Genomic DNA, 138311 nt, shown 5'->3' on the forward strand with positions numbered 1-138311 from the left:
TCAGGCCTCCCACACTGACCCTCCGGCCCCACTGCCACAACAAGCAGAGTGTGAGCTGGGCCCAGTGGGGTCATCTGTGGGTCATAAAGGTCAATGGGACAGTCGTCTAGCAGTAGGGAGGGGCTAGTCTTGTGCCAGGAGCCTGGCCAGGAATCAACTAAAACACGAGCTTTAAAATGCTGCAGGGTGGAGGTGGGGGGAATTTTAGTTAGGGGCTAGCAAGAACTCCCTTCAAGAAGGGTTGGCACATTTACTGGAATAAATGCAGAAGGGAAGATTTCCTGGCTCTTTCCAACTATAAACCGTCAGTCGCTGTGGGATGCCGGGGAGACCAGGGTTCTTACCATGCTTCCCCACGAACTCGCTCTGCGACCTTGGGTAGTTCCCCTCTTTCTGAGTCTCGGCTTCCTCATTTATGAAATGAGAGTCCCATTGAAGTCGAGGTTCTGCTACTCCAGGAGCTTAGGTCCTAACGTGGACCGCGTCCCGCGCCCCCACCCCCATCCTCCAATCCCGCCCCCTACCCCCCAGCCACCCGTGGCCGCGAGCCAAGAGGTCCCTTTAAAGGCGCGAGTCCCGCCCCCGCTGCCCATTCGGGCCTTCGATTGGCGGCCCCCGGGCGGGGCGGGGCCCGACGCGGGCTCGGGGCGGGCTCGGGGCCGGGTCGGCCCCCGCCCCCTTTGTTCGCGCTGCGGCGGGAGGTGGCGGCCGGGTGGGAGGTGTGTGCGCGTGTGCCGCGCCGTAGGGAGCGGCGGGTCGCGCCGCCGGCTGTCAGCTAGCTCCGCGCCGCCGCCCGATGGCGCGAGGAGGCGCGCGGGCCCAGCCCCGGGAGGCCGGCCGCGGGTGAGCCCCCCGGCCTGCCGCCCGCGAGCATGTCACCTCCAGCCGCCGCCGCAGCCGCCGCCAGCCGCGCCCCCGCCTCCCGCAGCCGCAGCCGCTGCCTCGGGCATTGGCCCCCAGACCCCCGCCTCTGATCCACGCCCAGACCCTAGCGCCGGAGGGCCATGGCCGGCCAGGGGGACTGCTGCGTCAAGGTGGCCGTCAGGTAGGGACCCGCGGCGGGGGAGAGGGCGCGCGGAGGGGGCTCGGGCTTTGTCTCGCGTGGGCTCTGGGCGGGGGGCGCGGGCACCGATCGGGCTGAAGCCCGCACTCCCGGAGGAGGGGCCGGCGTGGGACCGGCTGCAGGGCGCCGCGCGCTGGCCGGGCTGCCGCAGGGGAGCGGCGACCCTGCGGAATACTGGAAGGTGGCTTTGTTTGGGTGGTGATTTGGGGCCCTTCTTGGGAGCCCTTAATGATCAGAAAATCGAATAAACAAGGAAATCCGGTATTTCACACCCAGCCCTGGCCCAGGCCGGAGCGTCTGTGCGTTTCCTCTTCGCCTCCCCACGAGGCTGCTGTCTCATATGGGGATACCAGAGGGAGGAAATTTCCCCCTCATCCACGCGAGTCAGCTAGTTCTGTGCTCTTGGTCCAGTTAGCAAAGGCAGCACGCCCGCCCTGGGAGCCAGATCTGCAGACAAAGATCGGGAGCGGGGACCAACGGAAAAGCTGGGATGATGCCTTGGCCTTCTGTGGGAAGTCGCTGGCTTTCAGGGAGAATCCTGCCAGTCCTGTCCCAAGAGGAGATGGGGCTGGGAAGGGAGAAGAGGTGTACCTGAGACGCTACCCTCTGAGAGGGCAGGAGGGTGTGATGCCGACGCCCATCCTCAGGCGTTCAGATAAAATTGAGCAGGGGAGGGTTGCCTAGGCTTATCTGGGGTTCCATTCTCAACAGCTCCGGGACTTGAGCAGGCAGAAATGAGACAGGGAGAGGACATGGCTGGGTGGGTTCTATTGAGAGGGGTACACAAAGGTGCAGGGGCAGGAAATGCTGTGAAACTGAGCCATCTGTGTTCTTTGTGCTGGGTGGAGACGATTTACATCTCACCACCTCTCCCAGTTTTTGCTTTGGGTTTTTCTCTTTGAGAGGGGTGTATTGGGGGCAGAGTGCCAACCTGGGGCTGCTCATCAAGGTAGGGATGTGGAAAGAAATCTGTCTCTCCCTCAGCTCTGTATGATGGGGGCAGAGGGGATTGTCCAGGTCTAGGGTAGGTCTCTCGGGTCTCTAGATCCCTTGGGTCATATGTGACCCAGATTCCAGGGGTCCTGGGAGGTTGCTCCTAGACAGAGTCAGAGATGGCAATGAAAAAGCTTTTCTCTTCCTGCCCCAGGGCAGATGCCCCTCGCCCTGGCCGCCTGGCCAGCCCTCTGCAGCCCAAAGAGGAGTTGACACTGATCAGTGCTGGGGTTGAGGGAAGGAGATTGAGGCACCCCCACCCATACACCCCAGGCAGCACTCAAGAACCACTTGAGCACAGCTTTCCTGGCCCTAAGCAGCTAGAGAGACAAAGAGAAGCCCCGCAGGTGCCTGGTGGCTGGCTGGGGCGGGGCCAAGCTGCTGCTGGGGCTGACATTGCAGCAGGATCTTGTGGAGGTCGAGGGAGGGGGTGCATGGCTGGGGGGTGGGAGTGAGAAATGTAAATATGGCATCTGCAGCAGATTGAGAGAGTCCGAGAACACCATAAAAGGGAAATGAAGCTCTGGCCCCCACCCATTGTGAACAAGGGCTGGGAAGGAAGGGGCTTGGGTGCCCTTTCCACAGGGGGCTTTCCTTTAGACTCCATCTTGCTGGAGAGAGCTAAACAAAGGTCCCCTACCTCTGTTCAGGGTCCCCAGGCTGGACTGGGGCTGAAAAGATGTGGGGTTCCCACCCGGGGAGCCTCATGGAATTGGCACAGTGAGAAGAAGCTGGTGTTCTCTTCCCACTGCTGCCACCAGAAGCTTCCCGGGACCCTTTACACAGAGAAGGGATCATGCCAGCCCTCCGCACCCAGTTCAGGGGGATGTGTGTCATCTCTGGTTCCCAGTCAGATTGCCCTAAGTGGGGTCTGGGTGCCCCACACCTTGCCTTTGAGTTGCTGATGTGGCTAGGGGGTAGGGGATTGAGCATCAGAAATCAGGCTTTCAGGGTCTCCGGGAAGATGAGGGCCCCGCCCACTCCTCCTCTCCCACCCCAGCATGAGTGCCCAGCCCCGGCACACGCCAGACCTCAATGGGCAGCCGGCCGTGGAAGGCAGACAATGCCTGGACAGAACCCAGTTTCTAATCAGAGAGCTTAGGACTGGGCTGGGGCTGGGCTGGACTGGGAAGGAGAGCAGATGGTGCCAGTGACGGGCTGTAGGGGGAGTTCTCCTTGCTTTTAGATCCTCTTCTACCCCTCCTCCCCTGTAGCACTCCCAGAAATCTCTTCTCTCACCTGAAAGACTGGGTGGTGGGCTGCACTGGGGTAGAGCATTTATGGGACAGGCAAGGCTTGTCCAGGGTCTGGTCCAGCCCCAGGGCTTACTACCTCCTGCCAGGTTCAGCTGTCTTCTTGACTCTCTGGAAGTCCTTTCTTGTATCCAACTGAAGTGTTTTCTGAATTTCCATGAGAATAGCTTGTAGTGAACCTGGACTCCAGCTCTTCAGACAAGGAGGGCCAGGAAGTGGTCTGGGGTGTGTGTGTGTGTGTGTGTGTGTGTGTGTGTGTGTGTATAGAGGAGAGAGGCCCCAAGGCTATTAGATTAGGTGAGAAGTGCCAGGCCCAGGGCCCTCGTTCCTACAATCTGCTTGGGATGAGGAGGTGGAAGCTGGCTGGCTGTGGAGTGCTTCAGTGAAGGCCTGGGCTCCTGGAGAGCCAGAAGAGGAAACTTTCAGGATCTGGGGCTCAGGGTAGGGGAAGAAGGTCCAGGGGGTGAGCAGACCCCCAAAGCCCCACCTTGTGGCCTCCCCAGCTGGATGGAGTCTGGCCCATCTGTCCCTGAACCCAGGCTAGTCGGCTTTGCACTAAGGGATTCCCAGGCCAGCCTCTCCAGCCTGCCCTGTGATCCCTTCATCCACTAATCCCCTTGTACTGTAAAGTTGTCAGCTTCCTGAGCTAGACTAGAACTGGCCGTTACCTGGGGGAGGAGGTGTGCAGAAAGGCAAGTGAGAGGTGGAGCAACGCGGTGACCTGCCCCAGGCTGCAGAAATACAAGGCCGACAAACTGGGGGAGAAGGGATAGCTCTTAAGAAATGCGAGTCGGCAAAGCTGAAATTGGGGAAGGAAGCCAACTCACATGGCGAGTTTGTTCGAGACCCTTTCAAGTCCCCAGCTCAGAGCCCCCACCGTGAGGGGAGCCCTCCGTGTTGCCGAGCCCCCTCCCCTCTTATCTCCGCCTGGCCTCTCTAAGCTTCCTTCCTTTAGTTTGCTTGGTGGTGCCTTGGCCGGGCCGGCATCCATCTGCTGAGACTGCAGGGTTAAGTAGGGGATAGGGAGGGGCTCGGGGGATCCAAGGAACAGTGTTTGATTGCACCCCTGCCCGCTCCCATTTGGGTTCTCTAGCTGCAGTTGTTTCCCTAGTTCTAGGCTACTGTGAAATCTTGGTGGATGACTGTCTGAATTTTGAACCAAGAACAGTGGTGGCTTGAGAGAGAAAGACTGAAACTGACAGAAGAAACTGGGGGGGGTGGGTATTTGGGGTACCTTCCGAGTCCCAAAGCCAGTCAGTGCCAAGCAATGCCACCTGTGTCCAGTTTACAGCTCTGGGGAACTGAGGTCCATACAGGGCCTCCTGGGGGCTGTGTGGAGACCTGAGAATCTTAGTGGTGGCCTCCTGCTGCAGAAATAGGGTTTATGTCATCACAAGGAAGTGCAGTGTAGTAACCACAGGCCCCGGAAACCTCCCCCTCCACCACCCGGCCTGCATGCCTGATTGGATCTCAGCTTTTGAAAACCTCCAAGTGGAGGTGGGGTGGGGCCCAGGCCCGGACCAGGGAGGTGGCAGAGGTGATACATGCCTGGCATGCTTATTTTTACAGCCCTGGGGGCAGAAGGATCTGATGCAGTTCATCCACTGGCTACCTCATGGGGCACCTTCCCTGTTTGTCTTTCTGGGCCTCAGTTTTACCCACTGGAAAATGGGAACAGCTGCTTTGTTCTGGTTTGTTCATTTGTGGAGAGCAGCAGCTTGGAGGAAGACGAAGGCATGAAAATGTTTGGAGGGAACAAAATGAAGGATAGATTCCTGAGGAGCTGAATATAAATCAAGTGTTCTTTAAAATAGGTCCCAATATAAGTGTACCTAAGAGATGTCTTTGTAGTTTAAGCTTTAATGAACTATTTAGTAAATTGAATTCACCTCCGATCTGTTGATTAGTCTATTAATTTAAAGCAGAATGCACAGCGTGATGAAAGGAGCATGAACCAGGATGTGGCTAAGCACTAGAATGTCCCAAACACTCTGTGCCTGCAGCAGCTCATTCAATTGGTCAGGTGACTGCTGCTCTTCCCATCGTGTAGATGCACGAGCACAGGCAGTACATGGAGGAGGCTGGACCGGAACCCAGGGGATTCTCAGTTGCCAGCACATGCTCTTCATGCCACTCTAAGCTGCCTTCTACTTCAGCTGCTGATTAGCTGTGTGCTTGGAGTCTCTATGCCTCCGTTTCTTCAAATGCTTGACTAACACAGTGGCCATGAAATTGAACGTGGGAAAGTGAAGGTGGGAAGGGACATGGTGCTGTGCAGATGTGTGGCAAGGCTGAGACTGTCCAGGGTCTCCCGTATGGGATTGCCTAGCAGCATGGGGCTGCCTGGCACCACCGCGGTCCTAGCTCCTAAATCCATGCCGTTATCATTTGTGTTAGAGGAGCTTCCCCTCCACGTTCTCCCTTTCTTAGATCGCTGCAGCCATCCCTGGCAGTCGTCTTCCTGCCTGGATTCCACCGTGGCACTCTCTCAGGAAGGATGTCCTGGGGGCAGCCAAGTCTTTTGCTGGCCCCCCACCTCACACACACCAAAGGGCAGACCCCCACATGTGCTGGCTCTCCTAACATTTCATTTCACCCTCTAGAAAGTGTTGAGAACATCGAGGAGGAAAGCAGTGTCTTCTGTGCCCCTCCCATTAGAACAGCCAGAGGGGCACTGAGAGGGCCCTGGGCTGGGTGGGGATTGGAGGTTACTTCCCTGCCACGAGGGAAGCTGGACTGGAATGCTGGCTCTTCCTTGGCACCAGAGGTCCGCCCCTCAATCCCTACGTGAAGCCCCAGGGCAGGTGGCAACGGTGTTGGCCCGTTTCTGGAGGACTTTCTCTTTCACCTCCAGCTGCTCTGGGGTATGGAAAGGAGGTCATGCTGCCATCCTATCCCCAAATGCCCCAGTGTCTATTCCTCTACCCTTTGCTTTCCTGAGGTGAAGCCCTATGTCCTTTACGAAGGCTGGGCTCGTCCAACCAGAGGCTGACTTAAGGTGAGCCGAGGAGAGCTGGCTGCATGCAGTGTGGGCAGGGGCCAGAGCCAGTGTGGAGCGGAGAGGCTCGCTGCCCTCTCCAGCCAGCCTCCTGTTGCTCTGCATTCCTCAGCAGGGGAGCGTCCCCAGGGCCCAGTCCCCACTGACTGTCCCCCCACCAGATGCAGATGCCGATGCCGTCACAGCTCTGGGCTCTGGGCGAAGCCTGACTCTGCAGCGTCTCCTGTCTCTGGGGAGGTCATGGGAAACCCCTGCCAGATGCCCCGAGATGGGGGTGGGACAGGGAACGCGGTGCTGCAGCACAGCTGAGCAGCACTTCCCTAGGCTGGGCTTACCCCTCTTCCCAGGCCCCAGAGATAGAGGAGTCCGACCCTGGCCCAGGAAATTGCTGGCCCCTGCTCACAGCCAGGCTTCTGTGGCTGATGGCAGGCTAGGGATAGATCCAACTCAGGACAGGGACTGGCTCCTTGTCTTCACTCTTCCTGCATATCCCTGCTCCCTGGCTTCTGCCGGCTCACCCCGGTCTCCTTGCTGGCCTGATTCCTCCGCACGGCTGAGATCCTGATGCCCTGGAGGGCCGTAGACCACCGGACTCTCAAGGTGACTCACGCCAGGCACCCTCTCCCCTGTTAGCCTTCCTGGCCCTAGGCATTACTCAGAAGCCAGTGGCCAAGACCCTAGGATGAACTGAAAGACTTAGGTCAAGGACACTCAAGAGGATGGGCTGGGGTCAGAGTCCTGAACCCCAAGCATCCCAAGCTGACACCCTAAGGCCTCCTGTAGGTTTTCCTGGAGTGTCACACCCAGGACAGGCAGAGAGGGTTAACAGATCCTTGCACCATGCTGGCCAAGGCCTCCTAAACCCATGCCCTTTGGCCCCACAATACAAAGCCTTCTTGTTTGGGGGTTCAGAGTCCCGAGGGCAGTTTCAGGAGGGCTGGCCTGGGGAAGGGTCTGGAGACCAGGAGAGGGACAAATGGGAGGGTAACAAGACCCTCTGGCTGCTGCAGGGCTCTCATGGCTCTGCCCCCAATATCGCTGGGCTCTCCCCACACCTTACCCCTGCAGCTAAAAGGGCAAGCACCCCAGGTGGGCTCTTGCCACCTCGTTTTATAGAAGACTAGCCTCTCTGGGAAGATGCTTTGTCTGGGCGAAGTCAGCGAAAAGCCCCCGGGTGTCTGGGAGCCAGACTCCCCTGAGAGCAGGGATTTTACTTCCAGCCGCCTTCCCCAGAGCTGGCGGGCTGCCATGGGGAGGAGGAGAGGATGCTCATTAAAGTGGGGGTGTGGACGTCCTCTTTCTGCCACAGAGGAGAGCCGCCTTCCTCTGCCAGGGAAGCAGCCTCCTGGGTTCCCGACTCCGTCCTTTTCCCTGCTCCAGGCTTCAGCTTTCTTAAGCATGAAACGGGGAAAACGCTTTCCCAGCAGACAGCTCGTGGCACTGCTGGCAGGATCAGTCGCGGAGAGTCTCGGAAAGGATCATTTCTCTCCAAGCCGACCTCTTTCCCGCCCTGGTGCAGAGCTGCTTGGTGAATGCTTCAGGATTGGGCACAGGCAGGTTTGGTTCGGATTTCATCCCCACCATTACAAATTGTGTGACTTTGAGCTTGTTAAATTTCACCTGCTGAGCCTCGGTAACATGGGGCGCAGATCCCCGGCTTCACAGGGTTGTCTTAACACATGACATGTGTTCATGTACATAAAGGAGTTTGGCACGTAGGCTCTCAAAAAGCATTAGGTAATGTGTGTCCTCATCAGACAAGTCCTAGGTGGTGAAGAACAAGGCAAGAGGGATCTCACTGATTTCTGAGGAGGAAGACCACAGACCCCTCCAGGCTCTCCTCTCCCAGGCTTAATCATCTTTGCAGGCAGGAAGTTCTTTTTGCTAGCTTATCTAAATCTCTCCTGCTACAGCTGAGTTCCCTTTTGATTTTGCCCTGTCACTGATGAGGAAGCGCTGGTGTCTGGAGGTCACCGCATGGCTAAGTGACCCCTGTGTGCCAGGCAGACTAGCCATCACCGGGCTTCTCTCTGTGTCCCCTCCCTACACTCACACATCCGCCACGGAGGATACAGCAGCTTGGCTCTGCTCTGCCCCACTGCCCGGGCTGGAGCCAGGCATGCCCAGCTGGAGGCTGGGCACAAGCAGAGGTCATGGAATCAGGACAGACATTGCTTTTCCCCTTAGGCTTGGGTGCTGCACACCCAGAGGCAGGGCGATGAGCTTCCTGACTTTGCAGTCCCTCCCTGGGCTGTCTCACCAGCTTCTAGGAGCTCCTTTTCAAGACTCCAGAAAGGCATTAGTCCCTAATGCCTTTCTTAAAGGAGAAAAGAGCAGATAGGCTTTTAGCCCCCTGGGGCTTTTGGGGCTTTTTCTGAAGGGACTAGTCATTTTGGCCATCTGAAGGGTGATTCTAGTCCGAGTCTCTGGTTCTTCTCAAAGCCTTTGAGGTAGGGAAGAGGGTGTCTGCCAGCCTAGAAGTCCCTGAAGTGCAAATTACACAAGTGGGCAGCTGCAAGCATACCAGCTCTCACCAGATCGCCTCTGGATTGAATCTTCAGGGCTGATGGCTAATAAAGATGAAAACCTTTTTGCAAGTCAGCTATGTGACCTTGAGCCGGGTTACCAGTTTCTCTCTGAGCCCTCAGTTGTAAATTAACGGCAAAAATACCCACCTTAGAACTAAATGATAGAATGTAATAACCTAACGCGTGCAAAGCATCCTCGATAGTGTCTATGAGAGGGAGTCCTGGCTCTGTAGATGTGTTGGTGGTTACTAACTGAGGAAGTCAGTCAGGCAAGTGTGACGATGTTACCATTACTGGCAAGGAAAAGGCATCAGGAATCACAGATCTTGCACCATAGTTGTAAGAATTTCTTGGATTCTGGTTAGCTGTTTTAATACGGTAGCCTGTGACCTCTCAGTGAGAAGACAGACCCTTCGAGTGGAAAGAGCCTGGGACTGCACCACTGGGGACCTCAGTGGAAAGATTTGGGGGCAGGTGAGTTAGGAAGCGAGGGAGGGACCCTAGCCAGCTGATTGGGTGGGACTGACTTCACCTAAGAAGCTGAGCCAACCCCTAGGAGCCCAAGGTCACTGGGCAGAGCTCCTGGGAGGGCTGATTGGCGGGCTTTGTATGATGTCATTAAGGACGAGGTTGGGGATGAGGCCGGGCTGGCGCCTTCCTTCCCCTCCTAAGCCACGGGATAGGGTGCGGGGCTCCCGGCACGTGGCCGGATGTGTCCTGTCGGTACCCTTTGCAGTTTTCTCTCCTTGGCAGTCTCTCAGCATACCCCCGAGCTACCCCCGCCCTGTCTCCTCTGTCCTCCCCTTCCGCCCAGTCCCCCTGGCTCCCCGAAGAGCCGAGGATCCGCTCAGCTCAGCTCTTCCCGCAGCTCTGCGCCCCGGGCTCGCAGCCTTTGTCCCGCCGCCACCGCGGGCACCCAGCGGGTCGGGGGCAGGGGGTGGGGGTCAGCCTGCGAGGATGGGGGCTCCCGAGCCGCCTGCGCGTCCCTGGCCTCCGCGTGCGCGTCTCTCCGGGGGTGGGGGTCGGCTTCCCACATCACACCCGCCCCTGCTCAATAGGGAACAGAGGAAGCTCAGCAGCCTCGCTGCCCGAGCCAGATCCTGCCTCTGAAAAGCTCCGGGCCCTTTCTCCTCGCTCCCGCGCCCGTTCTGCCCGCCGCTCAGCCTCCAGGTTGCCAAGTGGCAAATAGGCCCGGCTCTGTTCTGGGAGATTCCGGGGCCCTTTCTGAGTGGGGCTTCCAGCCGGCCCTCCCTCCCAGCAAAGCCTGGAGAAGGGATGGAAGGAAGATTGGAGGGGTGGGGCCTGGGCTGAGATTCCCCGGGGTACCCTGGGCAGAAATGACACTGAATGTTTGGGCCACAAAACTTTACTGGCAGAAACCGGCAGCTGGTCTGCCGTGGGCCACAATTTGCTAATTTGATTTTTAAGATATTACACTAAGTTGTAATTTATCTTGATTACTGAGTTTTTTCCTTGCCTTCTTACATTTTGAACTGAGGGTGAATGCCTCCCTGGCCTCACCCTAGTCCTGGCTCTGGTCCACAGCCTCCAGGGCCTGTGTTTTAGCTGGAAGGCCCTGCAGGCCACATGCAGGGGCTCATGCCTATAATCCCAGCACTTCGCCAAGCCGAGGCAGGAGGATCGCTGAAGCCCAAGGGTTTGAGACAAGCCTGGGCAATATAGCAAGACCCTGTCTCTGCAAAAATGCTTTAAAAAGGAAGACCCTAGAGATCCCTGACCCCCCTCCCTTGCCCCCGGGGAGGAAAAGGACTGTTAGTGGTGCCCATCCTTGCTACCCTGCTTCTTCCTTCCTCTTATCTGGGGTCAAGTGGGCTACTGCCACTTTGAGGGCCGTCCAAAGAGGTGACCTCACCAAGGGTGGGGACAGGAGAAGAGGCTGCTGCAGGGGTGGCTGATGGAGTTCTTAGAAAGTCAAAAGCGGGAAAAGACCTTCTAGACAGCCTAGGAGGAAGCGGGCTTGTGAACCACAAGAGAGCCAGGGCAGAGCTGACAAGGACCCTGGTCGCTTGTCTCCCAGCCTTCTTGTCTCCTACCTGTGGGGTGTCAGTCTGAATTTGCCACTAGGCAAATGGTGGTGAAGCGTGAGCGCAGGATGACTGAGACAGTGTCTGCCACCACGGACTGTGAGCCCTCAAAGGCAGGGCAAGCCTGGTGCCCCGCCTTGTGCATATGTAAACAGATATTCGGGGCTCCTTCTGGAGAACCTTCCTGGCTCTGATGCAGGTGGTGGGGGATGAAGTTTATTTAGCAATTTTAGGATTAAGAGTTTTCAGCTGGGCATGGTAGCTCACGTCTATAATCCCAGCACTTTGGAGGCTGAGGTAGGAGAATCACCTGAGCTTAGGAGTTCAAGACCAGCCTGGGAAACAGGGCAAAACCTCACCTCTACAAAAAATACAAAAATTAGATGGGTGTGGTGATATGTGCCTGTAGTTCCAGTTACTGGGGAGGCTGAGGTGGGAGGATCACCTGAGCCCAGGAGGCCAAGGCCATGTTTGTGCCACTGCATTCTACCCTGGGGCAACAGAGTGAGACTTTGTCTCAAAAACAAAAATAATAAATAAATAAGTAAATTTTCTGACAGAAAGCTGCTGGAGGAGTGGAGGGGCATTCATAGCCAGGTCAGGGGTCGATGCCCAGCTTCACTGTATTTACTGTGTGTGTGGCTTAAGCGCTTCAAGCCTCAACCTTCCTTGCTGGAGAATGGGGATTAAAATCCCTAGGTCATAGCATCACTTAAATGAGGTAATCTGTGGACGGTGCCTGACCCAGCGCTAGCACATGGAAAGCGTCCTGGCAGCTCAGTTCTCCTTTGCTTCCATTTCCATTCACTCATTCTGTGCAACACTCTCTCCCTCTTCCAGGTGAGTTGCTTTGGGAATTGGTGACTCATCCAGGGTCCATGCCCCCTGTCTCCCAGACAGGATCTGTTTCTCTGGGTCACACTGCTCACACATGGCTCACCTGCACCCTGACAAAGCATTCTGGTGCTAAGTGTAGATGAGTATTGAGCTGGATGTCTCTTTCTGACCACAGAATGTGTTGGGTCAACAAAGGGTCCTGGGGTGAGTGCCCAGCCGACCCCACAACTTCTGGACCCTAAAACTCTGGGGTCTCCTCCCTGTATCCTCTCTCCCAGACTGTTGTTCTGCCCACTCTCTTGATCCTGGCAGGCAGGCTCCCCAGGTGGTCCAGGGGCTGACTGCTGAAGCAGAAGCTGCCCCCCTCATTGAAGGGCTCTGACAGGCAGGGCTGTTGCCCCCCCTCCCCTGCTCCACTGTCTCCAGGGATGGTGATTTGATTTCCTCCAATCGTCAGCATTGCCATCTGCCTACAGTAATTAAATGGTATTTGAACTGAATCCAGAAATCCCACTGCAGGCAGCCACGTGGTAGGGAGGCCGTCTTCAGGAGCTGGTGCTAGTCAGCAGAGCTGGAGGGTCCTCAGAGGCTGCTCACGCCAGGCCCTTGGTTTACCTAGGAATGTCTGGGTGCCCTGGGAGGAAGTGCTTAGCCTTGGATCCCAGGAGCCCGGGGGCAGAGCCAGGTCTGAGAGCCAGATTCCTCTTTAGTACCTGTGTGCAATGCCGCACCCCTCCTTCCAAGGTTGCTCCTGCTCTCTCTCCCTGCATATGTGAGATGTTCTTTCCCCCTGGCACTCTGAGCCCTGATCCTTGGAGACAGGGTAGCGTAAGACCATTGAAAGGGCAGTGCATGCAGACTGCACAGGTTCAAGCCCTGGCTCTGCTGCTGACTGTGACCTGTGACTCTGGCTGTGTGCCGTCTCAGCTTCCTCATTCATACATGAGGGTCATAGTCCTCACCTCCCAGTGTCTTGAGGACCAAGAGTGAATCCATAGCAGTGTTTAGATGCTGCCTGGCACAGAGTGAGTGCTCAGTGTATGTTCACTGCCATCATTAGCAGTAGAGGTAGAAGTAGAGGTAGGAGCCTTGCTGACCCTGAGCTCTTACTGGAGCTTCAGGTTTCTGGTCTGGAGGTCCAGAAGGATGAGCGAGAATCAGCCATTCTCTTCCCAGGCAGAAGCCATTTCAGGTGGAAAATGGAGAAACCGGGCTTCCCTTCCAGCCTGGACAGACAGCTGGATAAATGTGGTGACTTCTTTTGGGCTTCCGTTCCTTTTAGAGGAGAGCCACTGACGTGTGAGGGTCTGTTCACACCTTGGAAACACTTCTGAAGAAGGCCCAGACTCCTATCTGTGGGTTGGAACTGGGCCTGGTATAGCTCACCCCCACAATCCCTCCCTGCTGGGCTTTCCCCACCTCCCCAGTCGCCTTTATTCCCTTGCAGTGGGAATGCAGAGAGCAGGCTCAGGTGAGCACCTTCCCCAGCCTACAGCTCTGAATGGACCTTGGGGGCTGGGGCAGCTGGGGACAGAGACCGAATGGCGACTTGGAGGCCCTAAACTCTGTGGCTAGGCGCCTCTGGGCCCAGGATGGGTGCTGGCCTGGCCCCTGGCATTCTTTCTTCTCTTGGTGAGTGTTGGCTTAGGGAGAGGAGGCCTGACAAGCAGCTCATTGTGAGTGCCTGCTGATGGGCTGGCTTGTGTGAGCCCACGGGCATGAGAGCCTAACCCCCATCCCCTTTCACTTTAGGAGGTTGGGGTGGGGGCAGCGCTTTCTGCCAATCCCTGCACACGCATGCTTGCTGACTCCTTCTTGGTTGCCATGGGAACCTTGTCATAGTGATGGCTGCTTGGGAGAGAGAGGAAGGGGTGGCTGGATAGAGATAGTTCTGTCTATGGCTGGCTCCTCGCTCAGTCCCGATGCCGCTTTTCTTCCTCTTTACAGGGAAGCCTGCCAGGATCTGGCTTGGGAGCCCACCCTGGGCTGGCCTGGTGTCCTTTCTAGAGGCCCTTGCCCTTCACAAGGGAACCTGGAAGTTGACCTGGTCAGTCCTAGCTGTGCGTGGTCTGGCCCCTCCGCTCCTAGAAAGGAAGCAGAGCTGGGGCCTGAGAATGTCCACCAGGCTCTGGCATCTGGGAAGGGGGCTCCTGGTATGGCATCAGGGAGGGGAGCTCCCGGCCTCCTGCTTACAGCCCCCATAGGCATTGGCAGAGGCTCTGGCCTCCTCTAGAACGTAGTCCTGGCTCTGGGAATGTGGCCCAGAGCTGTGGGAGCATCCAATTCCTTCTCTTCCCCACCCTGGCCCTGCACTCTGCCTCCCCAGCAGTGGGCAAGCTGTCTTCTCTCCCCTGGTGAGATGCTGATTTCTAGGCTTCTGATCCAATTGGGAGTGTGTACGTTTATGTCACACAGACCTGGATATGGCACCATCGCTTTCCGTAATACACCCTTGGGCAAGTCATTTAAACTCTCTCAGCTTCGGTTTTCTCATCTGTAAAATTAGGCAAATAATAGGCACCTCACAGGGTTATAGTGAAGAATACATGAATTAATTTATTGAAAGTACTGTGAACATAGATCCGATATATACTGAGTGCTTAATAAATGTTAACAACTGCTGTTTTGATGATGTTGATATAGTTATTACTACTGTATTACAAAAGTTGGCCGGGTGTGATGGCTCACGCCTGTAATCCCAGCACTTTGGGAGACCGAGGTGGGTGGATCACGAGGTCAGGAGTTTGAGACCAGCCTGGCCAACACGGTGAAACCCCGTCTCTACTAAAAATACAAAAATCAGCTGGGCGTGGTGGTATGTATCTGTAATCCCAGCTACTCAGGAGGCTGAGGCAGGAGAATCGCTTGAACCCAGGAGGCGGAGGTTGCAGTGGGCTGAGATGGCGCCACGGCGCTCCAGCCTGGGCTACAGAGCAAGATTCTGTCTCGGGGGAAAAAAAAAGTTGCCCATGTCCTCTGGGGGCACATAAGCATCCCTCCTTTTCCTCTGGCTCACGGGGGTAGTGGCAGCTTGGCAATCAGTGTGAGACAGGGGCCTGTGGCAGCCCCCTTCCAGCTGCCTGACCCAGGGCTTTCTCCATCCTGGACAGGATCCGGCCCCAGCTGTCAAAGGAGAAGATTGAGGGCTGTCACATCTGCACCTCCGTTACCCCGGGAGAGCCCCAGGTCCTGCTGGGGAAGGACAAGGCCTTCACCTATGACTTTGTCTTCGACCTGGACACCTGGCAAGAACAGATCTATTCCACCTGTGTGAGCAAGCTCATCGAGGGCTGCTTCGAGGGCTATAATGCCACAGTGCTGGCCTACGGGCAGGTAAGCCATCTTCACACCCACCTATGGCCGCTCCCGCCTTGGTCTCCCTGCATCCAATGAGAGGGCCCCACCTTCACAGCAGCTGAGACACAGCCTCAGGGTTTTGTCTGTTGTCTAAGGATGCTGCTGCACCCCTGGTTAGCAGAGGGAGGGCTGTCAGTCAGAGACTTCCCCAGAGTGTGGCTGCAGGACCAAGAAAGCAGCTGGGGAACCAGGCTAGGAGGTGGATGAGCTAAGGGGATTTGGCCAGGCACGGGGTTTGCTGGTGCCCCCAAAGGGTGTGGAGTTACACCCTCCTATCTTTGCCAACGCAGACGGGGGCTGGGAAGACGTACACCATGGGTACTGGCTTCGACATGGCAACGACAGAGGAGGAGCAGGGCATCATCCCGAGGGCCATCGCACACCTCTTTGGGGGCATTGCGGAGCGCAAGCGTCGGGCACAGGAGCAGGGTGTGGCTGGACCTGAGTTCAAAGTCAGCGCCCAGTTTCTGGAGGTACTGTGGCCTCGTGGGCGGGCAGGTGGGAGGCTTGGCGGACTGCAGGACCATGGAAGCTGGGCCTTCCTCCAGTGCAGTGGAATGAGCCCAGGAAATCACGGGGGCATCTCCAGGTGATGAGTTCCCTGCTACTGAAAGAATCCAAGCTATGGTGGAAGACTACTTGGTGGGACACTTGAAAGGGGTTCCTGCATCAGATGGAGCTTGAGTCGATGACCTGTTTGATCCCTTCACACCTGACTGGTTTTAGCTCTGACACTGATTACCCTTGTGACCTTGAGCTAGTCATTTCATCACACTGAGCCTCATCTGCAAAATGGGGCGATACTGGCCTTCTCTGCATCCCCCCTCAGCCTCAGGGCAGCCTATCCTGCCCCTCCAGCTCAGGTGCTTCCTGCCCCCCGAGTCTTCTCTGACCCCAGGCAGGAAGGTCCTCCGGGAAAGGTCTTTCTGTGCACCCACCCTTCCTGTCTCTGGGACAATGTCAGGCCCAGACTGGCAGCTGGGGAGGGGCTTTTAGTGGGGAGCAGGGGTCTCATCTTGACCCCCACCCAGTAAGGGTGCTTACCCACAAACCCTGGAGCTCTGATTGTATCCAGGTTGCCCTCTGAGGGAAGCCTGTGGCCTTGGCCCTCTCCAGGCCTTCCCCAGCCTCTGCCTATTACAATACAGCTTCCCCTCCTGGGCACACAGGTGGTGGCTTGCCCTCCAGGGTACCCTGCATTTTAGAATTTGAAGGTTTTCTTTGTTCCTCTGGACTTCCCCTTCTAATAAATGCACTGCCTATGTGTGTGTGACTGCGTTCCTGTGTGTGTAGGTCATCTGTGTGTGTGTGTCTCTGTGTCTCGTGTGTCTGTGTGTATGTGTCTGTATATGTGTGTCTATATGTCTCTGTGTGTGTCTCTGTGTCTGTGTTTATGTGTCTCTCTGTGTAACTGTGTCTCAGTGTGTGCTCATTTGTGTGTGGGGTGTATGTTTGTGTCTATATGTCTCTGGGTGTCTGTGTCTATGTATGTGTGTCTGTGTGTGCAAGTCTGTGTGTGTGTCTGTGTATGTGTGTCTGTGTGTCTCTATGTATGCCAATCTGTGCGTGTCTATGTGTCTCTGTGTGTGCGCATCTGTGCCTGTGTATCTGTGTATGTGTGTCTGTGTGTCTCTGTGTGTATGTGTCTGTGTATGTGTGTCTGTGTGTCTCTGTGTGTATGTGTCTGTGTATGTGTGTCTCTGTGTGTGCATCTGTGTCTGTGTGTGTGTCTATGTGTCTCTGCGCGTCTGTTTCTGTGTGTGCACATCTGTGTATGTGTCTGTGTGTATGTGTCATATGTCTCTGTGTGTGCACGTCTGTGAATGTGTGTCTGTGTCTCTGTGTGTGCGCATCTGTGTATGTGTGTGTGTCCGTGTCTGTGCATGTGAGTCTGTGTCTGTGTGTGTGCACGTCTGTGTGTGTGTGTGTCCGTGTCTGTGCATGTGAGTCTGTGTCTGTGTGTGTGCACGTCTGTGTGTGTGTGTCTGTGTCTGTGCGTGTGTGTCTGTGTCTCTGTGTGTGCGCATCTGTCTGTGTGTGTGTCCGTGTCTGTGCATGTGTGTCTGTGTCTCTGTGTGTGCGCATCTGTCTGTGTGTGTGTCCGTGTCTGTGCGTGTGTGTCTGTGTCTCTGTGTGTGCGCATTTGTCTGTGTGTGTGTGTGTGTCCGTGTCTGTGCGTGTGTGTCTGTGTCTCTGTGTGTTATCTGTCTGTGTGTGTCTGTGTGTGTGCGTGTGTGTCCATGTCTGTGCATGTGTGTGTGTGTGTGTGTGTCTGTGTCTGTGTTCATGTCTGTGTCTGTGTCCTGCTGCTCGTGTATCTCAATAAGCATCTCTCTCACATCTCTTTGTTTTCATCCCTCCCCTATCCTGCTGCTGTGGAGAAGCCCCAAAGAGCAGGTTCCTGGAAAATCAGTTCCATGCAGTGAACCACAAGAGGTCAAATGACGCAATGTGTCTGCCCCAACAGACAGACAGACAGACAGACACTGTGGGCCCCCATCTGCCCCATCCTCTCCATCTCCTCCTCCCCATCCATGTGGGATATTTCAGTCCCTTCAGGGCTGTCCAAGCCTGGATGTCTGAGGGCTGCAGTCTCCCCCTGAGCCCCACGGCATTTTCCTGGCTGCCGCCCTAGCCGCCCCATCCCGATTCCACTCCCCAGCCCTCGCTCCCTGCTTGCCGAGCATCCCAGAATTCAGCAGTTCCAAACGCAGGAGTCTTCTTGGCTGAGACCGCCTGAAATGGGGTGACTGCTCCTGGCCGGGCCCCCTCACCACGATGGTCTCACCAGGCCCTCTCCAGGACGCTGGTAGCGTGCTCTCCTTGCCCACCTGCTGCCTAGCATAGGGCAAGGCACACAGATGTGTTCCTCCCCTCAAGAGCTTGTCGTCACCTCAGAGACCACAGGGTCAGGGCACAGCTCCCCTGGTCTCCACTGAGCTCTGTCTCTGCTCTCCCTCACCTGGAGTCACATCCCCACCCACTCTTTCCCACTCCAGGAATACAACAGGATCTGCTCAAACTGTGGCCACCTCTTCCTCATCTCCTGCATCTTAGAGCCCCAATCCTTTGTCTTCCTTCCGTCCTTTGCCCCTGCTGGGACCGAACTGCTGGCTGCTGCTTCCTTGGAGAGTGAGGAACAGTGTGCAGCCTCTAGCTAGTTCTGCTCAGGTCCCAGCTGCCTCCTGCCCCCATCCTTCAGAAAGGCCATGGGATTCAGAACGCAGAAGGGACCTAGAGCCTCAGTTTGCACATCTATAAAACAGAGATGGTTTACAGGCATGTGGCAGCCACCTGGGGCCCCACTGCATGCCCTGTGCCTTCAGCTGTTTCCTTCTGGCACAGCTCTACAACGAGGAGATCCTTGACCTGTTTGACAGCACCCGTGACCCTGACGCCCGCCACCGCAGGTCCAACATCAAGATCCATGAGGACGCGAACGGTGGCATCTATACCACCGGCGTCACCTCTCGCCTCATCCACTCTCAGGAGGAGGTGAGCATCTGCTGGAGGTCTGGAACAGGCCCTGGGCATCCTGAAAGGGCAGGGGCTGGCACCACGGTAGTCCCGAGCCCTCACTTCTACCTCTGTTTCCAGCTGATCCAGTGCCTGAAGCAGGGGGCCCTGTCGCGCACCACAGCTAGCACCCAGATGAACGTACAGAGCTCGCGCTCCCATGCCATCTTCACCATCCACCTGTGCCAGATGCGCGTGTGCACCCAGCCCGACCTGGTGAGGAGCCTGCAGGGGGTCCAGGAGCCAGCTTGCTATAGGGGCATCCCAGGAAGGGCAAGATGAGGAGCTACAGATCCAGAGATAGCAAAGAAGATTGAGGCTAGCCTCTGCCATTTGTTGATTTTTATGTATTTTTCTTGAGCCTCAGTTGCCCGATTTGCAAAATGGGTTAATGATCTCTCTATCGTGGTGTTGTGAGGATTTAACGGAAATCAGGCTTGTGCAAGTACTGTGCACACTGTCAGACGCTCTGCATGTGTGGAGGACAGTGTAACACATTCGGCCGTCTGCCCTGCCTCTCCCAGACGGCAGTACTGTGAGCAGGGGAGCCAGCGAGGTGAGCGAGGGCTGGGTGAGTCAGAGCTGACTTCTGCTGCAGGTGAATGAGGCGGTGACCGGGCTTCCTGATGGTACCCCTCCCTCCAGTGAGTATGAGACACTCACCGCTAAGTTTCACTTTGTGGACCTGGCCGGCTCAGAGCGGCTGAAGCGGACAGGGGCCACCGGCGAGCGGGCCAAGGAGGGCATCTCCATCAACTGTGGCCTGGTAGGCACATGGCGGGTCATCAGCCCCAGCACCCACCACTCACACAGCGCAGTCTCAGACCCCTCCAGGGCCCTGCAATCCCATGCCTGCTGAGTCTCCCTTGGACATCTTGCCAGTTAGCCCTTCACTCCCAGACCTCATCCCTGCCCCCAACTTCCTGATTTCACCAGCTTATCCATCTGCCTATAAACCCACCCAGAGAGCAAGAGAGCTGCTGGGGCCAGAGAGGCAGGTACAGATGACTTGGGGATTGTCTTGTCCCTCCCTCCCTCCCTCCACTCCGTGAGTGACTCTTGAGTGCCAGGGTCTGTCTCCCGCAGCTGGCCTTGGGCAATGTGATCAGCGCCTTAGGGGACCAGAGCAAGAAGGTGGTGCACGTTCCCTACAGGGACTCCAAGCTCACTCGGCTCCTCCAGGACTCGCTGGGGGGCAACAGGTATCTGGTGACCAACACCTGCGAAGCGGGCAGGGGAGGCAGGGAGATTCCTGGAAGATGCTGGTGTGTGGGTGTGGCACATGCCTGCCCGGGAGGAGGAGGCCCTCCCATCCTAGGCTGCAGATTTGGGAGATAGGAACCTTGAGGTGCTTCATGACCTTTAGACAGCTATGGTCAGACGCAGTTTCCTTATCAGTAAAATAGGGAGAGATGTTCCTAAGGAACGCCCTATGGCCCAGATGAGATGATAGATGGGAAATGCTAGAAAATGCAGAGCTGGCCTGGCTTGGTGGCTCACGCCTGTGATCTCAGCACTTTGGGAGGCCGAGGCGGGTAGATCACCTGAGGTTAGGAGTTCAAGACCAGCCTGGCTAACATGGTGAAACCCTGTCTTAAAAAAATAATAAAAAAGAAAATGCAGGGCTGTGGCCTATCCTCATCACCAAGCAAAGGACTGTGGCAATTGTGTATCACTGCGTCCTTAGCCTTGGTAGCTGCCTTCGCTGTGGTTACCTGCTGCTGCAGTGGAAACTCCCAGCCAGGTGGTCCAGATGCCCACATCCCAGGGTCTGTCCTCCTGAATGCATTAAGGCAGCGGGGGAATGTGATGGGAGCGGGACCTCTGCCCTGAGGCAGTGCCTCTGGAGACCGGCTGGGTCCCTCACCCTCACACCAGCCTTTCTGCACCCCCAGCCAGACCATCATGATCGCCTGTGTGAGCCCCTCAGACCGAGACTTCATGGAGACCCTCAACACACTCAAATATGCCAATCGGGCCCGCAACATCAAGAACAAGGTGGTAGTGAACCAGGACAAGACCAGCCAGCAGATCAGTGCACTGCGGGCTGAGATTGCCCGGCTGCAGATGGAGCTGATGGAGTACAAGGCGGTGAGCATGCCCTTGGGCGCTGCCCAGCACTCCTTCTTGGAGCTAGTGTGCCCTCTCCCCCAGCCTCACCCTGACTCTCACCTCCCTGTCACCCACCATCCACTTTGGACGTGACTCTTGAGCATCGGTTGTGTGCCAGGCATGATGCTCACTATTAGGGACTCACCCAGGTGAACCAAGCACAGTCTGAGCCCTCAGGATTTTAGAATATTAAGTTGGAGGAAGAAGGGCTCCCCGGCTTTTGTTGCATAGATCTTATGGACACAGAAGACACTCTCCAGGGAGTTTTCACGTCTGCTGAACGTGTTGTGTGGGAACAGACGAGACTGCTAGACTGGCATGTAATCGGTAGAAGAGACCGCAGGAGTAGTTCAGTGTGCTGCAGAGGAGACAGTTGGCCTCATTTTCTTGGATGGTCGGGGAGGGCCTCATGGAAAAAGGGGCCTTTTATATGGATTTCGCAGAGTGAATGAGATAACAACAAAATGAGATGGGACAGGCATTCTAGGTAAGGAACAAGCCATGCACAGAGACACAGAGTGGGAGAAAATGGGTCCTTTGGGGGACTGTCTAATTCCATGTGACCAAGGCAGAAGTCACCAGCTGGTAGCCCATGGCCTGAATCTGGCACATAGATGAGTTTTAGTTTGGCTTGCACTTGTTTTAAAAGAAGAAAACTTAGTTGTCAACCTTTCTGAAAGTCAGGGAGTTTCAGATTTGCTGGAACTACTTATGGTCCTAAGCTGGCTGGAGTGGCATAGAGGCTGCGCCTTTTATACTGAGTCTGGGACTCTCTGAGCTCCAGTCTCTACCACTCCCTACTGTCTTACACCCAGCCTGACTCATTTGTGCCAGCTGCCTGCAGAGAGGGTTTTGACCCTTGGACTAGTGTTTATGGAGATAAATGAAAGTACACTGTGGAAAGGTAGGTCAAGTTAAGATTGCGAGAGGCCTTGGGTGGCTGCTCACAAAATTTGGGCTGTTTATTGTCGAGGAGAACTATGTAAGGTTTTTGAGCATTGGGGGCCAGGAGCTGTGTTTTAGGAAACCCGTGACAGGGGAGAATGGTGGTGCTGCCGTAGCCAGGGGAAGGCCAGGGCGCTGGCAGAGGGAGGGGTGTTGTCAGCCCCTTCCCCCGCCTGCAAACTCGGCTGCCTGACTGCTCTCCGTCGCCCCTGCTCCCAGGGCAAGCGAGTGATCGGGGAGGATGGTGCCGAAGGCTATAGTGACCTGTTCCGGGAGAATGCCATGCTGCAGAAGGAGAATGCGGCTCTGCGGCTCCGGGTGAAAGCCATGCAGGAGGCCATTGACGCCATCAACAACCGCGTCACCCAGCTCATGAGCCAGGAGGCCAACCTGTTGCTGGCCAAGGCCGGTGAGTTGGGGTGTGCCAGGGCAGCTCAGAGCACCAACGAGCTAGGATCCCCTCTCCCCACACCCACCCTAGAGCATCAGGTGGGCTAAGCCAGCCAGTCAATTCACAGTTCAACTCATTTATGCATTTTTTTTCACTTGATTTTAAAACATCTTTGTATGACACAAGTAATACATGAACACTTCCTTCTTGTTCAACATGCAAACAGTACATCACTATATGAAGTGAAAGGTTAAAATTGTCTCTCCCTGAACTCTCCATCCCAGGCCCTCCCTACTTCTCAGAAGGAACCTCCATGAGCAGCTTGGTGTGTATTTTCCCACACCTTTCTCAGTATTTGTTTCAAGTATGAATATGTGTTCGTATATATTCTTAAATGTGCATACGGTATAGACTACTTTTTCTATGTATGAGATTGTATATATTGCTCTAAGACTTACCTTTTCCATTTAGCATTCTGTTTTCGAAATCTTTCCGTATTAAACCTACTTTGGGTTCACGCCTGTAATCCCAGCAACTTGCGAGGCCAAGGCAGGAGAATTGCTTGAGCCCAGGAGTTTGAGATCAGCCTGGGCAACACAGGGTCACCTAGTCTCTGCAAAAAAATATGAAGATTAGCCAGGTGTGGTGGCACATGTCTGTAGTTCCTATTACTTGGGAGGCTGAGATAGGAGGATTGCCTGAGCTCAGAAGGTCGAGGCTGCAGTCGGCTGTGACTCTAGCCTGGGCGACAGAGCAAGACCTTGGCTCTAACCAAAAAATTAAAAAAAAAAAAAAAAAAAAAAAAAAAGCCCACTTCTCTTCATCTTCTGCCATGGTGTTCCATATGTAATAATGATGAATAAATTTATTGTCATAGGCCAGTGATGGGCATTCAGGTCGTTTGCAGTTTCTTGCTGTTGCTGACAGTGCCTGTATACCTCTGTGCAAAGTATATTTTGATACAGATTCCTTTTTGGAAAAGGCTCACGTGAGCTACCCTATTACAGGCACAGATATAAGAGCAGTAGTCCAGAGGTGAAGGCCCTTGCTGTGTATCTTTCTTGTTCTTCTTTTTTTTTTTTTTGAGATGGAATTTCACTCTTGTTGCCCAGGCTGTAGTGCAATGGTGTGATCTTGGTTCACTGTGGCCTCCGCCTCCCGGGTTCAAGCGATTCTCCTGCCCCAGTCTCCCAAGTAGCTGGGATTACAGGCATGCACCACCACGCCCAGCTAATTTTGTATTTTCAGTAGAGACGGGGTTTCTCCATGTTGGTCAGGCTGGTCTCGAACTCCCGACCTCAGGTGATCCGCCCACCTTGGCCTCCCAAAGTGTTGGGATTACAGGCGTGAGCCACTGTGCCAGGTCTATGTATCTTGTTTATCGCACCCTCCTTCCCGGCTTCCCACTCCAGGCGACGGCAACGAGGCCATCGGTGCACTCATCCAGAACTACATCCGGGAGATCGAGGAGCTGCGGTGAGTGAGCTGGGGCAGGTGTGTGTAGGCTGCCCCCCCAGCCCCGCCATCCCCCGGGTGAGGCCAAGGGCATTGGTGGCTTACCCGGCCCCGCCCACTCGCTCTTCCTGCACAGGACGAAGCTCCTGGAGAGTGAAGCCATGAACGAGTCGCTGCGCCGCAGCCTCTCACGGGCCTCGGCTAGGAGCCCGTACTCCCTGGGTGCTTCTCCGGCCGCCCCGACTCTTGGGGGCAGCCCGGCCAGCTCCATGGAGGATGCCTCGGAGGTGATCCGCAGGGCCAAGCAGGACCTGGAGCGGCTAAAGAAGAAGGAGGTCAGGCAGCGGAGGAAGAGGTGAGTGGAGTGCCGTCCCCGTCCCCGTCCCCATCCCCGAGAGCCCTCAGACCGCCCCAGTGGACGCTGCCCAGCCCCCAGGAGGACTGCTGCCCACTTGCGTTTAGGAGGGAACCCCACTCCCCCAGCCCCAGGGGCCGCCTCAGTATTGCTTGGGAATTCATGGCTCAGATTTGCTCAGCCTTTTGGACAGCCCCCCTCCCCCACATTCTCCCATGCCATGTGCTTTCCCCCAAGGAGAGGAAGGACTGAGCTGAGCCAAGGCCAGTTCTGGGTGGCCCCAGGGAAGAGCAGCGGGGTTCTCTGCAGAGTAGGCGCTAGCGCCCTCCCCGCCCCCTGGTGAGAGCCTCCCTGTGCTGCCGCCCCGCATGTGTACCCAAGGCAGGGCAGCCCTCCTAATCCAGCCTCCCCGTGCTCCCTGCGCAGCCCTGAGAAGGAAGCCTTCAAGAAGAGGGCAAAACTCCATCAGGACAACAGTGAGGAGACGGATGAGAACGAGGCGGAGGAGGTGAGGAGCACAGCTCGCCCACGTCCCTGCTGGGGTTGGGGGTCCCCCTCCGCATCCTCGTACAGAGTGAGGGAGGGGGCTGGGCCTGCCTCCAGTTGATCCTTGTACTTCCTGCTGTTGCTGACTGGTTACCGTGTTGATCTCCCTCCCCTAGGCCCCCACCTCATCCCAAATGCATGATGCCGGCAGGGAGGCCCTCCCAGAGGAATTCCTCTGGGCGGTTGGGGGAGGTGCTGCTCTTCCAGGGGGCGGGGGGTGGGCAGGGGTCTCCGCTGTGGCCCGTCCCAATCCCCACCCTCCTGACACACCCGAGGCACTGTGTCAGGACGCACCTCTGCCTCTGGGCTCCCCTCTCTGAGGCCAGGCCCACCCCAATGGTGCTTGGTGCCCAGGAGGAGGAAGAGCGAGACGAGAGTGGCTGTGAGGAGGAGGAAGGGCGCGAGGATGAAGATGAGGACTCGGGCAGTGACGAGAGCCTGGTGGACTCGGACTCAGACCCCGAGGAGAAGGGTGTGTGGGCCTGGGCTGCGGGCTGCGGGGGTGGGCTGCCTGGGGGTGGCTCGGGCCCTGCTAGAGGTCTCTAAGATAATGGTGTCCAGGCCCCAGAACTCCCAGACATGAAACAAACGGCCACAGCAGTCATGATGGTGATGACGGCAAAGCCTTCCCGGTCATTCATAGGTGCCAGGCCCTGGGCTCACCCTAACCCTTTGCATGGGTTGGTTCTTTCAGTCTTTACTGCAACTGTGTGCATAGGTGTGGTGAGCGTCCCTATATTACGACCGAGGAACAGCTCACAGGGGATTAGTGAGCCTCCCAGTGCGGTCCATGCAGAGCGAATGGGCACATTGGCCTGACTGCACAAAGCCCTCTCCTCTAAATGGAGACGCTGCCCCTTAAGCCCTGCCTGCTGCCAGCGCTGGCCCTGGGCGTGCAAAGTGCTCTTAGTCGCCCTACCTCCCTCCACCCAAGCTGGTCCCATGTCATCTACAACAGGTGAATGTTGGCCTCGGGCATGGCTGGGCTGGGAAGGATGTGTAGATCCCCCGCCAGCTCCTGAGCCCCGCCTTGTCTGTCTGGGACTGCTCTTTCCATGCGTTGCCCCTTCTGGCTGCATTCTACCTGTGTTGGGATTTATCATTTTGCCCAGCCTCTGGTCACTGATCGGTCATGGCTGACCAAAGGAGAGTCCCAGCGCCCAGGACTGGCGCATCTGCCCCCCATTTTGCCCCTCGCCCTGTTGCGGGGCTGAGCCTGGCTGTGTCCCCGTAGAGGTGAACTTCCAGGCGGACCTGGCCGACCTGACGTGCGAGATCGAGATCAAGCAGAAGCTCATCGACGAGCTGGAGAACAGCCAGCGACGGCTACAGACGCTCAAGCACCAGTATGAGGAAAAGCTGATTCTGCTGCAGAACAAGATCCGGGACACGCAGCTGGAGCGAGACCGCGTGCTGCAGAACCTCAGTAAGGCCAGCGCCACGCCCCCCACCACGTCCGTTCCCTCCCTTTCCTGTGAGCCCCTCCTCTGTCAACAGCAGCTGGCCTGTTGGGGTTATCCTGGCCTTCTAGGCAAGGGACTTGCGAATCTAGTTCCTACGAAACAAATGATTTTTTTTTTTTCTATCATGTCACATATTAGGATTCTCTCTCTCTCTCTCTCTCTTTTTTTTTTTTTGTCTGTCACCCAGTCTGGAGTGCAGTGGCACAATCTTGGCTCACTGCAACCTCTGCCTCCTGGGTTCAAGTGATTCTCCTGCCTCAGCCTCCTGAGTAGCTGGGACTACCAGCATGTGCCACCACACCTGGCTAATTTTTGTATTTTTTAGTAGAAACGGGGGTTTCACCACGTTGGCCAGGATGGTCTCAAACTCCTGACCTCATGATCCACCTGCCTTGGCCTCCCAAAGTGCTGGGATTACAAGTGTGAGCCGCTGTGTCCAGCCAGGATTCTTTGTATACCTAGGCACTTGAACGTGACACTCCCAGCCTTACCTCCTGCATTCAGTTCCTTGAGTCTTTTCCTTTGGACCTGTTTATAAACCTTCTCCCATTCTACCTTCCTCATGCTGCTCTTCATCCCATTCATTCCATTTTTTATTTATTCATTCATTGATTTACTTACTCGACAATCACATGTTGAATATGTCTGATAGAGCAGACATTGTTCTATAGCATGTTCAATGACAATAAGCATGAAAAAAATATAGCCAGGAAGGGGAACAGGAACTGCTGAGGAGCGAGTTGGTGTTTTTAAAAGATGGTCGTGGAAGACTTCACTGGGAAGGTAACTTCTGAGCAAAGACTTGCAGAAGGCGAGAGTGCTAGAGCCGAAGCAGCCAGGGGAAGCGTGTCCCAGGCAGAGGGAACAGAAGATGCCAAGGCCATAAAGCTGCCATGTGCCTGGCATGTTGGCAGAATGATGAGGGGCCCAGGATGGCTGGAGCACAGCAAGAGGGGACAGGCCAGAGAAGACACGTGGGGCCACATCATGTCATTTTACTCTGAGGGAGTACATTGCCTTATACTCTGAGGGAGATGGGATGTGTGTCGTTTCAAAGAGAGCTATGTGATGCAAAATGTCAAAGCGTTTTTGAAAGATGACTCTGGCTGCTGCATGGGGGGATGAAAGTGGAAGCTGGAGACCACTTAGGAACTGGTTACAAAGACCCCAGGAGAGGTGGTAAGGAGAAGTCAGACTTTGGGTGTATTTTGCCGGTTGAGGCAGAAGGCTTTGCTGATTGCTGGGAGGTGTCTGTGAGGGAGAGGGGAGCCAGGGACGCCTCAGGGTGTGAGCTTCTGGAAGGAGGTGATGCTGTGTACTGAGGTGGGGCAGGGGTGGGAATGAGGCATTGGGTTTTGTACCTGTAAGTTGGATGTCTGTCAGATGTCTGTCCTCAGGAAGGAGAGGGTAAGGGTGGAGAATCAGCTTACTCCTTCTGCGCTGGCCCACACCACTCTGTCTTCTCTTGCCAACTCTTTCCTCTTCCCACGGGCCCCAGCCCTTTCCTCCAATACTGGATCATGGGTCAGAACCAGCCAGCATGAGTGAGCTACAGGACACTCGTGGGAAGCTGGGGACCAGGAGCTCGGAGATCTTGACACAAAAACACCCCTGCACATTCCAATAGGATGTCAGAGCGGGAAGGGGCCTTGAGCATCACCTAGTCGGACCCCCTCATTCAAATGAGGCCACAGGCTCCGAGACGGGTGTGACTTGCCCGAGGTCATGCAGTGAGACTGGAACAGAGGCTCCTGCGTTCCTCCTTGATGACCCTGTGTTTAGTGGGAGCCCTTGGGGACCCAGCACGGACAGCTGCCTCTGGTTGCTCTCAGGCACCATGGAGTGCTACACGGAGGAGAAGGCCAACAAGATCAAGGCAGACTACGAGAAGAGGCTGCGGGAGATGAACCGGGACCTGCAGAAGCTGCAGGCCGCCCAGAAGGAGCACGCCCGGCTGCTCAAGAACCAGTCACGCTACGAGAGGGAGCTGAAGAAGCTACAGGCCGAGGTGGCTGAGATGAAGAAGGCCAAGGTAGGGGCTGAGGGTGTGACGAGTGTGGCCTGGAGTGCATGTGACCTCGGAATCCACTCACCGTGGTTGAAATAATCATTGCCGTCAAGTGTGGATTCTCTTCTCGACACATAGCATTGCCTAGTTTCACCCCGGCTTGGCCCTGGATATGGTCCTCTTAGCTGAGAGCATCGTCCAAGGTGAAACAACCCACCCCGTAGTGGGGCCAGTGTGCAGAGGTGGGGGCGGTGTGGGGTCGTGTTCAGGCAGGTGAGGATCTCAGGGGACCCCACTCGGTGCTGCCTCCTTGGGGGAGGCTGCAGCACACTTGCTTCGGGTCTGCCCAAAGCGCACACGAGTCCCCTCATGTGGGGCACCCCTGGCCTCGAATGATAATAGTAACAGTTACCATCATTTGAACATTTACTATGGCTGGGCTCCACGCGCGTGATCACATTCAGTCCCTAGAAGAACCTCATGAAGGAAGTCCTCTCATTCTTCCTTTATGTATGAGAAAGTGAGGCCCGGAGAAGTCAATTCCAGCTCCCAAGCCATAGCACTGGGATTTGAACTTGGTTCTCTGCCTCCTAACCACCACGTGTTCTGGGTGGCACAAGGCCTCCCTTTTCAACTTTGCCACCACTCAGAGTGCTGTAGTCTCTGGGGCCCGGGGTTGGCCCCTGCGCTTCTGGCTTCGGGGACCCAGGTCTTGTGTTTCGGTGTCTGGTGTGTTCTGGCTCCCCCCTGGGGCTCAGCAGATCCCTGCTCCCTTTCAGTCCTCCCTCCCCCTGGGCCCTCCCAGTCTTGCATTCTTGCCTGCTCTGACTCTCAGCCATCAGTGGAGCCCAGCTCTCCACAGCCCTGGGCGAGGCCCTGGGCACTGGTGGCAGCCCCAGCGTGCTGTGAAGGACTGGCCTTGGGGACAGAGATGTCGGAAAGGGGTGCTCCCCAGTGCTTGGGGCTGATGGGGCATCTAGGAGCCATTGGTAGCTACACCCTAACGGCTGACTCTGTGTGCAGAGGAGAGAGGCAGTGCAGTGAGGTCCATTCTGAGAAGAGGCAGACCCACAGCTGTCGTTGAGGCCCAGCCACCTCACCTGGGCAGGCTATGTCCCCAAGCTTGGGCTGCAGGCCCAAAAGCTTCATAAACCTGACCAGAGTAGAGAAGGCCCTGCCTTGCTGTGCTCAGACCTGCCTGGCCTGGGCTGGTCCCAGAGAGCCCATTTTTACCATCTCCGTCAGTGCATCCACCCTGTGGGGAATTGAGACTCAAATACCCAGATCACCAGGGCCCCAGGTACCCGCTGATGGTTTAGAGGGAGGGACAGATGGGCCTTGGTTATCCCCGGGGTGGAGCAGCACTCCCGCCAGGGGCCTGCACGGTCTGCAGCAGCTTCTGTAGCACTTTTGGGTGCACCTGTATGCATCCCCACTCTGTCTTCTGAGGGTTTCCAGCTGATACCTCTGCAGGGTATCCCAGGGTATCCTGTCCTGGCCAGCTCACATCTCCGCTGCAGAGGCCCTGTAGAGCCTCGTGAGGGAAGATCCCTATGGCTCTGAAGCCTGACAGATAATATAATGCCAAGATGCATCTGACAGACAGAAGGCTCATATGTAGACCTGTGTTTCCGTCTCCGGATTGCTGAGCTCCTTCAGCCAGGTGCCCGGCTCTGTCCACGTGACTTTGCTCTTACGAACCCAGAGCTAGAAGCAGAAAGGAACACCCTTGGGTCATCCCAGGAGGGGCCCAGGTTTTCTGTTGGAGGGACAGAGTGTGCAGCAGCCGAGGGTTCAAACCAGAAGCCGTGAGAGCCAGTGCCTGCCCCAGAGTCCTCCCATGGCTGTTCAGCTAGCTGCAGGGCCCCAGCGATTCACAGAATGGAACCGGGGTGGGGCCTGCAGCTACAGGGCCTCCCAGGGAGAGGCCACAGTGCCTTCCACCTTAAACCTGCAGAGAATGCTGGTCTGGGGCACCATGGCCTGTCGTGTGCCTGGAATGTGCTCATCTGTTCTGAGACTTTTGCCTCTGTGGTAGCCACCATGGAGCTTGACCACACATGCAAAATCAAGTGGATGAATCTTTGACCAGGAAGACATAGCACCTCCCCAGGAAGCCTTAAGCCCCTGACCCCGGAAGATACGTGACACCTTGGGTTTGCACACAGCTCCTGGGATGCTGGAGTTTTCAGGTCCACTTTTAGCCAAGGGTCTGACTTGTTCTTCTAGTCCTTTCGGAGAACACTCATTCTGGACTCCAAAGCCCCAGCAGCAAGCAATCCCTCCTCTTCTCTGCATATCCACCCCAACAGACCGTGCCTGCCCTCCTACCCTCTCAGAGAGAAGCCAGCCCTGCTAGCCATTAGCCCTGCTTTCTCATGCCATTTCCTCTTGCTTTTTCTTTCTTTCTTTCTTTCTTTGTTTTTTTTAAAAAAAGGCAGTCTCGCTGTTGCCCTGGCTGGAGTGCAGTGGCATTAACATAGCTCATTGCAGCCCCAGCCTCCTGGACTTAAGCAGTCCTCCCACCTTAGCCTCCTGAGTAGCTGGGACTGTGGGCACACGCCACCATACTGGGCTAGTTTTTGTATTGTTTTCGGTGGAGACAGAGTCTCACTGTGTTGCCCAGACTGATCTTGAACTCCTAGAATCAAGCAGTCCTTCCACCTCGGCCTCCAAAGTGCTTGTGCTGGGATTACAGGTGTGAGCCACTGCATTCGGCCTGTTTCCTTTCTCGACTGTTCTGAGGGCAGGGCAGATGGTGGCATTCCTGGTGGTGTCCGAGGGTTCAGTGGCAGCGGAAAGATTGACTGCCATGTGTTTCTCATGCCCCTGTCACTCGGAAGGTGTCCAAAACCCTGTATACATTATACTTCTATGTTCTGGGCTCCAGGAATAGGGAGCAGATGCCGCAGGGCCCCAGGTCAGTGGCTCCCCAGCACATTGGGTCACCCCTGGCCACACTAATGGTGCTCTCTGTGCCTCTGGCTACATTTCCAACAACTCTGGCGTCCCTAGCACTTAGTCCCTAGCTTTGCTGACCTCTCACAGAGCCATCCCTGGGACTGCAGGAAAAGCCAGATTGGGAGGCAATGATTTGTTATCGGAATACGGCCATCCATTGCTAGTTTTATGACCGTAAGTCCCTTTGTCTCTCTGAGGCTCATTTCCTTGTTTATAAAACAGGAACGATAATGCCTCTCTCATGATTGTCATGAGGAGGGTGCCTGGCATGCAGCCAGATCTCAGTAAATAATGGTGGTTTTTATTTCTGTCACTGTGAGCCTGGCCATGGGGGCCCTGACCTTTACTTCAGCCCTGACTACAGCTCAGCCTCCAGGAGGGGAGAGGATTACCTGCCTCCAGCAACCCAGGCCGGTTCTGGAATGGCCAGACAGAGGACAGTAGCTGTGGGTGAGGGCCACCAGGGGCTGTGGCATTCTGAGCAGCGAGGGCCACAGTTGGGCCCTGCAGATTGGGGTACCTGCACTGCCGGGCTGGCTGTGAGGCCACTCCTTTTGGCAGGTCGCCCAGGTGGCTTCAGCTCCTGTGGAGGAGTGGGAGGTGGAACCCCTCGCTTCAGAACCCCGGCCCTGAGCCAGTGTTGCCTGGCTCACCCCTATCCATGCCCCTGTCCTCAGAGCGGGCCCCTCCCTGGAGAGTGTGGGCAGCTGCTTCCCAGCCCTGTCTCAGCACCAGCACCTCTGTCCATCCCAGGTGGCCCTGATGAAGCAGATGCGTGAGGAGCAGCAGCGGCGGCGGCTGGTGGAGACCAAGAGGAACCGGGAGATCGCGCAGCTCAAGAAGGAGCAGCGGCGACAGGAGGTGAGGGGTGGCCCTTTGGCCTCCCGGGAGCCTTTGGCCCTGGCTCTCCCAGCCTCCTGGTGAGGCTGGTTGCCCCTCGGGACCAAGCAGGCCTCAGTCTCCACTGTCCTAAGTGGTAATGGTCGTGCTTGGAGGACAGTGCTGCCTGTCAGAGGAGGACCAGACCCTGCGGCTTCTGGCCCAGCCCCCACCTGTTAAGAGGAGGGACTTGAGCCCTGGAGAGGGGGAAGGAGCTTGCCCAAGGTGACCAGCAAGCCAGACGTGTGCAGCTTCAGGCCCTGCAGAGAAGCCCAGTGGGGCTGAGCCCTCCGGGCCAGAATTCCTCCCCACTGGAGCAAAGAAGAGGCTGCGGAAATTGCCCTTGTGGAGAAAGAGGACTTCACTGCAACCTCCAGGGAGGGCAGCCCGACTCTGGGTCCCACTTTATCAAGAGTTTGGCTACATGAAAATTACCCTGAAGCCCAGGCTTTTAACTACAGAGCTGGCCAGCCCGTGTACAGACAGAGGGGGCCAAGGTGCCTGAGGGTGGACCCTAGCCCTCTTCTGTCTCCCACAGTTTCAGATCCGAGCTCTGGAGTCCCAGAAGCGGCAGCAGGAGATGGTCCTAAGGAGGAAGACCCAGGAGGTGAGCTTACTCGTGGGCTAGTGAGGCCCTGCTCCTGCTGCACGTGTGTGCGTGTGTGCGCGCGTGTGTGCGCGCATGTGTGCGCGTGTGTGCGCGCATGTGTACATTGCCTGCTCTCTTTTCTGGGCCTCCAGCTTCCTGGCAGTGGAATAAAGGTGGTATTTCCCAGTTCTGCCAGAGCGGGCAGGGAGGGGAAGCCAGCCCTGCCTGTGACCCTGGCTCTCCCTCCTTCCATTCAGCAGGCATAGTCGGTGTCCAGATTGTGTCCAGCCTATTAGGTGGGCTTTTCTCAACAAGAGCTCAGGCTGCAGGGCAGACTGCAGGCTCCGTTCCCAAATGCCTGAGCTGTGCATTAAAAAAAAAAAAGAAGGTGGCAGCCTCTTTTGTGTTCATGTCATATCACACAGAGACCCCTTGGCCCTTTTGCAGCCCAAGCCAGGGCCAGCACAGAGCAGCCTCTGTGTTCTTGCTGCCTGGCACCCTAACTTGGGCCCTTCTGTGTGGCTCCAGACCACCCTGCTCACCAGCTCCCTCTTGTCTCCCCGCTGCCCCAGGTTTCTGCACTGAGGCGCCTGGCCAAGCCCATGTCTGAGCGGGTGGCAGGGCGTGCAGGACTGAAGCCGCCCATGTTGGACTCTGGGGCTGAGGTGTCAGCCAGCACCACCTCATCGGAGGCTGAATCAGGGGCCCGCTCTGTCTCCAGCATCGTGCGCCAGTGGAACCGCAAAATCAACCACTTCTTGGGGGACCACCCTGCGCCTAGTGTCAATGGCACCCGTCCTGCCCGGTAAGGTGGACTGGCAGTACCCTGGTCTGTGCAGGCAGAGGGGGTGAGAATATGGGGCAGGACCAGGGTGAGGGAGAGAGGAGCTCTGGAGAGTGCTCCGGGTTCCCACGATTGTCAACTCCAGGGAGGGAGCTCAGTGGAGCTGCAGAGGTTAAAAGGAGTCCCATCCAATCCCCTTTGCCTGTGTCTTCCAGAAAGAAGTTCCAGAAGAAGGGGGCCAGCCAGAGCTTCAGTAAGGCCGCAAGGCTCAAGTGGCAGTCCCTAGAGCGGCGGATCATTGACATCGTCATGCAGAGAATGACCATTGTCAACCTGGAGGCCGACATGGAGCGGCTCATCAAGGTGAACCCTCCTCCCGCTTCTCTCCCATCCCACCGTCTGCCTGTCCTCTGTCACCTCCAACTTCTCTGGCTCTTCAGACCTTTCCCCGTTCCCCACTCCCTCTGCTCATTGTGCCTGGAATCCAGAGGTGCTGGGGGAACCTCACAGACCAGCCTGTGGTGGAAGCTGTGGGCAGGGCTGGGCAGCTACCTGAGACCACTCCTCCATCGCAATCGTCTCCTGACCCCAGAAAAGGGAGGAGCTGTTCCTCCTGCAGGAGGCGCTGCGGAGGAAGCGGGAGCGGCTGCAGGCTGAGAGCCCGGAGGAGGAGAAGGGGCTGCAGGAGCTGGCCGAGGAGATCGAGGTGCTGGCAGCCAACATCGACTACATCAACGACAGCATCACCGACTGCCAGGCCACCATCGTGCAGCTGGAGGAGACCAAGGTGTCCGCAGAGCTGGGCCTGGTCGGCGGAGGTGGGTGGGGTGGTAGCAGGGGCAGCCCCAGGTGACGGGGCTCTCTGCCTCCCGGTCCTAGGAGGAGCTGGACTCCACAGACACATCCGTGGTCATCAGCTCCTGCTCCCTGGCCGAAGCCCGCCTCCTGCTAGACAACTTCCTCAAGGCATCCATTGACAAGGTAAGCTGGGAGCCCCACGGGCACAGATGCCCACGACATACCCTAGTGTGAAGCCCAGGGGCCCGGCTCCTCCTCACCTGCATCACTCACAGGCTGGGACAAGCCGCCCAACCTCCGCACCTCCCACACCACAGCTGTATACCAGGCTTGTAGCTTGTGGCTCGGCTTGAACGAGATGCCATGTGGGGGGGGCGTGGCCTGGCACCTGACACACAGCAGAGCCTCCTTTAGAGTTGACCTTGGGTGTCTGGCGCAGGCCTGTTCAAAGCAGTGCTGGGCTTGGTTCCGTTGGAGGTAGAGGGAAAAGTGTGTGTATGTGGGGGCAGGAGAAGGACGGACAGACAGACCACAGCCGCCCGGGGGGCTCACAGCAGAGCGTCAGGTGTTCCTTGGCGTTTCTTGGGCCCCTCTCCTCTCCTTGACAAGAGAGCTACCCAGAGGATGTGTCTCCTTCCCTCCTGGGGCCTGTGGTCTCTGGGGACAGGCCCTACGTGGGGTGCATCCGTGTAAGTCTAGAAGGAGGTGGGAGACTCTGTCACCTGACCCCTCTCCCCAGCTCCACTGAGTTTCTTCGAGCTCTGCTTTGTGTCTGGGGACTCTATGAGTTTGCCAGCGCTGCCATAACGAAGTACCGGTCTGGGAGCCTCAAACAAGAGGTTTCTCACGGTTCTCGAGGGCGGGAAGTCCAAGGTCAAGGTGTTGGCAGGGATGGTTTCTTCCGGGGCCTGTCTTCTTCTCCCTGCATCCCACGTGGTCTTCGCTCTGTTCCTGTCTGTGTCCGAATCTCCCCTTCTTTTGAGTGAGGATGTCGTATTGAAGTAGGGCCCACCGGTATGACCCCAGTCACCTCTGTAAAGGCCCCATCTGCAAATAGTCATATTCTGAGGTAATGGGGTTAGGGCTTCGAATATGAGTTTTGGGGGACATAACCTGGCCCATAATAGGGTGTGTCCTGAGGTGAGCTTCCCTGATGTTTGTATGTGGGAGCTAAGGGGGCTGGGAGTTCTCTCAGGTGTGTGCCAGGTACAAGGGTGATGCTGGGAGCTGGAAGGGAGCCCTCCAAGGTATCTTGAGGGGTAGAGGTTATGCGATATGGAGAACCCCGAACCCCAGGCCAGGAGGGGTCACTCCAGGCTTTGTTCCCTGACCCCAGGGGCTACAAGTGGCACAGAAGGAAGCCCAGATCCGGCTGCTGGAGGGCCGACTGAGGCAGACAGACATGGCGGGGTCCTCCCAGAACCATCTGCTCCTGGATGCCCTGCGTGAGAAGGCCGAGGCACACCCCGAGCTGCAGGCCCTCATCTACAACGTGCAGCAGGGTATGGGTGGGGGCGGGGGGAAGTGCCAGCTCCTAGGTACTCCAGTGCTCTTGGGCTCGGACCCCCAGGAGGCCCTCACTTCCCCAGAACCGCCCCCAGCCCCTACTAGGAGCCCCGGTCTGATTGCAGTGGGTGACATGCAGGAGGGAGACCATCTTCCCTCCCCAACTCTTGAACGGGGCCTCTCACCCTCTTTCCCTCCCTCCTTCCTTCCCACAGAAAACGGCTATGCCAGCACAGATGAGGAGATCTCAGAGTTCTCTGAGGGGAGGTGAGTTTGCGAGCTGGGAGTGAGAGGCTGGCTCACAGCAGGTACCCGGAACCGATGGGAGGAGTTGGTTGCCGTAGGTCCCAGGGCTGAAGCTCCTGAACTCTCTCTTCTTCTTCCCCAGCTTCTCCCAGTCATTCACCATGAAGGGCTCCACCAGCCATGATGATTTCAAGTTCAAGGTGAGCCCCACCGGCAGGCAGGCAGGCAGTGCATGCGGCAGGGCCAGCCTCCCCACAGCCCGTTTCCGGCTTGCTGTGGCACGGCTCCACCCTCAGCCACAACCCAAGATTGTCCCCAGCTGGGTTGGAGATGCCAAGAAAATTTAGCCTGGAATTAGGGGTTGTTCAGATATGTAACTTGCTACGGCCCATTGCTTCTGAGGTGGGTGGAAGGAGGGGGAAGTGGCTGGAGTCACCGCTAGCCTCTGTTGCCACCCTGCTAGCAACAGCACCGTAACCAGGGTGCCTGCATTCAAAAACATCACCTCCCCCCACCCCCCAACGATTCTGCCTCACACCCTGGGTCAAAACCTAACTCGAAATGTCTGGTTACCTTACATACGCACAGTTGATTCAACCATAGGAGAATCGGCAATGAGGAAGTTTACCTAACATCAAGGGATCAGTTTCACTAGACTGAACCAAGACGCAGGGCTTAGTAAGGAGACGCGGAGGGAGAAAACGACAGACTGGGAATAGCAAACTACGCATGGTTTTGGGGTAAACTGATGAGCTGGTGAGCAGCAGAGAAGTCAGGCTGGGCATTCTGTGTTTATGTAGTCCAGCTAAGGGCAGTGAAACAATTTCAGTTGCTCTGGGTGCTCCAGAAACCCTGAGAGTTTCGCCGCAGAGCACAGGTGATGTCTGTCTGGGCCCTTCCATCAGGTCCTCTACCTTAGGCCAAGATAGCACCATTTCTCGTTAGAATTTCTGGGCGGGCCGGGTGCAGCGGCTCACCCTGTCATCCCGGCACTTTGGGAGTCTAAGGCAAGAGGATTTTGTGAGCCCAGGATTTCAAGACTAGCCTGGACAACATGGCGAGACCCCATCTCTACAGAAAAAAATTTTAAACTGGCCCGGTGTGGTGGCACGTGCCTGTAGTCTCAGCTGCCGGGGAGGCCAAGGTTGGGGGATCACATGAGCCTGGGAAGTTGAGGCCGCAGTGACCCATTTTGCACCACTGCACTCCACTTTTTTTAAGGCCCTGTCTCAAAAAAAAAAAAAAAAAGTAGGATTTCCCCTGGCTTCCCTTTATGTGCCATGCCATTTGGGCAACTGGATCCGCTGTGTTCTTTCTTTCCCAGAGCGAGCCCAAGCTGTCTGCCCAAATGAAAGCTGTGTCGGCCGAGTGCCTGGGGCCCCCACTGGATATCTCCACCAAGAACATCACCAAGTCCCTGGCCTCCCTTGTTGAGATCAAGGAGGACAGCGTGGGCTTCTCCGTCCGAGACCCCTATTACCGGGACAAGGTCTCTCGCACTGTCAGCCTGCCTACCCGGGGCAGCACTTTGTAAGGACGGGAGCAGGAATGTGGATTGGGGTGGGGGTGGAGTTAGGTCTGGGCCTCACTGGACTCTTCTGTTCCAGCCCCAGGCAGTCTCGAGGCACAGAGACGTCCCCACTGACGAGAAGGAAGTCCTACGACCGAGGGCAGCCCATTAGGTGAGAACATGTTCTAGAATCCGCTCTGGAGTCACCACCCAGTCTAGTCCTTGGGTACATGGGAGGCTGTGATGTTCTGCTCTGTACGTTAGCTTGCGCTGTGTAAGGTGAGCCAGCTTGCCTGAGCCATTCGGCTCCACCCAGTGGTCCCGTCCCCAGCCTGTCAGGTGTGGACTCAAGAAATGGGCCAGGCATGATGTAATCCTAGCACTTTGGGAGGCTGAGATGGCCAGATCACTTGAGCCCAGGAGTTTAAGACCAGCCTGGCCAATATGGTGAACCATCATCTCTACTAAAAATACAGAAATTGTCCAGGCATAGTGGCGCATGCTTGTAATCCCGGCTACTCGGGAGACTGAGGCATGAGAATGATTTGAACCTGGGAGGCAGAGATTGCTGTGAGCTGAGATCATGCCACTGCACTGCAGCCTGGGTGACAGAGATTCTGTCTCAGAAAGAAAAAAGAAAAGAAAAAGAAATGTAGTCTCTGTAACAAACTTTAAACCGCGTAGCCGAGCCAGACGCTGGAAACTGCGCTGTGCGCCCAACACAGAGGGCTTTGGAGTGGCTTGGACTGACCATTGCACTGATGTGCTTCGGTCCCTTTTCATGACCATGGGTTCTGGGGAGCTTTCAGGTCTTTTTAAGGCCTTATTGTGTGAGAGGAGATTAGAAATTCCAAAGAAAAAAGAGATCAATGCAGAATGGCAGGGAAGTCCCCAGCTGGTCACGCGCCTGAGGGCCACACCCACAGAGCAAGAGGTTTGGTGGCACGCAGCTAAATAGTGGGAAAGCAAAGGCTCAAGATGGCCTCTTGCCACCTGCCTTGGTGGGAGGCAGGGGGATTGTTTTCTTTTGGGAGATAGGGTCTCACACCATCACCCAGGCTGGAGCGCAGTGGCACGATCAGGGTCCACTGCAGTCTCCGCCTCCCAGGCTCAAGCGATCCTCCCGCCTCAGCCTCTCAAATAGCTGGGACTACAGGCATATACCACCATGCCTGCATAATTATTTTACTTGTGGAGTTGAGGTCTCACCTTGTTGCCCAGGCTGGTCTCGAACTCCTAAGTTCAAGCAATCCTCCCACCAAGGCCTTTCAATTTACTGGGATTACAGGCGTGAGCCACCGCACCTGGCCACAAGTACATTTTAATGAATAGGTGACTTCCCAAATATGGAATCTGTGAATGATGAGGATCGATGCTTAAAGACAGCATCCCGGAGCTTAGCTGGGGGTTGAGCTCTGAGAATACTGCACAGCCGGCCCTGCCCTGCGGGCCTCACAGCCCTGACAGAAGGTGGAAGCCCAGCACCAAGTGGGGGCCTGTGGGCAGGGATGGTCACTAACAGGCTGCCCTCCGTCCCGACTCACCAGGTCCACAGATGTGGGATTCACACCCCCGTCGTCCCCTCCCACTCGGCCCCGCAACGACCGCAATGTCTTCTCTCGTCTCACCAGTAATCAGAGCCAGGGGTCAGCGCTGGACAAGTAAGCAGGGCAGAGGGGCGAGGAGGGAGAGCGCCGAGGTGGCAGTGGGGAGCGCATAGACACTACTCGCTGGAGGAGGGCTCAGGCGGCCAGGCCGACCCCAGCCCGAAGTGCCAGCCCTCCCAGAGAAATGCCCTGATGCCCTCTCCTGGCGTTTCTCTCCTTCCTGTACTGACCGGGAGCCGTTCTCCTCCCCTCAGCGTGCTGGGCCCTCAGGAGAGGGCAAGAAGGAGGCCGCAGGGATTGGGGCCGGGCAGTTAGGCAGGCTAGCCGCGTGGGGCAGGTGCCCAAGGGCTCTGCAGAGCTGCCCTTGAATCCATCTCTGCTGCTGCTTTGAGTCTGCTCTGAAGCCCTTCCTTCAGCTTCAGCCACTCCACTCTGTGCACTCTCCCAGCAGAAAGAGACCAGACCAGACCAGACCCCCCAGACGCCTTCCTGAGGCAGGCGCAGGCCCCGCTGTATTCACAGCTCCTGATACAAGGCTCTGATGACTAACGCTGTGGTCTGTGTCAGCCGCCGCTGCATCCAGAAGGCGCTCGCCCTGTGCCTTACAACCCGCTTTTATATATGTGACTTCATTAGGCTAAGAAACAACCACGCGAATTGTCTTCCCTATTTCACACGAGAGGAAACGAGGCTCAATGAGGGAGCCAGGGACGTTCACCTAGAAAGTGGCAGGATGGCACCCACAGCCCGGGACTTCCAGCTCCTGCCTGCTGTGCCTCAGGACAGGGGAGGACCATTCTCCATGTCCTGCTCCGGGCTTTCCAGCATTGCTGGGCCTACCCTGGCCGTGATTTGCTCTCTGCAGCCCCCAAGAGGGCTCCTCTCTTAGTTTCCTGAAAGCTTCCCTACCCCAGGGTGGCAGTTCTGTGTCCTTCAGGGGAGCCTCAGACTAGAAAATACTTGTCCTTGTACCTAGTGCCTGACGTTCACCCCCCCCCTCCACAGAAATGCCCCTTCTGGGGTCAAAATACTACTCCATGAATGCCGAGCCCAGGAGGCAGAGCCCTGCAGACCTGGCACCCTGGACACCTCCTTCTCCAAACCTATCTGGTTCAGGCTGCTGTAGGGGGAGCCAGGGACCACTCCTAGCCCATCTCCATGTTGTTAGAATCAGCAGATCCCCGTTTTGGAAGGATTGGGGTAGGACTGCCCTTCCCAGCCTGGTGGTCTTCTGGAAGCCTTGGTCTTGTCCGGTGGTCCAGGGCTTAGAGCCTATGCATGATGCAGAGCCAACTTCTAGGCACTGCCCAGTGGGCCCCCGGGGGACAGTGGGCTTTCTAAATAAGTGAGCCCCTGAGGAATTGCTGGAAGAAGCCAGCTCCCAGGGAGGGGTAGGATCAGGCATGGCTTCCTTCAGCCTTGGGCAGGTATGAGCATTGCTGGGGTGGGGCAGGTGCCCCCAGCTTATGCAGTGGGGCAGCCAGAGAGCTTGGAACCAGGAAACAGCCCCGGAACCGTCTCCCCACGTGTGGGGCTGGTGCTCCCACGTCTCCCCATGGCCCCCTCCTCGCTCCTCCCCTGCCAGCCAAGAGACCCTGGTGGCCCACTCCTGGGGGAGAGTCCCAGGCCCCAGGCCGGTCCACCCCGCCTCCTCCCCCGCTCTCCCGAGGCCCTCACTCCTCTGCCTCTCTCCGCTCCCCTGGAAGAGAATAACCTGCCCTCTGACCTCCCCACGCTGCTGCCGCCTCTGCGTCCCTCTGTGTGCGTCTCCTCTCACCCCCTAATCCAGCTAATTTTCTGCCCTCCCCAGGTCTGATGACAGCGACTCCTCTTTGTCGGAGGTCCTGAGGTACACACAGAACGTCTCTCGTGTTGGCTCCCACTCTTGCTCTCGGCACCCTCTCTTCTCTGCCTCTCGCAGCACCCCTCCCGCCTGACACCCATGTCCTCAGCATGCAGCCCCTCCGCTCCCCTCCCCGCCGCCCCCTCTCCAGACCTGTCCCTGTCCCCACCCCCATGGTTCCTCCCTCTCAGGGCGGCCACAAGGCCTTGGACTGCGCCGGCTGGAGCTGGGGGCTTGGGGAGGGCGCACAGTTGCTTGTCGCAAGCCCTATTCTCTTCTCCCTCCTCACCGGGGCAGGGAGGGGGTGCAGCATGGAGGCTGGGGGAGGCTGGGCCGGGCTGAGTGCTCCGCGACTGGAAGGCAGGGGGAATGCTAGGGCCGCTCCTTTCGCGAGTGCCGGCGGTGTGCTCTGCGTCCTTTGATTACCTCAGCTTGTGCTGGGGGTGAGCTCTTCAGACATTGGCTCTGGGAGGGGCATCAAGGGGGCAGCGCCCCTTGCCCACACCCCTTGGTGCGCACAGATGTGCAGGTACCTCCCCTCCCTGCAGCCTGTGGGTTGGCTGGAGGCCAGTTCTCTTAGCCGGCCCAGCACAACACCCCACAATGAGGAGCAAGACTCAGGACCTGGGGCCTGAGCCCCTGGCAAGCCGGGGACCCCTCATGGGCTGAGAGCTTCCTCGGCTCTCCTGGCGGGCTGTCTCCGCTCCTTGAGCCTCCAGCCCTGGGTGTTGACATCAGGTTGACTGCGGGTCATGAGGCTTTGCCACCGCAAGACGTTAGCCAGCTGGCCAGGCTGTCAGCAGGGGGAGCGCCGTCCCTTTGACGCAGTTCCATGGCCATGCAGTGAGGCCAAACCAGGGTCAGAACGGGGCACTGGGGCAGCTTGGGGAGCTGTTTGTGCATGTGTGGCACCCAGCTGGCAGCTAGACGTATCCGACCACCATCTTCAAGGGCGGGCCTGGCAGAGTCGGCGGGAGCTGTGTGCGAAGCGCCGCGGGCAGAGCCGTGATCGTTTCAGTAGATCCTTAGCCACAGAGTCACTGTCAGGAGCAGCGTTCTCTGGGGTAAAAACAGCTGGGATATATTTTCAGACATATATTTCTGAAAATGAGCCAGGGTCTCATCCCAGAGGTCCCTCACTGAGAAAAAAATCATCCTCAGAACTTCAGGGAGCTGGATGTGGCAAAATCTTCACGCCACGCCAGCCTCATTCCTGCTCCCCCAGTATCAGGGGAGCAAGGAGGTGCCGTGCCAGGTCCATACAGGCCCATTCCAGAGAGTTCCAAACCTGCCCTGAAGCCAAGCCAGCTCCTAAGGGATTTAGCCCTTTATAAATTCCAGTCACTGGTTTGTCCCTGTTGGTCCAAAAGGCTCTCTGCTTGGAAGATGCCAGCCCCAGAGGCAGTCACTGGCAGAAGGGCTTATTGGGATCAGGGTGCATGGGGGTGGCGGCCTGAGCACCCCTCCCTCTCTGCAGCCCTCCCTCACACTTGTTCGCTGAAGCAGCATGCAGCTTCTGGTGAGAGCTACAGGGCCCTGTTCCAGTCCCTGGGCCTCTGCCCTGCCCCAGCCGCTGGGCCAGGGTGCGTTCATGTCTCAGGATCGGGTCAGGCAGCGTCAGGCGGGAACTGTGAACAGAGCCCATACCTCCTGCGCCTTCCAGCTGTGCCTCACACAGGGTTTGCTTCCCCAGAAGCGCTCAGAATGGCAGCTGACAGACGGCTGATAAAGACAGGCTGTCTCTACTCTGTAGCCCATTCCCAGCTCTCAGACCTTGGTGGAATTTGGCTGGAGTCCTTGAAGCCTCTGTTATTAGGCTCTCATCCCCTCCCTGCCCTGACCCCGTACCATGCACGTGCCTCCATCAGCCTGGCCACAGTCTCCCTGGCTGACGAGCGTGCCCTCTCTCCCTCTCTCTCGGGAAGGGGCATCATCTCCCCGGTTGGAGGAGCCAAGGGTGCACGGACGGCCCCGCTGCAGTGCGTCTCCATGGCTGAAGGCCACACCAAGCCCATCCTCTGCCTGGATGCTACAGATGAGTTGCTGTTCACAGGGTCCAAAGGTGCGTGGAACCCCAACTAGCGAGGTAGGGTCAGGGTCTCCTGCTCACCCCTGCTTCCGTTATCAGAGTGGTCTGTGAAGGAGATAAAAACATACAGCCCCCAGGAGTTGAGGCCATGGGGGTCAGTTTGCTTGCTGCCCTTGTTTCTTACCTTGGTTCAAGGCCCCCATCCCATGCATTCTTGGCCAGACCTTCCCTCACACCTGACCTGGTGGCTCCATCCAGACCTCCCAGGGAAACTTCAGGAAGCTTCTTAGGTGCCCCGCCTGTGCTTGCACTGCCTGACGTCACCCCAGCTCACACATCTAAGCACTCCCTATCATCTCAACAGCAGCACTCCACAAAGTCACATTCACCCAATTACAACAACGTCAAACATTTTACCAGCAGACAGGCCGGACGTAGTGGCTGAGACCTGTATGTAATTGCAGCACTTTGGGAGGATGAGGCAGGAGAATCACTTGAGCCCAGGAGTTTGAGACTACCTAGGTGGGCAACATAGTGAGACCCTGTCTCTACAAAAACTAAAAAATTAGTCACAGTGACATGGTGACATGGGCCTGTAGCCCCAGCTACTCGGGAGGCTGAGGCGGGAGCATTGAGTCCAGGAGGTCAAGGCTGCCGTGAGCTGTGTTTGCGCGATTGCACTCCAGCCTGGGCAACAGAGCAAGACCCTATCTCAATAAGTAAATATATAAATAAATTATTTATTTACTTTTCATTCATTTGTTCATTCTTTTACCGACAGAAAGAACTAGTCTGTAATAGACACGCATACTAGAAACACAAGCATAAATAGCTCTCTACGGCACTGGGGGATAGCTGTCAATTTAAGTGTGATTGATCGATTCCACGTTTTCCCATAACACGTGCTTGCGCTGGTTCATTTAGCGTGTCAGCAATTAGCGTGTGGAGGAACAGGCACCATAAAGGCTTAAGAATTTTGTTTTAGCCCTGGACGCCTTAGCAGTGTGGCTCACAGAACTCTGGTGTTGGTGGGAAGTGTGATTGAGGAACCCTGGTCTGAAGTTCTTAGAGAATTCTCCCTCCCGAGTTTTTTACGAGCACACATGCATGCCAGTGAGCACACATGTGCATGTTTCTTTCAGACCCGGAGCTCCGTCCTCTGGAGCTCTCTGGATCCCTTTCCCCTACCCTGGCAGCCCCTGCAGAGGCAAGCTACGCCCCTGAGTGGCTGACTTCCCTCCCCTCCCTCTGGCTTCCTCCCATCTCTCGCAGACCGAAGCTGCAAGATGTGGAACTTGGTTACGGGGCAGGAGATCGCGGCTCTAAAGGGCCACCCCAACAACGTGGTCTCCATCAAGTACTGCAGCCACTCAGGGCTTGTGTTCTCCGTGTCCACCTCCTACATCAAGGTGTGGGACATCCGGGACTCGGCCAAGTGCATCCGTACCCTCACGTGAGTACCCGCCGCCTGAGCCACAGTGGTGGGCTGCCGCAGGCCAGGCGGGGTGCAGATGCTCCCAGCCCCTGACCCACTCAGCACAGCACAGCCCGGCTACATGGGCGCAAAAGCCATTCCCAGCCTATGAACTTGGCTTGACCCTGGGGTACGAGGTGAGATCTCTTAGTTTTGGGGGACAGTGTCTGGGGCGGGACCACTCGAGGAGTTTTTGGCCTGCCTGGCCTCCGCCCACTGCCCAGTCCCCCAAACCTTGCCTCTTGAAGTGTGTTAGATATCATGCTACGAGTCTGAAAGGGGAGCTGAGGAAACAGGGCGAGCTCCTAAAGCCGTGCTGGCCACTGCCTGTGTCGGTTACCACCCAGCCAGGGCCCTGAGCCCTGTCCTGACAGCCTCAGACACAGCCACAGGGCAGGGGAGGCAGAACTGCGACCAGGAGCCTCGCAGCACAAGTGGATTTTTAGCGAAAGTCACACTACATTCTCACATGAACATTGTAAGCTACAGCCTACTAATGTGATCCTTAAAAACTAAACGGGCTGGCCGGGCGCAGTGGCTCACACCTGCAATACCAGCACTTTGGGAGGCCAAAGTGGGTGGATCACGAAGTCACGAGTTCGAAACCAGCCTGGCTAACACAGTGAAACCCCATTTCCACTAAAGATACAAAAAATTAGCCACGCATAGTGGCATATGCCTGTAATCCTGGCTACTCGGGAGGCTGAGGCAGGAGAATCGCTTGAATGCGGGAGGCAGAGGTTACAGTGAGCTGTACACTCCCGCCTGGGTGACAGGGCAAGATTCTGTCTCAAAAAAAAAAAAAAAAGTAAACAGGCTGGGTACAGTGGCTCATGCCTAGAATCCCAGGTATTTTGGAGGCCAGAGAAGGAGGATCACTTGAGGCCAGGACTGCAAGACCAGCCTCGGCAACGTAAGGAGACACTCTCTCTACAAAAAAATTTTTTTAATTAACCGAGCATGGTGGTACCTGCCTGTAATCCCAGCTACTCGGAAGACTGAGGTGGGAGGGTTGCTTGAGCCCAGGAGGTTGAGGCTGCAATGAGCCATTTTTGTGCCACTGCACTCCAGTCTGGGCAGCAGAGCAAGACCCTGTCTCAATCAATCTGTCAATCAAGAAAGGAAACGGGATTTTTAGGGCAGTGAAATTTTTCTGTATGATGCTGTAATTGCGGATGCCCATCATTATACATTTGTTCAAACCCACAGAATGTGCAGCACCAAGAATGAACCCGAACGTAAACTGTGGACTTGGGCAATAGCCATGTGTCAGCATGGGTTCCTAATCGAAACAGGCAGCTTTTGGTGGGGAGTGTTGATAATGGGGGAGGCTGTGCCTGTGGGGGGGTTGGGCACACGAGGAATCTCTGTGTCTTATACTGTTTTGCTGGGAGCCTAACACTGGACTAAAAAAAATAAAGTCTTTAAAAAAAAAAGTAAACAAGGCCGGGCACAGTGGCTCACATCTGTAATCCCAGCAGTTTAGGAGGCTGAGATTGGCAGATCACCTGAGATCAGGAGTTTGAGACCCCATCTCTACTAAAAACATATAATTAGCTGGGCATAGTGGTGCATGCCTGTAATCCCAGCTACTCGGGAGGCTGAGACAGGAGAATCGCTTGAACCCAGGAGGCGGAGTTTGCAGTGAGCCAAGATCACACCGCTGCACTCCAGCCTGGACAACAAGAGTGAAACTCCATCTCAAATAAAATAAAATAAAATAAACAGAATGGGTATAATCACCTCTTTTAGCTGATGAGGAAACTGAGACTGAGGGAGGTTGATTTCTGGAAGATCCAGGTTCACACCCGGTCTCATGACTGAGCCTTACCATCTTTCCAAGCCAGTGACCAGGCACACAGGCAGGCCTTATGGGGAGTTGACTCACCAGGACTGGAGTGGAGCTCTCCCCTGGGGCTCATTCATAGGAGAAACTGTTGCTCTTCTCTGTCAGTCAACGAAGACTTCCTGGGCTGGGCATGGTGGCCCATGCCTGTAATCCCAGTACTTTGGGAAGCTGAGGCGGGCGGAATGATGAGGTCAGGAGTTCGCGACCAGCCTGACCAACATGGTGAAACCCCGTTTCTACTTAAAATACAAAATTTAGCCAGGCATGGACAGGTGCCTGTAATCCCAGCTATTCAGGAGGCTGAGGCAGGAGAATCACTTGAACCTGGGAGGCACAGGTTGCAGTGAGCCAAGATCGCCCACTGCACTCCAGCCTGGGCAACAGTAAGACAGGGTCTCAGAAAAAAAAAAAAAAAAAAAAAAAAAAAAGCCTTCCTGGAAGAAGTGGGTAAGTTGGGCACGTGGGCTGGTCTTAGTGAGGTTTTATGGGTTTCCTGGACTGTGCACATGGATGATTTTGACCTCTGGCCTTGCCTTTCTCCTTCTTGGGCAGGTCTTCGGGCCAGGTGATCTCAGGGGATGCCTGTGCCTCCACGTCCACCCGTGCCATCACCAGCGCCCAGGGGGAGCATCAGATCAACCAGATCGCCCTCAGCCCTTCAGGCACCATGCTGTACGCCGCCTCGGGCAACGCCGTTCGCATCTGGGAGCTTAGCAGGTCAGCATGATACCTGGGCAAGGAGGAGGGCTTGGCATGCCCAGGCAGGGTTCCCAGGTCTCGGCTTGGGGGGACCCACCTTGGAGCAGATAGGACCTCAGCAACACCTTTACCTGCCATGCTGCTGGGCCTGTGCCCTTCCAGCGAGACTGCTGGCACGCAGGGCAGCTCATGTCTAGATTCATGATCTTGCCTTGAGCAGGAGGGGAGGGTGAGTACCCTGACCAGGTCTGTTTGTTCTGGGGCAGACCCCTCACCCCAACCCAGAGTCCCCTCTAATTCACCTATCCCCAGCTGGGCCTCTTCCCGCTGCAGGTTCCAGCCTGTTGGCAAGCTGACTGGCCACATCGGCCCTGTGATGTGCCTGACGGTCACCCAGACGGCCAGCCAGCATGACCTCGTCGTGACTGGCTCCAAGGACCACTACGTTAAGGTACCTGGGGCTGCTCGGCTCTGAGGCCGGGCGGGGGCTTGTCTTCCACTCTCCCTAGTCTTTGCCCTCTGTCGCCTTGGGGGTACTCATGAAAAATTGTAAGACTTCGGGAGATATCTGCTGAAGAAATCACCCCAAAGGAGGCAAGAATTTGTGTGCAGAAAGTTATAGATGGCAGCATTATTTTGTAACTGGTGAAAAATTCATAGTAACTTAGATGTTGAAGGGTAGAATAACTATCAGACTGAAAATCCACCTAACGGGATACACTGCAGCTATTAAAACAATAAATAACCAAACATGAAGTGTGCAAGCAACATTCGTTTGCTCTCTGATGATGCCACTGAAAACTGTCCAGATGCAGTCAGAAACTGGCAGGAAACCGGCCAGGCGCAGTGGCTGACGCCTGTAATCCCAGCACCTTGGGAGGCCAAGGCGGGAGGATCACTTGAGGTCAGGAGTTTGAGACCAGCCTGGCCAACATGGTGAAACCCTGTCTCTACTAAAATACGAAACATTAGCCAGGCGTGGTGACACATGCCTGTGGTCTCAGCGACTTGGGAGGTTAAGGCAGGAGAATCACGGGCCTGGGAGACAGGGTGCACCGAGCTGAGGTCACGCCACTGTACTCCAGCCTGGACAGCAGAGGGAGACTCCGTCTCCAACAAAAAAGAACAGGAAGGAAGCAGTGTTTTCAGGGGTGGTGGGATTGTGATGAATATTTTACTAAAATACAAAAGAATTCTAGAGGGAGGCTCACACCCCGAACCCACCTTTCCCCTTAGCAGCTGCCTGTTCAGCTGTGGGGTCTTGGCATGATGAGCTGATTCACCCCTGCGTGACTTGAGTTGGTCTCCTCCCATCCCTGCCCCAGTGTCCATGGGAAGGGTCATGACCTGAACCTTCAGTGTTCCCAGCCCCTTGGAAGTAGCAGCCCCACCTCCAGAGCCCTCGCCTTCGGGGAAGCGCCTCTCCCCAGAGGGCAGTGGCTGCCACCCTAGCCAGACTCCTGGGTCTTCAGGCCTCTGGGTCCGCAGTGCTGCAGGCCCTGCCTTCCCTCCTCCCTCCTGGCCCCTCCTCCCGCAGCTGTTCGAGCTGGGCGAGTGTGTGACGGGCACCATCAGCCCCACTCACAACTTTGAGCCCCCGCACTACGACGGCATCGAGTGTCTGGCCATCCAGGGAGACATCCTGTTCAGCGGCTCCCGAGATAACGGCATCAAGAAGTGGGACCTGGACCAGCAGGAGCTCATCCAGGTCGGGAGGAGGGGGAGAGGGCAGACTCGGGCGGGGTGGTTCCCGAGCCCGGGCAGGGCCTTGGAGACCCTGGGGCCCGGGCCCGCAGATCCCCAGGCCAGGTGGCTTTCAGAGCTACCCAGGCCCTCCTGTTCTTCGTCTTCCTCCTCTGTCTCCATCCTCCCTTGCCTACCTGATGCCCCATCTCCCCCTCAGGCAGCCTGCTTTCATTCAGAAAAGCCTTTGCTCTCAGCTCTTGGGTTTGAAAGTGAAGCTCAGTTACCCCGTTCCTTTCCTGGGAGCGTCTGTGTTTTAGCCTGACCCATGTGAGGGCTGAAGGTTCTCCACCAGGGCAGGATCTCAGGCTTGAACCTGGAAAGCAGAGCAAAGGGACTCATCTCTGGTCCCCTGAAGCCCACAGCACAGGCCACCCCAGCATGGCTCCTGGAAGCAGTGTCGCCTGCCTATGTGGCAGGTCCACAGGCCGGGGGAGCCTGGCAATAGCTCTACAACTAGCAAGAGGGGCCCCGGGGCAGGTGCTCTCCCTCACAGCCCCCCCGCCCTCACCAGCCCTGATCCTCCCGCAGCAAATCCCCAACGCGCACAAGGACTGGGTGTGTGCCCTGGCCTTCGTCCCAGGCCGCCCCATGCTGCTGAGTGCCTGCCGTGCAGGCGTCATCAAGGTCTGGAACGTGGACAACTTCACGCCCATCGGCGAGATCAAGGGCCACGACAGCCCCATCAATGCCATCTGCACCAATGCCAAGCACATCTTCACAGCCTCCAGGTGGGTGCTGGACAGAGAGGCCTGCCTCTGCTCCCCTCATCTCCTGGTGTGGGCAGGGGAGGCTGGGAGGCTCGGGGCCCTGCAGCTGTCCCCGCAGGCTCAGTTCACAGAGCAGATTCCACGGTGGCCTCGTCTGCATATCTAGCCCGTACCAGCCTTCACTGGATGCCCACCATGTGCTGGGCGCTGTGCTAGGCAGGGGAGGAGGAAGGTACTGGGCCCCGGGCCAGGCCTTGCCCGCTCGTCTCCAAGCCTTTCATGCCCTCCCACCTGCCCTGGCTGTCTTCCTGGTCCAGGTATCTCTCAGAGCACAGAGCAGCCCTGCCAGCCCTCAGACCAGGTTCTTACACCCCCAGCTCGCCCCCTGCGTGGGGAGCACCAGGCCCTCTGTCCCATGGGGTGCTACTCAGACGGCTTTCTTTCTCGTTCCGACTTTTTCCCTTCTCTCCCTTCCCCTTCTTATCCCCTCCTGCCTCCCCCTCTGTCCTCGCCTCTCTCCGCCCACAGTGACTGCCGGGTAAAGTTGTGGAATTACGTCCCTGGACTCACCCCCTGCCTTCCTCGCCGAGTCCTGGCCATAAAGGGCCGCGCCACCACCATGCCCTGACCCTCCCCATCTCTCCCTGTCTCCTCTCTCATTCTCCCTCTTTCCTTTTCCCTCTCTTTCCCCACTTCGATCTGAGCTGCTTCTTAACGGTATGAGATTATTTTACTCCTCCTTCTTCCTCTCCCTTCCTGTCCTGCCTGGCCCAGAGAGGTGCCCCGCCCGTCCCTCCTGCTCCCACCGTCCTCCCCCGAGCATGAACAGTGGGACAGGCCCCAGGAGATGGGTGCCAGGGAGCAGGGAGCAGAGCGGGGAGCCTTCAGGCCTGGACAAAACGAAACACCAAAAAAAAAAAAAAAAAGAAAAGAAAAGAAAACCCATGACAGGCTCCTCCGGGGCCTCCCAGTGCACAGACAGGCCTCTCCGTCTGCCCAGCGCCCACCTGCAGCCACCTCCCCATAAGCGATGCTCGCCTCCCAGCCCAGCCACATTTGGGGAGTTTAGGGAATCCAGTTCATCCTCTACTTTTGGGGGCAGACAGCCAAGCCCACTACAAGAGCTGACCCACACCCCCCAACTTTGTCCTCCACCCCAGTGACCTGACGGTGAAGCTCTGGAGTGTCCGGCGGTTACCCCACAGCATCCCACCCTAGGAGTGAGGTCAGAGGGATGCCCCTGGACCCTCGACCCCAGCAGCCTGGACAGCAATGGAAGGGAAGCTGTGACCTGGCCGATGGGGCCGGCTGCCCGGGGGACAGAGGGCGTGGCCCCCACTCCTGCCCTCCTCCCTCTCCCTTGGCCTTCCTACAGGACACTGTTCCCTCCGTCCCTCCCCTGCTTCTCAGGAGCCTCTGGGTGAGAGAGAGGCTGGGGAGGAAATTAAGCTGTGAAGCCAAAGGGCATTATCTCTCCTTGTTCCTCTCCCTGCAATCCTGGCCACGTTGTCTCCTGCTGAACCGGCTCTGCCCCCTTTCCAGGCCTTTGGCCCAGAGGTGGGGCCCGGTGGGGAGGCGCCGCAGCCGCCCCGATCCCGCGCTCCGAGGAGCTGGCCTCCCGGCACCTCCCAGCCCAGCCTCTAGAGTCCCTGCACCTGCCTCTGAGCCCAAAAAGATAGTCCTCAGGTGGCTAAGGCAGCCAGGTGTGGACGCCTGGGCCTTGCAGCTAACCCTTAGCCTCTGCCACCCGCAGAGGGTCCCAGCTGGCCCAGCAGTGCCCAACATCCCTTCAGAGGGGGCCGAGGGGGAGCTGCTAGAAAGATTCCTTTGGGGAGATGGTCAGAAATACTTCAGTTATTTATTATTTTTTTATTTTTATTTTTTGCTGTTGCCTCCTGGAAACTGACTTGAAGTTTCTTCCCACATATTCTCTCCCTCAGCTCTTGGGGGCCAGAAATCCCGAAGGGAGTCCGCTGCCCCGGCCCTCCAGGGCCGCCGCCTCCGCTTTGTGGAGGAGGGAACGGTTCCTTCGACTCTGCAGCCCCCAACACAGCCCCCAGGGAGCCTTCTAGCTTACCCTCGGCCTCTAGGCCGCCTGACGCTCAGTGCCTTCCTCCGTCCCGGGGCCTGGCACCCGTACTGGGCAGCCTTACACCAGCCATGCCTGCGGCACCACATGTGTCTTCTCACTTTGAACATCTCGTGCCCAGCGCCCCCCAGCAAGGCGGGGGCGCTCACCCCACAGTCCAGGCCCCAGGGTTCTGCCCCAGAGTCCTGCGTGGGCCATGTAGGAAGCAGCATGGGGGCTGTCTGCTGGGAGGTGGCTCAGATGGGGAGGATGGCCCAGCACTCTGATCCCTGTTCCTCCCCAGCCCTTCATTCCCCCGCTGGTCCAGGCACATGTGCTGGGGCACTGCGCTAGGCAGGGGAGGAGGAAGTCTCTGCAGCTTCTCTCTCTCTGGTTATTCAGGAGACACATTTTCAGCCTTAAAAATGGCATGGAGCGCAGGCCCTGCCTTGCAGGAGATGATCGAGGAAGAGGGAGTCGGCAGAGTTTCTCCGCCCCAGGGCTGGGAAAGCTGAGCTCCAGGGAGGTTGCTAAATCAGTGTTCGGGCACCCCCTGTTGGGGAAACTCTGGAATTACAGGAGCGGGCCTTGGGAGGGACTAAGCTCCATCCCTCTCCCCCGCCCCACCCCCACCCAAAGCCTCCCACCCTGTTTTTCCGTTGCTTCGCTGGTCTTGTGCTTCCAGGCTTCGGTCTGGGAGCCAGGAGCCAGCCCCCACTCCCTTCAGAGGCCGCAGTGATGTTTGGACTCTCCAGAGGTGGCTCCTCTCCGTCTTGGGCCAGGGTACCTGGAGCCTTCTCTTGTGTCGTGCCCAGTGTTGTGGGGAGGCAGGCCCCAGTGGAAGCAGTGTGAGGCCTGGTCGCTTCCCCGTGCTCTCCTCCGAGCTGCCACAGAGGCGAAGAAGCCTGACCTGCTGGGGCTGGCCCTGCTGGATGTGGTACTGAAGTCTGGGGCAGCTGATGGCCGGAAGGAGGCGCCCTCGGAGGCTGCTCTCCCGGGACCTGGACAGTCTGTCTGCAATGACTGGAAATCCTTCTTCCTCTGGCCACCCCGGAGGTGCTGGGCAACCCCTTTAGCTCCGAGATGTGGCCACAAATCTCTTCCCATTCCTCTCCGTCCCTCCCCACCTGAACAAAAAGTTTTGACCTTGCAACCTGTAAGAAAGAATCTGTCCGCCTGACTGTTTACAAGCTATAGAAACACATAAGACTCTGTCCCCCGAGCTCCCGCAGGGGCCGGGGACGCCCCACCTGGGGTGGCTGCACTGTAGCTGCAAGGCCTGGTCTTTTGGCCCCGCGAGAGGTGCTCATCATCACTGCCCGTTTTCTGCTGTTTCCCATGGGTCAGCTACCTCACAGCGGGGCGGGCTCTGCTGTCCTGGCAAGTGTCATTGACTCTCTAAACTTGAAGTCCTTCAGGAGCCCTGAGCCCAACATCCCTGAGACACCCTGAGTTGTGCTCTGTGAGAGTTGGACTCTCTGCCCACTCAGGGATGTCCAAGGTCCATAGTTAGGGGGCACGCCCCCAGCTCCACTCACTGCACCAGTGCCCCAAGTGTTGAAGCACAAAACGGTCGTGACTTGAGCACAACGGCAGGGTCCCGCAGGCACACTCGGCCCAGGAGGCTCCTCCCAGCCTGGCTCTGTCCAAAGCGAGGTTGGGGACGGCCATGTCTGGACAGGGGTCTGTCCTTGCTCAGACCAGGCCTTGGCCCATGGCTTGTCCTATGGCTTGTCCTAATTCTGGGATTCGTCATCTTACTTCGTGCCCTTCTGTGCCCATCTTAAGACTTGAGGCTGAGCCCCGTCAGGCCCAGCCACATCTTTACGCCGTGGGAGCAGGAGTCAAGTCCTCTCTAAACCCCGCCCCCCAAAGCTCTGCCTGCCTGAGTTCAGGCTGAGCCCTAGCCCTAGGGAGCCTAAAGAGCTTGGACTCAGATTCCCTGTCTCCTGGGTCGAGCCCCACTCCGTGCTTGTGAAGCTTCTGAGCGGGTTCCCTCTGCCCTCGGGCCTCTTCAGCACGGTCCTGTGCCAGGGCCTCGTCCTCACCATCAGCCACATCAGTATTTGCTTTCCTGTGAGTGACTAACTCCTCTGAGGCAGCCGGAACCCTCAAAGGCAGCGCCTGGAGTTGCCCTGCGAGATTTCCAAGGAAGGAGGAAAGGCTGAGGGAGGCTGGCACGCCCGAGCCTTTGAGGTGGTCAGACCCTTGGGAAGGGACAGCTGTGGGTCCGGGAGCGGCCTCACCCCAGACTCAGCCTAGGAAACCCTTCACCCTCAGCTGGCCAGCCCTGCTGCCAGTCTGGGGCTGCGTGGCCTGGGCAGAGGGCAGTTTAAAGCACAAAACCACATGGGGGAAAGGCGAGGTCGCTGGGACTTTCTGCTGTGCCTGATGTGGTGGAGACAGGCAGGCAGCCATGGTGAAGTTAGAGAACCTCGCGCTGCTTTGCCCTGCCAGCTCTCCGCATCCCCAATGTCCGGGCTGGGAGCGGGCATAGCCCCTGGTTGTTGCTCGTGCCCGATCTGTTTGCCATTGTTGGGGGGGAGCAGAAGCCATCCTGCAGGAGCAGCGCATTTTTCCTCCCAGGCTGCCCGGACCTGTGGGGTGTGTGGCTTTGCCATCCCAAACAGGCAGCTGTGCTGCTCTCCTCCCTTGGCATAGGCTCCTGGTTGGTGGCCGCTGCCCCGCAGGCCTTCCTGGGCCTGGCCCTCCTCTCCCAACTCCCAGATCCTTCCCTGCCCTCATGTGCGAGGACAGATTGTGCAGGGAAAGTTCTGTTTCTTCTTTGACATCTTTGTTCTGTCCCCTGCCCCCTCCCCAGCACTCATGATCTTGAAGCCCCCACCACACCCTAGTTGAGTCCTGTGAACCATGTCCTGAGGGCCTTGCAGGGAAGTAGGAAGTAGAAACTGCCCCACAAAGAGCCGAGGGTCAGAGAAGACCCCCGAGATGAATCGGGGCCCTGCCCTGCCACCAGCTCTTCCAGTAACCGCGCCCTGCCCAAGCTGCAGGGTTTCATCCGGCTCCTGCGGTCCCCCGAGATGTGGCTGGCACAAGGTGTATATATGTTTTGTACCTCTGCCGATGGCTGTACATAGTGTATGAAAGTTATTTAAGCCTCATGTTGTACATTTCTGTTCCTAGATTGGATGTGAGTGTTCTAAGTTGTCATAAATAAAACCTGAATGACCAATGTCTGTGGAGCCCCCTCTGGGGGGCTGCTGACTTTGGGCTGGGGCGTCTGGAGAGGGAGTGGGTTGGGGGGTGGCGGGGTGAGTGGGTACAGCAGGCCGCTGGGCTGGGCCCAGCCTGATGAGAACTTCCTGAGCTGTGAGTTTGGGGCTTCACCGGTTAGGAAGCAGAGAGCTTTGAGAGCGTCACATTCTCCTCCAGGCTCCCGATACTGCCTCCGGGGGCTGGTGCAGCAGCCAGGAGAGTGGGCAGCAGCATTCCTGGCCCACCTACTATATTCTAGGCACTGTTCAGAGCAGTTTTCATTGTGTCTTCACTGCCCTGTGTAACAGGTGACAATCTCATTTTATGAAATGAGAAAAGTCTCAGGATGGAAGTGATTTGCCCAGCATCACAGCTGGTAAGGACAGAGCCAGGATCTGCATCTCGAGCTGCTTGACCTCAGCAGCCTTTGCCTTTGGCTAATGTGACACATGCCTCCCCAGGCCTGCGCTGTGCTGTGCTGCACGCAGACACGTCTCAGTCCCTTGCCACTTGTGGAAAGAAGGCAAGACTATAAAAAGATCATAGGAGAAAACAGCTCCACAAAGGTCACTGTTACTATTTGTTTAATAGAGATGGGGTCTCACTATGTTGCCCACGCTGGTCTCAACTCCTGGGCTCAAGCCCTCCTCCCATCTCAACCTCCCGACATGCCGGGATTACAGGAGTGAGCCGCCATGCCTGGCCAGGATTTTTTTTCTAGATCAGTGCTTTTCAGTCTTTAAGAACCCATATTCCCTTTTGATAACCACAAACTGTTTCACCAGCTCCTGGAGATTCCCGCCCATCCCCTTGGCAGAGAGGCCCCTCAGGGAGAATCCACTCTTCATCACAGCCCGTGACTGATTAAAAAGCTTAACTTCTGGCCAGGCGCGGTGGCTCACGCCTGTAATCCTAGCACTTTGGGAGGCTGAGGCAGGCGGATCACGAGGTCAGGAGATCGAGACCATCCTGGCTAACACGGTGAAACCTCGTCTTTATTTTAAAAAACACCAAAAATTAGCCAGGCATGATGGCATGCCCCTGTAGTCCCAGCTACTCAGGAGGCTGAGGCCAGAGAATCACTTGAACCGAGGAGGCAGAGGTTGCAGTGAGCTGAGATTGTACCACTGCACTCCAACCTGGGCAACAGAGTGACACTGTCTACAAAAAAAAAAAAAAAAAAAAAAAAATTGTGTCAGAAATACAATAGAGTCTCTCAGCCTGCACAAGTCCCCCGCTGCAAGTCCAGACTTATGGCTGGGACGGGTGCTCTGGCCAGGGAATTCCTGGAGTCTGTAGGAGGCAGAAGTCACCGAGGGCTTCCTGGGGAAGGTTTCCCCCAGAAAGGCTTCCAGTCCTCAAACAGAAGGGCCTTGGCCAGTGAGAGAGGGACCCTGAGCCATGGAGGGAGACACAAGTGGGCAGAGTTGCCCTGACTTGCCAGCCCTGCTGGCGGGCACAAAGCTGCCTGCCCTGGGAGCAGGGTGGCTTGTTGTGGATAGCTGTTTTGGCTGGCTGACCTGGCATTACCCGTGCCACTCCCTGCCCCACCCTCGATCCCCACAGGCCCATATTTTACATGGGATGCTGCCTGACAGTGGGGCAGAGTCCACTGTGAACTGCAGGGAGTGACACCTGGCCACAGCCAGCTGCAGGCTGGGCAGGGTGTGTGGGCGAGACCCAGAGACCGGCCCTGGAGTGGACTCCAGCCAGCTGGTTCCTCCCCGTACCCGCTAAGAAGTTTCACGGCACAAGGTAAATTTTCCAAATGCAGGTCACTGTCTCTCGAGGATGCCAAGGCTTTTGCGGGGTGCAGTGGTGGACAGGAACAGAGGATCAAGAAACTCTTCTTTTAATGTGGAGTGTTGTTTTGTTTCCAGATTACATTCGTAATATCTGCTTACTTTAGAAAATTTGGAAAACAAGAAATTGTCAAGAAAAATCCCATTTAGGATATAAGCTATGGGGCAGCTTTCCCAGGCACAAGGGAATAGCGCCTCTCGGAATTTGGTAAGAGCCATTCATTGTTAGAACTAGGTGGCATCTTAAAGGGTGATTTTTCCTCAGCCACTGAAGTTGAGTTTTTTTTTTTTTTCTTTTTCTTTTTTTGAGTCTCACTGTGTCGCCAGGCTGGAGTGCAGTGGTGCGATCTCGGCTCACTGAAACCTCCACCTCCTGGGTTCAAGCGATTCTCCTGCCTCAGCCTCCTGAGTAGCTGGGACTACAGGTGCATGCCATCATGCCTGGCTAATTTTTTTGTAGAGACAGGGTTTCACCTTGTTGGTCAGGCTGTTCTCAAACTCCTGACCTTGTGATCCTCCTGCCTGGGCCTCCCAAAGTGCTGTGATTACAGGCGTGAGCCACCGCACCCAGCGAAGTTGAGTTTTGAAAACAAAGATAATGTTTTCCAACTCTCTCAGTTTACACATTTACATTTTACAGAATGAAGGCCCAGAGAGGCCAACAGAGTTGGCCAAAGCCATCCTGGGACAGAGACGGCCCTAGAATCCACTACTTCCCATGCATTCATTACCTCGTATTTGTTACGTTATGCTGGACCAAAGTGAGGGGGTGGCTTGTGGGGGTGTCAGAACAGTCTATGAAGTGGGCTTCACCCCAATGCACTTGACCTGCTGATAGGTTTTGAATAAGAGCTACCTTTTATCATTGCTTGTAACAAAGCAAAACTACCCTGGCAGAGGCGGGGCACTGCAGGGCAAGCATCGGGCCTGGATGTGGACCCTTGGGGTGTGGTTTGGGCTGTGCCAGGGCCAGCCATGGTGGTTTTCTATAGAGCAGTGCTGTCCCTGGGTCTGTGGTACCCAAACTCTCTGATTTCCCGGGATGTTTTGTGCTCACTGACAATGCTTTAATAAATCACTTTCCTGCTTCAACCAACCAGAACGGACTCTTGCTTCCTCTCACAACTGCATTCTAGAACACCTCATGCGTGCCAACATGACTTTCCCCACGGCTCATAGGTGAAGTTGGTTCAAAAGAAACTGCTTGCTCTGGCCTCAGACCACGTGTCTGAATAGGAGAAGGGAACACAGAGGCAGAGCAGGAGAGGTCAGCCCAGACCCAGATGTTTGTTGGCGAGAAGGCGGCTCACAAGTGGCTCTACCCCAGAAAGCCAAGAATTGACTGGAAAGACATGAGAGCTATTTTCACAAAGGTGTGTGCTCTTTCCTTTTATGATGAGGATTCTGCAGGGCTACACCTCCATTTCTAGTACAAGACCCAGGAATCCGGCCCCACTGTCACAGGGTCTAATGGCCAGGCCTATATGTGAGACCCAAGGACGCAGGCTCAGAAGTAGCGCCTTCGGAGTCTCCTCCTGGAGAAGCAGGATGGGGGTTGCTTGGCCAGTAGCAGCTTCTTCTTGGCGTCCAGGATATAGAAAGTCTGCGTGGTGAGGCAGCTGACCGTAGGGTCAGAGTCTCTCTGCATGTGTCTTAGGGCTGCGACAAAGACACAGAAAGGCTAGTGGGCTGGGCAGGAGGGCCCTGCAGTGCAGAGAGGTACCAGGCCATGGCATCAGGACTGGCGGATTTGAAACTATGAGCAAGTTTCTTCTGGGAGTCCACAGTGCTCCGTCACAAGCAAGACCACATAGCCGCTGCGCACACGGAGATGCGAGGCCCGCGTGCTCCTCAGCCCGCACCCATTACCAACCCCTCACTCCTCTCCACTGGCCCTCCCTGGCCCTGCGTCCCCTCTTCCCCGTAGAATAGCTGTGCATGAAGTCCTCTGCAGCCGGGGACTCAACCACACATGGGGGCCCAATGCTGTCTCTCCCACAAGAAGCCCAAGGGACCCTCCTGGCTGCTGGATGGGCTCCGTGGTGGTGAAGGTGAGCGTGAACATGGGGCAGGGGGCTCTGACCGGCACCTCAAAACTGAAGCCCCCTGGGGATGAGTCTGCCTCTTCACTCCTCTGGAAGATCGTTTTTGTGCGGCGATCAGCCCATCGTTCCTAACTTCTGAGCATTCCTCCCCAGCACTGGTGCTGCCAAAAGACGCAAGGAGGAGGAGACCAGGCTGCCACTCACCTGCGAGCGCCTCGTCAACGTCATCCATCTCTTCCAAGTCAAGGGTCTGGAGAATCTGGCCTACAGGGGCACACAGAGGCACCTCAGAGCCCCACGAGGAATCAGTGGGGCCCTGGCTGCAGGTACTCTTGTCCCCTTTCCCAAAACACTCCCCATTCCCTCCTTTTTCTTGTCTTCCCCTCCCTTGGCCACCAGCCTCAGGTTTGGACTTCTCCCATGAAGCTGAACTTGTGTTCTCTGAAGGATTCTAAGCCAGTTGGGCTGGGCGAAGGAGCAGGAGTGGACATGCCTCTCCCCGAAGAGCTCTTCCCTGGGGTGATCTGAGGCAGTCTCCCACCTACCTCTGAACTGCCCCCACTGAGTAGCTCCCAGACCCCGATGCCCCACCCTTTGGCTCTCTGCTCACTGGTCTCCTAGGACTTGGCACATTCTGCTGTAGGAAGGTGACCACCCAACCCAACCAGGAGCTTCCTGCCGGGGAGGGAGCAGGAGGCCCAGGGAGGCACTCCCACCTCCACTCACACCCCCCAACGAAATCCCCATGGGTTCTGTCTCTCCACATGTCCTGGGTGCTCAGTCTGCTTAAGGGACCCTACAACAAGGACAAAGTGGCTCCCAGAAGACGAAAGGCCATACCTGCAAACCACACAGCTGCCCGGCGGATGGGGACCTGGGGGCTGCTGAAGCACGCCACACACTGCTTCAGAAACCAGAGGGCTTTGTTCGTCTCCTGCTCCAGCTGTAACGAGAGGGGTCCGATTGTGGAAGGGACCCTCGGACAGTTTTCAGATGACACTGGAGCCATCCCCTGAGAGCAAAAACCTGTCAAAACCTTCGCCATCTCCATCCCCTCCTACCCCAGCTCCTGAACTCTTCTTTCTTTCATGAAGCCATCCTGGACTGGCCACACCACCGGGGCCACACTCCCTGGCCTTGACTCAGTTTGAGGGTGAAACTCATAGACTGGCCCCAGGGTTTGGCTCATACATTTTTTTGTCTCCTACTCCCAATAATAGAGGATTGAAGCCTATTGTTGAAATCCTGTTTATTTCTATCTTATCTTAAACCGTCAATCTCCAGGTCACATGCTTTAGGCTGCAGAAGATCACGCCTACAGAATTTTGTTGAAGCAGAGCCTTGGTCAAATGAACGCAAAGATGGGAACAATGGACACTGAGAATTCCCAAAAAAGAGGAGGGGGGAGGGAGGGAGTGGGGCAAGGGCTGAAGAACTACCCATGGACTACGTTCACTCCCTGGGGGTGGAAATGTTAGAAGCACGAACCTCAGCATCACACAGTATACCCATGGAACAAACCTGCACCCATTCCCCCAAAACTAAAATTTTTAAAAGAGGCCAGCCACAGTGGCTCATGCCTGTAATCCCAGCACTTTCAGAGGCCAAAGCAGGCAGATCGCCTGTGCTTGGGAGTTCGAGACCAGTCTGTGCAACACAGTGAAACCCTATGTCTACTAAAATACAGAAGTTAGCTGGGCGTGGTGGCACGTGCCTATACACCTAGTTGCTCAGGAGGCCGAGGCAGCAGAATCTCTTGAACTCAGGAGGCAGAGGTTGCAGTGAGCTGACGTGGTGCCACTGCACTCCAACCTGAGTGACAGAGCCACACCCTGTCTCCAAAAAAGTAAATACATAAAATAAAATAAAATACCTAAAATAAATAAATAAAAATAAACAGAGCCTAGCCATGCTGCCTGTAATTCCATGTTTTCATACCTTCCATCGCCTGCCTAGGAATGCAGCCCCTTCTGCGTTCATCAGACTTCCACCCTTGAAGGTTCAAAGGATGGTGTGTCCTTCCCTTTGCAACAGCCACTAACCCAAGCCCCTCTCCTGCATCTCCTTCCTAGCTCCGATCCTAACCCTCTTTTTTCCCTCTGCAGTCGGTTCTTAAAACAGAAGGCTGCATCCATGGTTTGCCCCAACTTCTTTGGTCAGGATCTTTTCTTCAAGTAGAAATCTTAACTGGAAGCCCAATATCCCAAACCCGTAAACCCAGCACGTTGGAAAGCCGAGGCAGGAGGATCACTTGAGCTCAGGAGTTACAGAGTAGCCCCAGCAACACGGCAAGACCCTGAGAAGAAAGGAGGAGGAGGAGGAGGAGGAAGAGAAAGAAGAGGAAGAGGAGGGGGGAGAAGAAGAGGAAGAGGAAGCGGAAGTGGCAGCAAAAGAAGGAGGAGGAGGAGGAAAAGGAAGGAGTGGGGGAGAAGGAGAAGAAGAAGAAACAGGAGGAGGGGTAGTGGAGAAGAAGAAAGAGGAGGAGCAGGAGAAGGACAGGGAGGAGGAAGAAGAGGAGGCGGGGAAGGGGGAGGGGAGGGGAGGGGGAGAAGGAGGTGGAGGAGGCAGAGGAGGAGGAAGAAGAAGGAAGGAAGAAAGGGAGGAAGGGAGGGATGGAGTTGGGGAGGGAGAAGGAGAGGGGGAGGGGGAGGGGATCTCTTGAACTTGGTAGGTGGAGGTTTCGATGAGCTGAGATCGCGCCACCTGGGCTTCAGATCAAGACCATCCCGGCCAACTTGGTGAAACCCTGTCTCTTCTAAAAACACAAAGATCATCCAGACATGGCGGCATGCACCTGTAGTCCCAGCTACTTGAGAGGCTGAGGCAGGAGAATGGCTTGAACCCGGGAAACAGAGGTTGCAGTCAGCTGAGATCCAGCCACTACACTCCAGCTTGGGTGAAAAGAAGGAGGAGGAGGGGGAGGAGGAAGAGAAGGAAAATGAGAAGAGGAAGAGGAGGAAGAAGAAGGGCTCTGCTGGGGTTGAAGGAGGTGGGAAGGCTGAGCCTCGTCTGCTTGCTCTTCTCTCCAGTCTTCTGAAGTGACCCGAGAAACCCTCGGGGGTTTCTGCACCCTTGATTGCTTCCTGAAACTGGTCATGGTCCGTCCCAGGTGACACAACCCTCCTCTCTTGTTGCCCTCCTTTGACTTTCTGCCAGATTCCCTTTACTCGTCTTCTCTGTGGGATCCTTGGAACTGATGTCTCCTGGGACCTCAATGTTGACTCCTATGCTGCTCCCACCGCAGTGTCCTTAGGAGAGCACATCCGTGCTCAGGCCTGCAGTCTCCATCTACCACCCAGCAGGCTGCTCAGCGCTCACCAAACAGCCCTGTCCCCCGAGCTTCAGTGACACCTATCTACCTTCCAACAGAATAGGTCCACTTAGTGTTCTCACTGATTTGACAAGGTCTCCGTGCACAAAACCACGCCACCACCCTCCCCTCCACACCTGTTCCTCCCTCTGTATTTCTGACCTCAGTCGGGGACACCAGCGTGTATCCACATCAGAAGCTGAGAGGCAACTTGTACTTCCACAATTCACATCGTACCCTTCTCCACAACTAGCTAGTCCCGCCCATTTCTTTGTCTTCCTGACTCCATCTTTCCCCAGACACTCTCGGCACAGCCTCCAACTCCCTCCCTTGGGGACGTTTCTCTGATTTGTAGCTTCCGGGATTTGTGTGAAATGCACAGCTCCCTGACCATACTACCTGCTTGCTCAAAATGCTTCACCGACTTCCCTTGCCTACAGCCGCAAGTCCCAGTCCTCACTGGGCCCAGACCTCCACAGCACAGTTCGGCCCAGCCTCCTGCCTCCTGCCTGGTGTCTGCTGCTTGGACTGCACACTGGCAGACTACGAGCAAAAGCAGCCTGAAGATATTTTTTTTTTGTTGTTTGATCTATATAATAGTTTACATTTTAAATTATTTGCAAACATGAATGCAGGAAATTTCACCCCAAATCAGGATTTCCTGCTTTTTTTTTTTTTTTTTTTTTTTTTTTTTTTTTTGAGATGGAGTTTCGCTCGTTACCCAGGCTGGAGTGCAATGGCGCGATCTCGGCTCACTGCAACCTCCACCTCCTGGGTTCAGGCAATTCTCCTCCCTCAGCCTCCTGAGTAGCTGGGATTACAGGCACGCGTCACCATGCCCGGCTAATTTTTGTATTTTTAGTAGAGACGAGGTTTCACCATGTTGACCAGGATGGCCTCGATCTCTTGACCTCGCGATCCACCTGCCTCAGCCTCTCAAAGTGCTGGGATTATAGGCATGAGACACCACGCCCAGCCTGCTTCTTTTTTTAAAATAAAAAAATTCATTTTTTGAGACAGACTTTTGCTCTGTCATCCAGGCTGGAGCACAATGACATAATCTTGGCTCACTGCAACCTCCACCTCCTGGGTTCAAGCAATTCTCCTGCCTCAGCCTCCTGAGTAACTGGGATTACAGGTGCCTGCCACCTCGCCTGGCTAATTTTTATATTTTTAGTAGAGATGGGGTTTCCCCATGTTGGCCAGGCTGGTTTCAAACTCCTGGCCTCAAGTGACCCGCCCACCTTGGCCTCCTAAAGTGCTGGGATTACAGGTGTGAGCCACAGCACCTGGCATGGATTTCCCGCTTCTCTTAACCCTGAGCCACTTTCTTTCCTAGAAACAATTGGTGAGTTCTCAACTGGGGACTGTACTACATGGAGGGAATTATGAAACCGGGAGGTGTTTATGGTTTTCAAAATGATGATGGGGTGCACCAGTTTATAATATTCCATTACACATTTATGTCTATCAAAACCCTACTTATAACAATCCATGCCTAGAACTTGGCTTTTTTAGACAACAGAGTGCTTTTTTTTTTTGACACAGAGTCTCGCTCTGTCACCCAGGCTGGAGTGCAGTGGCGCAATCGCAGCTCACTGCAACCTCCACCTCCCAGGTTCAAGCGATTTTCCTGCCTAAGCCTCCTGAGTAGCTCGGACTACAGGCGCATGTCACCATGCCCAGCTAATTTTTGTATTTTTAGTAGAAACGGGGTTTCACCATGTTGGCCAGGATGGTCTTGATCTCTTGACCTCATGATCCGCCTGCCTCAGCCTCCCAAAGTGCTGGGATTACAGGCGTGAGCCACTGCGCCCAGCCAATGGAGTATTTTTTCACAGTTCAATTACATACTGGATTTTCTAGGAATGCATCTGCAATAGACATCAAAGACTATACTTCATCTTGTTCAGAAAATCACCAGAAATGATTCATCATTTTGGAACTCCCATCACCAACGGCAACCCTTCTTGTGGTATCTGAGTCTCCAACACAATGCTCCTATATCATTCTGCATTTGTAACAGACCCATTCACAGTGATTCCCTGAAGAGGGGCAAGGATTCATGCACATAATTGTCTTCTTAAGTAACTAGGCCCTGGTAGGGAGCAGTGGCTTATGCCTATAATCCCAGAACTTTGGGATGCTGAGGCAGCTGCATCACCTGAGGTCAGGAGTTCGAGACCAGCCTGGCAAATATGAGGAAACCCCATCTCCACTAAAAGTACAAAAATTAGCCAGGCCTGGTGGCAAGTGCCTATAATCCCAGCTATTCAGGAGTCTGAGACAGGAGAATCGCTTGAACCCGTGAGGAGGTGTAGGTTGCAGTGAGCCGAGATCATGCCACTGCACTCCAGCCTGGGCTTCAAGACTCCGTCTTAAAAAAAAAAAAAAAAAAAAAAAAACCACACAAAATAAAGTAACTGGGCCCAAGCATTTGCATATAGTATTTATGTTCTATTATTATGTTGTGTTAGGCTGCATTGTGTTCCATATATTCATACAGATTATTTTGTTGTAGATTACTTTCATTTTTCCTTTGGAGTTAGGGTATTACATTACTTATTTTGGAAATATGCAAAGGTAGAGGATATTATTTAGGAATTTCCCTTTAGGAGAGTAAGGGTGGTGCTGCTGAATGTGTGCCGTGACAGCGGCGTGGGGTGTCTGGTCATGCTGAGAAGGCTGCTTGCACTGGGCCTTGGGGCCTAACGTTCTCTTCCGGGCCACCCAGTCTGATCGCTGGTTGGTGTTTCCTGCATGGCCTTGCAGGCATTTGCCTTTTTTTTTTTTTTTTTTTCCCCCTGAGACGGAGTCTTACTCTGTCACCCAGGCTGGAGTGCAGTGGCACAATCTTGATTCACTGCAACCTCCGTCTCCCAGGTTTAAGCAATTCTCTGCCTCAGCCTCCTGAGCAGCTGGGATTACAGGTGCCTGCCACCACACCCAGCTAATTTTTGTATTTTTAGTAGAGATGGGGTTTCACCATGTTGGCCAGGCTGGTCTCGAACTCTGACCTTGTGATTCACCAGCCTTGGCCTCCCAAAGTGCTGGGATTACAGGCATAAGCCACCGCACCCAGCCAGCATTTGCCTTTTCCGCCCTGCTCTAATGATTCCAAGGCGCTTATATTAATAGCTCCCCACACACCAGGCCCTTCTGCCCTTATTTCTCAGGATGGTTGTGAGAATCAAATCATACCAGCTAATGTGTGCAAAGTCCCTGGAACAGAGTGAGTGCCTTGCTCCACACCCCTGGGCACAGCATCACCTCGGCCTGCACTCGATTCCTTCCCTTCGCCTAAGTGTTACCCTGCCTTCCATTTCTCCTTCTGAAGATGACACCTCTTCCAGGAAGCCTTCCTTCAACTCCCAGACTGTGCTGGGTACCCCTCCTTTGCCCTTCCCAAGGTATGCTGAGATTCTCTGCTTGTGTGCCTCGCTCCCCAATTCAGACGGAAGCAAGGGGAGGACAGGAACCATATCTAGGTGCCAAGCACCAAGCAGACACTTGAGTATCTCATCGTTGAACTGTTGCTGCTGCCACTGCCACTATGGCTGCAAACCCCAGAGCTGCAGGAAAAGGACCCAGACTGCTGGGGATGCCGCCCTCCCGCGCAGAAGAGGCAGAAGGCGAGCAAGCTGCTGGCTTACCAGGGCTCGGAGAATGTTCCACACATCTTTCTCTGCAAATACGGCTTTCAGCTTTGACCAGCCCAGCACAGCAGCTGTGTGGCAGAGGGCAGACCGGCAGATCTGGAGGAGAAGGAGGCTCAGCATGAGGAGCGGGGGAGTGGGCCTGGGCAGGGACATGGAGGGCGCAAAGGACAGAGACAAGCAGCATCACATTCAGCTTCAACGGGATGGAAGTGCTGGTGAATCAACAGGGACCCAGGGCTTAGGGAAAAGGCAGGGGTCTGGGCAGCGCGGCTCTACTTACACCCTCCTTTTCCCACTAATGAGAAGTTTAAAAATTACGGTTCTAACATTTTCCCAGTTGCTGTGGTGTGACACTGAGACCCAGAGCACTGGAACTATCCAGCTCAGAGCCTTATTCACTGGCCACATGGCTTCCCACGCCCCCGTCCTTGTCCCCCCTCCACCCCACAAAACAGTCTCTCTGAAAACAAAGTTCCCCAAAGTCTTAATCCCACAACTGGTGGTCGCTGTTCTAAATCAGGGCTGGCTCTCTCGGGAGGCCATGGCAGAGTCCACCAGTGGGGCTCTCCCACGTAAAGATAATGTCCCCATTCAATCGCTGGCCCAGCCGGCCTCGGATGCGCCTCAGAGGCCTCAGTGACGACAAAGTAGCCTGCTCTGTGGGAACAAGGTGTCCAGTCACTGAGCAAGTCAGCCAGTCTTCAAGTGTTCAAGCTGCAGTTCACGTTCCTGGGGCTCCTGGGCTCAAAGCTGGACTCATTCATTCTGGAAAGAAGGCCAGTTCTAGGCCGTCTCTGTTCTGCCCACCACACTGCCTCCCACGGGGGCTTCCCGGCCCAGGGAGCCCTGTCTCCATTCACAGGCAGAGTATGCAAACAGCAGCGGGGGGAGGGGGCCCCTGGAGCCACAGGCAGGGAAGCAGAGAGAGGGACTGCTGCCTATCGATGAGACTCTCCTCCTGGGAGTAACACCACTGGGAGTCAGTCAGTGGCCAATCAGATGGAGCCAGACGCTGGAGAAAACTTCAGCGCAAGCATCTGTCAGTCTCCAGTCTCTTACTGAAACTCTGCAAGGTCCGGGACTACTGGACTCCTTCAGCACCATCCAGTCCCGCCACAGCCCTGCCTAAGCACTCAACATGCTTAGCGTTTACCTCCCATGAAAACAGGGACTGAAGACCAGGCTTCGCGGCCTGGCCTCTCACCAGAGCCACGTCGGAATTCATGTCCTGCAGGTGCAGCACGAGGGGGACGAGCAAGTTGAGGATCTGATGCTTCAAGGGGAAGACAAGTCTCCTCTTCTTGACCTTGGCCAAGACACTCCCATAGATCTCAAAGGCTGCCAACCGCAGGTGCTCTGACACCTGTGTGGGGAAGACACCTCTGCGTCTGTCTTTTCACCCGGCCACCCAGGGTCGGGGGTCCCGAGCTCCACCCCACCAACCCCACACTCCCGTGATCTGCTCTGATCCCCGCTGGCTGTGATCTGTTTTCTCACTCCATCTCACCCCTTCAGAAAGATACAAGGAGGGTGGAAGCTACCAGGCCCCTTCAGAACGGTGTCATATTCAAGGTAAAGGGCCTCAAATCATTCTGCCAACTCTGTGTGGGTTTTTTTTTTTTCTCAGTCTGTTGCCCAGGCTGGAGTACATGGCATGGTCACAGCTCACTGCAGCCTTAACCTCCTGGGCTTAAGCAATCCTCCTGCCTCAGCCTCCCAAGTAGCCGGGGCCACAAGCACCTACCACCACACTCAGCTAATGTGTTGCTGTTGTTGTTAGAACGGGGTCTCACTGTGTTGCCCAGGCTGGTCTTAAACTCCTGGCCTCTCATGAGCCACCTGCCTTGGCCTCCCAAAGTGCTGAGGTTATGGGTGTGCACCACCACACCCAGCCAACTTTCTTATTTTAGAGATGCCTAGAGAAAGAAAATGACCCCAGAGAGGCCTTCACCTCCTCAAAGAAGGGCACCAGTGTGAAGGTGAGCTGGATCAGGAAGGAGGACGAATGCTGCCAGGTGAGGTGGCTCAGGAGATTCTTCAGCACCAGCAGAGTCTCCAGCACGATGTCACTGCTCGAGGAGTAGCAGCAGTTCAGCACGTACGGCTGGAGGATGCGGAGCCGTCTGACCTGCGGGCGACAGCGGCTCAGGGAACGGGGAGCTGAGGAGATGACTCCTGCCAAGCCAAGGAATTCTCATTTCAAGTCAATTCAGCCCCACAAACGAACGCCACAGTCTTCTGCTTTTTCATTCTGGAGCTGGGACTGGTCCAGCATCTGGGTAGCAGTTGGAATGAGCTGCCCAGGAGGACAGTTGGGGAGACACCTTGTGTCCGTCATGAGAAAAGGGGAGAAGACAGAGGAGGCCCCCTCCTCCCACTACACCGTAAGTTTCCATCTCTGCTGCCTTTCTCATCCCTGATGACAACATGTGAGATCCTGGGGTTAGCTTGGCCTGTTTCTCTGAAATGGTCCATGGGAAAACTTCCTCAGGAGACCTTTCCTGGGAGGGAGAAATCGTGACTGGCCCAGCCCCAACTTCTGTCTGTGGTGCACTGGCCTCAGGAGAATTTTCTCTCTTTGATCTCAAGAGTGTGTCCCACCCTATCTATAACTGGACACACCAGATGTTCCTTGCCCTGGTGACAAGGTCTCCTGAGAGCACACCCTCGGCCCCTGCCCCATTTCACCATGTTTCCATGCTTCGCGAAGACCTCCAGCATCTGCAGCAACAGCTTCACTGTGGCTGGCTCCTCACTCCTGAACCAGTTTGCCAGAATGCGGGTGCTGATGTCATCCACTACGGCTGCCACATCCGGGCACTGGAGCAGCTGCGGAAGGGAGACCAAGAAAGACAGGCGGGCAAGGAGAAAAAAAAGTCCTCAATGACTTTGGATCTAGGTTCCTACTCACTCGTAGGGAAATGGTCTCAGGGGTTTAGAATTGGTAGACAGGCCAAAGCTTAGTTAAAGGGTGAATTCGTACCTGTCATTCCAGAAATCATATATTCATTCTCCAAGTTTTCCTTAAGCATTGTTTTTTTTTTTTTTCCAAGAAGGAGTCTTGCCCAGGCTGGAGTGCAGTGGCGTGATCTCGGCTCACTGCAACCTCTGCCTCCTGGGTTCAAGCAATTCTCCTGCCTTAGTCTCCTGAGTAGGTGGGACTACTGAGTAGCTGGGACTACAGGTGTGTGCCACCACACCCAGCTACTTTTTGTATCTTTTAGTAGAGATGGGGTTTCACCATGTTGACCAGGCTGGTATTGAACTCCTAACCTCAGGTGATCCACCCATTTGGCCTCCCAAAGTGCTGGGATTACAGGCATGAGCCACCGCACCTAGCCCCTTAAACATTTTTATTTTATTTTATTTTTTTATTTTTTTTTGAGACAGAGTCTCCCTCTGTCGCCCAGGCTGGAGTGCAGTGGCACGATCTTGGCTCACTGCAACCTCCACCTCCCAAGTTCAAGCTATTCTCCTCCCTCAGCCTCCCCATTAGCTGGGATTTCAGGCATGTGCCACCCTACCCGGCTAATTTTGTATTTTGAGTAGAGACAGTTTTCACCATGTTGGTCTGGCTGATCTCGAACTCCTGACCTCAGATGATACCCCCACCTCACTTCCCAAAGAGCTGATGAGATTACAGGCAGGAGCCACCACACCTGGCCCCCTTAAGCATTCTTGATAAGGTAAACTGTAGGAGATAAAAGTAAGAAATGTACTCTGCCCTCAAAGATCCTAGCAATTCAGCTGGAGAGTCAAGACTTAGGTACATGAACCACCTATTGAACATTTCAAAGCAATAACAATACTACACAAATTCAAAGCAAGTAAAAAGTTATTATAAACAGGTATTGCTCTATCTAGGAAAGGTTTATGAAAGAGGCAGAACTGGAGCTGAACTTGAATAAAGAGAACTTCAGTGAGCAGATGGGAGGGGAATATAGGGGGGTGTGTGTGTGTGTGTGTGTGTTTAACGGGAAAAGGTGGGTATAGCAAAACAAGAGAAAAATGTAGGGAATAAGTGTAATGTAGTTGAGGGAAGGGCGATGGGTGCTGACCCCACTCCAGAGGATCCCATTGGTGAGGAGTGTTGGACGTGGAAAATGTGTTGGGTTGACCGAAGATCCTAGGAGGAAAGAGACCAGCATGTCATCTTCTGGAGTTGCTCCAGCTGGGTGTGGTGGCTCACACCTGTAATCCCAACTACTCTGGAGTTTGAGGCAGGACAATCACTTGAAGCCAGGAGTTGGAGACCAGCCTGGGCAACATAGCGAGACTCCCTGTCTCTAAAAATAAAAATAAAAATAAAAATAAAGTTGCTTCAAGCACACTACCTGGTCTGGACGAGGCCAGGTAGTGGGAATGGAGAAAGGATCACTCTGAAGAACATTGCAAAGCACATATTAGTCAGATTTACTGACCTGCTGAAAAAAGCAAAAGAGAAAAGTCAAAGACAGTCCCCTGGAATAATCCTTTTTAAAAGGGAGAGGGGGAAAGGAGAATTATTAAGAAATCACTGTCGGCCAGGCATGGTGGCTCACGCCTGTAATCCCAGCACTTTGGGAGGCCGAGTGGGAGATCACCTGAGGTCGGAAGTTAGAGACCAGCCTGACCAACATGGAGAAACCCGGTCTCTACTAAAAATACAAAATTAGCTGGGTGTGGTGGCTCATGCCTGTATCCCAGCTACTTGGGAGGCTGAAGCAGAGGAATTGTTTGAACCTGGGAGGCGGAGGTTGCAGTGAGCCGAGATGGCGCCATTGAACTCCAGCCTGGGCAACAAGAGCGATGTCTCAAAAAAAATTTTAAAAATCACTTGACCCCCGGAGGCAGAGGTTGCAGTGGGCCAAGATTGCATCACTGCATGTACTCCAGCCTGGTGGCAGAGCAAGACTCTGTCTCCAAAAAGAAAAAAAAAAGAGAGAGAGAGAGAGAGAGAGAGACCATCCTGGCCAACATGGTGAAACCCTGTCTCTACTAAAAACACAAAAATTAGCTGGTCATGGTGGTGCACGCCCATAATCTCAGCTACTTGGGAGGCTGAGGCAGCTGAATCGCTTGAACCTGAGAGGCAGAGGTTGCAGTGAGCTGAGATTGCACCACTGTACTCCAGCCTGGCAACAGAATGAGATTCTGTCTCAAAAAAAGATTATTTTAAATAACATTTTTGCTTGATGACTTGTGATATAGAAAATATATTTTGATGACTTGTGATATAGAAAATATATTTTAAATAATAAAATGACATTTAAAAAGCCAAAAGTCAATCAGATACATTTAAAATATATGTACTTGCTTTAGCATGCATGTATGCATGCACATATGAATGGACATTTACATGTAACTAATGGCAAAGAAGTCTTCATTAACATCGCAGCAGTTTTCATCTGACTTTGATTGGCAGTCAAGCAGATCCACCCTAATTTACTCTCTAGTTGAGTAAGTAAGCTAGAGAGTAAATTCTCTGCCTCACTTTCGTTCTTTACAAGATAGAGGTAAATAACACCCATTTCACAGAATTAGAATTAAAACAACAGAGCTCTGCTGTTTCTTGAGTACACTGAAGAAAAGCACACAACCTTTTCTGTTTTAAATATTTCTATTTGTGATCATCTCAAGGAAATTAATAAAGATAATGAAGCAACAGCCAATCGCGGTGGCGCACACCTGTAATCCCAGCACTTTGGAGGCCTAGGTGGGCAGATCACCTGAGGTCAGGAGTTCGAGACCAGCCTGATCAACACGGTGAAACCCCGTCTGTATAAAATATACATATATATAAAACGAAGCAACAAGCAGAGCGACAAAGGCTATGAAATATTAGAAAGCTTTCTTAGCTATGGTCTCTCACTTACAGATCTTGACCTACTTACTTACCTGGTACCCAAAACCCCATTGGCTTTCCACTTTAGAATCTACTGCTTCTCTCTCTGGTTGCTGAAAATGGGGTTCATCCATCCCCCTACTGCGGTGCTCCTTCCAGCCTCTCCTCAACATGCTGACCTCCCCTCCCCACTGTCAGCCCAAAACCCCAATCAGGGTGGCAGATGAGCAAGCACTGTATCATGTGTCCCCTTGTTTCAGTTGGGTATCAGACAGGTAGGGAAACTTCTAGAGTGATTCTCAATCCAAGCTATATTTCTGGAATATACCTTTAATCCTGGGAGCTTCTAAAACAAACTGATGCCTGGACCCATGCCAGATCAATTCAAATAGGAAAACTAGACAGAGAGGGACAGGGTGGAGGCTTGGCATTAGCATTTTTGAAACCTCCCAGGAGGATTCTGATATGCAGCAGGGTTCAGAATCACTGCTGTAAAGAGAGAGGCAGCTATCTCATGGCGGCCTCCTGCGCACTCGGGCTTGTGCCTTGAACTGTTTCTCCAAGCTGGGTCCAAGGAGTACCTGTGGCGCAGCAACCACTGGAGGACGTCTAGAAAATGAAGACTTCCGCCGGGCGCGGTGGCTCACGCCTGCAATCCCAGCACTTTGGGAGGCCGAGGCGGGTGGATCACGAGGTCGAGAGATCGAGACCATCCTGGTCAACATGGTGAAACCCCGTTTCTACTAAAAATACAAAAAATTAGCTGGGCATGGTGGCGCGTGCCTGTAATCCCAGCTACTCAGGAGGCTGAGGCAGGAGAATTGCGTGAACCCAGGAGGCGGAGGTTGCCTTGAGCAAGAGATCGCGCCATTGCACTCCAGCCTGGGTAACAAGAGCGAAACTCTGTCTCAAAAAAAAAAAAAAAGAAAAAAGAAAAGAAAGAAAATGAAGACTTCCGCTGGACGCGGTGGCTCACGCCTGTAATCCCAGCAGTTTGGGAGGCTGAGATGGGTGGATAACCTGAGGTTGGGAATTCGAGACCATCCTGGCCAACATAGTGAAACCCCATCTCTACTAAAAATACAAAAATTAGCTGGGTGTAGTAACACGCGTCTATAATCCCAGCTACTCAGGAGGCTGAGGCGGGAGAATTGCTTGAACTCAGGAGGTGGAGATTGCAGTGAGCCGAGATCGCGCCATTGCACTCCAGCCTGGCGACAGAGCAAGACTCCATCTCGGGGAAAAAAAAAAAAAAAAAAAAAAAAATCAGGTGGCTTGAATTTTAAAAGGATCCCATTTAAGGCTGTAGTGGGTCAGAAACTCTGAAATTCTCTCAAATACTATTGGTGGAAGTCTAAATTGGTACAGCTCTACCAGAAAGCAATTTGTCATCATTGTTAAAATTCATAGAAGATGTTCATACTTTTTGATCCAATAGTTCCACTTATTATATTCAATAGTTAAGGAAATAATCTGGAATATGGACAAAAACTTTTGACAGAGATGTTCATTACAATGTTATTCATAATTATGTAAAATTAGAAACAGAATGTGGAATAAATTATAGATCATCTTTGTGATGAAACGTTGTATCACCACTAACATTTATGTTTATAGGCCAGGCATGGTGGCTCACAACTGTAATCCCAGCACTTTGGGAGGCCCAGGTGGGAGGATGACTTGAGCCCAGGAGTTCAAGACTAGCCTGAGCAGTATAATGAGAACTCCTTCTCTACATTCAAACAAAATTTTTAAATTAGCCAGGCAGGGTGGTACATGCCTGTAGACCTCGATCCTCAGAAGGCTGAGGTGGGAGGATCACTTGAGCCCAGGAGATGGAGGCTGCAGTGAGCCATGATCACACCACTGCACTCCAGCGTAGAACATATCTTTAAACCTGGGGCAACAGAGTGAGACCCTGTCTCAAAAAATAAAATAAAACAAAATTTTAAAATGTATGTTACAGGCTGGGTGTGGTGGCTCACACCTGTAATCCCAGCACTTTGGGAGGTGGATCATGAGGTCAGGAGTTCAAGACCAGCCTGGCCAAGATGGTGAAACCCCGTCTCTACTAAAAACACAAAAATTAGCCAGGCATGATGGCCTGTGCCTGTAATCTCAGCTAATCAGGAGGCTGAGGCAGGGAATTGCTTGAACCCAGGAGGCAGAGGTTGCAGTGAGCTGAGATCATGCCACTGCACTCCAGCCTGGGCGACAGAGCAAGACTCTCTCAAAAAAGAAAAATGTATGTTACAAAGAACATGTAATGACATAGACAGATATTTGAATAGAGCAGGATATAGAATATTAGTGGAAAATGATTTCAACTAATTCAGTGGCTCACACCTGTAATCCCAGCACTTTAGGAAGCTGAGGTGGGTGGATCACCTGAGGTCAGGAGTTTGAGACCAGCCTGACCAATATGGTGAAACCCCACCTCTACTAAAATTCTAAAATTACAAAAATTAGCCAGGTGTGGTATTATGCACCTATAGTCCCAGCTACTTGGGAGGCTAAAACAGGAGAATCACTTGAGCCCAGGAGGTGGAGGTTGTAGTGAGCTGAGATTGCACTACTGCACTCCAGCCTGGGTGACAGGGGGAGACTCCATCAAAAAAAAAAAAAAAAAAAAAAAACCGGAAGAAAGAAAATGATTTCAACCAGTACCCACATACACACCTCTATACAGGCAAAAACCTGAATGAATGTGATTTCCTCTGGGGATTATGCTTAGCAATGGTTTTATAATTTTTGATATACTTTTCCATATTTTAAAATTTCCTATTTTTTTTTTTCTGCAGGAGGCTGAATTATATTGAGTCAATGAGGGGCCCTAAGCAAAGATTAATTTTAAAAGGCTGCTCAAGACTGAGGTGGTTGAAGGAGAGAGCTGTGTTGTTCCGTAAAGTCAGGGCAGAGTCAAACTGCCAAGAGATTTAAGGAGGCACCAAAACCCCCAACTCAAGGTAACCAAATCAAATGCCATTAGCCATGTCCCCCAAACCTTCCTAGGAGGGAGTCGGTGGCCTTCCCGGGAGGTGTATGTTGGGCATGGCTGTCTTACAGAGGGATCACCCTCACCTGCTCCCCTCCCACCAAGAGCCAGTCACCTCTGTCAGGAGCACAAGGGCTGTCAAGTGATTCTTGCAGTCTGGGTCCTGGAGGAACCTGATGATGGAGCTGAAGAGCGGGCGGTTGTGCCAACAGTTGTTGATGACCAGGGACCTACCGACAAGAGCACAGTGTTCAGGTGAGGTCTGGGCCACAGGAGAGGGCCAAGTGAATGGACGGCCCTCCAGCTGGGGACCCAGGTGCAGCTCACCTGGCCAGCAGAGTGACTCCATCATAGTGTCTTTCAGGATTGACGAGCAGCCCCCAGCCCCCATGTCTCTGAATAGAAGACACATGGTCCCCATACCCACAACTTTGCATCAAGGTCTTCAGGGCCTCCACAGTAGAACTGGAGAAAGAGCAGAAAACAGAATTCATTCACCATCTGCGCTCCTCTCTCTCACTGGCCACCTGCCCGACTCCCAAAGCTTTCTCAGGATCATGAACTGCTGGTGGTGGGACAGCCCCCAGAGACCCAGTTAATATTTTATAAGTGAAGCAAGTGAGACCAAGAGAGATGTGACAGCTGCAAGGTGACACAGCGAGCTGGCAGAAGGGTACGGAATGCAGTCCAGGTCTGTGGACTCAGATGTGTGTTTTATCTATGGTATTGATCTCACTTTGTTACAGAATCTGTGCATCGGCCTAGTAGGCCAGGTTTAAAGAAGGAGTCTTTTCTAAAAAGTTCAGAAAGCTAGACTCCCACCTGCAATCCCAGAAACATAGGAGGCTGAGAGAAGTGGATGGTTTGAGGCCAGGAGTTCAAGACCAGCTTGGGGAAAACAGCAAGACCCTGCCTCTAAAAAAATAAAATAATAAAATACAGGTTGTTTTTTTTTTTTAAAAATCCAGGAAGACTTTTTCATACGAAGTGCGGGGAACAGGTTAAGTGCCCTGGCAGGAGGGTGTACAAAGGGTATTCAGGCCCAGCAGGCTGACAGCAAGTCAGGCAAAGGTGCTAAGCTGATGGCCCTTGGAGCGTAACCACTAGCAAACGCCAAAGGTACCTTATCGGGTCCACCCATTCAGCTACGTGTTGCTCATCCTGGCTTATTTCAGCGCCGGCTTCAAGCACAAAGAAGGAGATCTGAAACAGCAGGGCCAGGAACAAGGAGGAGAAGAAGGACTGCACCTCCATCCGCCGGCTGGGTACCTGCAGGAGCTCCTGGACGGCCCTGGTGGCCTGGGAGGGAGGAGGAGAGTGAACCATTATCACATCTTCAACTCATAGGTCCTGTCACCAGAAAACCTCTTTCCACAACCCATCACCATGACAGATTTGCCCAGTAAAACCCATGCTGCTAGAGCAGGTGAAGACTAAATTAGTGTGAGCCAGAAAAATCAACGGCGATTTCTAGAATGTCGTGGTTTTAAAAGCACTCTTTTAATCATGGTGGCTGTTTTAGTCTCTTATCATTTTGAGAGTTAAAGAGGGGCTGGTGAATCCAGTTTTTCTATCTCCCTGACAAAGCAAAGTCAACTGGAAAACCCTCCCTGCAACCCAACTCCAGGACTGCCATTAGACTGTTCCACCAAACACTGATGCCTAAAAGGTCAAGGCCCAAAGAGCCCGCGACAGCTGAGGACAGGACAGCAGGGAGTCCCCTTCCCTATCCCGGCCCCGCTCTGTTTGTCTTTCCATACAATCAATGGTGAGATCTCTGTTCCCCCGTGGCTGGGCTCCTGGTCCTTTGATCTCTGGTGTGTAGTCAGCCTCTGGAGCAAATATTCCATGATCATTTCGTAGCTTTTGGGGAAGGATGCCAGGATTTCCCAGGGCTTGCAAACCCCTCTGCAGAGTCAGAAACCCACCAACACAGTTACCCACTTCAGGTAGCCCACTCTCCACAGGTCCCACAGTGCTTCCAGGGGAGGTGACACTAGGCCCCTGGGTCCCCTGGTTTCTTCCTTCTTTCTTGCCTCTCTCTTCATTACCCTTCTCTTTTTCTTCTTCTGTCCCTTTCATCCTGCCATCACCTCTGGACCTCCCTGTTCCCTGTCATCTCACACAAATCTGGAAATGTTCACTTGCTCTGTGAACCTGGTTTGAGAAAATACCTGAGGTCAAAGCTTGTTGGCCACACTTGAATGTGTCAGATTGCTGAGAAGAGCATCCCGTGGGTCCCTTCTCTCTGGTCCGTCCAAGCTCTCACTGCCCACCCACCCTCAGACCACTGCATCTGTCTTCCAGGCTTTCCCCTGTCATCCTTAATACCCAGCTTGACCACACCCCTCTTCAGGCTGGCTCTGACCACCAGCCCTGCACAGCACCCATGCCTCACCTCATCACCCACTCACTCTCCTCTATCATCAGACACATGCCTTTCCCTTTGCCTGGCATGTCTCCCCACTCACCTTTACCTGGCAAAATCACACTCAGAAGAAAAGTACATATCTGAAAAGCATTTGCTACAAATAACATAAAATGTTAGGAAAATCTGCTTAGTGTCCTCAAGAAGTCATGGCCTTTTTGAAACAGGAGGAGAAAACGACGAGAAAGTGTAGGTGAGATAAAAGGTGAAGACAGACTTTCACAGCTGGCAATCGATACACAGCATGCTCTGGGGACGAAAACAAGAGAGGAGAAAATGGGCTGTCAATGAAAGAATGGCATGAGACTGACAGCCAACTTCTCCACAGATACAGTGGAAAGCAGAAGACAGTGGAATAAACCTTCCAAGCACTGAACAAAAATAAAACATCAACCCACAAGTTCCCAGCAAATCTATCATTTAATGCAGATTTGCTTTATAGATAAGCCAAAAGAGATGGTTTGATTAATAGAGTCTCACTAGAGGATAAACTTCTAAATAATACCTTTAGGAGTATTGTTTTTTTCTTTCCCCTTTAGGGAAAAGAAAAATAATTTCCTAAGGAAAGTTCGAGGTGAAAAGGATGGTGAGCAAAGAGAATGGTAAATTTGCCTATAAATCTAAACACAATATTAGAGTAAGAATGTGCATAACAGCATAACAGCACTGTGAATAATAGCAAGAAGCTGGAAACAACAAATGGTCATTTAAAAAAGAATGGGTAAAATAAGTTTGCAATAATCATAAAATGAGATATGAAACAATTAAATAAGCCTGGTCCGACTGGGTGAGGTGGCTCACACCTGCAATCCCGATACTTTGGGAGCCTGAGGCAGGAGGACTGCTTGAGCCCAGGAATTCAAGGCCAGCTGGGACAATATGGTAAGACCCATCTCTACTTTAAAAATATACAAAAAAGAAAAATAAATAAATAAACAAGCCTGGCCGGGCATGGTGGCTCACACCTGTAATCCCAGCAATTTGGGAGGCTGAGGCAGGTGGATCACCTGAGGTCAGGAGTTTGAGACCAGCCTGGTCAACATGGCAAAACCCCATCTCTACTAAAAATACACAGAAAAAAATTATCTGGATGTGGTGGCAGACACCTGTAATCCCAGCTACTCAGGCAGCTGAGGCAGGAGAATCACTTGAACCCAGGAGGCGGAGGTTGCAGTTAGCCGAGATTGTGCCATTGCACTGCAGCCTGGGAGACAGGGCGAGACTCCATCTCAAAACAAACAAACAAACAAACAAATAAGCCTGGTCTAATAGATGAATTTGCATGTAGTAGAGAATATTATTTCAAATATCCATTAAACGTAGAGTAAAATTGATAACATTAATCTTCCTGGAGTATGCACACAAAAGAACCCCTTGACATAGTCTCTAAAGGAGAAGATATTTACATCATGTTCTTTATCGTCCAATAAAACGAGAAAAAGTTTATCAAAATATCTAAACACTTGGAAATTAAAAGATTAAAGAAGAAAATCTGTATAAATTTGAATAAATATGTCATTAGATGTATTGGCATTCAGTATATTTCAAAGTCTATTATTTATTTTTCAAAAAACTCAGCAGATTTTATCATTTCTTTTTTTTTTTTTTTTGAGACGGGGTTTCACTCTTGTTACCCAGGCTGGAGTGCAATGGCGCCATCTCGGCTCACCGCAACCTCCACCTCCTGGGTTCAGGCAATTCTCCTGCCTCAGCCTCCTGAGTAGCTGGGATTACAGGCACGCGCCACCATGCCCAGCTACTTTTTTGTATTTTTTTAGTAGAGACGGGGTTTCACCATGTTGACCAGGATGGTCTCCATCTCTTGACCTCGTGATCCACCCGCCTCGGCCTCCCAAAGTGCTGGGATTACAGGCTTGAGCCACCGTGTTGGCTGATTTTATTATTTCTTTGTGTTGAAAGCTTTCAAAAGTCTCTCCTCTGGCTGCTTTGTAATATATGATACCTTACTGTTGACCACAGTCACTCTCCTGTGCCAGAACTTATTCTTCCTATTATAACTGTGTTTGTCCAGCCGGGTGCAGTGGTTCATGCCGGTAATCCCAGCACTGTGGGAGGTCAAGGCAGGCACATCACCTGAGGTCAGGAGTTTGAGACCAGCCTGGCCAAAATGATGAAACCTCATCTCTATTAAAAATACAAAAATTAGCCAGGTGTGGTGGCACACACTTGTAATCCCAGCTACTCAGGAGGCTGAGGCAGGCAAATTGCTTGAACCCAGAAGGCAGAGGTTGCAGTGAGCTGAGACTGCACCACTGCACTCCAGCCTGGGCTACAGCTCGAGACTCCGTCTCAAACCTCCCCATCAACAACAACAACAAAAAAAAAAACAAAAAAAACACTCGAAGTATATGATATCAACCTTTTGTTAAACAATTCCACATCAGTGAAAAACGAAACGAAACAAAAAACTCAGCAGATATAGAATAGATAGACACTTCCTTCGCGTGATAAAGGAAATTAACAACAAGCAATCCTAATTTCCCTCGTAAGGAAGTCTGCACAACCTGCCAGGACAGAGCAGCCCACTCCAGCCTAGTTCTTGCACCAGTTAAAACTAAAAGTACCGGACAAATACAAAAAGCAACTACCTCCCAATGCTGGAAAAATAGCATTTGAGTGAGTTTCCCAGAATTCCTTTTTCTCTATTATTTCCCAGCTTTGACCTGAAAGTGACCGGAGTACTGAACTGTGCAGCAGGCGCAGGCGACAAAATCTCTGAGTAAAGGTCTGTCTCTCTAGCCCGAGGACTGGGAAAGCGGGTCCTTGTGAGTTGGAGAAGTGTGGGTGGAATCTGTTTCTTCCTTTGTCATTTTTCTCTCCCAGCTCCGTTCCAAGAGTGATTCCAGATGCACAGCTGCACAGTAGAAGTAGTTGGGGCAGCGACACAACCGCCTAACACAGGGCACCGTGGCCCAGTGCGTGTAGGACTGTGGGAAGTGCTATTTTTTTTCCCTCTCTTTCTCTTTTCCTCACTTCATCACCCTGGAGCCAGATCCAGTTGTGCAGTTGTAGCAGCACAGGCAGCTAAAACTCTTAAGAGATGGCCAGGTACACTGGCTCACACCCATAATCCAGCACTTTGGAAGGCCAAGGCAGGAGGATCCCTTGAGGCCAGGAGTTCAAGACCAGCCTAAGCAATACAGTGAAATCCATTCTCTAAAAAATAAATTTAAGGCTGGACACAGTGGCTCATGCCTGTAATCCCAGCACTTTGGGAGGCCGAGACAGAAGGATCACAAGGTCAAGGGTTCAAGACCAGCCTGGCCAACATAACAAAACCCCATCTCTACTAAAAATACAAAAATGCCTGTAGTCCCAGCTACTTAGGAGGCTGAAGCAGGAGAATAGCTTAAACCTGGGAGGCGGAGGTTGCAGTGAGTCAGGATTGTGCCACTACACTCCAGCTTGGACAACAAAGTGAGACTTCACCTCCAAAAAAAAATTAAACAATATTGGGCCATGGTAACCATGCCTATAGTCCTAGCTACTTGAGGGCTGAGGCAGAAGGATCACTTGAGCCCAGGAGTTCTAGGCTGCAATGAGCTATGATCGTGTCACCACACTCTGGCCTGGGTAACAGAGCAAGACCCTGCCTCAAAAAAAGACTTTAAATAGGCATTTTAACCATGCTCCATGAGGTGAAGATGTACATAAGTGAAATAAGTAGAAAGGCTGGGCATGGTGGATCACACCTGTAATCCCAGCACTTTGTGAGGCTGAGGTGGGAGATCACTTGAACCCAGGAGTTCAAGACCAGCCTCGGCAACATAGAGAGACCCTGTCTCTACAAAAAGTTTAAAAAATTAGCTAGGTACGGTGGCACACATCTGTGGTCCCAGCTACTCAAGACGCTGAGATGGGAGGATAACTTTAACCTGGGAGGTTGAGTCTGCAGTAAGCTAGGATCATGCCACTGCACACTACCTGGGGCAACAGAGCAAGACCCTGTCAAAAAAAAAAAGACAGAGAGAGAGAGAGAGAGAGAAAAGCAAAGAAAGAAATAGAAAAATGAATGTTCTCAGCTGAGAAATAAGCTATTTTAAAACAAAATGGAAATTTTAGGATTGAAAAACACAGTATCTAAAACAAAAATTCACAGGATGAGATCAAGAGGAAAATTAAGATTATAAATAGAAGAATTCATGAACTTGCAGACAAATCAATAAAAATTATACAATCTAAAGAACTAAGAAATTAGAAAGAATGAACAGAGCTTCAGGAATTTATAGGACTCCATTAAAAAGTTGAATATTCAGCCAGGCACGGTGACTCATGCCTGTAATCCCAGCACATTGGGAGGCCGAGGAGAGTGGATCACAAGGTCAGGAGTTCAAGACCAGCCTGGCCAAGATGGTGAAACCCCATCTCTGCTAAGATGAAGTCAGGCATCGTGGCAGGTGCCTGTAATCCCAGCTACTCAAGAGGTTGAGGCAGAGAATTGCTTGAACCCTGGAGGCGGAGGTTGCGGTGAGTCGAGATCACACCACTGCACTTCAACCTGGGCAACAGAGCGAGACTCTGTCTCAAAAGGAAAAAAAGAAAGTTGAATATTCATGTTATTGGAAGCTTGTAAAGAGAAGAAAAAGAGACTGGTACAGAAAAAAAAAAAAATCTCAAGAAATAATGACCTAAAACTTCCCAAATTTGGTGAGAGAGATACATTTACAGATTCAAGAAATACAGAGTTTGAACAAGACACATTAATCACAGGACACAATGATTACATTCAGAGCCCATTTGGGTAATTCGCAATAATCTCCTCATTTCAAGATTCTTAGCTGATACAGCAAGGAGCTGTTCAAAAAAAGAAAAGAAAAAAAAAAAAAGAATAAGCTTCTTAGCTGAAAAAGCCCCTTTGCCATTGTCTCAGTTTGTATTGTGCGGCTATCACAAAACTCATAGACTGGGTATTTTACAATGAACAGAAATGTATTGGCTCACAGTTCTGGAGGCTGGGAAGTCCAAGATTGAGGAACTAGAATCTGGCAAGGACATACAGTTTGCAAGGGCAAAACGAACAGAAACCATGCCCAAACACATCATAATCAAACTTCTGAAAACAAGGATAAAGAAAAAACGTCTTGAAAGCATCCATGAATAAAACAAGACATTGCATATGGGAAATAAGACGTTGCACATAGGAAAAAATGTTTGAATCACTGCTGATTTCTTATTGCAATGCTGATTTCTTAATGTAAACTATGAAGTCCAGAAGATACTGGAACAATATGTGATGAAAAAAAAGAACCATCCACCTAGATTTCAATACCTGATAAAAATACTCTTTAAAAATGCAGGTAAAGTTCGGGCACAGCAGCTCAGGCCTGTAATCTCAGCACTTTGGGAGGCCGAGGCAGGTGGATCACCTGAGGTCAGGAGTTCAAGACCAGCCTGAACAACATAGAGAAACCCTGTCTCTACTAAAAATACAAAATTAGCCAGGTATGGTGGTGCATACCTGTAATCCCAGCTACTCAGGAGGCTGAGGCAGGAGAATCCCTTGAACTCGGAAGGTTGTGGTGAGCCGAGATCGCACCATTGCACTCCAGCCTGAGCAACAAGAACAAAACTCTGTCTCAAAAAAAAAAAAAAAAAAAAAAAATGCAGATAAAATTGAGACATTCTCATATGGAAAACTAAGAATTTGTAGGTCAAAGACATGCTCTAAATGAAACACTAATGAAGTTCTTCAAGCAGAAAAGACATTTTATCAGAGCAAAAGCCGAAATTTCAACAATGAAGCTAAAGCAACAGGAATGGCCAATCTTTGAGTAAATGTAACAGACCGTTTTTCTCCCCTTGGGTTTAAAAATATGTATGACTACTGAAAGCAAAAATTGAGCCAGGCAAGGTGGCTCACACCTGTAATCCCAGCAATCTGGGAGGCTGAAGCAGGCAGATCACTTGAGGTCAAGAGTTCCAGACCAGTCTGGCCAACATGGGAAACCCCATCTCTACTAAAAATACAAAACTAGCTGGGCATGGTGGCAGGTGCCTGTAATCCCAGCTACTCTGGAGGTTGAGGCAGGAGAATTGTTTGAACCCAGGAGGCAGAGGTTGCAGTGACCAAGATCACGCCAGTGCACTCCAGCCTGGGTGACAGAGCAAGACTGTGTCTCAAAAAAAAAAAAAAGCAAGGTAAAAGAAGCTGTATGGTGAAAGCTTCTACATTTTCTCGGAGTTGTAAAATACTAATTCTAAGCATGCTATGAAAGTTTAGGTATGTAAGCAGAGTGTAAAACTTTGGGTATGTAAATGCCCAAAAATCCACTAGAAGTTGATACAAAGAATCAAAATCTAATAGACAAGTTAAAATAGAATGCCTAAAAATATTGAAACAATTCGAAAGAATGCAGGAAAGGGGAACGTAGGAATAAGAAACAAAGGGGGAGAAACAAAATAAATCCTAAAATAGTAGACTTAAATCCAAACATATTATTAATTACATTTTTATAAATGATTTTAAAACACAAATAAATGGTAGAGATTGTCAGATTAGATAAAAACACAAGTCTAACTATATGCTATATTTAAAAAACCATTCTTGACGGGCGCAGTGGCTCACACCTGTAACCTCAGTACTTTGGGAGGCCAAGGCGGGCAGATCATGAGGTCAGGAGTTCGAGACCAGCCTGGACAACGTGGTAAAACCCTGTCTACTAAAAATACAAAAACTATCTGGGCGTTGTGTGGGTGCCTGCCATCCCAGCTGCTTCAGGAGGCTGAGGCAGGAGAATCACTTGAACCCAGGAGGCAGAGGTTGCAGTGAGCCAACTCTGCACCATTGCACTCCAGCCTGGGTGACAAAGTGTCTAAAAAAAAATTCTAAATATAATTATACATATTAGTTAAAAGAAAGGAAAAAGATGTACCACACAAATACAAACTGTTTAAAAAGCAAAAATGGCCATACTAACATCAGACAAAGGAAACTTCAGGACAAAGAATAGTACCACAGACAAAGAGGGACATGAATTAATGACAAAACAGTCAATTCATCAAGAAGATGTAGCAACCTTAAATGTATATACACCTAAAAAATACATGAAGCAAAAAATGATAAAACCGAAGGAACGAATAGATAAACCCATTAGTATATAGGGAGATTTCAACACTCATCTCTCATTAATTGACAGAATATGTAGACAGAAAATCAGCAGAGTTACAAAAGTCTTGAAGAACACTATCTTAGTCTAACTTATAGAGCACTCCAGACACAACAGCATAATACACATTTTTTTTAATAGGATTTCACTCTGTCACCCAGGCTGGAGTGCAGTGGTGGGATCTCAGCTCACTGCAACCCACCAGGTTCAAGCAATTCTCTCACCTCAACCTTCTGAGTAGCTGCGCAACACCATCTCTGGCTAATTTTTGTATTTTTAGTAGAGACAGGGTTTCATCATGTTGGCCAGGCTGGTCTCGAACTCCTGGCCTCAAGTGATCCACCTGTCTTGGCCTCCCAAAGTTCCGGGATTACAGGTGTGAGCCTCTGCGCCTGTCCAGGATACACATTCTTTGTAGGTACACATGACCATCCCCCACAATATATCACATTCTGGGCCACAAAATAAGCCTGAACAATTTTTGAGGAATAGAAATCACATAAAGTATATTATCTGGCCATAATAAATTTGAACTAGAAATACATGAAGCAAAAAATGATAAAACTGAAGGAACAAATAGATAAATCCATAAGTATATTGAGAGACTTCAATACTACTCTTCCAGTAATTTACAGAATATGTAGACAGACAATCACCAACAGAAATATACCTGGACAATCCACAAATATTTGGAAATTAACAATACTTCCAAATAATTAATGAGTGAGAAAGACTCAAGGGAAATTAGAAGAGACTTTTGAACTAAATGAAAATGAAAATACATTTTTGTTAGCTAAAACTATGCTTAGAGGAACATTCATAGCATTAAAATGCTTATTTTAAAAAAAGAAGAAAGTTCTTAAATTAGTAATTTACAATTCCACTGTAAGAGACTAGAAGAAGATGAGCAAATTAATAGCTAATCTGAATGACCCTAACTACTAAATAAATTCAATTCATAGTTTTAAAACTTCTAACAAATACAACTCTACATCCAGATGGTTTTAGTATTGAATTCTACTAAATATTTAGAAAAAATTAATACCAATTTTACATAGTCTCCTCCAAAAAATAGAAAATAAAAAAATACTCCCAAAACAATCTTCTTTTTTTTTTTTTTCTTTTTTTTTTTTTTGAGACGGAGTTTTGCTCTTGTTACCCAGGCTGGAGTGCAATGGCGCGATCTCGGCTCACCGCAACCTCTGCCTCCTGGGTTCAGGCAATTCTGCTGCCTCAGCCTCCTGAGTACCTGGGATTACAGGCACGTGCCACCATGCCCAGCTAATTTTTTTGTATTTTTAGTAGAGACGGGGTTTCACCATGTTGACCAGGATGGTCTCGATCTCTTGACATCGTGATCCACCTGCCTCGGCCTCCCAAAGTGCTGGGATTACAGGCATGAGCCACCACACCCGGCCAACAATCTTCTGAGTTCAGCATTATCTTGGCACAAAAACCAAAGACCAAATATCTCCCATGAAAAAAATCCTCAACCAAATAGACTCAGAAGTCCTTAACAAAATATTAACAAATCGAATACAGCAATATGTTTAAAAGATCATACAGTTCAACCAAATGAAGTTTATCCTGAGAATGCAAGGCTGGCTCCACAGTCAAAAATGTCATTTATCATATTAACAGAATACAACAGAAAAAACACACAGTCATCTCAATAGATGTAGTAAAAACATTTGTGATAATCTCCATTTGCGGTAAACACTCACAACAAACTAGAAATAGAAGGAAACTTTCTTAACCTGATAAAGGACATCTGAGATCAACAACAAAGTGATACCATCTAGCATCATACTTAATGGTGAAAGACTGAAAGCTTTTCCTCAGAGATTGGGAATAAAGCAAAGATGTCCGCTCTCATCACCCATACTCAGCATTGTACTAGGAGTCCTAGCCAGTGTGATAAAGCAAGAAAAAGAAACACAAATTTGGAAGAAAAGGAAACACTATAAACGGCCACTATTAACGGATGACATGATGGTTTATGTAGAAAATTCCAGGGAATCTATTAAAAACATCTATGAACTAATAAGTGAAACCTACTTATTGCAGGATATAAGGTCAGTTAAGGTCAATATACAAAAATTTATGTTATTTCTATACAGCAGTAATAATTAAAATTTTAAAAAATTATTTATGTACCATTTACAATTGCACAAAAAATACTTAGCTATAAAACTAACAAAATATTTGCAAGATCTGTGTACTGAAAAATACAAAAGATTGATGAGAGAAATTAAAGACCTAAATAAATAAGGAGATATGCCATGTTCATGGACCAGAAACTCAATATTATAAAGATGTCAATTCTCCTTATGCTTATCTGCAGATGCAACATAATCCCAATGAAATACCAGCAGAGTATTTTAAAAGAAATAACTACATAAATTATAAAATTTATATGGAAAAGCAAAGAAAATAAAATAGCCAAAGCAATTTTGAGAAAGAGTTATAGGCCAGGTGCAATGGTTTACACCTGTAATCCCAGCACTTTGGGAGGCTGAGGCAGGAGGATCAGTTGAGCTCAGGAGTTTGAGTCATGCAACACGGCAAGACCCTGTTTCTACAAAAAAAAAAAAAAAAAAAAAAAAAAAGGCTGGGTGACGTAGCACATGCCTATGGTTCCAGCTACAAAGGAGGAAGTGAGAAGACTGCTTCAGCCCAAAAGTTCAAGGCTGCAGTGAACTATGATTGCACCACTGCACTCCAGCCTGGGTGACAGTGAGACCCTGTCTCAAAAAAAAAAAAGAAAAAGTAATAAAATTGAAGAACTCATCCTACCTGATTCCAATGCTTAATATAAAACTACACTATTAGAGACAGTATGATATTGATTAAAGAATTGATATATAGATCAGAAGAGAGCCCATAATTAGAGACACACGAATATTGTCAATTGATTTTGTTGTTGGTTTTGTTTTTTTTTTTTTTTTTGAGACAGGGTCTCACTCTGCCACCCAGGCTGGAGTGCAATGGTGCAATCTTGGCTGGCTGCAAGCTCCGCCTCCCTGGTTCAAGTGATTCTCATGGCTTGGCCTCCCAAGTAGCTGGGATAATAGCTGCAAGCCAGCATGCCCAGTTAATTTTTGTATTTTTAGTAGACATGGAGTTTCACCATCTTGGCCAGAGTGGTTTCCAACTCCTGAACTCAAGGGATCCACACACCTTGGCCTCCGAAAGTGCTGGGATTACAGGTGTGAGCCACCATGCCCAGCCATCAATTGATATTTGGTAAATATGCAAAGACAATTCAGTGGAGAAATGATCATCTCTGCAACAAATGGTGCTGGAACAATTAGACTTCTACATGCAACAAACCGAACCTTGACCCACTCCTCACACTTTCCAAAAAGTTAAGTATAAATGAAATATAAACATGAATATAAAACACAAAAGCTAAAACTTCTAGAAGAAAACATGGAAAGAAATACCTATGACCCTAAATATGGTCCATAAGAAACAAAATGTTGGATTTCATCAAATTAAAAACTTTTGAACGCTTAAGAGAATGAAAAGACAATCCACAAAATGGGAGATATACATGAAAATCATACATCTGGCAAAAGACTTGTGTACAGAATATATAAAGACCTCTCAAAACTCACCAATAAGAAAACAACCCAACCATGAAATGGGTAAAAGACTTGGATGCTTGACAAGGAAGATATATAAACAGCAAAGAAAGACATGAAATGATGCCCATCATCGTTAGTTGCAATTGAATTAGGGAGAAGCAAATTAAAATCACAATGAGAGGCTACCCCACACTTGTTAGAATAGCTACTTTTTTTTTTTTTTTTGAGACAGTCTCACTCTGTCTCCCAGGTTGGAGTGCAGTGGTGTCATCTCGACTCACTGCAACCTCCGCTTCCCAGGTTCAAGCGATTCTCCTGCCTCAGCCTCCCAAGTAGCTGGGACTACAGGCGCTCACCACCACGCTCCTCTTATTCTTGTATTTTAAGTAGAGATGGGGTTTCACCATGTTGGCCAGGCTGGTCTCGAGCTCCTGACCTCAAGTGATCCACCCGCCTTGGCCTCCCAAAGTGCTGGGAGTACAGACATGAGCCACTGCGCCCGGCCTGAACATGTGTTAAAAAGAAGCGAATAAACTCCTGGGGGCATGTATGTGTGGAATTGAAAGTCACCTACTTTTGTGACTGATCTTCTATCTTAAATAGTGTCAGGATAACTTCATCAGTATAGGACTGGGACAGCAGATACAGGATCTTCCTAATGGTCTTTAGGGCCATGGCTTCTGTAATGCTATTCATGTGGTAGTAAATGTACTGGATGATTTCCGGCACCTGAAATGAGGGAAAAGGAGGTTCTTTCCAGACACTCAGCATCAGTTCACCAGCATTCACATAACTAGGCACCCACTTCACCTGTAGGGCTGCACACAATGCTTACATAGCATGTCCAGACCAAAGAAGTCACCGTCCCACTGCACTTTGCCCTGGTCAGGCCACACCCTCAGGACTGTGGACTGTCTTGGACCCTGCGGGGCCTGAAGAAACTCCAGATTGGATGCTAATCCACCATATTGACTTTTTTTTTTTTTTTTGAGACAGTCTTGCCCTGTTGCCCAAGGAGCTGGAGTGCAGTGGCACCATCTCAACTCACTCGGCTCACTGCAACCTCCACCTCCCGGGTTCAAGTGATTACCCTGCCTCCGCCTCCTGAGTAGCTGGGACTACAGGTGCCCGCCACCACACCTGGCTAATTTTTGTATTTTTAGTAGAGACAGGGTTTCGTCATGTGGGTCAGGCTGGTCTCAAATTCCTGACCTCAAGTGATCCACCTCGGCCTTCCAAAGTGCTGGGATCACAGGCGTGAGCCACTGTACCTGGCATGGCTTCTGCTTTTAAGTCAGCATGAAATGTTTCTCAGAAACTGGATTCATCAGCCTCTTTCTTTGATCTTTCAGCTTCCTTGGACTTAAAAGGTAGCTTCATACAGACCTGCCCACCACAGAACAGCCCCCATATTTTAAGGGGGACAAAATAGAGAGCAGTCAGGGGAGACCAGAACCATGTCTGGAAACCATGTCATGAAGAATGAAGGAAGAATCTGAGGATGAGTAACTTAGAGAAAGGAAGACAGAGGGCACAGAATTGCTGCCTCCAAGTGGTCTCAAGACTATATGGAGGAAGGGAAGAGTCAGTCCTTGCTGTTTACTGGCCATGAACTCTGAAGTCACACTCCCTGGATGTAAATTTCACTTCCCCACTTACTCACTGAGCGAGTTTGGGAAAGCCTTTCATCCTCTCTGTGCTCTATTTCCTCCAGCAAAACGTGAGGACACTTTTACTTACATCAACAGTTCTGAGTTAATGAATCTGAATTGGTTGGAACAGTGTCTGTCACATAATAACTGCTCAAGAACTTCAGTAATTAAGGCTCGTCACCTCTTTGAGCCTTTTCTCATTTTGTTTTTCTTTTGAGACAGGGTCTAGCTCTGTTGCCCCAGCTGGAGTGTAGTGGCACAATTACAGCTCCCTGCAAAGCCTCCATCTCCTGGGTTCATGCAATCCTCTCACCTCAGCCTCCCTAGTAGCTGGGTCTGCAAGTGCACACCACCACGTGCAACTAATTATTTTGATTTTTAGTAGAAATGAGGTCTTTCTCTATTGCCCAGGCTGGTCTTGAACTCCCAAACTCAAGTGATCCTACTGCCTGGGCCTCCCAAAGTTCTGGGATTATAGTTGTGAGACACTGCACTGGGCCTTCTCATTTCTAAAGAGAAAATAATAATTACAACAGATATGCTGTAAGAACTTAATAAAAGAACATGTCAAAGAAGCTAGCATAGTATATAACACCTAGCATTAGGAACACTTGAATATTAACTGTATTCTGCAAAATCCCAGAAGGCAAACTCGGGCCGGGGACTAGAAACTACCGGGATGCGGATTTCAGTGCTCTGTAAGTTAAGAACTTTTAAATAAGGGAAGTGGTTCACCCTTACATACTGTTGATGGAATGTAAATTAGCATAACCATTGTGGAAAATTCCTGCTGGGCGCGTGGCTCACACCTGTATCCCAGCACTTTGGGAAGCAGAGGTGGGTGGATCACTAGGTCAAGAGATAGAGACCATCCTGTCTAACATGGTGAAATCCCATCTTTACTAAAAAAAAATACAAAAAATTAGCCAAGCAAGGTGGCACGTGAGTGTCGTCCCAGATACTCAGGAGGCTGAGGCAGGAGAATCGCTTGAACCCAGTAGGCAGAGGTTGCAGTGAGCTGAGATTGAGCCACTGCACTCCAACCTGGGCAACAGAGCAAGACTCCATCTCAAAGGAAAAAAAAGGAAACTTCCAACATTATGGAGGTTACTCGAAAAACTAAAACTACCAATACCACTTATAGGTATATAGCCAAAGAAAATGAAGAGATATCTGCACTCCCCCGTTCATTGCAGCATTTTTTGTAATAGCCATGATAGGGAAAGGACATAAGCTTCCAATAACAGATGAGTGGATAAAGAAAATGTGGCTTATACACAATGGAATGCTATTCACCCTTAAAAATGAAGGATGCTGGGCCCGGTGGCTCACGCCTGTAATCTTAGCACTTTGAGAGGCTGAGGCAGGCAGATCACCTGAGGTCAGGAGTTCAAGATCATCCTGGCCAACATGATGAAACCTTGTCTCTACTAAAAATACAAAAATTAGCTGGGCGTGGTGGCAGGAACCTGTAATCCCAGTTACTCAAGAGGCTGAGGCAGGAGAATCGCTTGAACCCGGGAGGTAGAGGTTGCAGTGAGCTGAGATTGCACCATTGCACTCCAGCCGGGAGGACAAGAACGAGACTTCATCTCAAAATAAAAAATAAAAATAAAAATAAAAAAAAAGGAAACCCTGTCATTTGTAACAATATACATGAACCTCGAGGACATAATGAAAAGCAAAACAAGCCAGGTATAGAAAGACACATACTGGGTGATCTTACTTAGATGTGGAATCTAAAAGAATCAAATTAATAGAAGCAGAGAGTAGAATGGTGATTATCAGGAGCTGGAGGTTAGGAGGATTAGGGAGATATTGGTCAAAATATACAAAATTTCATTTTAACAGGAGAAATACGTTCAGATCTATCATATAAGAAAATTGCCAAGATGGTAGGTGTTCAATGTTCTCACTACAAAAAAATGAGCATGTGAATTAATGGGTATGTTAATTAGCTTGGTTCAACCATCCCACAATGTATAGATATTTCAAAACATCATGTTGTATGCCATAAATATATATCCTTTTCGTAAATTAAAATTTTTTTTTTATTAAAAAAAGCAAGTAGTTTACAAATACAAATAAGCTAAGGTTTAAGGTGGTGAACACCTCAAGGTTGCTTTCAGCACCGTCTGGCTGTCCAGTGGTCTGGTCTGGGGTGCTCGCCAAGAGATTGCAAGCATTGTCGTGCTTCACATATGCTAAAATTGGATGATTTTTAGTCAGAGAAAATTAGCATGGCCCCTGCACAAGGATGACATGCAGATTCATGAAGCATTCCATACAAAATAGATTTGAAACATTCAAAAGAGATTACAAGCGTCAAGTGGGGAGTTAGAGTCGTTGACTTTTGGGGTCCCCTTCAACTCTAGGAGCTTATCTGTGGTCTGCTCTGAGGTATTCAATCAAATGGAAATCCAGGCCAGAGAAGTAGAAAGTGTAAGATTCCTGAACTGCTAATAGAACCTGTTGTGGGCCGGGCATGGTGGCTCACGTCTGTAATCTAAGCACTTTGGAGGCCAAGGTGGGCGGATCACCTGAAGTTGGGAGTTCAAGACCAGCCTGACCAACATGGTGAAACCCCATCTTAAAAAAAAAAAAGAACCTATTGTGGAGAGATAAGTGAGGTAGAGAAGTGGGTTAGGCCATTAAAATGAGAGGGACTCCATCAGTCCATACGATCTTTTAAAACAGTGTAATAAAAAGGACAGCTAAATTGTGCTGTCTTAACTTTATTACTACTACTACTACTACTACTACTACTACTATTATTATTATTATTATTTGAGATGGAGTCTTGCTCTGTTACCCAGGCTGGAGTGCTATGGCGCAGTCTCGGCTCACTGCAATCTCAGCCTCCTGGGTTCATGCGATTCTCCTGCCTCAGCCTCCTGAGTAGCTGGGATTACAGGTGCCTGCCACCATGCCCAGCTAATTTTTTGTATTTTAGTAGAGACAGGGTTTCACCATGTTGACCAGGCTGATCTCGAACTCCTGACCTCGTGATCCACCTGCCTCAGCCTCCCAAAGTGCTAGGATTACTGGTAAGCCACTCGCTTAGCCCTATGCAGTCTTCATTTTTTACTGAGAACCAGTCCCAGCTCTCATAAAGGAGTCTCTGTATTTCATCTCTACTTACGTTAGAGTCTCATAAGTTTATGGATGTGTATATATATATATATAAAATATATATATGGATGTGTATATATATATATATAATATATATATATGTACAAATATAATATTTATACACCCCTGAATCCTCCCTCCTGAATAAAGAAGGCACCTATAGACCTAACATATCAAATACTAGACCCAGTCTGGACCCAGGAAGGATGACTGAGGTCTCGCCTGGTCCTAGGAGCCCCTAGTAGTCTGCTATAGCATTGACTCAATTCTTCTTCCCATCCTGGTGGAGATGGAGGCCAGATGGTCACCCTTTCCCACAGAAGAGTCTTTTCCACAATCACAAACAACTCCCCGTTCAACCTTTTCTCCTCTGGGTTGAAGCATGATCATTCTTTAAACTCCAAACTGGTAGGAGATAGAACAAGACCCAAAACAAAACAGAAAGGAAGAATTCTTAAATTGACCTTGACCCACTAGGTCCCCAGAGCGCTACCTTCCCAATCTCTGGAATTGTGTACTTCAGGATCATCTTTAACATCTTGGAAGCTGCAGAGATATCATGCCTGGTGGTGTTGGTCATGGCCTCCATGGTCACTATGATCATGTCCGCTCTCTCCTCAGGGGTCAGGTATTTCCTGAAGAACTGAAGAAAGAAGAACTGCTGTCTCCACAATGCCGGCATCTGAACTTAGGTCTGCCCCAAAGCCTCTGGCTTCCAAAGAGACCAATGAACCAGGGGCCAGTGGAGGCAGTCCCTGGCCAGCATCTGGCTATTCCATGGTGTGAGCCAAGCTTCGGAGTGCCACCAGCTCCGAAGTCTCCAGGAAGGAGCAGTGGTCCAGAGGACAATGCAAAAGCCATTTCTACTTTGATTTGGAATGCAAGTAAGTGAGTCCATTAGAAATGAGTTCTAGTGAGTTTGCAGCATTCCATGCAAGTAGAATTGCTGTTATGTACAGCAGACATGCCTCATGCCTCTGAGCCCACACCTGCATATCCACGTGAAGTTCATTCCCTCAAACAATATAGAGGCCCAGCTCTGTGCCTGTTTCTATTGCTGGGAACTGGTGACAACTGTGACTAAGACATACAATGCCTTTACCGTCAAGGAATTTACCATCAAGTCAGGGCAAGTAAACAGGCAGTTACAGTGCCATGTGAGTGATACCCTTTGGCTGTGTTCCTACCCAAATCTCATCTTGAATTGTAGTTCCCATAATCCCCGTGGGTCAGGGCAGTTACCCTCATGCTGTTCTTGTGACAGTGAGTGAGTTCTCACGAGATCTGATGGTTTTATAAGGGGCTTTTTCTTCTTTGCTCAGCACTTCTCCTTCCTGCCGCCATGTGAAGAAGAATGTGTTTGCTTCCCCTTCTGCCATGATTCAGACCCGAGGAAAAAGAAGGGCAGAGTTCCAGGCAGAGGGAACAGAATGTGCAAAGGCCTGGAGCAGAGGGAAGTTCAGCCTCACTACTGAGCCCTGCAAAGGACACCTGGGCCAGTGGAAAAGAGAGACTGAGACAAGATGAGGCAGGACAGTTACAGCAGAGACCAGGTCATGAAGGGTCTTGTGGGTCAAGTGAGCAAGTTTGCACTTTTTTTTTTTTAATAAAGATGGGGTTTCACCATGCTGGTCAGGCTGGTCTTGAATTCCCGATCTCAGGTGATCAGCCCGCCTTGGCCTCCAAAGTGCTTGGATTACAGGCGTGAGCCACTATGCCCGGCCAAGTTTGCACTTTAGATTGAGGAAGGTGGGGAGTCAGTGCAAAGTTTGAAGGGGAATAATTATTTTTATTATGTATTTATTATATTTTTATTTATTATTTTAAATATTATTAAAAATAATAAATTTTAGAAATGCAGTTCTCTGACTGTGGCATAGAAAATGCTGTGACAAGAAGCATAGTCGCAGGCCGGGCGCGGTGGCTCAAGCCTGTAATCCCAGCACTTTGGGAGGCCAAGGCGGATGGATCACGAGGTCAAGAGATCGAGACCATCCTGGTCAACACGGTGAAACCCCGTCTCTACTAAAAAAAAAAATACAAAAATTAGCTGGGCATGGTGGCACGTGCCTGTAATCCCAGCTACTCAGGAGGCTGAGGCAGGAGAATTGCCTGAACCCAGGAGGCGGAGGTTGCGGAGAGCCCAGATTGTGCCATTGCACTCCAGCCTGGGTAACAAGAGCGAAACTCCGTCTCAAAAAAAAAAAAAGAAGCATAGTCGGAAACAGGATGACCAGTAAGGGGCTGCTGCAGTGACCCAGGCAAGAGGCGCTGGGGGTCCCACAGTATGGCTGGAACAGGAAGAGATATCCAGAGGGCAGGACGAATGAACCTGGTGTTGAACTGGATGTGGAGAGTGAGGGCGAGGAGAAAGCAAGGGAGGACTCCTGAATGGAGTGATTTGAGTTGACTGAGCCTGGAGACGCCATACCTAAGACAACCAATACATCTTTACTGAATGAAAAAAATGAAGGCCAGGCTATAAACAAGGTGCAAGGACACAATCTGTAGGAGGAGAATAGGGCTGACTAAACTTCTTTTAAAGAACTCTCAGCCAGGCACAGTGGCTCATGCCTGTAATCCCAGCACTTTGGGAGGCTGAGGCAGGTGGATCATTCAGGAGTTCAAGACCATCCTGGCCAGCATGGTGAAACCCCATCTCTACTAAAAGTACAAAATATAGGCAGGCATGATGTCACAGGCCTGTAATCCCAGCTACCCAGGAGGCTAAGGCAGGAGAACTGCTTGAACCCGGGAGGCAGAGGTTGCAAGTGAGCTGAGATCACGCCACTGCACTCCAGCCTGGCAACAAGAGCAAAACTCCGTCTCAAAAAAGAACTCTCTCAGTGACCTCAAGCCTCAGTCAACTCAAGTGCAGCTAGAGGATGGGCCTTACCCCTCCAGCTTGCTGTCCAGGAGTCCTCGAGCTTTGGAGACACTCCCCTGGGTGAAAGATTACTCCTCTGTGGTCCCACCCAGGCCCTCTACAATCTCCCACCCCAGCTCTCCTTCTTCCCTGCCGTAGGTCCCCATCCGGGTGTTTCATGCCCTGTGGAGAGTGAGGGTTACCAGTGTTAGATCCTGCAGGCTGGCAAACCATTCCGCACGGAAATGTTTCTGTAAATCCTTCAGGATAGACTCTGTCTTCTGTTTCTCACCTACAGTCCAAAAACAACAATTAAGGGGCAGGGCCTTAACAGGAAAAAAGGAACACACCCTTCTTTATTTCCCCTCCAAACCTCAGAGAAGATCAACAGAGTGAAATGGGTGAAATAACATTTGCTCAACAGAATGGGGAGAGTTCCCCAGCACCGGCCAATGGGTGGAGGGAGAATGTGGCTGTGGACTGTCTGATCCATGCAGCTGTCCCTGCACTGTGCCAGAATATGGACTGTTCTACCTACGGGTGCTGAGCAAATGCCGTCATGAGAAGTATGCCCTGTGGAACCATGAGAAGTCAGAGTTTCTGAAACTCCTTTCAGGGATGTTTGCAAATCCTCCTGGCACCTCTGTAAGCATGTATGGCTATTTGTATTTTTTGTTTTCCTTGAGCAAAGATGGGCTCAATTTGTTCCCTAAGAAAATATGTTCATTTTCTTAGTCTTAGGCCTAACGGTAAGGCTGGGACCACTGGAAAATCCTGAGTGTCCAGGTTGATTCCATAGGTGGCTCTCCTTTTCCCCAAGAATCTCATACAAGAGGGCATTGCATCAGCAAAGCGGGGATGTAGCTCATCCAGACAGTTTCCAGATCTACTTCTAATGGGGCTCCCCCATCTTGGGGCATCTTAGCATATTTACTCCAGTGCCCTCGTGAGAAGGAACTGCTCTTTATCATGTGCCTAACACAATGTGAGCATTCTGTGAATAGTGTGTATATATATGCTTTTGCTATTCATGGGTCCCCAGGGCTGCAGCCCAATGGCCACTCAGGCTCATAGTGCTTACTTCTCTGAAGCACAAGGATTTTGAACAGGTAATGCAATGCCTCTGATGCCTCTATGCTGATCTCGTGGTTGTAGCCCATGCAGAAGAGGCCCAAGATGCTCATCAGTTTCCCACTCATCGCGAATTCCTCCATGTGCTGCCCGGAAGAGGAAACTGGTTAACTCCCCACCAACCCAAAAGGGACTTCCCTGCACGGTGGCCACCAGCCCTGTCCAGCCTCTCTGCCCCTCCTCACCACTAAATCATTTGCCTGCATGCATCGCCTCACCTCACCAGCTCCACACTCTTTCCCTGGCCAAGAAAAACCTTTCAAAGCAGCACCCAGGGAAACGGGCAGCCAGATCCCTGAAACATGTAGCCAATGGGAAGCTGTGAACCCAACCCAGCTGTTTAGACCCAGGTTCCCCAACAAGGCTGAGATGTGTCCAGCCAATTGGAACTCACTTGGCCAAGGGCAGATCAAGCAAACGAGTCAAGCCTCATACCCCATAGAAACAGAAAAGGCACTAATGCAAAAAAAAGGGGGACCCTTTGATCACCCACCCCCCAGTAACCCTCTGTGGAGCCATAGGCTCTCAGACACCCCATGTGCAGAGAAGCAAGGCCCGCTGGGTCAGCCTTTTCCCCGACTCCAAGCACTCACTGACAGTTCAGGGAAATCGCAAATAAACCTCAGCAGCCGGGAAACAGTGCCCAAGGCCCGCGTCTGTTCGTGCACTTTGTCTGACAGTAAGGACCAAGGTAAGATGATCTGGAAAAGGAGCAAAGAGACCTTGTGACACCTTCTGTGGGAGTGCTGCTCCGTTCCTTCTCTTGATTCCACATTCCTGACTGTCAGAAAGACAAAAAGGAGGAAGTCATGGCAGGCGCCAGAGTGCACAGCCCCATGAACTTGGCAAAGCAAAGGTGTGTTTTAGAGTCTCCGGGGCTGGCCAGGCACAGTGACTCATGCCTGTAATCCCAGCACTTTGGGAGGCTGAGGCAGGCGGATCCCCTGAGGTCAGGAGTTCAAGATCAGCCTGACCAACATGGAGAAACGCTGTCTCTACTAAAAATACAAAATTAGCTGGGTGTGGTAGCACATGCCTGTAGTCCCAGCTACTCAGGAGGCTGAGGCAGGAGAATCGCTTGAGCCCAGGAGGCAGAGGTTGTGGTGAGCCGAGATCATGCCATTGCACTCCAGCCTGGGCAACAAGAGTGAAACTCCGTCTCAAAAAAAAAAAAAAAAAGTCTCTGGGCTTCACCTGCTACCTTCTGGGTCTCTTCTGACAAACAGTGCTGTGCCTTAGATGTAGAATTACAAAGCAGTGGACAAGCAGGAATGGGATAAGGTGGGGAGACAGGGCTCTCTTGACAGCATGTCCATACAAACCCCTACCTGCTAGGCCAGAGGAAGGGGTAAAGTGGTCTCTGAAGGATGAGATTCAGAGCCATTCATTCCTGGAGGTTAATAATAATCGTGACACAGGTAAGTATTCTGAATAGAATAACTCACTCTATCCTCCCAGAAACCCTGTAAGCATTATATTACTACACCAGGTTGAGATCCCACCAGGTAAGAAAGGCCTGTGCCCTGCCTGCTGCAAACTTTTGGAAAAGCGTGTCCTATATCATAGCTGCTGGACAGATGTCCTTGAGGGTAGTCTTTCTCCCAAGGCATTGAACCCCATCATAGACAGCCATGTGCCAAAAAAAGAGAAATGAACCACAATGTATATCTAACCATCCAATACAAAAGTTAATTCAGAATTGACCACAGACTTAAAATGTAAAATGATGAGATTCTAGAAGAAAATGAGAAAATACTTAAGGAAGGCAAAAATTCCTACATAATACAACTATAAATTCCTACATAATATAACTATAAAATAATAATTTGGACTTTATCAACATGAATAACTACCTGCTCTTCAAAATACACTGTTAAGAGTGGCCAGGGCCGGGTGTGGTGGCTCACACCTATAATCCCAGCACTTTGGGAGGCTAAGGCGGGTGGGTCACCCAAAGTCAGGACTTCAACCTGTTGTGGGCTTTCAATGAATGGCTGGTCAGAATGGTGAAGCCCTGTCTCTACTAAAAATACAAAAATTAGCTGGGTATGATGGCGTGCGCCTGTAATCCCAGCTACTTGGGAGGCTGAGGCAGGAGAATGCTTGAACATGGAAGGTTTAGTGAACTGAGATTGTGCCACTGCACTCCAGCCTGGCTGACAGAGTGACACTTCATCTAAAAAAAAAAAAAAAAAAAAAAGACACTATATAAAATCAGGCCACAAAATGGGAGAAAATATCTGCAAATCACATAGCTAACAAAAGATTTATATCCAGAATATACAAAGAGCTTTTAAGGCTGGGGGTGGTAGCTCACACTTATAATCCCAGCACTTTGGGAGGTCAAGGTAGGAGGATTGCTTGAGCCCAGGAGCTCAAGACCAGCATGGGCAACATAGGGAGATGCTATCTCTACATAATTTTTATTTATTTATTTATTTTGAGACGAAGTCTTACTCTGTTGCCCAGACTGGAGTGCCGTGGTGTGATCTTGGCTCTCTGCAACCCTCTTCTCCCAGGTTCAAGAGATTTTCCTGCCTCAGCCACCCCAGTAGCTGAGATTATAGGCACATGGCACCATGCCTGGCTAATTTTTATATTTTTAGTAGAAACAGGGTTTTGCCACTTGGCCAGGCTGGTTTTGAACTCCTGACTTCAAGTGACCCACCCACTTCAACTTCTCAAAGTGGTGGGATTACAGGTGTGAGCCAATGTGCCTGGCCCATAAAATTCAAAAATTAGTGGAGCATGGTGGCACACACCTATGGTCCTAGCTACTCAAGAGACCGAGGTGGGAAGGTCTCTCAGGGAGGTTTGAGGCTGCAGTGATCAGTGATGGTGTCACTGCTCTCCAGCCTGGGCGACAGAGTAAGACCCTATCTCAAATAAGATAAAATAAAGAGCTCTCAAATCCCCAAATAAGAAAATAATCTTAAAAAAAAAAAAAAAGGACACGCTGGGTGTGTTAGCTCATGCCTGTAATCCCAGCACTTTGGGAGGCCGAGGCCAATGGATCACCTGAGGTTGGGAGTTCGAAACCAGCCTGACCAACATGGAGAAACCCTGTCTCTACTAAAAAAAATTACAAAATTAGCCAGGCATGATGGTGGGTGCCTGTAATCCCAGATACTTGGGAGGCTGAGGCAGGAGAATCATTTGAACCTGGGAGGCAGAGGTTACGGTAAGCAGAGACCGTGCCATTGTACTCCAGCCTGGGCCACAAGAGCAAAACTCCATCTCAAAACAAACAAACAAAAAAATGAGCAAAAGATTTAAACAGACACTTCATCAAAGCAGACATGCAGATGGCTGGCAAATAAGTCTACGAAAAGGTACCCAGCATAAGTCACTAGGAAATGCAAGTTAAAACCACAAAGAGATATCACTACACATCTGTAAGAATGACTACAAGGAAACCCTAACAATATCACATGCTGGCATGGATGCAGAACAACTGGAGCTCTTTTCATTTTTTTGAGACGGAGTTTCACTCTTGTTACCCAGGCTGGAGTGCAATGGCGCGATCTCGGCTCACCGCAACCTCTGCCTCCTGGGTTCAGGCAATTCTCCTGCCTCAGCCTTCTGAGTAGCTGGGATTACAGGCACACACCACCATGCCCAGCTCATTTTTTGTATTTTTAGTAGAGGCGAGGTTTTACTATGTTGACCAGGATGGTCTTCATCTCTTGACCTCGTAATCTACCCGCCTCGGCCTCCCAAAGTGCTGGGATTACAGGCGTGAGCCACCGCGCCCTGCAACAACTGGAACTCTTACACATTGCTAGTGGGAATGGAAATGGTATGGCTACTTGGGAAAACACTTTGGAAGAATCTTTTTTTTTTTTTTTTTTTTTTTTTTTTTGGTGGAGTTTTGCTCAGGCTAAAGTTTTAGCCCAGGCTAAAGTGTAATGGCATAATCTCAGCTCACCACAACCTCTGCCTCCCAGGTTCAAGCAATTCTCCTGCCTCAGCCTCCTGAGTAGCTGGTATTACAGGCATGCACTACCACGCCCAGCTAATTTTGTATTTTTAGTAGATACGAGGTTTCTCCATGTTGCTCACGCTGGTCTCAAACTCCCAACCTCAGGTGCTCGGCCCACCTTGGCCTCCCAAACAGGTGTGAGCCACCGTGCACAGCCTGGAGGAAGAATCTTATCAAGTCAAACATCCACATGTCATACAACATAACAATCTCACTCCAAGAGATTTACCCAAGGGAAATGAACACCTATGTTCATGTAAAAGCCTGTACACAGAGATTTATAGCAGCTTTATTTGTAATGGTCCCAATCTGGAAACAACCCAAAAGTTCCTCAACTGGAAAATGAATGTACAAACTGTGATCCATCTACTCAATTAAAAAATAAAGAGAAAGCACTGATACACATCACAACGTGAGTAAATCTCAAATTCATTCTGCTAAATGAAAGAAGACAGACTCCAGAGACTGTCTACTAGATAACTCCATTTAGATGACTTTTTTTTTTTTTTTTTTTTTTTACTTTGAGACAAGGTCTCCCTCTGTTGCCCAGGCTGGAGTACAGTGGCATGATCACAGCTCACTGAGGCCGCAACCTCCTTGGCTCAGGTGATCCTCCCACCTCAGCCTCCCAAGCAGCTGGGGCCACAGGCACACAACATCATGCCCAGATAACTTTTTTTATTATTTGTTGAGATGGAGTCTATGTTACCCAGGCTGGGCTTCATCTCCTGGGCTCAAGTGATCCTCCCAAAGTGCTAGAATTACAGGCATAAGCCACTGTACCCGGACTTAGATAACATTTTAATTATTTTTGAGACAGGGTCTCGATTTGTTGCCTAGGCTGGAGTACTTGGCCTTAGATAACATTTTAATTATCTTATTTATTTATTTGTTCACTTTCGAGACAGGGTCCAGCTTTGTTGCCCAGGCTGGAGTGCAGCAGCACAATCACAGCTCACTGCAGCCTCAACATCCGGGCCTCAGGCGATCCCCCAGCTCAGCCTCCCCAGTAGCCGAGACAACAGGTGCACACCACCAGACCCAGCTAATGTGTATTTTTTTATTTTTAGTAGAGGTCGGGTCTCATATGTTGCCCAGGCTGGTCTCAAACTCCTGGGATCCGATGATCCCCCTACCTCACCCTCCCAAAGTGCTGGGATCATAGGCATGAACCACTGCACCTAGATGATATAGGGAAAGGAAACCAATCAGCCATTGCCTGGGGTGGGGAATGGAGAAGGGGCTGACCATAAGAGTCATGGGGGAATTTGAAGGATGATAGAACTGCTCTATAGTTTCATTGTGGCTATAGTTACGGGACTGCATGCATTTGTCAAATCCCACAGATCTACACACTAACAGCTGAATTATACCGTATGGAAATTATACCTTAATTTAAAAATGGAAAACAAAGCCGGGCGCTGTGGCTCACACCTGTAATCCCAGCACTTTGGGAGGCCAAGGTGGGAGGATCACAAGGTCAGGAGATTGAGACCAGCCTTGCCAACATGGTGAAACCCCGTCTCTACTAAAAAATACAAAAATTAGCTGGACATGGTGTCGCACACCTGTAATCCCAGCTACTCAGGAGGCTGAGGCAGGAGAATCACTTCAGGCAGGAGAATCACTTGAACCTGGGAGGCAGAGGTTGCAGTGAGCCAAGATCACACTACTGCACTCTAGCCTGGCGACAGAGAGAGACTCCGTCCCTCCCCCTCAAAAAAGGAAAAAGAAAAGACAAAAGAAAAGGAGGGCCCTTAAGAAAACACATAGACCTCAAATTTGACCTTTCTATGCAAAGTCAAATGTGAAATAAATGATGTTGTATTATGCTATCATGTCATCTTGTAGGAAAAAAACGTGTCTAAAATATACACACTTGACTGAGAATTATCTCAAGACAGCAAATATAATTTTTTTTTTTTTTTTAAGACAAGAGTCTCACTGTGTTGCCAAGGCTGGAGTACAGTGGTGTGATCTTGGCTCACTGCAAGCTCCGCCTCCTGGGTTCAAGCGATTCTCCTGCCTCAGCCTCCTGAGCAGCTGGGATTACAGGTGTGTGCTGCCGTGCCTGGCTAATTTGATTCTTTAGTAGAGACGGGGGTTTCACCATGTTGGTCAGGCTGGTCTCGAACTCCTGACCTCGAGATCTGCCCATCTCAGCCTCCCAAAGTGCTAGGATTATAGGCGCGATCCACAGCATCTGGTGCAAATATAAATTTTAATTAATTAATTTTTTGAGACGGAGTCTGGCTCTGTCACCCAGGCTGGAGTGCAATGGCATGATCTCAGCTCACTGCAACCCCCGCCTCCTGGGTTCCAGCAATTCTCCTGCCTCAGCCTCCTGAGTAGCTGGGACTACAGCTGTCTGCCACCATGCCTGGCTAACTTTTATATTTTTAGTAGAGACTGGGTTTTACCATATGGGCCAGGCTGGTCTCAAACTCTTGACCTTGTGATCTCCCTGCCTTGTCGTCCCAAAGTGCCAGGATTACAGGTGTGAGCCACGGCATCCAGCGCAAATATAATTTTATTACACATAAAAATAACTTAGTTTTATACTTTCTATTTTATTTATCAAGATAAATTGATTTCTCCTACAAAATGTTGGAACCTGTTTCAGGTGGTACTTTTGCAGGGCACCATTTATCTTTGGATAATGAGAACCTTAGTAATGGATCCCTTGAAGACTCTACCCTGACCAGGACCAAAGTTTTGCATCTCTGTTCCCCACAGACTCCAAGAACAACAGAACAACAGAAGAACATTTGTTCTTACATTTATAGCAAGGTTGACTAAAAAGCACAAAAATCCTTCTCAACAAACATACCAGGGATGGCACATTCCAAAAGAACTGTGTCACGCATCCAACATGTGGACAAATCTCCCTCTAGCTAAAGCCCTGTTCAAGGTCTTTTCATAAGATGCTTGGGCCATCTTGTCTCCTTATTTGCAGTCACATCCAGTGTTTTACGCAAAATTATATTGCCCTAATTGATTACCATCCTGTTCATGAAAGTCGGTTTCAAGTGACTCTTGGCTGTTTCCCCAACTCAAACTACTCTCAGGGGATAATAATTTGTTGGAACTAAGAATATTTGAAATGCTTTAAAGCTCTGAAGACAGTTAAGGAAGTACATCGAGTCTCTGGTGAGGATTACATTAAGGGATATAACAGTAGCCTGGATGGTGAAGCGCGGAGATCTTTATCACAGAGCAACGGCAGACTCTGCCACAGGGGAAAAGATTTTGAAGATTAAAGTCTGACATGGATATAAATGTTATTACCGCTGAAGCCCCAGTATGTCCAAGTTCTGGGGGGAAATGGGTCCTCAGCTTAATTGGCTGGGCTTCCAAAATGTGATCCTCAAAACAATATGTCATGGGAGACACAGAAATTCGTCTTCAAGTGATGCTTATGTACGCGGAAGCTTGAGAACCAGTGGTCTTTGGACTAGAGTGACACCCAGGCTATCCTGACCTTCTTTTCCTTTCCTCCCAAACGTGCTCGAATTAACATAGAGTTTCCGTTTCCCTGATCAGTTTCCCAGTTTTCAGCTTCCACGGGCGCTTACCTCCAGGAAGTTTTGCAGTATGAGCATGTTGGGCCTCATGTCGTCCATCACAAGAGCCTGCAACATGTCATCTAAGGCCTGGACCGTCTGACAAGTGAAGAGACAGGCAGCGTCCAGAACAGACTGCCACAGTGCCAGCTCGGCTCCCTGGGGGCACTCCCCCATCTCCTTGTCCCCAACCTCAGGAGGAAGGAATAGGGCCTCCCCCCGAATTCCCTCTCTCTTGGCCAGCCACACTCTGATCTTCCTCGGCGCTGACCTTTCTTGGCCTCAATGAAGACTGCACCAGGCCCAGTGGTAAAATGTAGGCACTGGGCCATTCTCCCCAGGAAAGCCAGACCCCGTGGGACTCTCCGCATTAGAGTCATTCTGTTGGGTTCAGGAAACGTCTATTTTTAAAACTACAAAGGCTGAGATGGGAGGATAGCTTGAGTCTCAGAGGTCAAGGCTGCAGTGAGCTATGATTGCACCACTATACTCCAGCCTGGGCAACAGAGTGAGACCCCGCCTCAAAATTTAAAAATTAAAAATAGAATAAAAAACTACAGGCCCCTGGGAAGATTTGGCAGTCTACTGGTCAGTTGCTCCATAGTATCTGTGGGTTTTATTATTAGACTGTCTCCTCCCACAACTGAAGCTGCTGTGAGCCTTAGTGAGCAAGGACAGGGATAGGGCAGGAGCATGGACCAGATCCCCAGAAAGACAGGCAAGGGTAAGACAGCTGGAGCACCTCTTAGCAGCCTGAGGGCCACTCTGCAGAGAGTTCAGAGCAGGAGAAGGGGAGGGGAGTTAAGAGACAGAAGGTGACTCCAAAGACAAACCCTCCCCGTGGAGCTCTCCATGAAGAGGCCGGGATTACCTGGAGGTAGAGACTCGCGTTTTCTCTTCGGCACAGACTGGGCACGATGAGCGGCAGAGAGAACATGCTGGAGACGCCCACATTTACCAGGTCCAGTTTCTGGGACAAGTGGAATGGTGGATTCACCTGGCTGCAGGGAGAGACGGGGAATGACAAAAGGCTTCAGGGGTCCCTGAGAGAGCCTGGGTTATGTTGCTGGGACCCTCTGGGAGAATGTGCTCTGCTGCTTTCTCTGAGGTGCAGGAAACAGTGGGGACCTGAGGCCCCAAATACTTCCCAATGGCCTCTCCTCCGGGGGAGGAGGGCCAGGCTGCTGGGGAAGCTTCCCTCACTGAATGTCCTAATACGCTCCCAAAAGTACAGTTGGAGAGCACAGCCCCTCCACCCCAGGATGCAGGCAGGTAAAGTGGCAGCCATCAGGGCTCTGCCACCCACAAGCCAAAAGTTAAATCCCCAAATCTTGCCCTTCCTCCCAACACAAGAGTTCTCAGCACCAGAGACCTAGGGGCTCTGAAGGGGTAAGAGCAGGAAAGGCACCTCAGCGCCACGATGCAGAGCATGGCTTGCTGACGCACGCTGCCCGTCAAATTCTCAGTGGATTCTTCAAGAATTAGTATCTAGAAAGGCCAGGAAAAGAAAAAAACAAAACAAAACAAAACAAAACAAGAACCCCCCTCAGAGAGAGATGCCAGTCCTCATTTCTGGGACTTGTCATCCTCATCCCTGAATGACCACCTCCCAGCAGAGCTTGGGTGTTTCTCACCTCAATTTTCTTGGCTAGGATGGTTTTGGGGTAGTAATCATCCATATTGCCATCTGCCTGGGCATGCACAGCACAACTCAAGGTTTCCACAGCCCTCAGGAACTTCAGCTTGGTGAACTCGGACTAGGACACAATACACAGACTGCTACCCATAAGCTGGGCCTCAGCCCTTAGCTTTACCCACAGGCAGGACATGAGACCTGTACCCCGCCCCTGCCCCTCACATCCAGCCCAGATTCTGATCAACTAGGCCAAAGGATGGATTGCTCACTCGATTTTCTCAGCACAATGTCCTTGTCACCAGGACTGCTGCTCATCCATGTCTGGCTGCCTATGTAGGGCTCTGGGGGACAGTGGGGATAGGGATCTCTGATGAAGATCCTTCCTACAGGTGGGGAACTGCAAGATCTGAGCCCCAGACACCCCATCCAGTGGCCTAGCTACCTAAGATCGACCTGGTCAGGAGGCAACAATGGGCTGAGTATCTGGTGGCTTCCAAGCCAGGGCTAGTACCCAAAACCCAAGAGGTATAAGCCCTCTTTTTTTTTTTCTACTTTCCTTCTCAGTTCACAAAAAGGATCAGAAAACTTTCTTACCATATGTTCTTCTTCTAGAAATTTCACTATTAACTCATAGGCTTCTCTTTCTGACTGGCGCAATCCTGAAAAGGGATGGAGTTGGGGAGTTTAGCTGATTCCACCAGATGGAACAGGAAGGCAGAGCCATCCCCTCCCCTCCCTTCCTGTCCACCAAGAAGGCTCAGAAGCTATCAGGGTTCCGAGAACGGACTTCTCTAGGCCAGTGGAAGCCAAAGTGGAAAGGTCATCATGTGGGGACTTAGTTAAGATATTTTCTGAATCAGGCATGGCCGGGGATGGAAGAACAATTGGGAGGAGGGAGAACTTTAAGTCACTCCCAGTGACCACAGATCTCTATGGCTGTCCTAGACTGCCTTTGAAAGTTTTGGTTGTAAATGGACTTGAAACCCCAATTCAGCCCAGGAAGCTTCTGTGCCAACTGGACCGGCACAGCCTTCAGGCATGCCTCCCTGAGCCCGACGGTTGAGGCCAGGAACAGAGCCTGTTCACCCAAGGGGAGTCAGGAGGAGGTAAAGCAAGAGGAAGGAGCTGGTGACACCACTGGGCTCCAAAGCAACATGGGCCACGGCCTGAGTTCAAGTTGCTGCTTCCCTCTCATATTGCCCTAGAAGCAAAGCCCCTCGCAATAGGACCTGCAGCCAAAGCACGGAGCTACACACAATGGCTCTGGCACTAAACCACATGAGTTCAAAACTCAGCTCCTCTGCTTGATCACCTCTGTGATCTTTGGCAAATTAAACTCTGTCAGCTTTACTTTCCCCATCTGTATGACAGGGAAGATGATAGTATCTGTTATTGTTTGAGGATTAAATGAACAATGAGTCCTTTTTTTTTTTTTTTTTTAGAAGGAGTCTCCCTCTGTCGCCAGGCTGGAGTGGAATGCAGTGGTGCAATCTCGGCTCACTGCAACCTCCGCCTCCTGGGTTCAAGTGATTCTCCTGCCTGGGCTCCCGAGTAGCTGGGACTGCAGGTGTGCACCACCATGCCCAGCTAATTTTTGTATTTTTAGTAGAGAAAGAATTTCCTCATATTGGCCAGGATGGTCTCGATCTCTCGACCTTGTGATCTGCCTGCCTCAGCCTCCCAAAGTGCTGGGATTACAGGCACGAGCCACCATGCCCAAACAACAATGAGTCTTAATACATGTAAGAAGTGATCTTGAGCAAATTAAATTCCCCCAAGCTTCAGTTCTGATATTTTAACCTGGGGATCATCACAGTATCTATTATTGTTGTGGATTTAAATGAATTAATATGTGAAAAAAAATGTTAGAATACTTCCTGGCATATAATAGAAAATCAGTAAGTGCATTCTTCATCATACATTTATTGAGCACCTACTATGTAAAAGGCCTCTCCTAGGCACAATGAAAAAAAGAGACAATAATCTTTGCTGTCACAGAGCTTCTTACACACCAGGGAGTTCCTTCACAGGAACCACCCTTCTTTTTTTCTTCTTTTATTTTTTCACCCTTAGAGCTCGAACACTGTGCTGGGAAAACTACCCTTCTTTGTTTTGTATTTGCCCATATAGGTTTGTATATGTACATATACAGAAGTCAAAGAAAATCTCATTGAATGTGAGTGGTCTTGAAGGACGTGAATGGCAAGCCATTTACATATCTGGTGAGACAGCATTCTAAGCCAAGGCAACAGCAAACATGAAGGCCCAGAAGCAGGATGATGCCTAGCAAGCTCGAGGAACAACAAGAAAGACAGAAGGCCTGGAGTGGGAGGAGCAGGGAAGAGTGGTGGGAGGTGAAGGTAGGGCAGTAATGGGCAGATCACGAGGGACTCGTTGTAAAGATGGTTGGCTTTGGGAATGGGAGCCCTGGGCAGGTTTTGAATAAAAGTGGCCTGACTTTGATTAACAACAGCACTCTGGCTGTTGAGTTGAGAATAGATCAGGAGCAGAGGTGGAGAATGGCATGGGGTGTAGGCAGAAGCAAGAGACCAGCTGGGAGACTGTGACAATAAGCCAGAGGTGAGATGACGATGTTTCACACCAAGGGAAGTGGTTAGAAACGAATGGTCAGATTCTGTATCTATGTTGAAGGTAGAACCAACAGGAATAGCTGATGGGCCAGATGTGAGTACGAGAGAGAGGTCAAGAATCTCAGCCTTAGGCCAGGCGCGGTGGTTCATGCCTGTAATCCCAGCACTTTGGGAGGCCGAGATGGGTGGATCACGAGGTCAAGAGATCGAGACCATCCTGGTCAACATGGTGAAACCCTGTCTCTATTAAAAATACAAAAATTAGCTGGGCATGGTGGCACGTGCCTGTAATCCCAGCTACTTGGGAGGCTGAGGCAGGAGAATTGCCTGAGCCCAGGAGACGGAGGTTGAGGTGAGCTGAGATCGCGCCATTGCACTCCAGCCTGGGTAACAAGAGCGAAACTCCGCCTCAAAAATAAAATAAAATAAATCTCAGCCTTGAGACACTGCAAGGATTGAGTTGCCATTAATTGGTATGGGGAACAGAACATATTTGGGGTTGGGAGTAAAGTTAAGAGGAGGTGTCACTCAAAGTCTCAGACAATGTCTTGTTCCTGGCCCAGCTCCAGCCTTCTCAGGGAGGCAGGCCTGAAAAAGGACAGGCATGGGGAGTCTAGAGATGTGATGGGGTAGCCAGAAGTGAGCAGATGTGTGCCCATTAAGTATACCTCAAGTGAGGGCGTGGGCAATCACCACCGCTTCTGTGCACCCCGCAGTTAACTGAGAGACAGGACCAACTGCTCACCCACTAAGTTGGACTTCCAGGAGACTTGTGATGTCGATGGATCGAAGTGTACTCTGCTTGGTTTTTGCTTGTTAGAACTCGGATTCATCTGTGCGCTTGGGGCAGCAGACTGCAGCTTGCGACGAGAATGGTGGGCAGGCCAGGCACGAGACAGTCCTTCCTAGGCAGACGCTGCCCATTTACCACGAAAGGAATTGGCTGAGTAGGGTCAGTGCCGGGTCCCAGGATCAGCTTCTCATTTCTTCCCCGCGGGAAGATTCAGGACCCTCTGAAGGGCCCTGGTCCTTCTGGACTTGCCTAGGAGTCTTCCATCCTGGGATCTCCCTGTATAGGGAATCTCAGACCCACAGGCGAGCTCCCAGGCCACCGTGGCCTTTCAAGTCCCTCTTCCTCCAGGCCAAATGGCGTTTGGGAGTCTCGCTGCTAAAGCCCCGAAGCACCCTCTTCCCAGAGGCTTCTGTCCCCACTCCCAAATTCACAACCTCACTTCTGCCCTGCGGTGGGCGAGCTAAGAGCCCCCACGTGCCTGCGCCTCCCAGACACGGCCCAGGGAAGCCTGCTCGTGGACCGGGGAGAAACTGCGGGCAACCTGGTTCTCTCGCCGCGCAGCATTTCGGGTCCCCAGACGGGCGCGTCCCACCGCTCCCTGCCTCAAAGGGCCTTGCTCTGTCCCTGCGCCCCCGCTCCGTGTCCCCGCTCTTAGCTGGTCTCTGTCCGCCCCATCGCTGGGAGCTGCCCCGCGGACAGGTCATTCCCTGGGAACTCGCCCACGTCGTCGGGCCTCCCTGGGCCTAACTCACCGCCGTCTGAAACGCAGAACCCAGCGCCCGACTCCCCACAAGCCACGGGTGGAAGGGCTCAGGGCTGCGGTCAGGATGCCCCGCAACTTCTCCAGCGACCCTGGAGCCGCCTCTCTTCCCCACCGGCCTTCCCCGACAATGGAGCGCCCCAGACCCCGGAGGCCCCCAGATCCCCGCGGCCCCCAGGGCTGCACCAGGCAGGGCCGGAGGCGGCCCTTCTGCGGCCAGGGCCCGGGCCCGCGGTGCCCTGCCCCGCCCTTTCCTTGGTCCCCCTCGGGCAGGGGGACCCCCTTTACCTGACGAGCCGGCGCCTCAGGTCCGGGCACAGCCTCTCTAGGGGGCGCTGTGCTCCGAGGCCCTGGAGCGGCCCCTACAGGGCAGGCATGGAAGGGTCCCAGGCGGCGCCCCACGCCCGGCTTCAGTGAGACCCCGTGCAGTGGAGGGGTGTGGCCTGCCGGGAGGGGGCGGGGCTTGTTGAGATTGGGGCGGGGCCTGCGGAGAGCCCCGCCTCCCCGCCGCCCCAAGGAGGGGCCTCAGTCTTGCAGGTCTGGAGAAGGGGCTGCTTCTCATGAGCCTGGGCTCGGCGTAGTCCAAGCTCCAGGAATGGCTCGGAGGCACTGGTCCACCCATCTCTACCCTCTGCCTGGCTAGGGGAAGTGACTCCCAGAGGCCAGCTCCTCAGGCTGAAGGGGAGGCCGTCAGGAGCTTCGGCAGGGTTTGTGCGGGCTTCCACCCTGCCCCGGAAGCAGAGAATCTGGGAGCCTCCTTCTACAACCCCACCCATGGCACCAGCTCCCCAGGGACCTGGCCAGACCGGCCGGAGGGACCAGGGAACTCGGCCACCTTGGCAGGCAGCCCAAGGGTTTGGGCTCAGCCTCTGCTCAAGAAAGTTGGCACACAACACACGCCCCCCGACCCCCCCCCCCACACACAATCCCTCATCCTCAACCCAGCCAATCACAACAGACTTTATTGAAGTATTTGGCACTAACCCCCACACAGTTCCAGCCCCGTAGCTGAGGACACAGCCACTTGGCAACGGCATCAGGTGTTACACAGGACCAATAAGTTAATGTAAAGGACGCTCAGGTATGGGGGCCCATGGCTCAGCAGTGTCCTAGCTCAGACCAAGGCGCTTGAGGACGCTGAGGGGCCAGGGAAACCATCCTGCCCTGGGGAAAGGGGCTTAGGGACAAGCCGGAAGAGCACAGCGTCCAAACGGGGCATTCACACACATTTGGGGGCAGGGTCTGCCCAAAAGGCGGGGTGGGGGGGGGCTGCTGATGTGGTAAGAGCACAGGGAGAGAAATGCCACGTGCATCCCTTCAGCCTCCCGCGTCCTCCCCCAGGTTCCCTGAGGGGCCATCCTGGGTCTTCCCTCGGCACCCTCGTGCACTCGGCTACACTGTTTTCTTTCCAGTAGGGAGAACGGTGCCTCTTCTCAGTCAGGCCACAGAGTTCTTGGAGCCTTCTGCTGTATTCACAGTCCATTCCAGTCCAGGTAACATGGGGCAGAGAGTTCCGCACAGGTGAAGTCAGAACTCCGCCCTCCCTACCCCTCCTAGCCTCAACTCAGTTGCTTTCTCACTGAAGCGGGACCCCTGACCTGGAAGCAAAGAAGGCCCTAGGATGAGAACCCCAGGACTGCTGGGTCATCTTAGCACAGGCAGCTTCCAGACTTGCTCCCGTTGCTGCAGCTGGGACAATGAATGAATGTCCTCAAAGATTCAGCATCTCGTCAGTGCCGGGGAGGGAGTATGCCCATGTTTGTATAAATAAGCACCTTCTCAGAGCAGAACCACAGCTGAGGGGGAAGTGGGAACTGTGACCCCCTTCCCCAACCAGAACATGCCACAAAAATGGTGCCTTTCCAAAACCACTTGTAAAGAATTGGTGTTTAGGACTACGATGAAAAAATGTTAGAAGAGCCAGGTGCAGTGTGGCCCACGCCTGAAATCTCAGCACTTCGAGAAACCGAGATGCGCGGATCACTTGAGGTGAAGAGTTCGAGACCAGCCTGGCCAACATGACAAAACCCCATCCTACTAAAAACACAAAAATTAGCCAGGCATGGTGGCGCGTGACTGTAATCCCAGTTACTCAGAAGGCTGAGTCAGGAGAATCTCTTGAACCCCGGAGGCTGAGCTTGCAGTGAGCCAAAATCTTGCCATTGCACTCCAGCCGGGGCCACAGAGTGATACTCCATCTCAAAAACAAACAAATAAAATGTTAGAAGGAGCAGTGGGGCTGCAAGCCCTTGAGATGCCCAGAGGTGGCTGTTGAAGGGTGGCTGCTGTCCACTAACCACCAGTATGGGCCAGCCCCCAGCCAGACCCCCTGAGGCTACAATCTGTGATGTCACCAACTCAAAGCTCAGAAGTCTGGGAGCCCATGGGGCATAGACAGGGTATAGTAACTGGGTCCCTAAAGAGGATTTATGGGGTCAGGAAAATAGCACGGTCTACCAAGACAATACACCACCAGGATATACTGATCGTTGACCTCCTACTTGGTGTGCATCACAGAGCACATTAGAAAGGGGAAAGGGATTCTCCCCAGCCCAGGCCTGGGCACCCACAGACCTGGGACATGGGGGACAGTCATGTGCATGAGCATGTACCATGTCCAGCCTCCAGCAATAGTGGGACAGGAGGGCTGGGGCAGTTCTCCAGGGAAGTTCTTAGAACCAGAACACAGGGCGTTGGAGAACTCCCAAGGTGGCCCACTCTGCTTCACGTGTCCCCTGCCACTTGTCTTGCCTAAGGAGACAGATGCTGTCAGTCAGACAGGCAAGGCCTTAAGTCCAGTAGGCCAAACTCTGGGGGATAAAGCATAATCATATCACGGGGATCTTGAGGACGATCCACATATATAAATCCTTAGGTCAGGTCTTCTGAAAAAAGTCATGTTAAGAAAACAAAAAGTCTCAGCTCCAGGTCATCGGCCTGCGATGGGGATGGGGGAGCTGAAAGAGGCACTCGAGTAGGGGTCTCAGCCCAGCCCCTCTATGAAACAGTCTTCTCCAGCGTGGAGCACAGAGTCACACCTGGCTGATGATCTCTCCTTTCTCAGGTACAAAGACTTGCACAGGGGCCCCGTCAGGCGATCTCCGCAGCACACACACTGTGGGCACCTGCCAGGGTCGGGAAGAAAGGAGAGGTGGGTAAACAAACCAGGCAGAAAAGCGGGGACAGTAGGCACAGCTACACCATCCTTATCCCCTAGAGACACTGACCACCACCAACAGCAGCAGCAGCAGCAGCAGCAGGCCCTGGCACTCAGCCCCTTCCTCCCCAGGAGGCTCTGTCCTTCAGGGGTCCCCCTTCACACATTTTCCTCCAGGTTCCTTTGGGGTGTGACAGGCGCCCTGACCTCCTCCTCCCGTTTCCTGCGCTCACTTCTCATCACCCTCCCTGTCTGGCAGGTTGGGATGGGCTGGGTCTATCCAGCCAAGGACAGGCCCAAGCGTGCAGGAAGGGAAAAGCACGTCAGCTAGAGGGCGAGGCCTGGGACTGGGGCCAGGGTGCTGCCAGGCCCAGGATGCCAGCTGCAGCCCAGAGTACCATGGGTGGGGGAGGGACACGCAGCTGGGCCTGCTGGGAACCTGGGGTCTCAAAGAAGCAGCTTGTTGGTAACTTCTGGAGCACGTCCCCTGCAGAGCCCTCCATAGCAGGGAGAAAGAATGAAGAAAGGATTCCTGTGTGTGATTCTCCACTTCCAGAATGAAGAAATAGGGGCCAAGGAGACCAAGGCTGCCACCTTACCCAGTATCAGAGTGCTCTATCATCTGTACGAGCCCCCAGCCTGCTCCCTGGCCTCTGCGGCCCCAGATGATAATAATGTCTCATATCTAGTGCTTACCATGCATTGCTCTAATCGTTTCTGCCTCTTGGCAGCCCTATGAGACAGGTACTCTACTACTTCCATTTCACAGGGGAGAAAAGAATAAGTCCAAAGGGGTTAAGTAACTTGCCCAGTCACACAGCTCGTAGGCGGCAGAACTGGGATTTGAATCTGGTGGTCTAGCTTGAGGGTCGGTGCTCTTTTTTTTTTTTTTTTTTCTTTTGAGACAGTTTCAAAAAAAAAACAAAAAAAAAAAAACTGGCCTTGTTGCCCAGCCTGGAGTGTGGTGGTGCAAGCTTGGCTCACTGCAACTTTCACCTCCCGGGTTCAAGCGATTCTCCTGCCTCAGCCTCCTGAGTAGCTGGGATTACAGACGCCTGCCAGCATGCCTGGCTAATTTTTTTGTATTATAAGTAGAGATGGTGTTTTGCCATGTTGGGCAGGCTGGTCTAGAACTCCCGACTACAGGTGATCCGCCCGCTTCAGCCTCCAAAAGTGCTGGGATTACAGACGTGAGCCACCGCGCCCCGCCGAGGGTCAGTGCTCTTAACTCTGATGCCACCCTTCTTCTCCGCTTGGTGCTGAGGAGGAGTGTCGGGGAGGACGCTAATGCACAGAAAATCACAGGGTCTGGCTTCTGCAACACATTTCCTACTCTCCCTTTGTCCTAGACCTTCAAATGCACATTGGAGGGGCTGATTTGGATTGGACTTTTCATTATGAAGAGGCTTGTCTGCTTTGTGGATCATTTAGGGAGGGAAGAAGTTTCAGCTATCTTCGGGGATCATCTCCACCCGTGTATTTGCTCTTGAGCTGGACACGGCCGGCAAAATTAGGAGGTGCCTCAGGGAAGCCAAGAGTGCCTTCCAAAGCCAGGAGGAAATGATTTTTTGGCCTGTTCTTCCTAGCTGGGTATTACCCGGCCACTAGGTTGCTGCTTTGATACCTCCTGCCCTTGGACTTGCTAGAATTGCGGCCTCTCCGCAGCAAGACAGCCCTCCTGCCTGGCCCCAGGGTCCCTCCAAAGCAGCCATACCTGCGTCCGGGGTCCCAGGGCTCGCCCGAAGCCCTCTCTCCCCAGGGGCAGGCTCCTGACCCGGAAAGCCCCTTGGCGGTCCAGTGAGTGGGGGCGGGTGCTCCGGAGGCGTGCGCGCTCGTGCCACCACTTGAGCTCCTCGGACACCGCGGCCTTGCTGAGCCCCCGGCCTGCCGGGCTGTCCTTCAGGGAAGGCGTCCGCACGATGCGGCTGCGGGAGGGCACCAGCCGCTGGTAGCGCAGGAGAGCGCCGTCCTCCTCGTAGGCAGGGCCCGGGGCTGCGCGGAACGGCTCCCACTCGCCAGGCGGCAGGGGGCTCTCAGCCACCACCACGTACCGCCCCGCCGGGAAATAGCCAGGGGGCAGCAGCAGCTTGGGGTGGTAGGCGGCCAGCTCTCTGCTGCCAGCCGGGCCCCAGGCCCCGCGGTGGCGATGGGTCTTGGGAGGGGAGAGAGGCTGCAGAAAGGAGATGTCAGGGCTGCTGCTGCCCGGCGAGGTGGGGTGGGAGATGCTGGAGATATCAGAGCCACTGTCTTCTGAGCAGGAGTGGCAGGCGGCGTGTGGGGCATGAGGCAGCGGGGGCTTGGTCGGGGGAAAACAGGAATCTGGCACTGTCACCGTGTAGTGAGTGGGGCGGCGGCGGGGAAAGGCGCTGCGCCCTCGGCCCTCCGGACCCGCCCGGAAGGAATCCACCCTAAAGAGGGAAAGAGAGGCATTCTGAGTGTGGGAGGTTGGGAGGTGGAGTTAAAACAGGTGAGTCCTGCATGGCCCTCATGCAAGGATCTTAGGTCGAATCTCCCAAAGCAAACCAACAATCCCTCTGCTGGGCTGTGTGGGTGCAATGCACTCCCTCACTGTGTGCAGATGTGTTCCTGATGCACTCACAAGCTTGTAGTTTGTATAAAGTGTGCTACATCAAATAGGGCATGAAGCACTTTTTTTTTTTTTTGAGATGGAGTCTCACTCTGTCAGCAGGCTGGAGTGCAGTGGTGCGATCTCGGCTCATTGCAGCCTTCACCTCCCTGGTTCAAGCAATTCTCCTGCCTCAGTCTCCCAAGGAGCTGGGGCTACAGGTGCACACTGCCACACCCAGCTAACTTTTTTGTATTTTTAGTAGAGACGGGGTTTCACTGTGTTGGCCCGGGTGGTCTTGATCTCCTGACCTCATGATTCGCCTGTTTAGGCCTCCCAAAGTGCTGGGATTACAGGTGTGAGCCACCACACCCAGCCATGAAGCACTTTTTTAAAAGTACTACATTAAGTACTTTCAGCTGAGGTACACTGTGTCCAGTGGCATATCATCCACAGCATCTGTTCGGTAGGCACCGTCAGGTATCTGACTTGAACGTGTAAAAGCTACCAGTCTAGAACAGGTGCATGCAGCCCAGGACCAGCAGGGGCTGAAATCTAGGCTCCACTTCACTCTGCCAATGCACCCACATATGGGGCTGTGTCCACCTGTTCCTAATTTGCACAGAGGCATGGTTTGCAAAGTGGCCCTGAGAGCATGTAAAATATAAAATCCATTGGTTTGTGGTGGTGCATGCCTGTAATCCTAGCTACTCAAGAGGCTGAGGCAGAATTGCTTGAACCTGAGAGGCGGAGGTTGGAGTGAGCCAAGATCACACCACTGTACTCCAGTCTAGACAATAGAGCAAGACTTTTGTCTCAAAAAAAATTAAAAATAAAAAAAAAAATCATTGTTCTACTGGAGAGCAGTTGTCCCAGGCTGTACCGAGTTCAGTGCTGCCTGACCAGCAAATTTAAGCTGGCAGAGAATTCAGCAATGCCTTCATGATGCCCCAGCCTCCATATGTTGTGGTCAATACTGCCTGTCAACACTCAGCCATTTAAACTATTACCAACTAGCAGATGACTTAGAAAATAACATACAGTCAGGCCAGGCGGGTGGCTCATGCCTGTAATCCCAGCACTTTGGGAGTCCAAGGCAGGCAGATCACCTGAGGTCAGGAGTTCGAAAAAATAACATACAGCCAATTCTCATTATTTGCAGATTCAGTGTTTGCAATTGGCCTAGTTGTTAACATTTATTTATTTATTTATTTATTTTATTATTGTTATTATTATTTTTGAAATGAGTCTTGCTCTGTCACCGAGGCTGGAGTGCAATGGTGTGATCTCAGCTCACTGAAACCTCTGCCTCCCAAGTTCAAGCGATTCTCCTGCGTCAGCCTCCTGAGTAGCTGGGGTCACAGGCATGCACCACAATGCCCTGCTAATTTTTGTATTTTTAGTAGAGACAGGGTTTCACTATGTTGACCAGGCTGGTCTCAAACTCCTGACTTCGTGATCCGCCCATCTTGGCCTCCCACCAAGCCCAGGCTTTTTTTTTTTTTTTTTTTTTTTAATGAGACAGATTTTCACTCTTGTTGCCCAGGCTGGAGTGCAGTGGCAGTGGCACGATCTTGGCTCACTGCAACCTCCACCTGCCTGGTCCAAGTGATTCTTCCTGCCTTGGCCTCAGTGTATGTTTTTTGCTTTGACTGGTGATTCTGCTGTTTAAAATGGCCACAAATATAATGCTAAAGTGCCGTCTACGGTACCTCCATAAGGCATATTGGGAAAAGGCCGTGATGTGCCTTTTGGAGAAAATTTGTCTGCTAGGTAAGCTTCATCTGGGTATGAATTACAGTGCTGTTGGCCATGAGTTAATGAATCAACAATCCATATTAAGTAAGATGTCTTTAAGCAGAAACTCACATAACACAAGGTTATATATTAATCAGTTGATGGAAAATGTGAGCGAAGGCTCACAGGAACCTTCTATTTCCCCAGGGGCAATGGTTCAGTATTTGCTAATTCAGGGTTTGCGTCAATTTTATAGTACGCAACTACCACCAATAATGAGAAGCCACTCTACGTCAATTGAAGAAGTGAATTGCCTATTGTCAGTGATTAATAATAATTTACCAGCACCAAGAAACATGGCAAGGGTAGAACATGTCAATCAAGTTATGCAAAAAGACAAAACTAGGGTCTTTGGGAGAAAACAACTTGCTTCGTGGATGGCCTTTGGCTTTGCAGGTTGCAGTGCAGTCTCTGTCGAGAGGCGCCCCCAAGAAGATATTCTAAGAGAAGGCAAGGCACTAGCCATGTGTCACTCACAGTTGTCCCGCCTGTGTTCTAGGAGCTCCCACCCTCCAACAGTAAGCTCCAGGTGGGTTCCCCATCTCTCTGGGGAAGCTGTCTCTTACCTCAGAGACTGTGACTGGCCCCTCCTGCCCTGCATCTCGGGGGTGGCTGGGGCACTGGTGCGACCCTGCCACTGGCCAGGAACACCACAGATGGGAACCACGTGGTAGGAGGCAGGTTCCAGAAGCCACAGGCTGGAAGCACTGGGCCCATCCTGTGGTGTGGTGGCCGGGCTGCTGCAAAGGGATTAGAGACAGATCAGTGGCAGGAATGCCTCCATTCAGGGGCTCAAGAGCTGCAAAAGAATGGGGACACATTGGAAGGGGCTCTCAAAGTTAGTGTGGCAAACTGCCAGCACCCCTGGGGAACTGCTGGTGCGCACCATCCATCACACAGCTCCAGGAGCTATCTCCTTCACCTTTCCGCTCTTCCATCTGCCCAGCCCATGGCCATCCCCAGCACAGCTCCCCTCTGACTCCCAGCCCTCCCCTTCTCCCTTCCCCGCAACCCCCGCATCCTGACCTGGACTCGCTCCAGGGCTCAGAAGACTTCCTCGGCTTCTCATAGGGGTGGTCCAGGCTGGTCTCCTTCCAGGGGCTATTCTGGACTGGAGCCCGTTCCAGGCCCCCAGGCTCAGGTCCTGCTGGCTGCAGACCCTCAAGGGTTTGGGGTGGCAGAGGCCGAGAAGGTGGAGCTGGGGAATCTGGAGGAGGTTTTGGCACTTGGGATTCCTCTGCAGGAGTAAAAGAAACCTGGTAAGGGCAGAGGCTGGGGGAACCGGCCCAACAAGAACCTCCACAAACCACAGCCCGTGCCGCGTTCTCCCTCCCATGGCCGGCTTGTGCGGCTGCTCCAGGCCACGGCTCCAGACCTAGATGCTCAAACATGTTTTCTTTTCCTTTAGGACTTAGTCCTTCCCTCACAGCCCTATCGTATGCCTTCCTCCTTCAAGAAGCCTCCCAGATTGACTCTCTTGGGCTCACAGTGCTCCACTTTCTAACCTTTGTTCCTGGTACCATGTCTGCAGTTATCTTTTGTTTATCTATTTTTCTTGTTCCTGCCGTGCCCATATGGCCTATTTCCTTATTGGCTTGGGCACTCCCCTGGGCAGGACTGTAACTTCTCGATCCACCTTGACCCTGGCATCCTCAGGGTTTATACACAGGGTTCTTAATCTTTAGACTTGTGTTTGCTCCCCCAGTGCTCCCTTCCTGTCAAAAAGGGCAATGATTGTGGGCAGATTGCTCTCTGGCTCTGACTGGTGCACCTTGAAATCAAACCCCAGGGTGAAGGAGGGACATCTGGGGTGCATCAGCTCTCTTGGAGTTCATCTTTCCTTTCCCTGTAAAAATAATGAGCTTCCGGAATGGGAGAAGATCAGCACATTCGCCATCTTCAACTAAGCATGTGCAGGGGCACATGGAAATTGACATGAGGTCCAAGCGGAAACCCTGAGCCTGGCGCCCTTGCCTTCACTCCCACTTAAACTCCTCACCAGCAAACTGCCCAAACCCCATGGTCTTGCAGTAGGAGTCTAGCCTTGACAACAGTCCCCCAAATGTCATTCTCACCTTCCTCCAGGAGCAGCCCATCTGACAGGGAGCTGTCATCAGAGGCACTGAGCTCTGGGAAAGTCAGAGGCGAGAGAAGAGAAGGAAGTGAAGAAATGAACAAACATATATGAGTAACAAGCAATCCTGAGCGCTCAGGCCCGCTCACTCCCCCAGGACAGCATCCGTTATGAGGAATACACACTGGGAGTGATTTTTTTTTTTTTTTTTTTTTTTTTTTTTTTTTTTTTTTTTCCAGAGACAGGGTTTTACCCTGTTGTTCAGGCTGGAGTGCAGTGGTGTAATCACGGCTCACTGTAGCCTTGACCTCCCAGGCTCAAGGGATCCTCCTACCTCAGCCTCCCAAGTAGCTGAGACCACAGGTGCATGTTACTATGCCCAGCTAAATTATTTTATTTTTTGTAAAGAAGAGGTCTTGCTGTTTTGCCCAGGCTGGTCTTGAACTCCTGGGCTCAAGTGATCATCTCACCTTGGCCTCCCAAAGTGCTAGGATTATAGGTGTGAGCCACTGAGCCTGGCCTGGTTTAAACGTATTACATAGAAGTAGAAAAAAATAGAAGTCAGAGGCTAGGAGACAGGAAACCTGATTTTAATCGTGACTCTGATATTAGCTATGCAACCTTGAATAAACCGTTTCAATGTTCTAGGCCTCAGTTTCCCCACCTGTCAAAAAAAAAAAAAAAAAAAAAAAAGACATCCTCTGGCAGGGCTTCCTGGTAGTGGAAAGGGAAGACAAAGAGTCATTTTGGAAGGCCCATAGGGTAAAAAGAATTTCATGACCAGGCACAGTGGTTCAGCCTGTAATCTCAGCACTTTAGGAGGCCAAGGCAGTGGATGGCTTGAGCCCAGGAGTTCAAGAGCAGCCTGGGCAACATGGTGAAATCTGGTCTCTACAAAAAATACAAAAATTCGCCAGGGATGATGGTGTGTGCTTCTAGTCTCAGCTACTCAGGAAGCTGAGATGGGAGGATCACTTGAGCCTGGGAGGTCGAGGTGGCAGTGAGCTATGATCACATCACTGCACTCCAGCCTGGGCAACAGAGTGAAACCCTGTCTCAAATTAAAAAAAAGAATTTCACTCCAACTGTTGTATAATCATCTCACGTCACAAATACAATTCAAAGATTCTAATCTGAGACCTCCTGCATTACCAAGAAGAGCAACACAAAGTAGGAATTTTAATTTAAGATAGGGTCTGGCCAGCGGGCCCCGGGGAAGATTCTTGGTAACCTGGCAAGTCACCTGAAGGAAATGGAGTGTGACTTTTCTGCATGATATAGCAGCACTGGTTACCTATAAAGTCAGAGGGAACTCATTTTTGCTATTGTTCTTAACAAACTTAAGCCTTCAGATCTTTTCATTTTGTTTTATTTTGAGATGGAGTCTCTCATTCTGTCGCCCAGGCTGGAGTGCGGCGGTGTGATCTCTACTCACTGCAACCTCAGGACTCAGGGATTCTCCTGCCTCAGCCTCCCAAGGAGCTGGGATTGTGGGCACCCACTACTACGCCTGGCTAATTTTTGTATTTTTAGTAGAGACGGGATTTCACCATGTTGGCCAAGCTGGTCTCGAACTCCTGACCTCAAGTGATCCACTTGCCTCGGCCTCCCAAAGTGCTGGGATTATAGGCATGAGCCACCGCGCCCAGCCAAGCCTCAAGATCTTAAGAATAAACCTGGAGAGACCTGGATGGAACTCACAAAACATTTTCAACTGTGTTTGAGAAGGAAGATGAGGAAAAAGTAGTAATTGCTAATATTTCTACTGTGCCAATATATTTCTAAATACAGCACTTTGTATATATTCATTCAGGTAATTCTCATAACCACGTAAGGTAGATATCATCAACTGCAAGTCACAGTTGAGGAAACCACGTTTCAGAGGAGTTGAGTAACATGGTTTAGGTTCTACATTCACCAAAGGTGGTTGAGTCAGAATTCACACCCAGACAATCTGACTGAAGTCTGCTCTTAACCACAACCCTTTATGGGCTCTCCCCTGTGAGCTTGCATCTCAGATGCATGGGTCATTACCCAGGAAGTTTCAAGAAAAGTAAAAAGTTCCAACCATTTTGAAATCCCTTACAACAGGGATTAGCAAACTATGGCCCAGGGACCAAATCCCGTTCAATAGCTGCTTTTGCAAATAAAGGTTTATTGGAACACGGCTCTGAATTTGTTTATGTAATGTCTGGCTGTTTATCACTGAAGTAGCAGAGTTGAACAGTTGTGATAAAGACCAAACAGCCCACAAAGCCTAGAATATGTACTATCTGGCTCTTTACAGAAAAGTATGTTAACCTTTGCTCCACAACTTTTTTTTTAAGCTGGGGTGTTACTATGTTGCCTAGGCTGGAGTCCAGCAGCCAATCACAGCTCATGGCAGCCTTTACCTCTTGAGCTCAGTCAATCTCCTGCCTCAGCCTCCTAAGTAGCTGGGACTACAGGTGCCCACAACCATGCCTAGCTAATCTTTTTATTTTAATTATTGGTAGAGACAGGGTCTCCTTGTGTGACCCAGGCAACTCCTGGGCTCAAGAGCTCCTTTTGGTTAGCCTCCCAAAGTGCTGGGATTACAGGCTTGAGCCACCATTCCCAGCCTGCACCGCAATTTAATGAAATAAAACCTTTACCCACAGCAGGTCTTAGATTTGTAGCACGTATGGTGCCAGGAGCCCGGCCTGACTCCTGAGTAGCCAGACAGCCCATGCTTTGCTTGGCTTACAACTAACCATTGCTTTAGGATTCAATTAAAGAGGCACCCTCTTATTGAATTCGGGTCTCCTGCCTTTGATCTGTTATAAAAACCTTAAGAATAAAGATTTTTGCCGGGCGCGGTGGCTCAAGCCTGTAATCCCAGCACTTTGGGAGGCTGAGGCGGGTGGATCACGAGGTCAACAGATCGAGACCATCCTGGTCAACATGGTGAAACCCCGTCTCTACTAAAAATACTAAAAATCAACTGGGCATGGTGGCACGTGCCTGTAGTCCCAGCTACTCAGGAGGCTGAGGCAGGAGAATTGCTTGAACCCAGGAGGCGGAGGTTGCGGTGAGCCGAGATTGTGCCATTGCACTCCAGCCTGGGTAACAAGAGTGAAACTCCGTCTCAAAAAAAAAAATAATAATAAAGATTTTTATTGGGCCAGGCACACCTGTAATCCCAGCTACTCCAGAGGCTGAAGCAGGAGGATTGCTTAAGACCAGGAATTTGAGACCAGTCTAGGCAATACGGCAAGATCCCATCTATAAAAGTTGTGTGTGTGTGTGTTTTTAATTCGCTGGGTGTGGCGGCACATGCCTGTAGTCCCAGCTACTAGAGAGGCTGAGGAAGGAGGATCTCTTGAGTCCAGGAGTTCAAGGCTGCAGTGAGGTATGATCTCTAAAAAAATTAAATAAAAAAAAAATTCCAGTTTCTGAGAGCTGCTCACTGTCTCAGCCACTGTCCCAACCCTGCCCTGGCTGAACGTCCCCTTGTCCCGAAGCAGCATCCCAGGACACCCTAGGCGGAGGTAACAATAGAGATGATACTCACAAATGCTGAGCCTCCTGCAAGGCTGTGCTGTCCAACACAGTTGCCACTAGCCACATGTGTCTATTTTCATTAAAATTAAATCAAGTCAGTTCCTCAGTCACACCAGGCACAGTTCAAATGCTCCATAGCCACATGCAGCGAGTAGCTACTGCATTGGATAGCACAGATACAGAACACTTCCCTCATCTCAGAAATGCTCTGGAAGGCCAGGCGCAGTGGCTCACATCTGTAATCCCACCACTTGGGAGGCCGGGGCGAGTGGATCATTTGAGGTCAGAAGTTTGAGACTAGCTTGGACAATTTGGTGAAACTCTGTCTCTACTAAAAATAGAAGAATTAGCTGGGCATGGTGGCATGCATCTATAGTCCCAGCTCCTCAGGAGGCTGAGGCAGAAGAATCGCTTGAACCTGGTAGGTGGAGGTTACAGTGAGCTGAGATGGTGCCGCTGCACTCCAGCCTGGGTGACAGAGCGAGACTCCATTTCAAAGAAAAAAAAAAAAATGCTATAAGGGTGTTGCTAATGGCTGGTGTTGTTGGTCAACAAATGCATCCAGAGTGCCTATTACATTACACTGGTGGGTGCTGAGTGGCCCTCAGGGGTACGCCCTAGTAAATTAGCTCAATACCTGGCTGCTCCCTGCCACTGCAGAGTATGGCTGATGACTTCCTGGCACAGTTACTGTCCCAAACTGAAGAACCCTTGTATGGAGCCCAAGGGGGCAGGGTGGTTTTTTTTCTGGTTTGGGTTTTTGGTTTGTTTGTTTTTCTCCCTTTTTTTTTTTTTTTTCTTTTTCTTTTTTTGACATGGAGTCTCGCTCTGCCACCCAGGTTGAGTGCAGTGGTGCAATCTTGGCTCACTGCAACCTCCACCTTCCAAGTTCAAGCGATTCTCCTGCCGCAGCCTCCCCAGGTAGCTGGGACTACAGGCACGCACCACCATGGCTGGCTAATTTTTGTATTTTTGGTAGAGACAGGGTTTCACTGTGTTGGCCAGGCTGGTCTTGAACTTCTGATCTCGTGATCCACTCCCCTCGGCCTCCCAAAGTGCTGGGATTACAGGTGTGAGCCCCCGCACCTGGCCGTCCCTTTTTAATTCAAAACACCTGAGCTACTAATAATCCCTCTTTACTTTCTCCTTTCTAGGAGGTCTCAGAAATTACTTATCTAAAACTGACCCCTTCTGTGCTCTCACGACAGGACTTTAGATCCCAGGGCCTGAACTCGGCAAGCGGGGTCTTGATGCCTGATTCGAGAAAGTCAGCAGCTACGCCAGGTGTGTCTTCTCCACAGCCCTGCAGGCCAATCCTGGCTTGCTCCCAACTCCCAACAAGAAGCATTATGCATCACAATGGCAGCAGCGGGGTAACACTCCTCCTCCACCCATCGTGGGCAGAAGCTCCCAGCAACCGCAGCACTGGTGGGCAGGGGAGGCGGCTGAGCAGCGTGGGGCTGGAGCGGGAAACAGGAGGTGCTGCAACCAATTGGCGCATCTCACCATTCTGACTGCTCCCGCAAGCACAGAGCGAGTTGGCCCTTAGGGGCTTCCATGCCCAAATCAGCAGTTACTTTTGAAGGTTGCTGTCAAGTCTGGGGATCCCTGTTAAGAGTGGAGTAAGGATGGAGAACTTGTCTTCCATTAGAGCCTCGGAGACTGGGAGTGTTTTTCTGTGGCCAGGCCAGAACCACTGGAACCAGACAGAAGTCTGGCCATTTTTCCTGGGTCAGCCCCACTGTCTTCTGAGTTTATTGGGTCAACTGTCACACGAAGGCATCTCCTCCTTTACCACCTACTCTTGGCTTCGGGAGGTGACCTGGGTGGTGTCTGGTCATGCACTTTCTACCCTAAATTAGAGGCCATGGGTGGGAGCAGGGACTCCTGAGACCTGTGCTGAGATAACTTCCTGCCCGAGGCATGGGCCACAGGGCACAGGGACAAGCAAGGACCTTCCAGCTTCCCCATGACTGTTCCCAGCTGAGGAATAGTCTTGGCAAAATGCTAACACGATGTGCAGGGATGGAAGCTTGAGAATGTGAGCGAAGCAGCCACTCTCCAAGCCAGGGCCGAGACCTCTGAGTCCAGTTCTGCTGCAGAACCACGCCTCATTCCCTCTGGTTCCCTCCGAGGCAGCCAGGGAGGTCTGAGCCATGTGAGACGCCTGGGGGCAGGGCTAGGTCATGGGCCTGCAGCGGTGGAGCCTGGAATGGAGCCCTGCAAGTCCTGATCTGATAGGCGGGTCTTGGGTCAGGACAAAGGAAAAGCCACACCTAAGGGCTCAGAACCACCTGCTGGAAGCTAACTTGGGCTGGACACACTGAGGTGATGTGGCCGGACCCTGGGCGTCACTAGCTGCCCCATGGCCACCAGGCTCTGGGCCAAGGAGCTCAGGATTGAACTACAGACACCTGGAGGACAGAGCACACACGTGGAAGGATCCCACCCTTGACCAGGGTGGTTGTAGATACTTAAGGGGCTGTGGGGTGTGGCATCAGTGCCGCTGGATTTCATTCTGAAACAATTCAGGGATCAGTAACGCATAGCGATGGTCAACCTCTTTGCTGTCTAACTCAGGCCAGGAGACTGCGCATCAACTCGGAGTCTCAGGCTCACGTGAGCCCCACACTACCCACACTACCCACACCCAGACAAGCCATCGCCCTGTGGGCCTGGAGGGCAGCGGGGCCGGCCTGGGCCACCCAGTTGAATACACCTTGGATTCAGCTCAGGGTCAGCTGAGAAATACCTCTGCCTACGCAGTCTCTTGAAGGTAGCGTATTTTGAGGAGGATCGGGAAGGAAAGAGTCGTGTTTTCTAAGGAGACCGGGGAGAGGGTCTCATGGGATGGGGAAGCCTTGCTGAAGTTGCAGAGTCAGGATGGGGTGGAGGTGAACCCAAGAAGCGGCTTTACCCAGCTGGAGCCGAATGCAAAGGCGGTGGCCCAGGGCTGTGCGCCCACCATCCCTCAAAAGCTCATTCAAGGGGCGTGGCCCACGGTGGGCCAGCGGCTCACCTCGGCCCAGGGGGAGCGCGGCAGCGGCGGGGGGCTCGCTGTTGCGCCGCCGCTCGACCAGGCAGCGCTGGAGCTCCTGCAGCTTCTTCTCCTCCTGCAGCATGGAGTGCTTCCGCTGCCGCCGGGCCTGCCGGCTCAGGTTCTCCTCCAGGCACAGGCGACGCGCTGCCTCTGTGATCTGCAGCTGCAGGGCCAGCTGGCGCTCCAGGCTGCTTAGGGGGTCCTAAGAGAGGGGGCAGGAGTGAGGCTAGGGAGAGGCAGGGAGCTTGGCGGCCCCGAGGGTAGACAGCAGCCCTGACACAGGGCTCCGGGTCCCAGCCCTAAGCCCAGAGGACAGAAGAGAGGCAGACAGCAGCGCCCACGGTCAGACGTGCAGCGGAGGGTGGAGCGGGGGGAGGAGCCGAAGTACAAACTTGTCAGCCTGAAAAGCTGGCATGGGCACCCACCCACCAGCCCGCCTGCTGAACCGGGCAGGCTGGGAACCCAAGTGGGACACTTTCTCTCCTGACCCCAAAGGGTGGGGCAGGCCAGCCCATGGGAAACTATTGCCATTGACGCCACGGGGCAGGGCACCCAGGGCCTGACTGCCCCCACCTCCTCCTGAGAAAGGAGGACAGCCCTAGGGGCCAGAGTAACCTGTCTGAGCAGACTGTTGCCCCCTGGGCTGGTGGCTGGCACTCTTAACTGATCTTCTGCCCACTAGGGCCAAACCCAGTGTCCTCCCTTGAGCTTCTAGCTCTCGGTTCCATGGTGGCGCCCCTTCTCCATGGCCATCTGGGCTACACATTCACAATGCCCCTCGCCAGTACGTAGCCAGGCACCCTCATTGAGTGTGAGGGGTGGAAGGGAGCCTGCGAGCGTACCAGGCTGAGGTGCGGCGCCTCAGTGATCAACCTTGGGGGTGGAGGGGTACTGGCGGCCCCCCGAGAATCCTCACCTCCCTGTGCAAGGCCCAGTCATCCAGTTTGTAAGCTGCTCCAATCCTGCGGCGAACCTTGGGGGCTTTTTCGCCTTGTTTGAGAGGATACTCCGGTGGTAAGGTGCCTGTCAGCTCCTGGGGAGGAAGCAGAGTCAAGCCAGGCCCCCTCCACTGCATGTGCCTGCCTGCCGCAGACGCCCTGGGACAACCACCCTCCACCCATCCCACCCCATCCACGATGTCTCTCCCATCTTAAGGCTCACTCTGCACCTCCTCCCCTTTCCCTTCAGACCTCTTTCTGATCGAAGTGATCAGAAGCTACGCTGACCCGGATAAAACACTCACATGCACTTATGTCTACGCTGTCCTTCTGTAGCCCCGAGGACCTCTGTCCTCTGTGCCTGGGCCCCCACCTGGGTCTGACTCTTCTCCGTCCAGCGAGAGGTCAAACACTGCGTCATGGGGACTCTGGGTCCCAGCCCCCAGCCTGATATCCAGAATTCCCTCAAGAATGGGGGTCCCTCTCCCCAGCCCCTGCATCCCCAAACGTGGCTCCACAGGTCCTCAGATGAACCCCATGCTTGTGTGTGCTGGCTGGTGCCTCACCGCCTCCCGCAGGCAGAGTCTCCTCAACTCCTCCAGGCAGGCCTCCAGCCTCGCCTCCAGGGCCCTCTGCTGCTTGTGCACTGCATGGGTCAGCTCCTTCATTGGGGAGACCGGGCTGTCAGGGCCTGCAGGGGTGGGGGGCACATGCTCAGGAAGGCTGAGGGTGGAAGCCTTCTCTGTACATGTTGACCACCCTAGGGGAACACACATGCACACACACACACACACACACACACACACACACCCCACATGCCTGCCCACAAATTACAGGCTGGATGCTGCGGCCTGTATCGAAGCCACAAAACACCACATCTCTTCTCGGCACGAAGGCACAAATGTTCCAGCTCAGAAGGGAGGGTTGTCCCACCAGGTAACCTGCAGTGGAGGGCGTGCAAGGAACGGAGCTCTGCCCATGCAGTCTCCCCGACTCCTTTCGTCTTCCTCCTGTTCTTCCTCTATTTCTTCTCCTTCTTTCTCTCTTACTCTCTCCCTCTCCCCACTACCCTTCTCTCTTACAAACACACAAGCCTCTTCTTTCTTGTCCTCTGTCAAGACTAGGCCAGACTAGGCCCATAGGTCTGGCCAAACAGAGAGGCAAGACCTCACATTGCCAGGATGAGATTTTTCAACTTCTCAAGAGGGATCCTCTTCCAGATAGAAACAAAACGCCAGGCCAGTTTTCTCCAGGGAGGAAAAGTCCACATGTCCCTGAGGCTCCAGCCCTTCCGGATCCTCCCCCTCCTCCCAGCAGAGGCCTCTCCCTCCCCTTCCTCTCAGTCCTTGGGAGTCTCAGCCCCGCCAGCCCTAGCGCCTGGGGACTCAGGACTCAGGAGTCAGGGCCAGGGACCAGGGGAGGGGGATTTCCCCGACACTCACCAGACTGCAGGATGATGCCGCTGTCGGTGTCGCTGATCTCATCCTTACTCTCCATGGTGGATGTCTGGGAGGAGAAGGCACAGGGCAGGGAGAGGGGACACCGTGACCAGCCTGGGCCAGGATGTGTAGGTAGCCTGGAGTTTTCCCAGCTTTAAAGAGAAAAGAGGACAGGAACAAAACAGGTAGATATGAACCTTCTTGCTTGCAGATGCTGGAGAGCAGGGGAGTGGGAGGGAGGGCTGAGGGCGGGAGATTCTGGCACTGGGGCTGCCACCTGAGAGAAGCGGCTGTGGCCTCTCCAGCAAACCCTGTTCTCGGTGGGCTCTCAGGGGCCCAGCCTAGCCCCCGCTCTGGGCCAAAGTCCTCTAGGTGCAAGGAGACCGACAGCAGTGGTAGCCACGGGAGCCGCTGGACTGGGGAGAAGGGCAAGAAGGCAAAGAGAAGAGAGGATAAAAAGGAAGGGGACAAAAAAATGGGATGGGATGACAAAGGAGGAAGGGGGTCCAGCAGGGTGGCTCCCGCCTGCAAGTCCAGCATTTCTGGAGACCGAGGCGGGAGGATTGCTTGAGCCCAGGAGTTCAAGACCAGCCTGGGCAACTTAGAGCCCATCTCTACAAAAATAAAAATTAGCCGGGCATGGCAGTGTGCACCTTAGTCCCAGCTACTCAGGAGGCTGAGGCAGGAGGATCGCCTGAGCCTGGAGAAGTCAAAGATGCAGTGAGCTGTGTTTGTGCCATTGCATTCCAGCCTGGGGAGCAGAGAGATCCTGTCTCCGAAAAAAGAAAAAAGAAAAAAAAAAAAGAAAGAAAGGAGAAGGGGAAGACGTCATCATCATCATGGGACACAGCTATCCTCAACCCAAGAACCCAGGAGGTGTGAGGCATGTCCTACTGACTCAGTGGCCGAGGGCACTTCAAGAAGTAGCTGGGCGCTGGGAAGGCACATGGCCAAGAGCCTGGTCTGGGGCCTCCAAAGCCCAGGACGCATGTTCTCTGAATTGGCATCCCAGACTCTGAACTTCACATCTGCAGACAACGTGCAGCCACTCTATGCTGGAGAGCTGTCCCAAAGCCCTCAAACAACTTTCAAGCCACCAGTTACTCTTAAGACACCCTTCGAGGGGAATCAGCCTGGATCCCCTACACCCCGCAGCCAGGGGTGACCCAGCGCTGTGTCCGTCAGGGTTTCCAGGAGTTGACAGGTGGAGGGTGGGGGCGAGCAGTGACTAGAGCAGAAGCTTTGCAGGGACATAAAGGAGATCCCCTGCTCCGCTGCCTGCTTCGGGCTGAAGAGCACTCGGGTGGTACAGGTGCCATCCCATTGTGTCAGCTCAGCTGGGGACCAGTCACCCAAATAACACCTGTGCCTGCCCCCTCCCTCTCCTTACCAACCCACACCCCAGACTGGGGTCCCAGCTGGCCAGGGCCTGGCAGCTGCTAGCTGCAGCAGGGGTGGGCGGAGTCCGTGCGGGCGGTCGGGTCTTGGAAAGAGAGCCCAGCCACCTCCTCACTGAGTCAGCCCATTGAGCAAGAGTCCAAAAGTCCTTCCGAGTTTCTGTCTGGAGCCTATCCTGCCTCCTCAGAGCGCGGGGCCGCGGGGCGGGGGAGGGGAGCTCCACCCTTCTGCAGGCAGTCAACGCAACAGAAAAGTCGGCCTTGGGAAAGCTGGTAACAAAGCAAGGCCCACAGAGAGAGGGGGCTGCTGCCAGCCGGTCTCCCGGGTCTTCCGAGATGCCTCTCGCCTATCAAGATGGAAAGAGCAGGACCATCGAGAACTTTTACAGACCTACATAAACAACCACAGGCAGCAACAATCAAACACACAACCCTGAAAGCAACATGTACCTTGCACTTCGGAATTTCAGTTATCCAAGGCAGTCTAGAGAATGCATGGGAGAGGTTTCGTTTTCTTTCTTTCTTTTTCTTTTTCTTTTCTTTTTTTTTTTTTTTTTTATGTTTATGGGAGGCCTTTGCAAACATGCCGAAGAGAAAGATTGGCCATATATTCTGGGACCCTACCCTGCCAGGGTACTCAGAATGACTGTTAACTCTGCACCGTCCATCTGTCCCGAACTCTATCTCTCCTAGAGATAAGAACAGACAGAGAAGCAGGCAGCTCACCCCTCTTCCCACCTACGCTAGCCATCCTCCCACCCTCCCCAGAAGCCAAGGGCAGGGTGCAGCCACAGCTAGAAGCAAGGTGATCTCTGCTAGCACGCTGAGTGTGTCTGCTTTGGACGAGAGGAGTAAGCCGTGTGGGAGGGGAAGCCATTAATTAGTCACGCTTGCTAATTAATTATTAACCACTAAGTAGTTCCCTTGGAAAGCTGGGCCAACTCAGCCCCTGCTTCTCAGGGGCTCTGAGACTGTTGCAGTGAAGCGGGGACTTACGGGGACAGAGGGGTACCTTAGCTCGCCTCGTGTCTCTGCCAGCTTCCTCTTCTCCCAGCTCAGCCCAGTCTCTCACTGCCAGGGTCAAAGGGGAGGCACTGATACTCCCGGTGGTCCCAGGCTGATGCCGCGTCTCCTCTGGGATGACTTGTTGCCCCAAGTAGAGCAAAGAGAGCAGCATCAGAAGCCCAGAGCCGGGTTGGGGTTTCAAGGCTCAGTTCTGCTGCAGGCTGTGCTCCCTTGGGGAAGTCACCGGGCCTCCCTGCGCTTCCTTTCCTCCTGTGCAGTGTCTAAGGCCCTTTCCAGGACCCTGGCCTGAATCTGGACCTCTTGGACCACATCAGACCAAGAAGGAAACCCACACAGCCACGGAGCAGACCCCCACATCTGCCTCCGCTGAGGTCACCCTCCACAGCTATAGAGAACCTCCCTGAGTCCACGGGCGAGGGCGAGGGCGCCGCCCCCACCCAGGAGGCTGGGAGTCTTAGTGTCTAAGGCATTGCTTTTAGATAAAGGCAGTTCAGGTGACATCCCCACCCCCTCCCCAACCCAGGGATCCCTCCTGGGCCTCCTCAAGCCCCAGTACTGGGCCCTAAGAAGCAGCCCACCCGGCTGAGCAATGACTCCAGAAAAAGGCAGAGGAGACCAGAAGGGGAACAGAGGAAGGAAGGGAAACTCCAGGGCACCTTCCCTCAGGCAGGGCCATGGGGATCCTCCTGTATCCCAAGTGTCCCCCAAAGCCAGGTCTCGGGCCTGCCTGCCTCTGCTCATCTCTGCTTGCCCTCCCTCCGGTAGAAACGAATGCCTGGGAACCACAGGAACAGGCTCCCGTCCAAGCCCACCAGCACCCCTCTGTCATCCCTACACCCCAGACGTAGCTGGTGGTGGCGAGGGGTCAGAGGCGGTGATGGCCACTGCCTGGGCTCCAGCATGCCTAGCCCAGCCTGCTCTCAGCCCCAAAGACCCGTTCCACCTACCCCGCCCTCACCTGCTTCTGGGCTTTAGTCCAGGAGTTCCAGAAACAGCCCGTGTTCCCAGTCAGGGGGCTCAGGGGCCTCACATGTCGCCTCAGGGTCTCCCAGGCCAGAGGCCTGTGCTCTTCCTCCGACCGACGGGGCTGCTGGCCGTCCCTCTCAGCTCACCTGCCCACCTTGCCGTCCCTCCCAGGCTGCCGGGCCAGGGGAACCAGATTACTTGTTATGACTTGAGTCAGAGGGGAGGAGCAGGTGAGCAAGTCCTTCCCTGAACTAATCCCGTGCAACTGGTGCCGGCAGGCAGCTCCTGGGCCTCTGCACTTCCGGGGGGCAGGAGGGTAGCAGGGAAAAAGGGGCTCCCATGGAGGAATCCCCGACGAAGAAAACAAGGGTCATGTCTTCGTGGCCTCGAGAGACCTTAGTACAATGTTCTGAACGGTGAGGTACCCGAGTACCCTCCAGCCCTGCCTTTCTTTGACCTCAGTTTCTCTTTCCAGAAATCGAGGCCTGTTAAGCCCCACAAAAGAAGGGTGAAATGTTCACTGTCCATGGAAAAAACAAGTAGGAAATTTACAAACTGACAAGGATGGGTCACTGCTCTTCCCCATACACGGAAATGGAGAACAAGCCCTGGGTTTTGTCTTTCCCGAATGAGGATTTTAAAACCTCAGTGAAGGCAGCTGGAATTCCAGTATGCAGAAGCTCTAGAATCCTAGAGAAGGAGGATCAGGCTGTTCTTTTTAGCCCAGACATTTTCCCCTGGGGGTATCAAGGCCCTCACTTCCCTGTTTATTATTTACATCCATCCCTGACCAACACATGTTCATGGGGCAGTGACAGGCACTGACCTGGGACCAAGTCCTGCTCCCTCCTCCACAGGAGGTCCACTGTGACCCCGGACCCCAAGCCCCCAAACGCAAGGCCCCAGAGACCAAAATGGAACTTATTTCCTACAAAAATATAAGCCTCAAGGTCTCCCATCCCACCAACCCCCAAGCAAATGGAAAACTGGAATCCATTTCATAGGGAAAAGCAGAGCTAAAGCTGACTGTCCCCAGCAGGCTGGAATACACAGGCTGCACCCTCAAGTCTGAATCCCGCCCCACCACCTCCCTTTCACCCCACTCCCTGATCTTCCCACCGTTCCCCCCACCCAGATTCCAGCGCCTCAATCTATGTCTGGATTGCTTTCCTTCTCCCAGCCCCTAAAGAGCCCTGCCCCACTCCCCACCCCGAGTGCAGGGATGACAGAGGAAGTATGCTTTCAGTAAGCATCTCCTGTGGAGCAGAACTCATGGGGCCGGAGTCCGCCAGCGTCCCCCACTGCTCCTGTACACACACCCAGCACACCTTCACATTCCTGTACACACCCACTTTCCAAACAATGCTGGCCCCAGAGTACACCAGGCTGACCACCTCATTTTCTCCCCAGGCTGAGGCTGAGGGGCCCCAACAGGGGACAGACCCTCATCTCCCCACCCCATGGGAGCTTGTTCTCTGGGTGTCCCAAAGAGCCTGCAGCCCTGCCCTCCCCCCAGTCCTCCACGACACACAGTCCCTCCCCATCGAGGCTTGGCACTTTCTTGGAAAGTCAAACAGAGGGGGGTTGACTCTGGGTATAAGCGGCCCTTCCTCCACCTTCCTCCACTTTGCCTACCCCCAGCTCCAGGTGGGGGTTGGTGGAAGTTTCTAGAATAGGCTCATAGCTCACATTTCTTAACGCATAAAATAAAATTAAGAAGATCACTTTAAAAATCAATCACATAAAATACAGTTCTAAAAATATAGCAATATACATGCTTCTTTATTAACATTAAGCAGGGTCTAGCAGTGGGTAATTTCATAGAATGGCTGAGTGCAAACAATATTTCAAGATAGCCATGACTGCCATGTGATACTAAACTGTGAATTCTTTTTTTTTTTTTTTTTTTTTTTTTTTGAGACGGAGTTTTCGCTCTTGTTACCCATGCTGGAGTGTGCAATGGCGCGATCTCGGCTCACTGCAACCTCCACCTCCTGGGTTCAGGCAATTCTCCTGCCTCAGCCTCCTGAGTAGCTGGGATTACAGGCACGCCCCACCATGCCCAGCTAATTTTTTGTATTTTTAGTAGAGACGGGGTTTCACCATGTTGAACACGTTGGTCTCGATCTCTTGACCTCGTGATCCACCCGCCTCGGCCTCCCAAAGTGCTGGGATTACAGGCTTGAGCCACCGCGCCCAGCCTAAACTGTGAATTCTATTAATGGCAAAGCCACAGGTACTGCCAATGCTACTGTGATATGTTGTCTTATCAATAACTAAAGGTGATGTTAACATCTGTTAAAGGTGGGTGAAAAACAAAGATACCCTTTTTTTCCTCACCTGGGTTACAAACCCTCTGAATGCTATCTACTGATGCCTAATGTCCCCCCTGAACCCAGTTAAGAATCCCTGCCCTCAGGTAATCCACCACCTCTGACTTCAGGGGAGGTTAGTACAGATGCTCAATCTCACTGTTTGCCTGGATCCTTTGGAAATCTCAGAAACGCCTTGCTCCCCCAAATTCACACTCAGTATTTCCCAACCCTGCAGAATCTGAGGTCTGGAAGGGGGCTGGCAAACCCATCCTCCTGCCAGGAACCAGGGGAACCATCCCTGGAACTCCCTGACGGCCATGGCATTCAACTCAAAATACCGATGGTGGAGTGGGCACTCCATAGGCCAGCTGGGAGTCTGAAACAGCCGGCACTCCAGCCAGGCCGGGGGTCAGGGGACTGATGCCCCAGCCCCAAAGCCCAGAGCGCCGTCCAGACCACCAGTTGGTGAGGAAGTGGTATTTCCTTGCAAAACATTGCAGTACTTGGAATCCGATCTTTGCAGACAAGAGCCCTTCCCCAGGGAAGATAAACTGGACCTTTTTAGCGTTTTCATCTCCTAAGGAAAAGTTCCAAATCAGAAAGCTCTCCCCCAGCGCTGTAGCCATCCACTCTCCATTTTTTAAAAGTTCCTTCTTTCAGCATCTTCTGATAAAATCAGATTGGCAGTTCTTTAAAGCAAGGGCCTGGTCCTACCATCTTCGCATCCCCAACAGCCCCCAGCAGAGTAGTCTCAGACCCTGCTAAAATCTTACTTCATGAACTAAGGAATCAATGGCCAGCTGCTAGTGAAGAGGAAGGAGTGAAACAGTCCGGGACCCTCCAGGCAAGAGGGGTGGGAGACGGATCCTCCGGGGTTTTCTCACTGGCCTCTGCTCCCAGCCCACTAGGAAAGGTGTTCGCCTCCACTAAGCGAAGGTGGAGTGGGCTGGGACAGGGGAACTCCAAGCCAGTCTGGAATGCGCCCTGAAATGAGACCTCTAGGCTTTCTCTAAAAAGCCCCTTTGTCCTGTCCACCCTGCTCCCCTCCCCCACCGCGCCCTCCGCATCCAGGCTGGCCCGAGACTTTGCTCCTTTTGTTTGGCTGCTTTCTGGCTTCCCGGAACCTGGCCAGGAGGATCCACAGGCACGAAGAAGGTCGAAGGAGAAAGGCGGAGGGGCTGGAAGTACGCATTGTTGGTAGGAGCTCAGAATTCCCGCCCCCTTGAGAAAATTACCCCATTCCGGGTCGGGCGCCCTCCGCTGAGGCTGAAGACCGTGGGCTCAGGGGCCCGATCCCCCGCCCCAGTTCACCCGCGCTGGGTGCCCCGAAGTTTTCCCGCTTACCTGTCCCATGGAGCACTGGCGCCGCCCGCCTGCCCCTGCGCCCTCCGCTCCAACCGCGCAGCTTCAGGACCTGTCCGTCCAGGCCATCCTCCCTCCCCCCGAGCCTCCCCGCGGCCTGCCCTCCCCGGAGGTATTTCATTTAACTTCGGCATTTGCAGCATCCCAAATGTTAAAGATCCCAAGACATCTGTTCCCCTGGGGCGTACCAAGGCCCCGAGGAAAGAGGGGAAGACGCACGGAGGGACTGGAGAGTCCGACCCACGAGTCGGGGCGGGGCCGCGTGCGGGGGTGACGAGGTGCCCTCAGAGGTCCGCGAATGGCGGGGGCAGCCGCTGGAGGGGACAGGCTGTCCCGTTTCCCCCGCGTTCGGACGCCCGCGCGGCGGGACACCCCCGGCGCCTCCAGTTTCCGCAGCCCAGGCGGGACTAGGCTCCTCTCTCGGTCCCAGTGCCGCCTTTCATTCGCGCGCTCGGGCCTGACTGGGGCCAGTTTTCATTCCTGGAGACCCCCGAGTGGAGGAATGAAAGGAGCCCGCGGAAGGGCGCTCCCCCGACCCGCTCCTCCCCGCGGGCACCCTCCCCCTCGCTGTGCGGCGCTGCGGGCCGCGGAGCCCCGGCATGCGGGTGGCGCGTGTTTGGCAGCCCTTCCCCGGCCCCGGCCCCGGCCCACTCCTCCCGCCGGGCCCGCTGGCTGAACTCGGGGTGGCTAAAGGGAAGGGGCACCCTTCCGGCGAGCGCCTCCTGCTGCCCGCTGCGAGCTGCTGTGTCCCCATCCAGTCATTCATTCACTTGTTCAATAAACATTTATTGAGCACCTACTAGTGCCCGGCACGAGGGATCCAAGCTCAAGCCCCTTCACTGGAGGATTCTCCAGTCTAGACGAGTGAGGAAGCAGCACAGTACCTGAATAAGGGCTAGGACCCCGGGCCAGGGGACAGGAGGCTGACGCAGACTGAGCCTCGGCAAAGCTTGGCCAGAGAAAGCAATACCAGAAGATAAGACGGGAACTCCCACCGCGGTGACAGGTGTACTAAAAGCACAGCAGCCAGGGAGCACAGAGGGTTCTAGGAGCTGCAGGAGAGCCAGCGTTTGGGAAGAGAAATGGGTAAAGGGAAAGCACATGGAGGCGAGATGAGGCTACTGCGTCAGTCAGGGGCTCGTGGAGAAGCAGGCAGCCAGGCGCAGAGGCTCACGCCTGTAGTCCCAGCACTTTGGGAGGCCTTGCTTGAGGTCAAGAGTTGGAGATCAGCCTGGGCAATATCGTGAAACCTACCAAAAAATCAAAGAAATTGGCCAGGAGTGGTGGCACACACCTGTAGTCTCAGCTTCTTGGGAAGCGGAGGTGGGAAGATCACTTGAACAGGGAGGCAGAGGTTGCAGTGAGCTGACATGCCCAGACTGCTCTCCAGCCTAGGAGACAGGGCAAAACCCTGTCTCAAAACACACAACAGGCAGTGCATGGTGGCTCACGCCTGTACTCCCAGCACTTTGAGAGGCTGAGGCAGGCGGATCATGAGGTATGGAGTTCAAGACCAGCCTGGCCCCAATACAGTGACACCCTGTCTCTACTAAAAATACAAAATTTAGCTGGGCATGGTGGCAAGTACCTGTAGTTCCCAGCTACTCGTGAGGCTGAGGCAGGAGAATCGCTTGAACCCGGGAGGCAGAGGTTGCAGCTAACTGAGATTGCACCACTGCACTCCAGCCTGGCAACAGAGCAAGACTCCATCTAAAAAAAAAACAAAACGAAACAAAAAAAAAAAAACAACCCACAACAAACACCCAGCAAGGTGGCTCACACTTGTAATCCCAGCACTTTGGGAGGCCAAGGTGGGCAGATCACCTGAGGTCAGGAGTTGGAGAATGGCCTGGTGAACATGACGAAACCCCGTCTCTACTAAAAAAAAATAGCCAGGTGATGCCTGCTGCCTGTAGTCCCAGCTGCTTGGGAGGTTAAGGCACAGTAATCAATTGAACCCCTGTGGCAGAGGTTGCAGTGAGTTGAGATCACTCCATTGCACTCCAGCCTGAGTGACAGAGCGAGACTCCATCTTAATTTAAAAAACAGACACACACACAACAAACAAGCAAAAGTAAGGCAGCTCCACGTGGTTGTCCACGTTGTGCACCATACCAAGAGCGAAGGTTCACGCTCTGCACCCACCCCACCCAGGGTTTGGTCAGCGCTATCTGCCTAGAAGGGGTGGCTTTTTCTAATTTGTACAAACGCATTATATGGGCTAAGTTGACTGAGAGCCTTGTGGGCTAGGTGAGGATTTAAGATTTTTATATTGAAATTGAAGAGAAGCTACCGGAATTAATCAGTTTTCTCTGAGAAACAGAACCAGTCAGATGTGTATTATAGATAGGTAAATAGATAGCTGTATCTAGAGAGGAAGAGTGAAAGAGAGAGATTGATTGATTTTAAGGAACTGGCTCATGGGATTGTGGAAGCTGGCACATCCGTAATCTACAGGATAGACTATCAGGCTGGAGACCCAGGGAGGAGCTGGAGTTCAAGTTCAAAGGCAACCTGCTGGCAGGATTCATTCTTGCTCCGGGAGGTCAGACTTTGTTGCAACCAGGCCTTCCACAGATTGGAGGGTAATCTGCTTTACTCGAAATCTATTGATTTCAATGTTAATTTCATCTAAAAAAAAAAATGCACACATACAAATAAAAACAACAAAACACCTTAAAGAAACATCTAAAAGGCGGGTGCAGTGGCTCATGCCTGTAATCCCAACACTTTGGGAGGCTGAGGTGGGCGGATCACAGGGTCAGGAGTTTGAGACCAGCCTGGACAATATGGTGAAACCCCGTCTCTCCTAAAAATACAAGAGTTAGCTGGGTATGGTGGCAGGCATCTGTAGTCCCAGCTACTCGGGAGGCTGAGGCAGGAGAATTGCTTGAACCTGGGAGGCGGAGGTTGCAGTGAGCCGAGATCACGCCGTCACACTCCAGCCTGAGCAACGGAGCAAGACTCCATCTCAAAAAAAAAAAAAAAAAAAAAAAGAAAGAAAGAAAGAAAGAAAGAAGCGTCTAAAAAATTGTTTAACCAAATACCTGGGCACCAGACCTAGCCAAGTTGACATGTAAGATTAACCGTCACACTGCGGACAAATGTTGACCCAGGAGATGAACCGGGCAGACTCACCTTTAGAAGATGAATGAATGGTGTGTGAGTGGTGGAGTGGGGCGAAAGCATGGCAGACCGGGGTGTAGGCGAGGGCAATTCCCGTTGTGGCAGTGGGGTGAGAGTGGGTGAAAGGTGGAGGGAGGAGGCTGAGGGCCTGAGAAACAGGCGTCATGGAGGCACAGACCAGAGCCCTCACTGGAAACTGACTGCTCAGCCCATGGAGGAGGAAGGAGGTACAATTTGGGAGAGTCCCCTAAGCCCCCGTCAGCTTGCTCTCCTTCCTACTTTGTCTAAAGGGGCAAGCATTCCCCATCAGACGGGGATTTCTGG

General features: G+C 52.5%; 5 protein-coding genes, 1 non-coding gene and 1 pseudogene across 16 annotated transcripts; 3 read left to right on the forward strand and 4 right to left on the reverse strand.

The window, feature by feature from the left end:
• The first annotated feature begins 701 nt into the window (after positions 1–701).
• Positions 702–51582, forward strand: KIF21B (kinesin family member 21B). Of its 4 annotated transcripts, none has more exons than XM_039466506.2 (35): positions 702–1045; positions 14828–15050; positions 15365–15547; positions 18420–18569; positions 18672–18806; positions 19189–19356; positions 19677–19792; positions 20486–20681; positions 21867–22056; positions 23451–23514; positions 23630–23848; positions 24275–24356; positions 24749–24866; positions 25629–25820; positions 27690–27889; positions 31580–31687; positions 32244–32312; positions 32867–33099; positions 33294–33441; positions 33671–33865; positions 33958–34059; positions 35213–35378; positions 35598–35649; positions 35771–35828; positions 36953–37158; positions 37236–37310; positions 38686–38799; positions 40556–40594; positions 42514–42650; positions 43890–44070; positions 46493–46657; positions 46973–47090; positions 48177–48347; positions 48914–49113; positions 50253–51582. In XM_039466506.2, the coding sequence occupies exons 1-35, from the start codon at positions 1005–1007 to the stop codon at positions 50308–50310; spliced, it is 4872 nt and encodes a 1623-aa protein (XP_039322440.1). In that variant the 5' UTR covers positions 702–1004; the 3' UTR covers positions 50311–51582. The 4 variants fall into 4 exon arrangements, with proteins under 4 accessions (XP_039322440.1, XP_074241160.1, XP_074241162.1 ...); XM_074385059.1 differs by lacking the exon at positions 50253–51582 and adding an exon at positions 49621–49803; XM_074385061.1 differs by lacking the exon at positions 40556–40594.
• A 6-nt stretch (positions 51583–51588) lies between these two features.
• On the forward strand, positions 51589–54353 carry LOC141581065 (uncharacterized; annotated as a pseudogene).
• Positions 54354–57564: 3211 nt separating this feature from the next.
• On the reverse strand, positions 57565–67530 carry LOC141581158 (maestro heat-like repeat-containing protein family member 7). Its single transcript, XM_074385706.1, has 7 exons — positions 67412–67530; positions 67144–67336; positions 66397–66555; positions 65187–65288; positions 59064–59166; positions 58428–58487; positions 57565–57837 (listed from the first exon to the last, which is right to left on the reverse strand). The coding sequence occupies exons 1-7, from the start codon at positions 67528–67530 to the stop codon at positions 57686–57688; spliced, it is 888 nt and encodes a 295-aa protein (XP_074241807.1). The 3' UTR covers positions 57565–57685.
• Positions 67327–76059, reverse strand: LOC141581159 (maestro heat-like repeat-containing protein family member 6). The gene is made up of 5 exons (XM_074385707.1): positions 75952–76059; positions 75135–75310; positions 74339–74476; positions 74127–74241; positions 67327–68021 (listed from the first exon to the last, which is right to left on the reverse strand). Exons 1-5 carry the CDS (start codon positions 76057–76059, stop codon positions 67752–67754), a joined length of 807 nt encoding a protein of 268 aa, XP_074241808.1. The 3' UTR covers positions 67327–67751.
• A 14939-nt stretch (positions 76060–90998) lies between these two features.
• Positions 90999–91100, forward strand: LOC120362862 (U6 spliceosomal RNA). Its single transcript, XR_005578659.2, has one exon. It is a non-coding gene; the product is annotated as a U6 spliceosomal RNA (small nuclear RNA).
• A 12103-nt stretch (positions 91101–103203) lies between these two features.
• LOC141581160 (maestro heat-like repeat family member 5) lies at positions 103204–108780 on the reverse strand. The gene is made up of 7 exons (XM_074385709.1): positions 108455–108780; positions 105713–105777; positions 105117–105239; positions 104891–104970; positions 104354–104483; positions 103495–103581; positions 103204–103233 (listed from the first exon to the last, which is right to left on the reverse strand). Exons 1-7 carry the CDS (start codon positions 108540–108542, stop codon positions 103204–103206), a joined length of 603 nt encoding a protein of 200 aa, XP_074241810.1. The 5' UTR covers positions 108543–108780.
• Positions 108781–111742: 2962 nt separating this feature from the next.
• On the reverse strand, positions 111743–135077 carry INAVA (innate immunity activator). 8 transcript variants are annotated; one of them, XM_074385064.1, is made up of 11 exons: positions 131177–132215; positions 130205–130263; positions 127799–127947; positions 126923–127047; positions 126335–126451; positions 125398–125620; positions 118858–118911; positions 117809–118019; positions 117349–117522; positions 114134–114827; positions 111743–112387 (listed from the first exon to the last, which is right to left on the reverse strand). In XM_074385064.1, exons 3-11 carry the CDS (start codon positions 127851–127853, stop codon positions 112295–112297), a joined length of 1746 nt encoding a protein of 581 aa, XP_074241165.1. In that variant the 5' UTR covers positions 127854–127947; positions 130205–130263; positions 131177–132215; the 3' UTR covers positions 111743–112294. The 8 variants fall into 8 exon arrangements, with proteins under 8 accessions (XP_074241165.1, XP_039322830.1, XP_074241164.1 ...); XM_039466896.2 differs by having other exon boundaries at positions 129643–130263; XM_074385063.1 differs by having other exon boundaries at positions 129643–130335.
• Between the last annotated feature and the right edge of the window lie 3234 nt (positions 135078–138311).

Source organism: Saimiri boliviensis, chromosome 14 (genome assembly GCF_048565385.1).
Source record: "Saimiri boliviensis isolate mSaiBol1 chromosome 14, mSaiBol1.pri, whole genome shotgun sequence".
NCBI lineage: Eukaryota > Metazoa > Chordata > Mammalia > Primates > Cebidae > Saimiri > Saimiri boliviensis.

What these genes read in the sequence shown, in the direction of transcription:
- KIF21B (XM_074385059.1), top strand. Translation starts at nt 1,005, where the DNA reads ATGGCCGGCCAGGGGGACTGCTGCGTCAAGGTGGCCGTCAG. An exon ending in TCAGAGTTCTCTGAGGGGAG is followed by an intron (nt 35,650 to 35,770) that starts GTGAGTTTGCGA and finishes CTTCTTCCCCAG; the next exon opens with CTTCTCCCAGTCATTCACCA. An exon ending in GCTGTTCACAGGGTCCAAAG is followed by an intron (nt 42,651 to 43,889) that starts GTGCGTGGAACC and finishes CATCTCTCGCAG; the next exon opens with ACCGAAGCTGCAAGATGTGG.
- LOC141581158 (XM_074385706.1), bottom strand. Translation starts at nt 67,530, where the DNA reads ATGACGGACACAAGGTGTCTCCCCAACTGTCCTCCTGGGCAGCTCATT. An exon ending in TGGTGCCCTTCTTTGAGGAG is followed by an intron (nt 66,556 to 67,143) that starts GTGAAGGCCTCT and finishes TTCCCCACACAG; the next exon opens with GTGTCAGAGCACCTGCGGTT. An exon ending in TGAATTCCGACGTGGCTCTG is followed by an intron (nt 65,289 to 66,396) that starts GTGAGAGGCCAG and finishes CTTCTCCTCCAG; the next exon opens with ATCTGCCGGTCTGCCCTCTG.
- LOC141581159 (XM_074385707.1), bottom strand. Translation starts at nt 76,059, where the DNA reads ATGAAGAGAGAGGCAAGAAAGAAGGAAGAAACCAGGGGACCCAGGGGC. An exon ending in GGAGTCACTCTGCTGGCCAG is followed by an intron (nt 74,242 to 74,338) that starts GTGAGCTGCACC and finishes TCTTGTCGGTAG; the next exon opens with GTCCCTGGTCATCAACAACT. An exon ending in CCCTTGTGCTCCTGACAGAG is followed by an intron (nt 68,022 to 74,126) that starts GTGACTGGCTCT and finishes TCCCTTCCGCAG; the next exon opens with CTGCTCCAGTGCCCGGATGT.
- LOC141581160 (XM_074385709.1), bottom strand. Translation starts at nt 108,542, where the DNA reads ATGAATCCGAGTTCTAACAAGCAAAAACCAAGCAGAGTACACTTCGAT. An exon ending in TTCTAGAAGAAGAACATATG is followed by an intron (nt 105,240 to 105,712) that starts GTAAGAAAGTTT and finishes ATTGTGTCCTAG; the next exon opens with TCCGAGTTCACCAAGCTGAA. An exon ending in TCCTAGCCAAGAAAATTGAG is followed by an intron (nt 104,971 to 105,116) that starts GTGAGAAACACC and finishes TGGCCTTTCTAG; the next exon opens with ATACTAATTCTTGAAGAATC.
- INAVA (XM_003938252.4), bottom strand. Translation starts at nt 135,004, where the DNA reads ATGCTGCAAATGCCGAAGTTAAATGAAATACCTCCGGGGAGGGCAGGC. An exon ending in CGGCATCATCCTGCAGTCTG is followed by an intron (nt 127,048 to 127,798) that starts GTGAGTGTCGGG and finishes CCACCCCTGCAG; the next exon opens with GCCCTGACAGCCCGGTCTCC. An exon ending in CCCTGGGACCCCGGACGCAG is followed by an intron (nt 112,388 to 114,133) that starts GTATGGCTGCTT and finishes CGACCCTGGCAG; the next exon opens with GTGCCCACAGTGTGTGTGCT.